The sequence below is a fragment of the Amblyomma mixtum genome, chromosome 1 (genome assembly GCF_055824585.1).
Source record: "Amblyomma mixtum isolate Tamu chromosome 1, ASM5582458v1, whole genome shotgun sequence".
Taxonomy (NCBI): Eukaryota; Metazoa; Arthropoda; class Arachnida; order Ixodida; family Ixodidae; genus Amblyomma; species Amblyomma mixtum.
In genome coordinates, this window is record NC_143012.1 from 32,551,950 (window position 1) to 32,685,917 (window position 133,968).

The 133,968-nt window shown below is 47.4% G+C and overlaps 1 protein-coding gene across 1 annotated transcript; it reads right to left on the minus strand.

Moving 5' to 3' along the window:
- Positions 1-56,152: 56,152 nt before the first annotated feature.
- Positions 56,153-121,333, minus strand: LOC149365964 (uncharacterized). The gene is made up of 12 exons (XM_089569507.1): positions 121,312-121,333; positions 120,437-120,712; positions 119,037-119,291; positions 117,207-117,500; positions 112,347-112,604; positions 94,857-95,032; positions 90,744-90,877; positions 88,971-89,113; positions 85,892-85,973; positions 83,494-83,647; positions 70,086-70,308; positions 56,153-60,061 (listed from the first exon to the last, which is right to left on the minus strand). Exons 1-12 carry the CDS (start codon positions 121,331-121,333, stop codon positions 59,829-59,831), a joined length of 2,250 nt encoding a protein of 749 aa, XP_089425633.1. The 3' UTR covers positions 56,153-59,828.
- Positions 121,334-133,968: the final 12,635 nt, after the last annotated feature.

Sequence of the window (133,968 nt, forward strand, 5' to 3'; positions counted from 1 at the left end):
GACGTGCCCCCCCCCCCTACTTCACCGCTTCGCTCCCAGCGGGGTGCGGAATAAGAGACCTCGTGGCTGACCTCTGCAGCCTCGGAGTCCGCTACTTAGGAACCAGCGCTCGCGCTGCAGGGGTACCAGAAAAAGCACTAATCGCAACCGCTGAGGGCTCAGCGGAATACGGCTTGCATCGACGTCATCATGCAGTGTCAAGACGCGTTGTGCGCAGCTCGGCATCCCGTAATACACGCGCCACTGGTTCCGTAATGGAAAGTTGCAAGAAGCCGATTGGCGAGAGAGAGAGAGTACGGTGGTATTCATCTGACGTCACCAGCCTTTCTTGAGCGCCATGTTCTGGTTCAGGGGGTGCTTGGTGGGGCCCCGCCGTTGGCGATACATAAAGCAATAAAGCGAGAGTTTAAACTGCCTTCTGGTCCCAGGTCTGTGCTTGTCAGGGTCAGTAGCCGCTTAAAATAGAGAGAGCGAGAGAGAGAAGGAAAGGCGGGCATTTTAAGTATAATTTAAGGTTAACATACGGGCTGGAAAGGCGACAGCGAAACGGGGTGAGCGTTGTAGCGTTCGACGCAGGGTGGGGTAAAGAATGTGCTTGCACGCAGACGTGCCCAAGTTTGCACACCAGAGAAACAAGGCAGAGAAATTAAAGAGAAGCAGAAACAAATATAACAAAACAGAGCAACATCGCGTTCGATGTGTGGCACAAGCTATGGGCATCTTGTATGCGCACGCCTCGAAACTCTTGCGTGGGTCACAGAAAGTGCGGTTTGAGTGATAGTGCGTTACGAAGGGCGGAACGCTCTGTTTATAGCAGGGACGTCCGGTGGGCGCCCGCCTATTGACTGGCTACGTTGTGTGTGAAAGCTACGTAAACGTAATTTAGTGGCGGCTGGGCCGCGCGCGGATGATTTAAGTCGCGACCGGTCCCCTCCCCACGCAAGCTTTTGTGCATACATTATCGCGTGATGTTGACTCAAGCCCAAGGCGGGGATTTTTACGACCACCGACTATTATGGACTCCCTGAGAAGAGCTAAACGAGAGGGGTTCGTGAGTTAGTTTAACTATATACGTGTGTAGAGGTAATCCTCTTCTGGGTCTGGTGGCGACGGCAATGTGACTACCCATGAGTAAGCAGAAAAGCGGATATAATGTTTAGCGCGCAGCTATAGCTCTAATAACGCACATATACATGCGTCGGTTACTTGCGTGGCATGCTAGAGCTCCCTCTTCGATAGTATATTACTACCAATTCACTCACTCAGCCGTCTTAATGACGTGTGAAAATCAAGGGAAGCTGCACAAGGGAATTCGCAGTGTGCAAAGGAAGCCAGAGATCGGCTGCTGTGAACAATAAACTAATTTATTAGTTACAATTCCAGAGCATATATTGTACGTTTTATGCGATTAACAATGCTGAAATGTAGAAAAAAAGAGCCCCCGGTGCTTTGCATACCTAGCAAGCTGCCAAAATCGTCCAACGTTCGAGCAAGGTAAACAACTTTTCAACCCCGCCGTATGGCCGGTACATTGTGGGGTTTAGTGCTTTTTTTTTTGCGGTAACTCAGTGAACCGTGGCCCTGATATAAATAAAAAATTACCGACGATTACGTTACTTCCTAATGCGAAATTTGAGCGCAGCAAATAAGCTGTTTCACCTTTTCGATAGATTGAGGCAAAGAAATCGAGCAACACATGTATGCGCTATCACAGATTTTTTTTTTATTTTTCACACGTATTCCTTTAACAAAGACTCCACTAACAGTTCTTGACAGTCATGAAGGAAGCTTTGTGGTCGGAGAAATAGACTGATATATGTTCGACTTGGTACACCAATGCTTGATTCTCAAAGACGAGATCTATACAAGTGCCTCGCGAGGTTGTCACAGCCGTGGGACGCGTTACGAGCGAGAGGAATGGGATGTTCTCCCGCATAAGTGTTAGGAAATTGCTGTTTGTCTTTATGTCAACATTAAAGTCCCCCACTACTAACATCGGTGTGGATCGATGGACGGTTAATGCGAGTTGCAGGAAGTCCACGACGTCTTTCGTGAGTGCGGTAGGGGCGAAGTAGGCAGCTACTACCAGCAAGCCGTTGGGCAACTTTGCGGCGCACAGTTCGCCAACTTCATGTGACGTGCCAAACATTTCGACTGGTATTGCAGAGAGACCTGTGCGCAAGTAGATAGCGACTCCCGCCGCTGTGTTGTGGTCTCTGCGAGCAGCACAGCAGTATAGGAAATCTATGATTTCGAGAGGCTCTTCGGGATCCATCCAGGTTTTAGCAAAGCAAAGTACAGAGGAATGGCGCAGAATGTGATCGTGGTGTACGTCCTTGGCATGTGCGGCAAGGGAGCGTACGTTAAGAATGTGGTTGTGAATGATGAATCAAGTGCTGCCAGCGAATGACGCGTCCATTGGCTGTCTGCGTGTGTTACTGATGTGTGGTTAACATGTTAAGCTTCGCCTGTAAGAGTGGAACGCGACAGCGTCTTGCAACGCTGCCAGGGAGTCCACAGAACGCCATCGCCAATTCGGCTGTACGCCTTGCTGGACGGTAAATTTATTTTTTGAGGAAAGGAAATGTATCTCTCTCGCATATCTGGGTGGACACCTGCACCTCGCCGTAAGGGAAAGGGGGAAGATGGGAGTGAACGAAGACGCCGTATTAGCTAGACGCGCCTTTGTTCATTCCAAACCATTCAGCTGGCATTACGGAGTGGCTAGCGTGCTCGTATCGCACTCCGGAGACCCTAGTTCGATTCCCCAACTCGACCAATTTCGTTCTCGGTTTTATTGATTTATGCGGTCTAACTAGAAAGGTTAATTAGGCTATTTCATATTTATATTGTATTTCTATCCATCGTGTTCTGTCATTAACCTGTCAATTGTTGGAACTGTCTAGGATGTTCGACACAACGTATATGAAACGAGCAACGTCTTATTGAGTGGGGAAGTGCGTGGTGGTGGAGGGAACGCGGCTTCGTACTTATCTGTTTTTTTTTTTCAGCAGCGTCTCCTTCCGCGAACGCTGTTGTCGCTGCGGCGCGCGTCTTTCTTTTCTTTTCTTCTGACCTCTTCATTCTCCTCTATATTAATTAGGCTAATTGATTAATTAAGCAATTAACTAAACTCAGTCCAACTTAGTTGCAGCATCACTATACGATCCCTTTGATTGGTTGCATGGTTACTAGCCAAAGTACAATTGGCCCCATTTGAAATTCGCGCACTGTGACGTCACGAGCATTTCGACCAATTGAAAAGCGTGGCATTGGGGGGCGGAGCTGGTTACGAGGCCGACGCCGACGCCGACGCCGACGCGAAACCCAGGAACGGACGCCAAAGAGCTGCGCTCTAAAAAATCAAATCAAAGGGTGGTTACTGTTAAGCTAGAGGCCTACGGCGCCAGTAGCTAATTTCCCCCTACCGTGTCCGGCTGAAGTCTGGAGGGGTCGAGAATGGAGACAGCGCGTCGCGCGCTTCGGGCGCTGTCCAAGGCCGCGGGAAACGGGGAGCAGACCGCGAACAGCCTTGTCAGGGTTGCAGAGGGCCGGCGACCGTTTCCCATTGAAAAGAGATGAGCTGTCAAGTGGGGGTGGGGGACAGTGAGGCCGGCTCTGTTTACCTAAGCAGTGGACTTACTGGCGCCTCTAGTCGGGCTCTGGCGAGCACTGGGCTCCACCCACCTGTATCTACAGTGGCATTGCAGCGGTATTGGTCGAAATTTGGCGAGAGCAGGTTTGATAAAGCTCCGCCCAATTACCGAAGGTATTAAAACCTGCTGCAAACAAAGAGCAAGGAGCGCGCCGAGTCTCAGCCTCGGCCGCTTTTCTACAGCCCTTTTTTAAAAGCCATTTTTTAAACCGCCTTTTTCTTTAAGTATTTGTATTCAGTCCCGTCTTCAATAAATCGGTTTGGTTTATGGTTTGGTTTTGGTTTATGGGGTTTAACGTCCCAAAGCGACTGAGGCTATGAGAGACGGCGTAGTGAAGGGCTCCGGAAATTTCGACCACCTGGGGTTCTTTAACGTGCACTGACATCGCACAGTACACGGGCCTCTAGAATTTCTCGTCCAAAGAAATTCCAGCCGCAGCGGCCGGGATCGAACCCGCGTCTTTCAGGTCAGCAGCCGAGCACCATAGCCACTGAGCCACCGCGGCGGCTTCAATAAATCAGTTTTTTGCTTCTCAAGAAGTTTGGAGTGGCTGCCCCAACCGGCAACGTGTCGCCGCACAAGTGGACGAAGACGTGAAGTGCTATAGGATCATCGGCCAACGTGCCATCGTCATTCGTCGCCATCGACGAACCTCCGACCAGACCAAACCGGCCATTCCGACGACGATCAGGAGGAGAAACTTAACTGGTGTCACTGCCACGAGGATGACCAGTGTAGCAAGTTAACTGGTGCCTTGACCAGGATGATGACCAGGATAAGTGCTTCAAGTTAACTGCTGCTATACTCCGTAATGCATTATTACAGCGAAGCTGTTGCGAATGACTTTTTCAATGGAATAAAAAAATCTTGGAGGGTACGCTCGTCTACCGAGCCCGAGTACCCGGGTTCGATCCCGACCGCGGCGGCTGCGTTTCGATGGAGGTGGTGAAAACTTTTAATTGCTGAAATAGAGTTTGGGAGCCACAGAGTGGCCCCGCTACATGGTAGGCGTCCTTAGTCCGGGACACCGCATGACAGTGCCGCGTCTCTCGCCCGTTTCACCAGAGCCCTTTGAGACTCAAGCGAGGAGCAGTTGAGGAGGGCAGTCTCCCATGCCTCTCTGGAAGGGGAAGGGGCGGAACGCAAGGCGCGCGTGTGCTGTGCGATATGTCAGTGCACGTTAAAGATCCCCGGTGGTCGAAATTATTCCGGAGACGCAGCTCTTTCTTCCTTTCTTATTTCACTCGCTCCTTTATCTCTTCCTTTACGGCGCGGTTCGAGTGTCCACCGAGACATGTGAGACAGATACTCCGCCATTTCCTTTCCTCAAAAACCGATTTTCAGTTTCCTATCGCAATCAGCTTGCGTGTCCACTTCAAAACAGTTGGATGAGTCACATCAATGTTACCTGGCCATATAATCTTTTTACAACGCCGCCGCTTAACTAGTAAACGAGCCATTAACATTTGGTCTATAAAAATAATCTGTAAGAGAGCGCATTAACATACGGCTAAACGCCTCTTTGGTAGCTTGGATTCGCATTCTTTTTTTGCGTATCTTTCTAGGACAAGGTTATTTGGATAGACATGGGAGAGGCCTTTGACCTGCAGTGGGCGTGGTCTGACTGATGATGATCATGACGTTCTTTAATCCCAGGCAGTCCAGATGTCAAGACAAGCAAGAAATAACAGGACGGACAAACTGGTTTCTGATCACAGAGAAAGGAAGATGTATTAGAATCGATGTTAATTGTTTTAAGGCAGCGGTAAGAATTTAAAGATAACTGAAATGTGTTATGTGTTACTTATATTGACTTATATCTCTGATTTGAAAGACGGAGTCGATGCACGTTTCAGTGTATGTCGTGAATGCTTTGGGGTCTATCCCGAGCGGTATGATAAATAAATAACAAAAGTAATTGCTGAATTCGGCGCTCCTTGCCTGAATCCACTCAAAAAATTAATGGGGTAGGACCTGTGGGGCAGTAAGATCTTGAAGCATTGCGCTCATAGGGAAACTGCATAGTTTTTAGAAATCAACGATCTTAAGAGGGTCGAATGTGTGAAACTTGCAGGTAAAGCATGCGAAGTCTTTTTGGGCTACCACTTGAAATAGTGAAGTAATCACCGATTAAAATCCTGACGTCCTTCAAGCTTCTCCGCAGCGCACAACGCCAAGTGGGGGACGCATGATGACGTCATCGAAGGTATCAGTACATTTCCGAAGCACGAACGCTGTTTTGAAGGAAAAAAAAAAAAACAACGCCACCGAAGGCAAACCCTGCCGAGAGTTGTTTGGCAGCGTCTGAGTCAGGGTAGGGTGTGGCTGACAACAGCAGTAATTTGAAATCATACCTTCCGTGACGTCACGCTGAATTTCCCTGCACTCCTCCGGCGCATTGAGGAAAAGCGCAAAATTCAATCGTCGATTACGTCATTATTTTAATTGCTAGTGCAAAAACACTTGGCATGCTTCCCCTGCAGCCTATATAGATTTGAATTCTTGAATATCGCCAAATTCTCAAAAAAGCGCTGCAGTTGTTCTTTAAGTAGGTGGAGGAATCGCATAATCGACCACCGCAGGGGCGCTCCATGCAATGGGTTATAGGACATTTGCCTTGCATGCGGAAGAGACAAAGGGAGATGGAAAATTATCTTCCACAATTGACAAGACTTTGAGAACACTTCGCTACTGTTTGACGGCTTTGTTCAACAGCACAGGCGAACACGAAAAAAAAAACAAAACAAAACAAGACGAAGAATAAAGCACAGCAGCTACACATGCTCGCAACACCTGCGTCTCGTTTCACGAACCAAGTTTCGAAAACATTTTCGCAAAAAAGCGGTTCGGAGAAACCGCAAGAGCGTGTCCTAGGATCTCCGACCCTCCCGCTATTCGTCGTGCGTCGCGCGGGCCAAAGTCAACGGACGACCTCGCACAGCTTCTGCGTCACCTACACGGCTTCTCCAGCGCGCATTCCTCCTAGCAACCCCTGCGGAGAATAAAAGCCCGAGCACACACACGGGCACCTCGTGTTCTTTTCGCTGCATCTCACTCTCTCTTTCTCTCCACTCTTTCTCGTGCAAGGCACGAAAACCAAGGAAAGCCTTGTAAAGCCGACTGCACCCGCTGGTCGCGCGGCCAGCGCACATATATCGTCCTCACTGGGTGGTGTGTGTTCGTGTGTGTGTGCTCTATGCACACAAAAATCCCGCCGCTTCGCTTTCTTCGGAGAGCGCCACCTGCCGGTCTGACGTGGCATTATTTCTTTTCTCGTCCTCGGCAGAGACCAGAGACACCCGCCGTTCGCTCTTTGCTTTCTTTTTACTTTTACACTGCGTCTTTTTGTAGCTGTCGCACTTGTATAGATAGCCGCACGGAATTTTTCACGCCGACACTTTCCGCCGCCCAGGAAGCGGAACCACTGCTTTCTTTTTTTTTTCTCAGTGCGATTCTTTGGCTGATTTCTCTGGCTGCCTCTCGCGCGCGCCCAGCTTGAGCGCAGTGGTTTTGCAATCAGTGCAAGCACTGTGATTGTCATCGTGGCACGCAATGCCCTGGAGGCTCTCTATACTGCGGGACACCAGAGGGAGCGTAACGTCTTGTTTAGAAAGAGAGCCAAGGAGGAATTTTGACCATCAAAAAAAGAAAAAAAAGGAAACTTCTCAAGAAAAACTTTTTCAGGGGCACGTAATTAGAATATGTGCTGTCAATGCGATGCCTGCGACGTGGCGACTTTAATTCGAGTTTTGTGTCTTTCCTTCCCAATGGACACTGAACGTCCTTTGGACGTCCTGAAGACGTTCTGAATGTCTGCAGGACGTACAAGAGAGTTCTAATGCCCACTGGGTTCATGGTTGTGATCGCGGACCCACCCTACACATCTGTCTATACACAACCAGACAACTCTTCCAGTCATACAGCTGGGTGTTAGATGTTTCCCCGAAGGTGTCCCGAGATGGTGACACGGATCCAATGAAGGTACATCGAAACGTATAACTGTAACTTCCGGTATGGTGACGTCACTTCCCGTCCTGGGAATTACGTGGCAGATGACAAATTTTATTCCTGATGAGGCTCCTAATGCTGCCGCATTAAAATATGATGAGAATGAAAGAGATCGATTGATGTCAAAGAAAAATGAAAGAAGTGTTTTGATACAGGCAACTACAATGAAACGCTGCACGCCAGGTAAAGGACGAATGCTCGAGAAAAGAGTAAGTGAAAGGTTTTTGTCACTGGTGAAGGCAGGAGCTTCAGCTTGGACCGATACAGTACGTTGATACTCCGTGGGCACCTCTGCGTGCCCTTGCTTGCAGTTCACACCCTGAATCTCAGTGAAGAGCCAAATGTCGAAAACTGACGAACTAATAATGATTCCTAGACATCATTACCAATGTCATCAGGTAGACTGAGTTCACAGTACCCGTTTTATTAACCTCGTCACAACCACCCTAACTACGTCCACCACGGGGCAGATACCTCACCCATATCCCTTCAATAACCCCCCCCCCCCCCCCCCCCCCCCCCCCCCCCCCCCCCGTGGAAGCTGCGGCTGTTCCTAGAAAACTTCTTAATTTCATCCTCCCACCTGACTTTCTGCAGACTGTGCTACGCTTGCCTTTCGATGACCTTTACTTTTTATGTTGGACGCCACCCGGGGTTATATTAATTAGAACAAATATAATATCGTAACTTGACTCTCTCGATCCTATTATTTCTTTTTTTTGGTACCCACTCTGACACCACATTCTCTGAATTGCGTTACATAAGTGTTGCCCAGGCGCATTTTTTTTTCTTTTGAACTTGAGCTAAAATCGGCTCAGCTCGCTTTCGGTCTGTGAACTTCGCTTCTCCCATTATACATCTTAAGGCTACGGCTGTAATTTTCTATCCATCGATCGCTGCCCCATTTGTAACCTGATTTCGAGGCTTTTCTTTTTATCCTCTGTATTCTGGCCCCGTAGATGAGCATTGCATGATGCATCGGTTCCACGTTTTCTTTTACAGAGATTGTATACAAGATATCAATATTACCTTTTCCTAGATAAGAGCCCACGAATTAGCGACGCTGTGCAAGCCGCTCGCTCTGCACTGATTATATCGGCAGCTCCCTTCAACCCGATAATAGATTAAGGATAGGGGTTAGACTTTTTGGTTTTTATTTCTTGAAAATTTGGCGGATTTTATTAGCTGTTTATTTCGGGTTTTAAGTGCCATTATTTTTTTGCGAATGTTATTTTGGACCGAATAATTGCTGCCTTTTTTCTGTGGTTTAAAGCCGCCGTCACTTACAGTCAACCTCTGCATTAATAGAGATGTGAAGGCCTGAAAAAAACACTGCAATTTTGAAAAAAAAAAACCGTTTTTTTTTTCGTTTTTTTCAGACGAGGAAAAATGGAAAGAAACATCGAAAATTTCACAATGCGATTTCAAGGTTTTATGATTGCTTGTAGTATAGGTTTTTTTTTTAACCAATACAGCGTGCATTGCTGAACAATTGGAGAGCAGTCGTCATCGCCGGTGCCAGGTAGTGCTTTTAAAACGTTCGTGCTACGAGTACGCAGGTTGAAGGCCAGGTCACATATAAGATCCAGGCTTGACAAAAAAACACACTAATACTTGACCTCACGGCTGAAGTAGAACAAAATGGCTGCAAATTCTACAGCGCTACACACATGGCACAAATAACATACGCTGCTGTGCACGTGAGCGATTTTAGCCAAATACAAGCCTAGCTTCTTGATTTCCAACGTAGCAGAGCACAGGACAACCGCAGGAATTTGGTCCAGGACAGGGGTCTTCAGCGAAGCACGTGGCCCCATCTACCTGGTGGCGAGGCCTTTGCACCAACCAGCCGCTAACTCGTCTGGCTTGCCGACTGCTGCAGATACCACCATCATCTGCCAGCTGCGAACTAATCTGGTCACGTTTCGGAAACGTTCCTACAAGGATTCGCAACAGGCTTTCAGGGGAACGCGCTCGAAAGTTTGGGCATGTGCAGTCGAACCTAGCTGTGGACACAGCTTCAATCCATGCTGCTGCGCGTAGGACCGCATCCAGCGACAGTGACTCTGATATGGAGTGACTTATAGATCAGTTTTCATGTTCCCTTTCTCGGTGCAATAGAACAAGAGTTCGTTCTACAAATATGATATTTATATCTCCATATTCGCCTGAACTGCAAATCGTTATTTATCTTCTCGATGCAATAGAACAAGAAGTTAGTTTCACAATATGACATCTATAACTGCATATTCGACTGAACTTCGGAGCATTATTATTGATCGTTATGCTGTTGCAAATAAATCTGTTTTTGTCACGTTTTTCAAAATTTCAATTTTTCATGAAAAAAACCCCGAAAAAAAAACACGTTTTTTTTTCATGTCATTCAAAATTTCTTGAAATTTTACATCTCTATGCGTTAACATCAGAATTAGTGGTTTATTAACCAGCGATTAACGTACGTAGAGTAGTACTTAGGGCTGTGCTTACAGAATGAACCCCTAACGTTACAAAAAATTGCATGGACACTTTGTCAACTAAAGTGTTGAGAGGCGAAAGCCGAGGACACTTTGCCGTGACGACTTCCGGTGGATGTGACATCACACTGTTCCCGCGGCTATATCGATACCTATATTTTACATCTTTCGGGGATCTTAAGTGCTAATTACGCTAATTACACATATTCGCATCTATTTTGACACAAATCTGATGTTTTTCTGACCATTCTGTGACAATTTTTACTATGTCGTGACGACTTCCGATGGATGTGACTTCACACCGTTCCCGTGGATATATCGACGTCCACGCTATTTCGACGCAATTTCAACATTTTTGCCTATAATTAGTTAACTAATTAACCTACAGTCCCCAAACTTGGCCTCTAGGTTCATTTTTTCCTCCCCTATCTGAAGCAACCATTGGTTTGCTTCTATCTTTTCTAGTTCCCGGGTTAAACGCGTGCGACACGATTTGTTAACGGACGACAGTATGAGCCATTCGAACCGGGATTCGAACCAGCGACCTACGTTAGGTGTCGTAACGCTCAATATTCGATCGCTGCCTCAGCGTCGGCTCATTTTTTGAATGGTGTGATCGTAGACGTCTGAAGACTGATTCAGTGTACATATTCTTGTACCGACCCTTCCACCCAGTAAGGATACCGCGCTGAGGACGTCCGGTTCTTGCGACGTCTAAAGGAAGCCGAGTCACGCGAGCACTCGTTTCCACTCTTCAAAGAGAGACGCCGCGGGTGGCTGATGCCAGGCGGCGCCACTAGACGAGGCGCCGGAGCAGCCGACCGTAACTTTTATTCCGCCACTTGGCACGCCGTCGGGCCGTGAACTTGGAAGGTGGTGGAAAGAGGGAACGAGAAGAAGGATAAACTGACTCTCCTCAGCACGCATCGGCGCTAAGCGCCGCGATTTGGCAGGCATTTGTTTGTTTTACTTCCTATCGCTACAAGCGCGCAAAATGCTCGCGCGTGTTCAGTGGTGGGTGGGCGCTCGGAGATTAACACCGCACACAGTCTGTGCACTTCCTTTTCTCTCTCTTTTCTTTCTGTTATTCAGTTAATATCTTTACTTCCTCGCTTCAGAGCAACGTGGGTAAAAGTAACAAATGCAACGACAGCCCATATAAGTGACACATGGGACGACTTCGAGTGTCTCGCGCAACATAGTATTAACTGCGGGCACCAGTGACTTCGAATCAGAAACTGCGGGGCAGGACATCCTTGGCGTCGTAGCACGATGTCGCGAGGTTTTACGAAGTCAGTCTGCAGGAAGGCCACTTATATTTGTGCGTAATTTCGCTTTATGTTCCTCTCCAGTTTTATTACTGAGGTACTCCTCTCGTCGAGGCAATGGAGCAGATTATTGCAGGCGTGCGATTGGCAAGGAATCTGCTCGATTGAGGCGCAGCTTTTGTGTGCGCCGATTTCTAAGTCTCTCTTTTTGTCGGGAGTCATCATCATCATCATCAGCCTGACTACGCCCACTGCAGGGCAAAGGCGCCTCCCGTGTCTCCTCTATTAACCTTGTCCTTGTTGCTGCCACCGTATCTCCGCAAACTTCTTAACCTCATCCGCCCACTCAACTTTCTGCCGCCCTCTGCTACGCTTGCCTTCTCTTGGTATCCATTACGCCAGGACCAGCGGTTATCTGGCCTTCGCATTACATGCCCTGCCCAAGCCCATTTCTTCCTCTTGATTTCGATTAGAATGTAATTAGCCCGCGTTTGTTCCTTCACCCACTCTGCCCGCTTAAGATCTGTTAACGTTACACCTATCATTTTTTTTTTCCATAGCTCGCTGCGTTGTCCTTAACTTAAGCTGAACCCTCTTCTTAAGACTCCACGTTTCTGCCCCATAGGCGAGTACCGGTAAGATACAGCTGTTGTATACTTTTCTCTTGAGGGATATTGGTAAACTGCCATCCATGATCTGAGAGAACCTGCCATATGCGCTCCACCCCATTCTTATTCTTCTAGATATTTCCCTCTCATGATCCGGATTAGCGATCACTACCTGCCCTATGTGGACAAATTCTCTTCCTACTTCCCGCACCTCGCTACCAATTGCAAACTGCTGTTCCCTTGCTAGACTCTTGAACATGATTTTAGAATACTGCTGAACAAAGCTCCTGTGAGCTTTTCACGCTGTGGCGAACAGTAGGCACCTCCGCGGCTAAGGGCCAACTTGCTCTGAACACAACCACATGCCTCTCATTGAACACGTCACTGAACACTAAAGGGTAGGCGGGTACCACAAGTCGGAAGCTGCGCGACTATTTCAATTGCGCGAACCGTGCTTTTACGGAAGCGGAAATAGACGAAATAAAAGGAAAGAAAAGACGAGGAAGCAGTCCCTGGAAGTAGCCGCCAAGAAGGCGTAACACGACAACAGTAATAAGAACAGAAGTGTTGCGAAGCCTGTGCGTTTGGTGAAGACGCAACTCAGGCGAACACTGCTGGCGAGTAAGAGAGCGTTACGGGATTGTGACGTCATGCACCTTTTCATTGCGCTCTTTGTGCCTCGTCATGCCTTGACGATTCGCCCTGAGGGCGCATCACGAGTGGGCGTGTCCGAATCTGAGATGTGACGGAAGGAGGGCCTCACTCGCTCTGAATAGTGTCCGCGTGTCACATAGCGCGAGTGCGTGTGGAAAGCGAGGCTAAACTGTGGCTTAGTCATGGAAGGAGGCAAATAAAGAACGGGGGAGTTTCTGAGACCAGCGGTCGCCGCTCAATTTCTTCCGTCGTGGCAGTCACAATTTTAAGGGACGCAAGACGGCATGCGGCCACAAATGAAAATAAGAAACGAAGAGGAAGCTAGTTTAGTTGGTTTATTGGGGTTTAACATCCCAAAGCGACTGAAGCTATGCTCCGGAAATTTCGACCACGTGAGGTTCTTTAACGCGCACTGACACCGCACAGTTCACGGGCCTCTAGAATTTCGCCTCCATAGAAATTTGGCCGCCGTGGTCGGGATCGAACCCGTTTCTTTCGGGTCAGAGGAAGCGTCAGAGGGAACAAAACAAGGAAAGGCTGCCGCTACGTTTCATCCTCTTTTCGTTGTAACCAGTGGATTCACATTTTAATGCAATGGCCTTAGAAGCCACAGAGTGCCAAAATGCGTCGTTCCTTATAAAAATGGTCTATGGAGAGTCCATATACTTCTTATAGACTATATTGCTTTCCTATAGATATTTCTTTTTGTCTATTCATAGTCTATAGACTATCGACCGCTCGTAAAATTCCCTCATTGGCTGGAGGAACGTGATGTCACATCCCCTTTGGAAAAAAAATGGGGGGGGGGGGGGGGAGGGGAGGCGGGTACGTTCGGCATATCTTTTTACATTTCTCTAAACCGGTCTGTCAAACGTGACGCTGTTATCTATAAATTCCCCATTTTTCTTTAAACGCAACTTCTACTGACTTTTACGTTGAGCTGCTTTTACTGCTTAAGTTCCATCCTCATGTCACCGTCCTGGTTTTGAGCCACCAACCTTCTAATAGCTTTTCTGTAACGTCTACCGCAGATTACTTCAAATTACCTATATTATGGCTAATACCAAGAGCCTCAACGGGAGTGACTGCGCCTGTACCGACATCTGGATGGATACTGCCACATTCTAGTGAAATATGCCCAACTGTTTCTACGGATTTACTATAATCTGCGCATGTGTCATCTTCTGGTTAATTTTCTTTTTTTAGCTTTGCGCTCTAAGGCACCTTGATCTCGCTTCAGAGTAGAGCGCTGCCTCTTGAGTTGTCACAACGGATGTATGGATGAAAGATAGGAGCATCCCCTTTGAAACGAGGTGGTGGCAGTTGCCACCTTACTCGGCTTTTATTCTTGATATTTATTTAACTGTGTTATGAATTGGTCTTAAAATTCACCATTTGCTTTAAACGCGTTGTCAGTCCTACACTTCCAACCTTATGTCAACCTTTTGTCAACCTTATGTCAACCTTCCAACCTTTGGAGCCACCAATCTTCCAATCACTTTTTGCTAACTTCCATCGTATATGTATTTACGTGATCGGTGTTATCTCTAAACCCTAGGGCCTGAGGAAGAGTGACTGTGCCTGCATCGACATCCGGACGGATACCATCACATTCGAGTATGAGGTGTGAAATTGTTTCTGGTGATTTACCCCAAACTGCGCAGCTTCCTGTTAATAAATGCTATCTGGAGGAAAATAAGAGAAATTTTAAGAGAACTGATAAGAGCACAATTAAAGCGTTCATTCCCAACGGTCCTGAAGAAGCGAATTAATGTGACTTTTCGTGCTATACGATACCTTACTGCGGCGAATAATGTTGTTGAACCGTGTGATATGTTTTTCACAAGGATGGTTGCACATCTTATGAGAAACTCGGTTGATGGACCGGCATTTTGAATATGTTGCTTTGACAAAACCCCACTTCTGCCAAATATCCCCGGGAAGTGTATGACCAGACAGTCTTTAAACCATTGTAGCACTTCAACTTGGTAGCGTTCTCGCCTGGCCTCTTTTCTAGTTCTCTGTTGCTTTGACGTGTTTATGAATGTCTTTATTCGCGCTTCGCAAGAGCTTTGTAAACAGTTCAGGCACATAAACGTTATTTCACTGAAATAAATACAATATTAAAAAAAATCAGCTTCCATTGCGCAATGGTTTATGGGTGCTGTGGCGCTAGGTTTTAGTACTCACAAGACAGCATTTCGAAACTTTTTCTCGTGTTTATTTTTTTTTTATGCCAAAGCTTAAGAGATCACAAATAACTTGTCTTGTTCCCTTTTGTCTTACCGTTTACGTTGCGTTTTAGAACGCATCTGAGCCAAAACTGTCCTTTAAAAAGCCGCCAAATGAGCCGAGAGGCGAAACCGGAAGTTGGGGTCCTGTACCATTAAGGAAACTGAATCACGCTGCGTGAAAGCAAGGGCGTACTGAAGGCCGGAAAAAAATTACCTTACCTTTATTTCTTTTTGTCTGTTGCTTTACGGAACAATGATAAAAAATATTGGTCATCACCACCACGACACGAACCTCTGTCGAACAACATAATGCACGACAAAAAAGGTTTCCTCGCAACAAAAATTGTGTCGCGAGACAGAAAATTCTGTCGAGCGTTTTGATCGGCATGTGGCCTCCAGGTAATACTAACTTTACCCCGGCGGGAGAATTTAAATCGAGGTAAAATCCAAAAATGCTTGTCAGCTGTAGGATGACAGTGAACGTTAAAAAAAAAACTTTAATAGGTGGATATTAATTACGAGCGCAATACCAGGTACGTGCAAAAAAACGCTTCAGCAGTTGCTTTTACTTGCCACATAACAGCTATCGGAGTTGGTAAGACTAATAGGCCAACGACAAGTCGCTGCTTCTGAAATTACAGCATATAAAGTGTCAGAAAACTTGAAAACATAAAAAATTACAACTTGAAATTGTAACGGAGTCCTGGCACTACAAAGGAAATGTACAAGGTTGTACTCTAAGTTTTGTTCTGAAGATGGCGCAAAAGAGACAATGACAGGGAAAACAACAGGACAGGCGCCTGTGTCTTCCTTGTCCTTGTCTTTTGAGTCATCTTCAGAATCAACTTTAGCTATGAACGAACTAGCCCAAACCAAAGTAGTTCTGCAACTCTAAGCCACGGAACACTATTCCAGACGGTACCAGCATAATAGGACAGCACATCACGCAAGCCTCTCTCCTTTCATACATGGTAATATACTGTCCGCTGAACTCCGTCTCGCCTCGACGGGTCTCGGAGACAAATGCTTCCGCAGGGCACAGCCCTCGGCGTGACGGAAGCGGTGTGAATGAGATCGGTCCGTCGGTATGTCACTGCCTTGACGTCACAACACGCAGATGAGCGACGTCTTCACGCTGTCGCCGTCATTCGCGCAACGCCTCAGTGCGGATCGCTGTTCCGCTCTCCGCACTCTCGTCTAATTACGACTAAGTTCCGAACGAGCTCCGAACACCTTTGTGGTGAGCGCGAGTGCGTTGGTGCGCATCGCTTGTCTTTGCCCTTGCCAGTGAATGTAGAGTAGTTTCATTACAACACATCACAAAACCATGCTCGTTTGCCACGATAGGAGGGGGGGGGGGGACTACACTATAAACAGAAAGAAGTAAAATGGGAGTAAAGTGTCCTTTATCCCGGAGTACGTTAGAGAACACCTCAGTCCCTTTTTACGCCCGTGAAGGTGCATTCGCGTTTATAGGGTCATACGACCCAGTTGAAAAAACGACAGAATCATGCCCAAAATACAACGAAATTTTTTTGTCGTTTGTCGTGGCGACAGATTATCTGTAGTCTCATAGTATTTTTCTGTAGCACTTTCCTGTAGATCTGTCGTCGCGACAAGCGACAGCAAAATACTACAGAAAATTGTGTTGTTAACACAAAAAAAATTCCTGTCGATACTACAAGTTCATGGGCAACAACACTACAAAAAAAAATCTGTTGTGATGGCAAGAAAATTTGTGGTGTGTTTTTCAACTGTGATATAACACAGCTTAAGAGGAAAGGTGGTGGAGTTCTTATACCGCGTGATTTTCGAAACGTTTTCATGGGCAACGACTGCCCGGTACACTGAAAACTTCAGGCCAGGCAGCCAAAAGCGTGCACTAAGGTTTGGTTTGGTTTATAGGGTTTAACGTCCCGAAGCGACTAAGGCTATGAGAGACGCCGTAGTGGAGGGCTCCGGAAATTTCGACCACCTGGGGTTCTTTAACGTGCACTGGCTCCGCACAGTACACGGGCCTCTAGAATTTCTCCTCCAAAGAAATTCAACCGCCGCGGCCGGGATCGAACCCGCGTCTTTCGGGGCAGCAGTCGAGCGCCATAACCACTCAGCCACCACGGCGGCCTAAGCGTTGCCGGCGGCTTAGCTAAGGCGGCCTAAGCGGCGTGCACTAAGGGTTGCGATGTTGTAGCATTTATTATTAAAGCTGTTTGTTGTTTTCAAACTCTATCTTTTACCGTACGAGCGTCTGCTTTCCCCATGACATGGCTCCGTGATGACTTCACTCTCCCAGAACAAATACCTAACTGCCTCTACCCGACGCTTCCACGCATGTACTTTGGATGTCGACCCCCGAACTGTGACAACGCCCCTTCGACCTCCCCCTGGGTTCAGCCAGAGGCGAAGCAAGTAGTCGGCAGGAGGACCTCCCTGTGAGGTCGACTCAGTGATTAGCCTTCCCGTCTGAGGTCAACGAACGGGTTGCGTCCGTACCCCTTTGCTCACCGATTACGAATCGCCAAAATAAAAACAGAAGCAAACAAAAACTACGCCATCATCACTGGACGCTAAGTTGGAGATCATTTGTCCAAGAGGTCACTGCTCTGCTCGTGCGCATTCATTTTGCGTTCTTCCGTAAGAGCGGGGGCTCTCTTCTCGGCATCGGCTTCTATCATGTGTTCCGTATAGTGCTACAAAGACAAAAGTATCTTCCAGGATGACCATCACAAGGACTCTGCTTCCCTCTCCCCAGACGGGTTACCAGAGAAGTCGCCCATACTTGCGCATACATATACAAAAACACACAGAAAGACCCCAAGGAAAGAAGCGGTTTGGAAAAAGGAATGCTTCGCACATACGAAAGCGCAAGTCCAAATTTTCCCACCGTCGCGTGCGTCGATGAAGGGGGCGCCTTGCCGCCAACACGCGATCGAATGCTTTCACGAGTCGACGAGCGCCGGCCGCAAGTATCGGACTCCGAGTGCGAAATTGCTCCTCGGAGGACGGTGGAAGGCTTTCTCGCCCTCTCCAATGGAGTCCTGTTGTCAGCCCCACTGACCACTGACGAGAGGCGCCAATGGCCGCCGGCCCTTCTTCGCTTTCATCAGCGCCCTGAGAGGCGCCTCTCCAGCGAAATGCGAGGTCCAGGAGGTGTCTTGGGCGACTGAGTCGGATGCTTTTTTTTTTTGGCTCTTTTATCATCTAGGGGACGCGGGAATGCCGTCTGAGAGCAGTAGTTTGCGTGACCACGGATTTTTAGGCTTGTTTTACTCTTTGCCACTTCTGTTTCTTTGACGGTATGCGACAGATCTTTTCAGCTACTGAGAGTCTGAGTTGCGGGCATGTGGTGAAGTGGCCCTGAACGCAAGTGTATTGAAAACGCTACCGAAATTGGTGACGTAGAAGCAAGCAACCTTGCCCAGAACCATTCTTTTGGTTTCATAAAGCTGGAACAGCCCCAGCAATGAAAGTAATAAAGTGAACCTGTAGTGAAGAAAGACATAAAAGCAATGAAGCCAGCTTTCGTATCCCTCATGAAAGCAGTAGTTTGGGTATTACTGAAGTATAGGGCTTTGAAAAGAATTTTTTTTTGTCGTAAATCAAGTGCACTACGCTGTCTCAGCACCAAGTTATGGGAGCGGAGCTACCCACCAATATGGTCGCAGAATATTTACTTTGCTGAAAGCCACAACCGGAGTTGATGTTTTAGCGTTGTTTCTAATTCACGACTACCTCATTCATTCATTCATTCATTCATTCATTCATTCATTCATTCATTCATTCATTCATTCATTCATTCATTCATTCATTCATTCATTCATTCGACTAAGGGACGCTTTCGTGTATTGACCCCTCTTCCCAACTTGGGAGCCGAAAATCTGAAAAAAAAATTCACAATGACACCTAATTCCATTATGTGCTGGAAATGAGACAGCATTATCAGCTGTTTATGCCTTAACCAACAGTGACGTCACTTCCAGTTTGGTGAGGTCACGACCATTCAGCGAATAGGAATCTTCCGGTTCGGTTGTGTCACTTCCCTCCAGCCAATGAGAATGCACCGGTCTACCGACGTCACTTCCCTGTGGCCAGTGGGAATGCTCTGCTCTGGTGCCGTCACTTTCCTTCGGCCAATGGGAATGCTCCAGTCAGGTGTCTTCATTTTCCTTCGACCAATGGGAATGCTCCGGTCTGGTGTCGTCACACTTTCTTTCGGCCAATGGGAATGCTCCGGTCAGGTGTCGTCATTTTCCTTCGACCAATTGGAATGCTCCAGTCTGGTGCCGTCACTTTCCTTCGGCCAAAGGGAATGCTCCGGTCTGGTGTCGTCACTTTCCTGCGGCCAATGGGAATGCACAGGTCTGGTGTCGTCACTTTCCTTCGGCCAATGGGAATGCTCCGGTCTGATGCCGTCACTTCCTTCCAGCCAATGGGAATGCACAGGTCTGGTGTCGTCACTTTCCTTCGGCCAATGGGAATGCTCCGGTCTGATGCCGTCACTTCCTTCCAGCCAATGGGCGAATTTTATTACCGATGATGCATAATGGCCCCATGGGGCTTTTAATGCTATCGCGTTAAAAAGTAAATTTCCTTGCGCAGCACACTCCCCTGGGAGCAGCCAGGTGACGTCAGCTGCCTGCTCTTATCATTACTATCGTCTCCCAGCATGCACCTCTCTGCAGCTGCGTGCTGTTTAAAACGAAATTCAGGCACTTGTCGGTATAGTACAGGCCGACCACGAAGTTACGACGACCGAATGACGAAGAGGGGAATCGCTTCAGCTCGTTCGCGCATTTTCAATTCGTGGGGCGAGGTGTCACCGGAGATTGTTGTTAAAAGTTACAGAGATTTGGAATGCAAATGACGTCACCAAAACTGATTTTCTTTACTATCGTGATGAAAAGTCGCGTCCGAGCGGCGGATAGAGCAATAGAGAAAACAATCCCTAAAGGTATGTGCAACTATACTTTAGGTGCAACTATACTCGCTGGATATAGCGGGGTACTGTATGGCGCAATACAGTAGTTTATACGAAATATACATCGCAAATTCAACTGAAAAATGCCAATTTCGCCTAAGAACCACATTGCGCCAAAACAGAAAAAAAAACAGAGCAAAACACAACAACAAAAGTGCAGCCTTTAGTCGAGCATTGGGCGATATATTATGGTTTTTGTAAATCAGAATCGTCATCCCCACTGCAGGCCAAGTAGATGGTAAACTCACATTACGGCATGTGTCTTGCCAGGAAGACGATCATCGATGTTGGATGATCTCTCACAGTGCTCAGAGCTTGATTTAGCATAAGCGTCGCTACTGTCCAATTCATGCTTGACTGTTTAGGCAGAATTAATTCTCAAAGTGTCGATTATCTACAACCACAGCTGGATTCGTTATTGGGAGTGCAATCGTGCATCCAACGCCCGCTTTAGCAAAATATAGGCATATGCGAACCCAGGGCGAGCTCACAAACAAACACAACATTGGAAACAGTGCCCGCACCCCGCTTTTTTGTTTAGCCACCGCTCTCATTTCTATCTTATTGCCTTTTCCTCACGCCTGACGGCGCGTAATGCGCATAAAGTGTAAGCATATAGGCGTGCCAAGATAAAAAGCTCTCCTGTTTTGTGCATGGCGCAGGGCGTGTTGTTTTTCATCGGCATGAGCCTTATCACGCGTCTCAACTCGAAAACCATCCAATTCGCCGCCCAAAGAACCCATTACGTTCGTGCCTGTGCGCGCGCATCTTGCTGGCTTTCAGTGCACTCTCCTCCTCCCATAACGTCGTTTTATCTATATTTTTATTTTTTCAACGCCCAGCGTTACTTCCGCGCACTTTTCGCTCCTAAAGCTCAGCATAATCCGGCTAGCACGCCCATGGACCGGGCACTCACGCTTGCAAATTTAAATGGAGCGTTTCACTACCGCCGGACCCGCGTGCTTTATCGTCCTTTCAACTTTCAGCGCGAAGGAAATAAACGCGCTCTCGCCTGTTTCCTCGTTCGGCGCTTTCTTTTGCCCTCAGCTCACACACCGCCGCTCGCAATTAAGTTTCTTAGTTTTCTTGTCTTATACAGAGAAGACGGCGCCGCGTTAGATTTGTCTGACCCAACCGGTAGAGCTCTAACGTCTAGCCTTCTTTTTAGTTGCTTTCTTTTTTTTCCTGCTCATTGCCGCCACGCTCGTTTCAAAGTCTATTCTGCCCCGGTGAAGCGAATAATAAGATAAAGGAAGCACTTTTAAAACGTCGGCGCCGAAGACATACGCAGTCATCCCGGAAGACGAGAAGTGCCGAGGAAGAGTTAGAAAGCGCCTTCGGGACACGGCTTTGGAGAGTGCGAAGGATGGAGAAAAGAAGATTCCGTAATGGATATCTCGAAAGCATGACCGCGTTCACTTTAATCTCGTCTACGTGGTATCACGAGTCAAGCAAGAAGGAACAAGCGAGAGAGAGAGAGAGAAACTAGACTCTGCCCTTCTTCAGGAAGAGTGTAAAAGCGGATACCTTTGACTTATACAAGCTTGCTCGAGCACGTTCTAACGTAGACTATTAACGTTCGCAATAACTCAAACTTCACGCGTCCGCGGACGTCAGTCGACCCCTTGTGTGACGCGCTTGGCTAGGCTGAACCCTAGCTTCCTTAAATAAGGCGTTGTGTATAACTTCCCGGCATGCACTTGGATGCGTCTTCGTTTGAACTTGACCGGCCGGCTCGCCGCATCGTTGACCGCTCAGTGCCGTTACGGGGTCGGCGCGCTTGAAACACTGGACGCTTTGTTGAAACTTCCCGTCCACCAGAGGAGGACCGTGAATCTTCAGTGCGGATAATTTGCTCAGCAGTGCGCGCTCGTCGTAACAGGGCAGGTGGTTTGAGGAAGAACAATAACCAAACTTAACGCGTGACTTTATGCTTCGTGCTTGGAGCAACGTCGCTCCGTGTCTCCGGTTAGCGGCGACCTCTGTATCGAAACAGTGCAAATAAAAGAAAATAAGCGGGCATTGTACGAGGCCACCCACCCAATTGGTTTTGCTTGGAAGCACCGTAGCGGCAATTTTGGTCTTTCTGATTAATACAAGCATTATAGAGTGCGCATCGGTACTCGCACAAAGTATAGTTAAGACTACCATAGAAAACCAACGCGGTGTTTTCTCGATAACATTTGTGAGGCTACAGCGTGGACCATAGTAAGATTCTGTTAGGAACATAATGATGGCGCAGGTCTAATCTTCCGATACGTTGCAAAATCTTGGTTTGAAATTTAAACCTGAACTCACACCGAGTAGTAAAGACTGCCATAGAAAAGCAGTGGGCGCGTTCTTGACAGTAAATAGCATACATATAGAAGCGTCCTGAGGTGGAATCTGCTTACATATACGCTGTTAGGATGCAATCTTATGATATGAGGAAAAACTGCGTTCATAACAACTTCTCATTGAAAAAATGCGCTTTTTTACAATATGAAGGTATGAAACGCAGTATGCGCAAGTGGGCTTTGCAATGTCAGTGTCCTTAAAGAACCTTATCTGGTTTAAATTACTCTAGAGTCCTCCACTACATCACATCTTTCCGCAAACAGGAGCCCGCTGTTTCCTTCGAAAATTTTTCACGCGTTGGCTAACTGAAGTAGTCATCTGTGCCGTATGCATGCTGGTAGTGGGTACTGGTGCCCTTTCTCATGGTCAAACGATTTTTTTTTTCATTTCCGGCAGGGGAGGCGTGATTGCACATAGAAAAGAATAGCATGCTGCTTTTACTTATCTCCGCACCTGTAAGTATTTACGCCGGTACAATCACGGAGAAAAGTTAACTGGATGTGAATTCGCCCGAAATAATTTATACCTGCTTTGACTCGCTAGGCAGTAAGGTGGTATATTCCAGCGGAAGGAGCAGGCGTGATTATTTATACTGATATGCTTTTCCCTGAGCTTCTTTGCCTGATCGGGTAGAATTTTTTTTTTGCGAACTTGCCTCCCGCGAAATTTTGTGCACTACTGCATGTATGTATCTGTACATAAAAGATAGCTATGGTGGTATCACTCATTCGCACCTCGTACTCGGCGCATGCGACAGCCCAGTGGTATTCCTATCTCTCAAACATAAAATCAGAACATCCCATCCGAGACATAAAGCGGATAAATCACTCGCGGCCAAGACCACGATCCCCATTCCGCATGCTGACACGTACCCTCCCAAACAACGACCGTATATCAGTAATACAGAACGGCAGTGGACGTTATGTAAAGCCCTTTATCTCATGTATTGTGACGTCCGCGGCAATCTATCATCCACACTGGATACAGCACCGCAATGCGGCCACTGAGTCAATCGTCCCTCTACAATCCATTTGTGTACGGCATAGCCGGACTACCATACATTCGGACTTGATCAATCGCCCATATCGCCAGCCGGCCGACCGGCCTACTGATCGAATGCAAGGGGTCACGGATGCGAGCGCCGACGTAGACGGAGCAGTGAGGAATCTCCGAAGACCACTTCCGACAGGGAGACAGTGACACCAGGAGCCGCCTGGGAGCCCTCGTCACTCCGTCTTCCAACAAAGCCGCTCATGAACCAGACGCAGTCGCCATGTGGCCCCAGGTCAAGCGACCCCGGAGAAAGAATTACTCGCCAAAGAAGCGGCGAGCCGGCTTCCGTTGATCGTCATTTCTAGTCGGTGTCGAGTCCAGACCATGGTAAGGCCCCTCGCCGCTACGGATGCTGCTACTGCTGTTATTGGCGGCATGCTGAGCCTTCACACGGAAGCGAGAACCGCTTCAAGCAGCGGGACTGACCGAGAGAAGTACCTACCGGCCGTCTTCAAAGTCGAGGTCGGCTAGCCGGGGTCACCCCGCCCGATGGGGGTGCGGCGGAGGCAGATGAGTGTCCGTGCATGCATACGCTAACGGCTCGACAGCCCTCTCTTCGCCAGACCTACCCCCCCCCCCCCCCCTTCCCCACCTCCACCCTTTATGTTAGAAGGCCATCGCCACAGCAGGCTTTTGTCCTCTGTGGACCAGACGCTGTGCGGCGAATCGACCGTTATGACGACGTTGAGGTTCGCCGTGGAGTGTTCGCAGGCCCCTACGGAAGCCGACCGCTCCGTGGGGAACGCGGCGGGGTCTGTTGTCTTTGGCGTTTGTTGGCCTCGGCGACCGCTGCGTTTTCTGGGCCCCCCGCTGATGTTTCACTGGCGGAGTTGGTAGGATGGTCGTAGATAGGGGGGGGGGGGGGGGGGGGGGGGGGGCTGTGGAAACGTGGTTGCTGCATTCCCACAGGAGAATTCTTAATCGCGCTTAATTTTTTTTAATGTTGAGTTTTTAATTCGATCCGTTTGGTATCAGCTCAATACAAGCAACGTTGGCATGCAGTGGAGAAGAAACAAAAGGGTGTCAAGTACATTTTTCGATTAAGGAAGCTTTGTATGTTGTTGCTCCGCGGCTAACTGTTGTTTAGGTCATTTTGATTGAGTAATGTACTAAAACATATGGTTTTGCTAAGTGTTGTTCCGCTTTCGAAAACTATATCGCGAAACTTACTCTTATGTTCTAAAGAAAAGGCGCTTGCTGTACTTGAGCAGCGAAAGCTGTACGTGAGGAACACCACAATAAACAGTATATGTTTTCTTCACAGGCGCAAACAAAACACAAATTTTCCATGTTTGATGACAGCTGACGTTCTTGTTCCATGTTAATACGCATCATTCGTTACGACGCTAATCATTTTATATACAAGGAGTCGTATGCTCGTGCCACACGGGCACAAGTAATTTCACTACATGATTAATGCCTTACGTGTGCTAATATTATTCTCGTAGTTAGTGCTACATGTCCACATATAATGTCATTATACGTAATGACGCCTGGAAGCGAGTAAAAAAAAAATTGACCTGCTTATAAACACTGCTTCTGAGCACAGAATCTCGCCGATATTGTGGAGAGGCAATATTAAAAAATTATCTTGTGGAAAATGCTGCTACTCTCCGAAGACAGACAGGAAAGTTGAGCACGAAGTTTACTGTCAGCACACAAGACGGGAGCGTACGTCGGCCGCAAATGCGGGCAAAAATTGCTAGTTCGTGACGAAAATGTAAGAGAGGTGCTTTATCTGACTAAAACTATCAATAAAATATGTGCTATTCGATTGGAGGCTGTTTCTAAGAAAGTTGCATGGGAATTGAGGAGATGGGTACCCATTTTCTGGTGAATGGGTTGTGGAGAACACATAGGTTCTGAATGGCTGGAAGGCTTTCATTATATGTATGCGGCCGGCACCACACGCATGCCAATAAGAACTAAGACAGTAAGTTATTAATGGCATTAAATTTGTCCGTGTCGAACGGGTATTATTGTCGTCAGGTCGTGCCCAGTCAGAATAAGAAAGGTGTAAGTGGGAAATTATAAGCAATAATTAAGTGTCGAAAGCAGTTCGGGAGACCCTGTTGCAATACCGAAAGCCAAGGCAGTTTTAAAAATGTGGCAGAAAGTTGCTCGCTGCAAGCCATTTTTTCTTGGGGGGGGGTGGGGGCAGGGGGGGGGGGGTGGGGGGGTCGACAGCGAACACAGTGAAGAAAAAGGCAGCATCCAATATTGTGTCTAGTGTTCACCATCGAAGGACCACGCTTGATTGCATTTTAACTAACGGGTGAAGAAAACAGTAACACTCGTAAGCGCGCTGAAACGAATCGAGGGCAAAGAAAGAAAGAAAGAAAGAAAGAAAGAAAGAAAGAAAGAAAGAAAGAAAGAGATAAAGAAGGAAAGAGAGAAAGAAAGAAGGATATAATTAAATAAAGAAATAAATAAAGAAATAAATAAATAAAGAAATAAATAAATAAAGAAAGAAAGAAATAAAGAAAGAAAGAAAGAGAGAAAGAAAGAAAGAAAGAAAGAAGGAAAGAAAGAAAGAAAGAAAGAAAGAAAGAAAGAAAGAAAGAAAGAAAGAAAGAAAGAAAGAAAGAAAGAAAGAAAGAAAGAAAGAAAGAAAGAAAGAAAGAAAGAATGCAAGAAGGACAGACAGGTGGCCACACAGGCAGACAGACAGAGCAGGCAGGCAGGCAGGCTGATTTGGACTTGAATGACGGACTTGACGGACTTGACGGACTTGACTGGATTGACTTGACTGCCTTTTTTTTTCACTGACTGACTCTTGACTGACTGTCTTGACTGACTTCACTGACTGATTGGTGTTGGGCTAAGCAGCCGAAAAAACGGTCATTGAGCAACTCTGGCGGGTAAAGACAAAAGCAGTGCCTTCGTCCGCTGCCCTAATTTGTGCACTTTCGAACACAAGAACTGCTCGCCCATAGACGAACAATCGCGCCGAATTGGGAGGGAGCGGAAAGTAGAGGAACTTATCGGGACGACTCATGCAGTGGACGTTTTCTTCATTCTTCTCCTGTGAGACTGTGGAATAAACATCGCCTCCCGCTTCCTTTCTCGCCATATAAACCTAACGAACGGAAAATTACAGAACCGTGTAGTCTTTTCCTCGCGGTGAAAAAAAAAAAAAACAAAAAAAAACGTCTCCGATGCAATTAGTTCAGCGGTGAAGACATCCAGCGCAACATCAGTGCTATAATCTTTGTCATTAGTTCTTTGTGAAGGCTCTCTACTGTTCCAAGACAGTGGCAGCTGCCCACTTTCGTAGTGAGTTAACGAAGTCCTTTCTTCCTCTGAACAGAGTAAACAGAGTAAAGGAAAGACCCTTGAAAAAGCCCCATCTTCGTTGACCTTATCTCTGCCTTTCTTTTTTGAGACAGTTCATCATCCTTGAACAATGCCACTTAAAAGTTGTTTCTCTACTTCCCGTAGCTAATTAGCATGTTAACAAGCTCTCCAGTATGCTCTGATGTTTATAACCAAATCTTAAAACAAAAGTAAGCAGTAATCCTTCACTCTGAGGTCTAAGATAGTAGAACGCTTCGAAGGGTCGTGTTACAAGACAAGGTTGCAGCATTCTTCCAGCGCCTGACCACACAATGCAGTGCGGAAGAAGAGGCAGGCGCACCTGCCGACACGCCCAGTAGCGATAAAGCCCTGAGCGGAGCAAAGCAGCAAGCTCCGCTAGGAGATCGGCAGCGAACCACGCGTCTATGCATATTACCTCCTGGCATGCCTGCCTGTGGGAACCTTGTAAACGCCTCGCCCCGTGCGGTGGCTACCGGGTCAGCCGGTCTGACGCCGTCGCCTGGCGGAGACGCGCCGACGCCGCTTCGTGAGTGATGTGCGATCCGACGAGGAAGATCGAAGACAATCGCGCGTGCCGATGCCTGCGCCGTCTCCAGCGCCTTAGGTCACGCGAAGTTGTTGCTGGTGCGGAAGGCAGTGGCGATATCATCGGCTGTTACGCGTTGGGGAAACACGACGCTACAATGTGGTACGAGCCGATCCTCGCTTTGGGGCCGGGATGGGTGGTGCATTGTAATCGACGAATTTCGCCAGGGGCGAAAGAACAGGAAAACCGGGTTGAAAGCAGGAACGGTGAGCATTGTGCTCAAAGGAAATGAAAACGAATGTTGCCTATTTATCTGCGAACTCGTTCCAATGCCCACCGATGTGCTCTTCCATCGTGCCTGGAGCAACACACGGCGGACGCAGCGACAACGATTGGAGCGTTGACAGCGACAGTCTTCTTGAATTTGCGTTTCAGGTGGTAGTAATAAAAAAAAATCGACAGTGTTCGTTCAGCCGGTTTAGTCGGTTAACTCGGCGACAAAAGCAAAGGAGTAAGTGCGACCTAAGAAATTGCTTTCGTGTGTATAGAGCATCGTAATCAACAGGGTAGAGGCGAGCACGGGTGGACAACCAGGACGGGTTGCTGCGGAGCAGCGCAGCTCGTTATCCCGCTAATACCAATGATAACGCTGTCAACGCCTCTGGCAACGTCGAGGACGGGGCTGGCTCTGCGGAGGGTCGTTTGCTCACACGTACTTACTTACAGGTTTGAGATTCTGTAAGTGAAGTTCTTTGCGCTTTTCCTGTCTGTAAATGTAACTGCTATGCTTGCACAAACGTTGCTCTTCCGTCAATTTCCTTCTAGTCTTCGTTGCAAGCTTTCATGCGCTTTGGTTTTCAAATGAGCGCGTACTACCCGGTATTCCGATTATCCCCTCACCTCTCTCAAAAATAAATAGTGTAGTCCATAGACCTTTTTGCATCATGCACTGAAATTGATTTCATCTGTGCTTTCATAACTTTTTTTTTTCATCTGCTGTATTTCTCCTGTCTCAAAATTGGCTCGCCCTGACCGAGAACCAGCCCAGCGACTTCATGATGACTGGAAGTACACGCTGGAAACGAACTCCCGCACTTAGAATTTGACTCTTTCTCAGGAAACCGACAAGTATATGTTGCTCAAATGCAGGTTTAGATTAATGAGTGCTAGTGATTGTAGCGGTGGCGCTAAAGGCAAGTGGGGTTAGTCTTCTACGTTAAAATTTTGGCGGCAATTGATCCGCCAGTATCGCGTAACCTAGGCAAAATATAACTTTTACCACTTCCCCAGAATCCAGCCACACCTGCGAGTTGTAAAAGGAGCCTTGCTACCGAACGCAGCTTTGACGTAAATTTCTGTCAGAACGAAATTTTAGTATCTCGGAAAGCAGCCGAGCCAGTTGGTTCACGATTATTGGTAAAACAACGCGCAGGGTAATAATACACAGGCACGGCGCTGTTTTGTCTTTCTTTCTTAGTTTTTACTCGTTCTTTCGTTGGTCTTTCTTTCACCACAGTCACGAATGATAAGCTCGAATTGGTTGAATGACCACTCGTAATGAAGCAGACGGCAAACAACACAACAACAGCAACATACAAAACTACAGGAGAACCAACCAGAACATCTACAAAAACAAAACAAAACCTAAGAAGGCAGAGAAAACCTCAGCGTCTACAGGCGAGGCCTTCGAAGACTGTAGGTCAATTTTACGGCCAGACCGCACATGAGCTACACAACGGAAGTGCCAGCGCACGTGACAGGCATTTCGCCCAGCGCCTAACCAGCCTAACCGTTGATAACAGGCACACGCTCCCGCCTTACGTCTTCGTCTACCCTATCTCTGGATGCCTGTCTCGACGGGGCCTCGCCAGCCAGCCAGGTCTCACGCGAAACTGTGTAACAAGCCGCCGACGCGGTTCGGAGAGCTCCCGGGCCAACACAGGCCGGGAACAGCGGGTAAGCGGTCGATAGGCATCGCGGAACACGTTTTACGGTGTACACCGTGCCGTCGCGATCTCGCGCGTGGCCGAGCGCTTCGTCCGATCCCGAAGACGTCAAGGGGAGGCCTTAAAGCCGACCCACGAGGATCTTCGTCTCTCGGCAGTGTGTCGGCGCGTCGCCACGATGTTATTAGAACTCGCGTGCGGTTGCGTCACGCAGGTTGCACGTACCGTTCTGGAGTGCACGGAATTCGGGTCTGCCACGAGCAGCGCGCGGGTTATCGTGGCCGACGCTATGCCAGCTAACTGCCGACCTCTTCGCGTTCAGATAGTCATCGACGTTTAGGGAGACGCTAAACTTGTTAGTGGCCGTGAAGTCTAAGGGGGCACAAAATTGCATCCGGGGCATTTTTGAGCCTGATTGCTGTTATTGGCTTTGTAGCCTAGCTGGTTATTTCGTTATTGGGTCAAGCCGTTCAAACACTGAGAGAAAGGCTGACTTCCGATGTTGTATCCGGAAGTATGCTTGACTTTGAAACGCTCCTCTTTATCTCTTATTTATGTCCTCCTTCTTCTATGTTGTTGTGTCGCTAATCTCATGTCTCTTTATATCCGTATACGATAGCGATGCAGGAACATTGCTTGGAGCAGTCATTTACATGCATATCGTTGCAGTGATCCTTTCGGCAATCCAAAGTCTGGTAATAGCGGTCTCACTCATTTCAAACAGCAAAAGTTAACGGCCAACCCTTTCGTTCGCCCTTAAACCACTATGTTGCGAATGGAAAACGAATTCGTATTACGCAGCGGGCGGGGTGTGTACAGTGCCGCGTCTACTACATGCAACTATTAAGCAAGGAAACTAGTTCACGTTTCGCTCACTAGATACCGCTGGAAGCTTTGAGGGCTTCGAGTCACAACAACTCCGAGCACTGAGCGTTGGCTCAGCAGTCGGGTTCCTACCCCCCACCTTCTTTATACATCACCACCTGGCTCGACTGGCTTGGCGCTGAAGGGGAGGAAGAACAGCGACTTCTGGTCGCCCAGGCGGTCGACATGCTCGGCCTGTAAATTTTGGCCGAATAAAGGTCTTCTACTACTACTACCAATTCCAAAGAGTGCGACCACATAATCATAATCATCATCATCATCATTTCTGAGATCTTGCGCCACAATTCACCGATAGAACCAACAGTCTCCCATTTGGCGAAATTGTAGGATAGATTGATCAGCCGAAATTAAAAGTGAGAGCGATGTGTTTCGTCCTTTTCCAAGATGCACCTGTATTAAAACACTCATCGAACTTATATCAACAAATGTTAACGTATATTTCACACAGAACGCTCGGACCGACATCATAAACTATGTATTTCAAAACGGAATCCATGATCCCGGCTTTAACGCAATCCACTCAGGGACAAGCTGCTCCAGAACTGCGCTGGCAGCGCTAGTGTGATGTAATAGACATTTCTCGCAAATATTCAGAAACGGTTGTTTGCGATCAAGAAGGAGACAGCGAAAATTATTTTATTGCATCTTTTTCTATAACAAAAATAACCGTACTGCCTTCTGGCTATGTGGCAGTCATCCTCAGTGTCGTCATCCTCGTTGTATACATGACAAGCGAAAACTACCGCCCTCATCCTTTGCTCTGTGACAATAAGGGCTGAAAAAAAAATGGCTGAGGCTTAACTTGGTTAAGCCTGGAGAATGCGAAGCATCATCGTGTCGCGTAATTTGGAGGCGCACAACCACAGCGACGGCGCTAGGTGGGCCCCCGTTTCTCCACTGTCATGACGGCATCGTGTCACGTGGTGTGACGTCATGTATCACGTGATTTGGAGGCGCACAACCACAGCGACGGCGCTAGGTGGGCCCCCGTTTCTCCACTGTCATGACGGCATCGTGTCACGTGGTGTGACGTCATGTATCACGTGATTTGGAGGCGCACAACCAAAGCGACGGCGCGAGGTGGGCCCCCGTTTCTCCACTGTCGTGACGTCATCGTGTCACGTGTGTGACGTCATGTATCACGTGATTTGGAGGCGCACAACCACAGCGACGGCGCGAGGTGGGTCCCCGTTTCTCTATTGTCGTGACGTCATCGTGTCACGTGGTGTGACGTCATGTATCACGTGATTTGGAGGCGCATAACCACGGTGAAGGGCTGAAGTGGTAGCTAAAGTAGTATGCTTCGCATAAAAACAAAACTCGGGGATTTTCCCTGATTGACCCATGCGATCCAATTAGGGCCTGAACAGTGAGATCCTTGGCTCTCATGGGTATAAATATCACACTCATCGGGTGTAGGGCGTTGATGGGGTATAGGACGCGGCGGCGCAGTAATCTCCTGTACTTCGTCACAAAGACAATGAACATATGTTGACGATCTGACAAACCCACAACTCGAGGAGTCGAATTGGAATGTAAAAACCCCCAGGTGCTGCTAACGCAGGCAGAGGAGCCGACTTCAAATCCTTCCCCACAAAGCGGGGATCCACACAGCAGGATGAAAAATTGTGGAGTTGTTTATAATGCGGTTTTGAGATTTTTATGCGGGAAAATCATCGGCATTGGCCAGCGTCCGGACGTACGTGGAAGCTCAATGATAATAACCCAACCACGTCTGAAATAAGTATACCGCTCAAATGCTGTTCTATCACAAAATGAACAAGGGAGGGGAAAACCTCAGGTTGCATGAGCCAACGTTTCGACAATGGGACTTGTCTGCGTCTGGGCAAAGCGTTCATCATTGGCAGGGATAAATAAGGGCCTTCGCTCCGAGGAGGAAGGCCCCGGGTGAGGGAAGGAAAGTGGTGTGAGAGGGGGGATGCGTGTCAGGAAGGGGAGGGAGGTGAATCTTGATTCGTTAAGCTGCAATAGTGGAAAAACTTATAGCCGGGGGGTGTGTAATGAACAAAGGCTTTGAAGCGGCTGCGACGGGGGGGGGGGGGGGGGGGGGGGGAGGCGCTGGGTGGACCTGTAAAACTCAGATAAGAGGATTAGTCAGCGTGGCACAGGGAAATGAGAACAAGGCAAACAAAATAACAAAATAGGCTAGCACTGGAAGGAGAAAGAAAAGGGGGGGGGGGCATTTTCAAGGAAGGACAAGGCTGGGGGGGGGGGGGGGGGAATGGCTCGAGTTCAGAGAAAGCCAAAAGGTGGGGGCGGAGGGGGTAACAGGAATGTCATGGTTTCCGAGAACTGATAGTAAGGTTGAGCTGAGTTGAGTTGAGTTTAATGGAGCATAAGCAACTAAGGCTATCATGCGCCAAGCTCAGGGTATAAAAAATTGTTTTATATAGATGTTATACAAAAGTCTAAATGAACGGCGGTGTAAAGGGCCTAAAAAGTTAATTCATGCAACCTAGTAAAAACGTAAGACAAAAGTTTAGAAGTGACTTATGGTAAAAGCTTTAAAGAAGGTCGGCAACCTCAGCAGCCATCCTTGGCTGGGCAAGGATCTCGAGGTTCCCACCCGATGGAATAGGGACCTCAGCAGTGGGGGATTAGGGATAGTAGGGGATTAGGAGAAAAAAAAAAGTAATTCAATAATACACATGCAGGAAGCCAAGTAGAATCCTCCCGTTGAGCGGATTCGCTAGGATCACATCCGACCATACGTCTGTGCACAGCTCCGCCACTATAAGTCGAGGAGGAGTCGTCCTCCCCCATCCCTCCCCGCCTTCCGTCGAACAATGCAGTCTCGCCGCAGTCGCATACGTCGTGGGCTGCCACTTGAACTGTGCCATCCAACTTCCCACCGGCGTACCACGACACCCGGTCGCCGAGACACTTCTTCTCAAGTCCGTGAACCACGGAAGAAGACGGAAAGGGGGAGGACAAGCCAAGAGAGGAAGAATACGCGGCTTTCTTGTCGTCGTCGGCGGAGTCTTTACTTGTTTATTTATTAGTTTCTTTGCCTGTCTTTCTCCCTCAAAGTGAAAACGCCTAGAGGGTGCCTCAGGCTGGCGGCAGACCGTTAAGGCCGTAAGGCGGTGCCGTCTCGACGCTATCTGCACCGTTTCTCCCACGACGCTGCCAAAAGCGCTAGATGGCGCTCGACGACGTCGGTGGCGAGCGTTTAACGGGCCTTTCGGTATACGAAGCGTGTAGTCGACGCTGCGTTTCGGACGTCTTCCGAGGCAAACGGTTACCGGCTATGCTTCGCGAGTCACGGCGCCTCGTTGTGACGTTCTTTTGCCTCCGTTGCTTTCTTGAGGAACGCAAAGCGTTTGATGCGTGGAGACGGCTAAGAGAGGATGGACTTCGAAGGGCGGGGTCGGACTATTCATTGTCGTCGTGAGTTTCAATGGGACGTCTGGGTACTCCTGACGTGGCGGAAGAGTTTTTCGCTCGGGTCTCAATAATGGCCTGCGCGGTGAATGCGCGCCGATATCATCAGAAGAACGATTTCAAGGCGAACCTTAAAGAGCGACGCTACCGAAAGGAATCGAAGAAAGAGAACTCATCTGAAGATAGCGACGGCTTTCATTATCTAGTTTTAGATAAGGCTGCTGCCGCCCACGTCGCCAGCTCGAGAACAGTGTAGGTGGCGTCCGCTGGAGGTGGTCTTTGATGCAGGCTAAACCTCTGTTCCATTCAGCCTTTCAAGGCAGCATTGCATACTGCGCTGCAGTCATATATCTGGGCACCTTGTGTGGTAGCTCACTCACGTTGATCAACGAATATTTTTCTTCTGCACACGCTACCCCTCATGGTCATATCCCCCTCACGCTAGCATGTGAATCAGGCGAACTTCATGACCGATGAAACTTTTTGGCGCCATGAAGCTTTGAGTGCTGTAGCATTAAACCCTCCTTTACTAAGATTTCAGGCACATGTTAAGGTACCGCGGGTGGCTGCTCGGCTTTAGGAAGTAAACATCTATAAATTGTTACCGTAATCTTCCTACTACACTAACTTTTTTTTTAGCCAGAGGTTGATCTTTCTACCGCCAAACTTTTGCATCCTGGATTGCATCCTTTTGGATTAAATCCAAAAGGAACATAAGTGGGTTTACGCATGTGCCCAGTAGCAAGCCGACTGTACAGTCTCTGTCAAAACTATACAGCCCAAGGGGTCTCCTTCTGAGTTCTGCAGCGCGGCTCCTCTTGCATACTAAGGGACCTATTCTCACGAAGGCGGCAAGAACTTAAGTCATCAAGCCACTCAAGCTTAGAACTGTCAGATGTGCTAGAGAGCCCCGCTACACGGCTGTGAAGCAAACCCATTGGGCTGTACATTTTTGACAAAGACTGTACATCCTCAGCTTATAGGTTACCCTCCAAGTTATTGTCGCGGAATCATAGCGCCGTAGATCAAAACACAAAAGAAGATACATGACCTCAAGCAGATAAGCCACTCGAAGCGGAAGTCAAGCGTGAACTGCGAAGCGTGGGTTGAAAAACGATGGTCGCCGTCCCGCAGATTGCTCGCAGCGTTGCATCGCGCCGGAGCTCTCTCGCTGACCGCTGCGATTGCGAGAAAGCAGCACAGCTTTCATTTGCTCTTTTTTTATTTACTGGTCGCCTCGATACTCAATGCCTGGTCTCGAGAAGCGTTTTCAATTTCGCTGTTGCGGATGTTCAAGACCCAACAAAAAGGAAGGGCCTGTCACACTTCGCGCTCACACAGCAAATAAAATAAAAATGAAAGAAAAGTCTGCCTTTGCCCCAGCTGAAAGGAGGGTGCGACATTGTGTCGCAATATCCGGCCTGACCGATGATCTGGAGTTGCAGCTTATATGTGATCGTGGCCAGGGGCGCAAGAAAGGGTCCCCTGGAAAGCTCCGAATGTTATCCTTTCAGCACATTACTCTCGCCGCGACAGTGGCTTTTACAGATAACTTCCCATGCCTCGTTACGTAAGCGCTGTTCTAAGAAGTTCTTATTCTATCGTTTTATTTGCGGTGCAATGACTAAAATAACAAAGATGCCCTAAAGATGGCGGTTGGGCTAGGACATTAGGTCAAGGCTCTTGAGCGCAGACTTGGTGTTCTAACGATCAACGATCAGAATTAAGGGTGATGATTTCACTTTAATTTATTATTTGAAACAAACTAAATATATGTTTCGTGCGTCAGCAGCAGCTATCTGCTGCCTGCTAAGTTGTCCGTGAAAAAAAGGAGGTAACGCGACCAGTGCTTCTTGAGAAAGTCTTTGGTGGCGACTTTAACGCATTTCTTCCCGCAAAATTTTTTTTTTCTCTTTGCTTTTTCACAGTAGTGCCAGGAACGTCCTTCGGCAGACTTCCGTGCAGTTAGAAATAATGTAATCCACGCGGTTGCGGAGTACACTCACTCTGGACATCACTCTGGTCGCCCATAACAACATAGAAGTTTTTTGCCACTATTGAAGTACAAAATGACTACATATGCTTAGCATTCCGCGGAAAACTGCAGGGTTTCTTATCATTTAAAATAATACAGAAGGGACCCTCCCGTTGGCTCGGTGTCTATGGTAATTATTTTCGAACTTTTAGCGACGCCGTAAAAAGTTGTTAAGTATTAGACACGAGGACCTGCTGCAAGACACCAACAGTCGGTTCATTCTCTAGTGGCGCTGAAAACTGAAGACGAAGAATCGGCTTCGTTTTCTTTTTCTTTCATCCTTAATCAAGTGGAAACACAGGGAACACAGTCGTGAGAATACAATAAAAAATATAAGCCTATTATTAAGTACTAAACATTAAAATACTACCAAGTAACATTACCACGAAGGAGAAAAAAATGTAGTCAATCTTGTTTCGGAGATTAACCGTTAACATGAAATGCACTGCAGGAAAGCCGTAGAACATTCTAGGATTTCTTATAGACTCTATTCCCTTCCTATAGGTATTTTCATTTCTCTATTCATACTCTGTAGATTTCCTATAGGTAAAAGTCTACATCAGTAACATCATTGTTGATGCTAAATAAAGTGTACGGCCATAACTCTATAGATTGTCTATAGCCTGTCTATGGGATTTGCATTACCTATAAAATAGTGTACAGGATTTGCCTATAGAAAGTGTATAGACTTTATAGACAAGCGCCTATGGATGGTTTATGTACAGTCGGGGACAAAAGCCTCCGGACCACGTGTTCCTCTAACGAAGCCGATAGCTTTGCTAATAGCCGGCGGCAGGGGACCACCCTTGTGGAGGCAAAAGTTAAATTTTTGTTCTTTCATCTCCACAAGTGCGGTCTCCAGCTGCTGTCTGATAGTAGAGCTATAAGCTTTGTTTGAGGAACACGTGGTCCGGAGACTTTTGTCCCCGACTGTACTGTGTAAAAAATTTTTTCTGTGACAGTATTGGCTAGGTCCTTCAACTGTCAGACATGTCACCGCCTTAATTCTCTCGCTTCTATTTATCGGCTTGGGAAGGGCGCATGGTCACCCGAGCTTTTTCGGCAGCATGAATAACTTCCGCCATCAGCCGCCTTCCGTCTAGCTGGATAGCGCGGTCGGCAAATCTCAGGTTCATGTTTGGCCGCAAATTTCCCGTGGTTACCGAACTACATTCGCCTCAGTTTCGCGAGAATTAGAGCTTTAAAGCAGTTCATGCTTAGTATAAAAATGGCAAAGCTGGGCTACCCACCACGGTGGCTCAGTGGGCACGGATTCCATCAACCGAACACAGATTCCCGGGTTGCATCCAGGCCTCGGCTGCCACGTTTCTTCTCACGCAAAATCCAAAACCGCCCGCTCACTGACACTTCCTTAAGGTTAAACTATAATCCCAGGTTGCCAAAATTAATCACGAGCTCTCCACCGCGTACCTCTTGCGTGACGGAGTGCTACTCGGGCGCGTAAAGGTCGATTAACTAACTGCCAGAGCGTGGTCACGCACGCAGAGTTTGACGGGCGCGGGGGGGAGGGGGGGGAGGGGGAGGCTAGCAATATAAAACCGACGCCCGCCGCCGTCGAATGAAGGACGTAGCCCGCGGGGTCACAGATTGCGCTGACCGGTCGACGCGGAACCAAAGAGTGAAGCGTGGCTAACGACCGCGAGCAGCTGGGCCAGCGATTCCGACGCCCACGTCATTAAGAATGCCCAGGAATACAAGCGCGAAGGAAAGACGCCGCGATTGCGAGGAAGAGGAGGGGAAGGGAGGACGTAACAAGCGCGAAAAGATACCCTCCGTCTCGAGGCAGAAAGCCCGATAGTTCCGCGCACCAGGCCGACGTAAGGAAAAGCCAGGGTCTAGAGGGCTTGCTAGCCATGAAGCCTTGTTCAAGCGAAGCTGGGTCCAGCAAGGCAAGGAAGGCAAGGCAAAGCAATGCAAAGTAGGAAGCCAGAGGCCATCATCGTGGATCCCAGTCAGAACGTAGCATTAATTTCATCCCCTTGAGACATAACTAGGGTCCATTGCCATGGCGTAAGAGCCTCGGCCAATTTGACGGGTTTAGCTGCGCGCCGCTATAATTAAGACAGCCACATCACACCAGTATTTATTTGCTGGACTTCTGAACCTTTGATACAGAAATGGTAACATCGCTACAGCAAGACGTACACAAGAAAGACTGACACAGGACATAGCGCATGTCCTGTGTCAGTCTTTCTTGTGTACGTCTTGCTGTAGCGCTATTGCCATTTCAGTCTCAAATAGTCCACCATCTAGCCCTAATTGACGCTCTTCTAAACTTCTGAACCTTCATGGTTTCCCGGGCCGTACCAGGGTGCACTGTTACCAACGAAAATGAAACATTTGCCAGAATTCAGACGTTGTATCCGCCCCAAAGCCGATAGAGCAGAAGTAAATCGACTTAGCGGATGCTCTCAACACAGCGTAAACGGGTAAATCCATGCCGCTCATTCGCGTTCTAGGTCTGCATTGGCTTTTGCATCACGTTTAAAGTTGTGCAAATCCACCGGCAAGAATGAAGGCTGTTTTTAGCACCTTTGATGTTTGACTCAGGAGGACGTCCCGAAGCGACGATTCAGCAGCGCTGCACCAAACTAACGAGACACTCGGCGTAAGGCAAACACTGTCCGGAGGATTCAAGACAAGCGAGAGAAAGAGAGCGAAGGCGGAAGCAAACAGGGATGACCACGCCTGAAGCAAAGAAAGCGGGGAGGGGTGGGCCGGAACGCACAGAGGACTGGGCGGGAGGGCATAGTTTGAAGCGTGACTAGTCAGATCGCCTCGCTCATTTACCTACAGCGACGCGTGGCATAACCGTGGTGGGGGGGAAGCCCGCTACGTGGTGCTGCGAGCGCTAGCCATTGCTTTGGATCTTCGCGCGTGCTGTGTAGCGGTGCGAACGAGAGGCGAGAGTTCTCCCGAAGGTTCATTTTTCAACCGCTCGTCGTCTGGGAGCGGGGCGAAGAGCAAACACGGCGGCGGTGGCGTTGCAGCGCCTGGAAGTGACGAAACGCCTACCGAGCCGCGGGCAAGCCGCAAGCGTGAATATCCGGTTTCTGTGGCGTATAGGAACGTGAGAGATCGTGGGGAGATTAGCACCGGTACACAAAGGGTCTGCTGTATACGTGCTAGTTTTTGCAAAGAAGGGCAGATATGAAGCAGGAACCGGTATCGATAAGGACGTCAAGCGAGAAAGCCCTGCCCTTTAGGTGTGTTGTGGAATTATCGGGATAGGATTATATAAAAAAAAGAAAAGACTGTCTCAGGTGTGGTTGGCTCGTAGGTGAGCTGCGTTCGTGTAGTAGCCAGTCGGAACGGCTCAAGGTACAAGAACCGTCGATGCGCAAAGAAATAGTGAACCCAGCTAGCTTATCTACGAACAGTCTGTTGGTCCAATGTCTGGGATTCGAACCATGGGCTGGGCCGAATTCTTCTTCAAATGCGAAGTGAGCCGGAGCCGCATCCTGTAACGACACATTTCCTTTCCATTTGGCCCTCTGCCATTGCTGGCTGCACACACTGCCGTACGGTGCCACAGCAGACGCCACGCTGGTCATGACTGAAACTGGCCCATGTTGCGAACTGCTCGCATAAAGGCATGTCGAGCTCGTTTCGCACGGGCCGACCGGCGCTGGCGCCCACGAGTCACGCAGCGTGAAGACACGTTTGGAACGCTGAACAAGCTTTATCGCCGCTAATTCAGTGGCTGCATTTGTTTTTCAGTCCCGGACTGTCCGGGACTACTTGCGGACTCGAGTCCGGTATTTGTTTTTCTCGGGCAGCCCGAAAGCTCCGCCCACCTGCCTGCATCGCCATAGCAACGCGTTCGTTTTTAGCCTATTGCAGTCCGCGGGCTGCTTGGGGCTGCTGAGAAGGCAGCAGACGATAGCTGCGCGCCGCGCTGGCAGCCATATTGAGTTAGACTCCGTGTACATTTCGAGTACTTTTCGTGTTCCTGGAGGTCGCTATCATGCGTTAAACCTTCACATGAGCTCCGTAGCTGCTCTCTGAGCCATCGCCAGACTTTTTGTTCTTGCATCTTCGTTTATTTTCTTGAAATCCACCGCACACGGACGCGCGTTCGGAGCTGCGAGCGCGTATTGTTTGCTCGTGTCGTCAAGAGGTTCTTGTTCGCTTGTTTTGCCACATGCTGTCTGTATGCTTACCTGAAAGCATCGCAGGTGAACCACTCGTATACTGGAGCAGCTATACAGCTTGTTGTCAACATTTTTGCGGAGGCTTTCGTCTATCCGCCTTTCCGCAACGAGTTGGGCTACTTTGTGCGAACTTCGCCGCAAGCAGTAGCGGCGAGCATACCTCCGAAGCTGAGTTCTGTAATGCACCTACGCTAAGCTGACAGTACAGTCTTTAAATCGACTCAGTATCATGATCGAGCGCACGGCGTTGCTTCGGCGTCGTGGTGGCCGTGGCTTGCGTCGTCTGCTAGCAGATGACAGCGTCCTTGTACGGTAACCGAGGGGGAGCCCGGCTCTGGCGCCGAGTTCGAAAGCAGCCTATGGCAAGTAGGTCATGTGACCATGAGGCTGTTTCCTGTCAGAGCGGAAGCCGAGACCTGTCAGCAAGTAGTCCGGGACTGGAAAAACAAATGCGGCCAGTGTCGGCAAAGAAACTAGGCGCCGTTTGTTCGACGAATTTGCTCAGCCTGGCCCGTGTTACTCAGCTGGACTGGAAGGCGGCTCGAGGCTGGCTAACTGCGGTGCCATTGGCGGATAGACAGTGTCTGCCATAAGAGTTTCTTGTGCTGTGTTCGGTCTAGTGGCTCGTAAGCATCTAAGGCTATCGTGAGCCAACCTCTAGGTATAGGATAGAGTTTCCTAATATAGGTAGAGAGAAAGCTGGCGGCGCTATACACATCATCTGCCATGGAGAGGAGCAGGAAAGCCGAGAAGACGAGGTTTCTTACTCGGCTTGGCTATTGTTAGGCTTAACGTGTCGATTGAACCGCAAGAATACGATTCTTCTCGATGAAATACTGCCATAGTTCCCACACCGGCCTAACATGAAACCTGAATTTGCATTAAATCTACTCAAGAAGTGAAAACGCAATATTGAAATAACCAAAGATGCGCACAGAGGAGAGCACCGCGAAGAAAATACCAATTTAGATGTACGATCCACGTTTTCAACCAAGTACTAGCCAGGCCAAACACGAAACCTCGTCGTCCCGGCATTCCCGCGGATGATGAAGTGCTCTTTAAGAAACTCGCATAGACGGTGGCGCCACCTTTCCCTCTCGGTAATATTGGGAAACTGTATGGCGTCTGTGATTCACTTGTCTACCTGTTATTCCTTTCGTCAAATTGACGTCACGGCCAAATGAAATGGGATTTGGAATGGATTGTTACAGATCACGGCCACTGTATAGCTTTCGTTTGTAGCCGTACAGCTGCACTTGGGTGGGTGCTAATGAGAAATATATAAAAAAACATCTGGCGGTCATATTTGCTACCGAGGCTTCAACAGACTTGACAGAATCGCCGCACTTTCTTGTCGCGTTCCACTCTGGGCGTTACTCCCTGAGTTTTTTCACTTAATTCATAGACGGTTTTAGAAATTTGACAGTGGCCTGCCAAGCCAGCGCTCCGTTCAGCATTGTACCGCTGCGGTATTGGCGGCAAGCAGTCAGGCATAGAGGCCGGCGAAAGCTTCTGAGCGAAGTTTTTGGTGGCCACAACTGCGACTCAAAAAGGGCCTTTCACAAGAGAAGACACATATTACACAATAGCGGACTCTACCTTGCTTTTTATTGTGTAACATGTCTTCCCATTTAATAGTAAAGGTGAAATGATCACCGAAGTATTCAAATCAGCTTCCTAAATAGGTAATCTTACCTGTTAGGGAGGCAACTCGATGCACAAAAGCACTTTTTTGCACGAAAGAAACCTTGCAGCTGCAGAAATCGGAATGGCCACGACTATCGCACGCGCTGTGCTTAAGGATGCCTCGGAACTTTCCAGAAAACGCGCTTACTTCGTCGCGAAGAGCCTCAAACATAGCAGAAGCAATATCTTGCGATAGGCACCCATCGATAGCAATCCACTGCAATGACGCGGCCAAACGACCCTCTCGTTTCTGCTCGAACACAGATGTATTAGACACACAGCTACACACGCGTAAGAATTCAAGAATTCGTATCTGAACCAAAATGACAAGCATTTTAGAAGTGAGGCGCATGAAAAAAGGTAGTCATTTGGCCGCCATGAGCGGAACATTTATTCAGGGAAACCAACCATCTGGGAAGGCTGCACAGAGCGGTCTTTGGTTGCGCAATTTTTCATAAGGCGACTATTCAGGAGCATACACGGCGCTTACTATGATTTCCAGCCTCACTTAGGCTGCAGGCGTAGGGCGCTGGTTTTTAAAGAAGAAACGTTACAAAAGACCTCTATGCATAATGCTGTACACGCGGGGTCTCAAGAGGTTACGTGACCTCTTCTCCGCTGTTAAAACTTTCCAAATCTTGAATGACGCCAGCGATCTTGCGAGCATTCTAGAGCAAGGAGAAATAAATGCGTTCACGAAACGAACTTTAATTATGCCATTCTCCAACGCTCTTGGACGGCGCCGGCAGCTAAGCACGTGCCCCGTCTCCATTCTTCTTTAGCTCCAGCACTTGCATTCATAACGCCGGTGTCGAAACTACGTCCTGTGCAAACAGCTTGAGCGAGCGCGTGCTCAAGAAAGCGGAGCGTGTCATTAACCTTCACTGAGGCGCCGAGTTCTTGATCATTCCCTCCTACTGCCGTCCCCTAATTGCGCCTCCACGATGAGGTCCGCCAAGAGAATGAACGCCAGCTGTGGGTGTGGGCGGCGTTGCGACACCGGGCCGCCCTGTCCACCGAGCGCGCTCTCAAAGAATGGCTCTCGCTATAGAGCTCGGCCGTGCGAGGAGAACACTCGGGGGCGGACAGTTGCGCTGGTAGCTGAGGCGACGTTGTACGTGTGCATACGTGCCCGTACCTTGTCTCGCTAAATGCGTGCACTGCTGTGACATGCTGCCTATAGCGTCTGAACTGGCGGATAGCAGCACAAGCGTGTGCGAACAAACGTAAGAAAAAAAACAAACAAACAACGCAGGTACATATGCAAAACTTGTGAAACTGGCAAAAGACAGGGTTGATTGGCGAGACATGGGAGAGGCCTTTACCCTGCAGTGGGCATAGTTAGGATGATGATGATGCAATCTGCACAGATTGCGCCATAAACTCAAAACACAAATACGCCTATATAGGAGTAAACAGGAAGTAAACTGTACTCTAACTGACACTTTTTCTAAAGGACTGCGCGTTTATGCTTCTATGAGCTCAGAGCGTAGAAACCTGCATATTTTATGGAAGCCTTCTTCTTCTTCTACTCCGTCGTCCTCTTCTTCTTAGCTCATCTATATTACGTGGATAACCTGTCGCCTTACCTAAGTGATCATGCATGCATTGGGCTCTACCTTTCACCAAGTGCACCGTGTAGGCTGGCAAATAAATGTGGAGTGTTCGTTGTATTTCAGGTGAGCTCGACGATTGCTTTTTAGCTGTGCTGTGCAGTGCGGATGTAGAACTTTGTCCGGAAAAGTCTGGCGTGAACTTCCAAGAGCGGAATTTTTCATCAAAAATATGCCGGCAACACAAGGAGCTTAAGCTGTGCAGGCATCCGTGCGTAGTATAAGCTGTGTTATAGCGTGCATGTGTGCACGGAGTGAAGCCACAGTGCTTTGTCAAAGCTGCGCAGAACTAAACGAGCCCTGCGAATGTCGTCGAAACGAGCACAGCACTTTCCACTCACGCCTAGCATCACTTTGCAAGGTGCTGCACAGTTTTCTAGTGAGGGAGAGTAAAGCTTGTGCCTTTAGGAACCGTCTGGTTAGTTACGCAAGCTTATAACGACAAGTGCTCGAACGTGCATAAAGTGCGCATACAAAACAGCACGCACTCACGCCAGGGGGGGGGGGGGGGGGGGCATACTGACACGCCTGTTGGAAATCACGCCCCTTGCACGGTTGGCTGTCGCCAGGACTTCGTGCGACATGTTGCCTGCAGGTGGCGTATGCGTTGCAGTTTGGTGCGAATGAAGTCAGCGTTTTTAAAGAAATATGGTGACGCTTTCCGAGTAAAGGTGAATGCGTGCAGAGATCAAAAGCTCTTCTGAGAGTGGTGATGAAGTATCCCGGACTAAGAAGTCACTGAAATATTTTACGTTGCAACACAGCGAGACTGACCATCGAGACTAATTGCCGCGAGGATGTGTTGCTTGTAAGGCTCCAACTTCTAAAAGAAGGCTAAGGTCTCGTAAGGCTCTTCAGCCTTTCTCCTTACATCCCCCTTTCGTGAAGAGATGCCGCCCCTCGCCAGAGAAACTTAAGGCTGGTGTCGGAACGATTGAATGGGAGACAAGGCGGTTGGTTGGAAAGGGTTTTCGGTTGCGCCCATCGACGCAAAACGGGCTGTCTTCTTCTAGGGATGGAAATATGCGCACCCACTTCAAAACAGAGGGATGGTGTGGGACAACTAAGCTCGTCTCTTCAAGCCCTTTTTTTTAATAGTTCAAAGTCCACATATCTTTGGAAGACCTTGTAAGAATGCCACAGTTTAGGTACGGCTTTAATCGCTAGACGCGAAGCAGGCCTTTTCCCGGCTGTAAACTAGTGTTGACCCTGGAACGCCACGAAAAATCCAACAGTTTGTAGAGGAGGGCGTGCAAAAACTGCGATGAGCTTAATCGTAGAGCGCACGGTGGGTTTCTCAGTCCGCTTCTCAGAGGGAAAAATGATTGCCCACTGGGCGTGCCAACACAATCCAGTGGCTTCTGCGATCCAGAATCCTACCCCTGCATAATGGTCGGCCGTGCCGTCCCGCTGTGTCCCGGACAGCCAGATCCAGCTGGTGAACCAGGCATGCTCGCCAGTTAAAGCCGTTCGAATTCTGGACTGAGTGCCCCTCCCTTTGAGTAGAATACGGACAACGGAAATCAATGAAGTTTACTCTCTCTCTCGCTCTCTTACAGGACCATGCCCGTGCATGAACAACATGTGGGACACGCCAGGGTTCCATCTACTTTAACCCAATAGTCGCCGCGGTGGCTGAGTGGTTACGGCGCTCGGCGGTCGCGACCCGAAAGACACGGATTCGATCCCGGCCGCGGCGGTTGAATTTCTTTGGAGGAGAAATTCTAGAGGTCCGTGTACTGTGCGATGTCAGTGCACGCCGAAGAACCCCAGGTGGTCGAAATTTACGGAGCCTTTCACTACGGCGTTCCTCATAATCTGAGCCGCTTTGGGACGTAAAAGCCCATAAAACAAACCGATCCAGAACGGTCCCCGTGAGTAAAAGACACCGGATAGCTCTACAGAATGCATGAAGCACTGTGCAGCAACTTTATTGTAAAGACTTTGCTTTGCATTTCAGAGTTGAGAAATTTATTTCATGCTCTGACCCTAACAAGAAGAATTTCTGTATAGAGTTCACAGACTGTTCACGATAGCATAGACTTTTCCCGGAACGTCCAAAGAAATTATTGTACAGTCCGATGTCAGAACCTTCCTCGTAAGTGAACGGCACAGGGTAACCTCAATCTTAAATAGCGCTCGCAATAAACAAAACAAGAGAACTGTTTGAATTGTGTGCTCCCCAGAGCCGCTGTCTCCTGACCCCAAGTGTCAAGTGCACGAGTCAGTATCAGCGAAGTGCATTGCCATGCTTCGTGGTGGCAGAATTTTCCTGCTTGTCTGCTAGACAGTTCGAGGAATGAAGAAAAACTCTGCAGTAGGAAACTCTCAGCTGCGGTGGACGTCAGTAATTGCAGAAAACATACTAAGTAGCTAGGAAATTAACGAAAATTTACTAATTAGCTTATGAATTCACTAAGTTCGGTGGTTAATGCCAAATGACGAATTTGTAGGCGTGGGGAAGGGGATGCCGTATCAATTTGTAAACAGAAGAAAAAATGGCTGTGGCTCAGCTTGGTTAAGCCCGGTAATTGCGAAAGCAATATCCGTAGCTACGCAATGGTTCAGCTGGTAGTGTAGCTGGTGGTGGTGCTTGTGGTGATGCATCGGTTATACAATCCAATCCAATCCAATATGCTAAGGTCATTGGCGGCTACCGGCCTCGCTACGCGACGGGCTGGAAGTGCAACTGGTATTACTTTAGCAATAAAAGTCATTTTTTAAATCTGTGCAGTGCGAGAAAGCCTCGTGCCATCTTCGGCACCAAACCGAAACTGAGCGCATGAGGACAGCGGGAAGCCTATAATAGTGCAAACGCGCTGTTCGCTGTTGACATGTTTCAATGACTGCGGCGGTCAGTTCGCAGTTGATGTGCTATTTTCTTTGGCTATCAAGCCTCGACGTCGAGTTTGGACCGCAGCCGGCGTTATCTTTTGCTTCCTCGCTCGGTGCAGGAAAAAGGCGAGTGAACCCCAAATACGCGGCCGTCGACTTTGAGAACCCTGATAAGCACTGAGTTTGCAGTCTGCCCGTGCAGTTAGCCCCGAAAGCAGGCTTTTTTTCCCGTTGTTTAGCATCATGCTAGCTTCGTTAAAGGAATACAGCCACGCTTCTGTGACAACGCGCAGGTTTCTGCTTAGCGGTGCCGGCTTCTTAGAATTTCTTGCGTGGCTTCTGTTAAGTCTTTATGGTTGGTTGGTTTATTGGGGTTTAACGTCCCAAAGCGACTCAGGCTATGAGGGACGCCGTAGTGAAGGGTTCCGGAAATTTCTACCACCTGGGGTTCTTTAACGTGCACTGACATCGCACAGTACACGAGCCTCTAGAATGTCGCCTCCAAAATTCAACCGCCGCGGCCGGGAACGAACCCGCGTCTTTCGGGTCAGCAGCCGAGCACCATAACCGCTGAGCCACCGCGGCGGCTTCTGTTAAGTCTTTATATATCTTTTACATTGGGATTTATGGATCATGGCGGTTGAACCTCCCAAAGCGACTCTGGCTATGAGGGACGCAGTAGTGAACGGCCCCGGAAGTTTAGACCACCTGAGTGTTCTTGAACGGGCACTGCCATCGCACAGTATGTGTACTGGCCTCTAGAATTTTGCCTTCATCGAAATTCAACCGCCACGGCCGCGATCGAACCCGTGTCTTTTGGGTCAGCAGCCGAAGGCATAACCGCTGAGCCACCGTGGTGAAATTCTTTTACATTGCATAGGCTTGACAACAAAAATAAAAGAGAATAACTCCATGGCTCAAAACTTGTTGGCATTGTAGCACGACGTTGCTTTCTACCACGTGCCTTAATTCTGTTGCCGCGTGCGGCAGCAGACACGTCTCATTTGTTTTAATAACTGGTAGCCCGTGATTGGGACATTTTTATCACAGGTGTTTAGCAGTTCTGAGTCGTAGGAGAAACATTAATGAACAAAATTTATATATTTCAATGTTTCAGTTGGTTGCAGCTCGATTCGGGCACTTCCTCACAATGGGAACATCGTTTGGAAGGACAATAGACAATTTTTACATGATCTACTCAAATTTCTCTCCCTCTGTTGCGATGAACACAATAAGGCGGTCTTACATGACGCTTACAGCAGACAAAGGCATCCGTATAGTAATGTTTTCAAGTGGTATTCTTACACGTTTCTTCAGATCTTCGAGATTGACTGGCTTCGTCTTGAAAACCTTATTTTGAACATATCCCCAGAGTGATAAATCCAAGGGCGATAAATCGGACGACCAAGGAGGCCAGGTTGGGCACGGTTCCATCCCATCCAATCCATTGATCGGATAAATTCAGCGCAAAAAACCAGGCGTGGTACGGTAGAAGGCACATAAGACATTCACCATGCTGAATGTCTTATGTGTCTTCTTCCGTACCGCTCCTGGTATTTGCGCTGAAATCATCCCAATATAACAGCATCAACCAAACCCGGCAGCATGCTCTCTTCAACTCTAATCCATTGGTTCGGAATGAATTCTTCCATGAACTGCCGAGCCGATGAAGAAAAGTGCTGCGGGGCTCCATCATCATGCTGGAACCACTTTCTTTTTTTTTAAACACAACCAGTGGCAACTCTGAGGCAAATTCTAATACGACGCCCTTTGGAACGCCATCTGTGTGCTAACAATACGGCTGACTAACAATGCCATTGTCATTGTTAGTAATGACTAACAATACGGCTGCCATCAATGCCACACCAAACATTTGCTGACCATCTTACCTGGTTCTTGTGCTCACGTAGCCAGTGTGGGTTCTGGTCGCGTCAGTACTAGGTGGTGTGCAACTTGACAATCGAATCACTGCAACATTCGGCCTTGTCAGTCCAAAGTACTCCGCGGAAAAATTCCGGGCGTCGCATTCAATCAGGCACCAGTGGCAATAACTGAGCTTTTTCTGAAAATCATTTGCCTCATATTCTGTTGAAGACACACATGACACAGGTGGTAGCTTTGTCTTGACAGTGACCCCCGAACTGAAGCCTTACTCGCTCCGTATGCGCCAAAATTTCCCTGACGCATGCTTCCGTCCTGACGGAGATGTACACCAGGACATCGATGCCGAAATCTTCGGTAGGACAGGCTTGTCGCTCGCTTTTCTGAATACGTACTGATGCAGTGGTGCTAAATCGATTAAACGTCGATATAAATGGGGGACGAGACGACACACGACGGCCAGGGCGTTGGGCCGCACACAGTCTGGATGCCAGCTCCGCATCCATTTGCACGTTCACATAAGCGATCACAATATCCACCTTCTCGGCAGCAGAGTATTGGAGCTGCGCTGGCGCGAACATTCTCCTGTATTCACGCTGCGAAGTTGAAGTATCCGTCTTTGCATGGGCGAGGTGACCCTTCCGCACATTTAAGTCATTTGAGGGCCTGACACTGCAATGACCACGTCGCACGCGCACCAGCAAAACGAGAACTTCGAAGGCAAACCTCAAAGCTTTCTGTGAAACTGGCGCTAAAAACCACGAGAACAACTGCCTGATAGCCTATAGCCACTGCCGCGTAAGCTCTCCTTGCTTCGCGGACGAAACTGTTATCCGTCTGATGCTTTCCCAAACACGCAGCGGTTATTACTGTTAGTAGCTAAACCTGGTGGCTAAATGAACGGATGATGACGGCTCACGTCTAGCACGTCTAACAGTCGCATAAAAAGTGTCGGAGACAAGGAAAAAGCAAGAACACTTTTTGCTGCGCCTATCAAGGCTCTCGAAATCGACAGCCACGTAGTCGACTATGAACTAGCCTTTTTTTCTTGTGCCGAGTGACAAAGCTAAAGATAACGCTGCCCGCGAGCTGAGCGTTGAGGCCCCCTAGTCGGCAAAGTTACAACACACGTTTAGAATTGGCCCGAAGTCATTGCAACGTGTTACTTGCTTGGTTGGTTGGTTGTGACTGAGAGAAGGTTGAAAAGGAAAGTGCACGGGCCTGCCGACTGGCTCGAGCCGAGCCACCACCGCTGCCACGTGCAGAAGGAGGAGAGTTAAAAGATAAGAAGAAAGAGTGGAAGAAGAGACGCGCGTCGCAATAACCGCGTCCGCCGAATCTAAAACGTCGGCTGAAACAACAGATACTTAAAGATACCCCACGCGTTGCTTGCGCACATTGCTTTTGCCCTAGATTTCCGGCGCTCCTCATGAGCCGAGTTTGTTCAGCGCGGATCTTGCCCCCTGCAGGGCTTTAGAAAATGACTGTTTCTTTGCCTTAAAAACTGGTATGGCATTTTTTGCTCCGTGGCTGGAAATTCGTTATCGGCAGTAACCGCCAAACGTCGTTAATGAAGAAGTTAATCAGTCAATTTTATAGACTCAGGTAATCTGTTCGTTTTTAACAAAAACTGATGTCTGCCGCAGCTGAGAGTTTTCTCCTGTAGAGATCTTTTTTTCTCCAAAAGTCTATTTTGATGAATTTTTAAAAGTGCTCACTGAAACGCCCGGTATATCCAATTACAGCCCCGCAATAGGCGGAGCAGAATAATGAGACCAGTAGCTCTCCTACTATCTATCTGTGCTTGATCAGCAGAAGGGTTTCTATATAAAAAAAATCTTCTGCCATGTGATCGACATGACACTTCTCAATGTCTTCAATCTATAGAAGTAAGAAAGAAGTGGGAAGAAAATAACAGACGATTTGTGTAGTTAAACGAAATGTGAATTATGTGCGGTAGCAGTGTGTGGCCTTTGTTGTGCATCGTTTATCGTGGTTATGCTTTGTTATTCATGAGATTGTGATGTGATCGATGTGGTAAATCAAGTGTTTGTTCTGTGTGTTTGCGCGGCATGGATGAAGCACAGTAGATACAGGACACAATGTTTATTACAGTCGTTCTATGCATGCATATCATTCACGGCTCTCGTTCTTCAGAAAATTCGGTGTCCCCGGTGTTGTGAGCGCAAAAGCAGGTGGTACACCTGTCACTTAGGTCGCCTGACCTTGTGACGTCATCAAAACCTGCTCATCGTATGGCAGGGGGCAAACACCTGTTTACCGGAGGACCAGTACAACAAAAGACGTTTTCCGTGAATGTGTGCTTGAGCGATTCCGCACCTAAAAGATGCGTCCGGACATCTAATTGAAAGGAATGGGGAATATTATTGTTGAAAAGACAGCCTCGCGACCGAAATCAGAAACGAAGAGAGTCTGACAGTATGGCAAAAGTCTCATCGGACATCAATTTCTGCGGCATGTCCACCCTACATCCAAATCTCTTTTTGTCAATGCCAAGTTTCTTTGAACTTAAGAGATGAAATCAAATTTTGACTTGATTTATTTCATCAATGCCGCACTTACGCCTAAACTTAACTATAACAGGACCGCTAGCATATCTTCAATGAAATCAAGCCTTAATCTGCCATCCTTAGCCTCACGTCGCAAAATATTTCGTATCTGCCTTTTCCATAAGATGTTTCATCATCCACATCTGCGCCGTGAATTATTCTCTATCCCGCATCACCTGTCATCAAGATTAGATCATGCCTACAAAGTCGGTGTCCCATTTTGCAGAACTAACGCTTTCTTTCAGTCGTTTTTACCTCGAACCGTAGGAGAGTGGAATCACCTTCCTGCACCAACAGCAACCATCAACGATTGCCACCTTTCCAAGAACGCCTTAGCTAACATTGTATGATTAGACACATCTGTAACTAATAGCCCTATTTCGTTCATTGTATTGTTTTTTTTCTTTTTCCTGTAACCACTCCCCTCTCTAATGCCAATGGCCCTGAGGTTATATGAAATAAATAAATAAATATCAACGAGTCGGTGCTCTCAGTATGGAGTTCAAAAACTTGCGCGGCTTCGACGCCGCCACCTGCGACGCAGTCCGAAAACAGCAAGCGTTCTTTACTCGCGAGTCGGCCGCCAGATGGCGCGAGCTTGCCCTAGGTGGCGGAAAAGAACTAGAAAACTAGCCAGTAAGTATGCCGGTCATGAGGACGGAGAAAGAAAGAGCATTAAACGACAGGTTAAAAACGCGGAAGTTAAAAATTGGATGGATTCAATGGAAAAGAAACACAGTGTAGAACTATATCGGTACTGGAAAAGGCAGATCAGGAAAGAATTTTTGTATGATAACTCAAGAGGCAGTGCCCTACTTTTTGAAGCTAGGTCAGGCTGTCTTAGAACGCACAGCTACAAAAAGAAATTTAACGAAGAAGACGACACACGCGCAGTGTGTGGTAGATCTGTGGAAACAATTGAACACTTCATAATCAAATGTGATGGCATCCATCCGGATGTCGATGCAGGCACAGTCACTCTTCCTGAGGCCCTAGGGTTTAAAGATAACAATGGTTAGGTAAATAAATCTGCAGTGGAAGTTAGCAGAAAGCGATTGTAGGATTGATGGCTTAAAAGCAGAGATGTGGCATAAGGGTAGAATTGTAGGAAACCGTAGGTAAAGATGATGGCGAATCTTAATGAGAATTGCCAACACAGTAAACAAAAAAATAATAAAGAAAGAAAAGCTGAGCATGGTGGCAATTGCCACCACCCCGTTTCAAAGGGGGCGCTCCTAACCATATATCCATCCATCCATCCGTCCTACGATCTATCTATTCAGAAGCTTGCGCGAGGCTAGTCACGTCTGGCATCAATGGTCTTCCATATTTCTGAGCCCTTACTACTTTGAATCGCTGGCGTGGATGCGAGCCACGCTAGCAGGAGGGTGCAGTGTTTATTTCTCTCTATACTAGCACTTAATGGACATGAATACTGGAAACAACTCATTAGCTATTCTTTTAACAATATTGACACAATACATTTGATTTCATCGCCCAGAACGCTAAAAAAAGCTACCTTGTTTTCTGGCGAATTCGTCGGCCCTACTTCTAGCTGCATATACCTTTGGTTTTAATTTTTAAGGTGTTGCGCATTCCATTATGTCTAGCTTCCTTCGACTTCAATTCGTCAACGTTAAATAAGCTTGAGCCCTTGAATTCCATTAACTGCTGAGTTGACCCGTGTGCGACATGATGAAAATTTCGTGTACTGAAGAACCACTATCTTTTTTTTCCGGCAACCGAGCTATTAAATAAAGTAAGCGTTACTGAGTACGCACGAATACTCGTAATAATATATATTCTTTTGATAAAGTTAAGGGATGTGTGAACTGTACTATTTTAATACCGAATAAAATAAGAATAGTGTCGGGAAAAAGACAATCAAACATGAGTCTAATAGTGATAGAACCGAATCGAATACGAATCGAAGATTTTTATAAAATTCGCTTCTTGTGCGAATATTCCTGCAAAACGAATAATCTTGCGAAAAAGCTGAGCGTTAGCGGCGTTTTTACGATACGGTGCACTCTAAACTGAAAGGGGTAAAAAGGGTGTATTCGTGTTTAGAGTGCGCAGTGACCTGTAGAGCTATAGCTATAGATTTAAAGGGGCGAAGCACTGATTTCCACTACGAGAATGCAATACGATGTCAGTATATTAACTCCACGGCTGTCGCGTTATATGCAGAGAAAGTCCCCCTTTGCTATTGATAACGACCGGGAATAAATGAGCGCCGCATCTCAGTGGACGAGAGCGTTGAGAGCTGCGTATGAGCCATGACCTCCGAGATCTGGGAATCAAGGTAGAGTTTGCTAAACCTGCCTAGACTTACATACTGTGCTGACCATTCGCGCCAGCATATTGTACAGCGTCTATGTGGGGCCTGTTTTGCAAACAGCCGCCTAATTGATTGATTGTAAAACATTTTATTCGTCGGAAAGAGCTGGGTGCTAAGCGATCGCGTTAAGTTGTCGAGAATACAGCCGGCCAGATCTCTTTCCAGCTTTGTCAGCTTGGAGTGGCAGATAAAGTCGTCGCCAGGAGCTAGCCGGTAGGGTATCCTACCGCTCGAAAGAAAGATCGGTAACTAGGTCACCCGAGGGTGGCTCTTTTTTGCAATCCCATAGGGTGTGATCGTAGTTGACTCGTTGGCTGCAGTATTTACAATTCGGGCTGATTAATAAATGTGCGCGAGGAGTGATGGTGTGCGTATCGATCTCGTCTGTAGTCAACGCCACGTGACCTCCTGTTCTTTAGTCAGGCTTTTGTGCGGAGGGGGGAAAGTTCTGCTCTGTAATTTAAAATGATTACTTTTCATCATGATATGTGATCATGGAGGGCTTCGTGAAATTCAGGGAGCCAGACTCATCCACTGCCAACGAAGCCTCGGGTTTTATTGTGGGTTGCCTCGTTCCGCGGATTCCCCAAATGGTTTGGTTTGGTTTATTGGGGTTTAACGTCCCGAAGCAACTCAGGCTATGAGGGACACCGTAGTGAAGGGCTCCGGAAATTTCGACCGCCTGGGGTTCTTTACCGTGCGCTGACATCGCACAGCAGACGGATCTCTAGAATTTCGCCTCCATCGAAATTCGACTACCGCGGCCGGGATCGAACCCGCGTCCTTCGGGTCAGCAGCCGAGCGCCGTAACCACTGAGCCACCGCGGCGGGGTATTCCCGGAATGGGCTGGGACCAATATGAGTTTGGAGTAATTTGTTGCGAGTTAGGTGGCGTTAGGGATTTTAAGTGAGTTATTTGTAATTCGTTCCTTTGAGAAATAATTAATGGCCATTTTAGAGCCGCTGAGAATGATGCTCTCTTGGGTATAGGGCGAGGGCTATAGCTGCCTCTTCTGCCGTTTCAGAGGATTTGGTTTTGATGGCTGCCGAGACGATGTGGTCACCGTTCTCGTTCACAGCTGCAACTGCAAAGGCATTTTCATGTCTGTATTCTACCGCATCTACGTAAACTGTTCCGATGCACTGTTCGTATTTAGTATGTAAGGCTTTGGTCGGCGAAGAAAACTGTAGCCTTCCTTATTCGAACTTCGCACCAAATGCTCAAGGCGTATCTGAAAACTTATTGAACATGCAATAACTCTTACGTCCGACGAATCGAATAGGAGAATATACGATTCGCTATTTGAAAATTTCGAATATTCGCGCTCCTCTTCCTCTACTAAGGCTACTTCGTTGCGTTTGATCAAGTTCGGAAGTAAGCTATATTGTGGCGAATTCGTTCGCACCTCTCTTCGCTCTTCTTTCTTCTGAATTGTAACGAGTTTTCAGTTTGTGTGCATTCCGTTGGCCTCTGGCGTTTTTAGATCTCTGGTAGGGTGACCTAGAAGGAGACCTCCTGAATTCCCGTAGTGCCCGCACTGCACCTGCACACCACTGCCTCTAGAACAGCTGCCAAGAAGCGGTTCATAGGCCGAGGGAAATATATGAAACCTTTGCCCGCCTAGTTACGTTCAAACAAAGATGAGATACTTTTGGGAACTTGTACAACATGCAAACAACCAACAATACCTTTTCACCGAGGGTAACTCAGCGGGCTTAGTTGACGTGCACGTAGTCCAGCAGATCGAGGGACTGCGCTGTCATATGAGGTCATAGTGGCAACGCAGGCTGCATTTTTGGAGTATGGGCACCGCAAGTTTCGATTGGTAGAGTATTTCTAGATCAACTGAAAGCCGACGGTCAAGGCATTAGCTTTGCCAATGAATTTTTGTGCCACTGCTGCAACATATATTTACATGTGGTGGGATATCATTTCAAGAATACGTAGTATATGTATACCTCTACGGACACACCATGGTATTATTATTATTATTAGTAGTAGTTGTAGTAGTAGTAGCAGTGGTGGTGGTGGTGAAAACTTTCATTGTACAAGAGAAAGGCAACTCCACTCGCGGCCGGCGGGGTACGGGGTACCGCTTTAAATGCTGGTCGGGAATTCTTTATTTCCGGCTGTTTCTTCAGCCAGTTGGTAGCTCGGTGGCTATGGTGTTCGGCTGCAGACGCCAAGGACGCGGGATCGAATCCCGGCGGAAGCAGCCGCGTTCAGATGGAGGCGTAACGCAAAAGCCCCTGTGTACAAAGAACTGCTGGGGGTCAAAACAAATGAGTAGTTCTCCACTACAGCATCTCTCACTGATCATATGCAGCTTTGGGGTGTTAAACCAGTCTGCTAATATCATACGTGCAGTCGGGGACAAAAGTCTCTGGAACACGTGTTTCTCAAACGAAGCCCATAGCTCTGCTATTAGACGGCAGCTGGAGACCACATTTGTGGAGATGAAAGAACAAAATATTGAGCTTCACCAGGTTAATAGCGTAGCTACGGGCTTCGTGTGAGGAACGCGTGGTGCAGAGACTTTTGTCCCCGACTGTACCTTATACATGTCGCTGTCAACGGAAACAGGATTGTTTTTTGGACAGGTACCTGATTGATTAAGGGAGTGCTCTGCCGGGTATGTGTGACGCAGGTTGGTATGTCGCAGTTCTGAGCGGTGGAATAGAGACAGTTCAGTGTTTGAACAGTTCAAGATATGAGAACCAGGGGCGTAGCCGCGCGGGAGGGGAGGGGGGCTTATGGGGCTTCAGCCCCCCCCCCCCCCCCCCCCCCGAAATTTTTTCGAACTGTCACCAACCGCAGCATGGAAAAGTACATATCACGACTTCTGCTATCAGTTTTGTTCCTGACTGGATGGTCTGTCTTTCCGTGTGTAAACTTTACTATCTGTGATTGCGCAACATGTTTATTTGCCGTGTTTTGACGCATTGTATAGTGTGACTTTTGCTTGGATACGTAGATTTAACGCAGACATACGTGTATTTAAATATCTTGTTGCGAGGTTTTGTGTATTCATACAGTAACTATGTTTCCAGTGACACTTTTTTGTCCTTTATCAAGTTGTATCTTCGCATTTCTAATGCTCCATTTTATCTTCGCACTTCTAATGTATATTTTGCATAACTCCTCCTTTATACATGTGCTCGCTGTTGCGACTAAAATTTCGGCGCCATTACTCACAATACATGACCGGTGACAGCTGCTGCTGCGCAGTACACTGGAACGAAGGACAGCATCGTTGAGATTCTTTCCTGACACACACACACACACACGCACACACACGCACACACGCACGCGCACACCCGCACGCACACCCGCACGCGCACGCACGCGCGCGCGCGCACACACACACACACACACACACACACACACACACACACACACACACACACACACACACACACACACACACACACACACACACACACACACACACACACACACACACACACACACACACACACACACACAAATGCGTGCGTGCGCGCGCATTTGCACACACACTGCCGCAGACTTATGCAACTGTACAAACATGTTTGCTTTAAGAAAGTGTGCGCCTCGGCGGCAGTGACAGGCGCCAGACGTTGGACAGGAGAACAGTTAAAGAAGGAGAAAAGCTGGAGGTGAAGAAAGCGAGTCCACAAACAAACTGCGACACTTTGGAGCGTTTATTTAGGAAACATTCATCCACCGCCATCCGCCTCACCCGGAGAAAACAGCCGACCCTTTGAGAGCGTTGCTCGCGGTTTCTTCAGGCGCGCGCCGCGCGCAAGAGTGTTCCTCTACGGTTTTGTCGTTCGCGTTGGCTACAGGGAGGAGAAGAAGAACGGATATATTGCTCTTTCAGCGCGACGGCGAGTTTGGAGTAGTGTGTGTGTGTCTGGACGGAGTCGTTTGCGAGTTTTCTCTTTTTTTCTTCCCTCTCTCTCTCTGTTGCTACGTGGTGTCTGAAACCTTTCCTTCGGAGCAGACAGGCAGAAAACACCCGGGGGCCAGACCGGAGCAGTACGTTGACTAAGCACGTCGCCGAAAAGAAGACGGGAGCCAATTCGCCAGAAAGCCTTCTCCGTGCCTCGTGTCACGTCTTGGTGTGTGTCTCCGCCGGTGTGCTTTGAAATGTAAGTCCCAGCACAGACCCGAATCCTCGCGGCCTTCGGGGCATGTCACACTATAACCCCCCTCAGTCCGCGGGTATTTCGGGTGCGCGTCTCGTCTTGCAGCCTCTTTCTTTTCTTAAAAGGGACGTTTCGAATTTCCTCTCCACAATTCCGCGAGAAGCCCGAACCAACGCAGAGGGCAGGAGCCCCTGTTGTAAGGATCCTCGTTTCCGTTCCTTTGTGTGCGCGGACAGTGATTCCGAAAACATCAGCGACAAAGGAAGGATGTGCGGTGAAGAAAGGAAGTAATAGACAAGACCCCGCCAATACATTACTTACGTGGACATTGTGTGAAAAAGCATCGAGCCGACAAAGTCAAACACCAAATGCCAGATAGAAACTGAAGCCGCACAAACCTGTGGTGAGAGTTTACAGAATGCTGCACACATATCATGAAAGCGTTGCAAGAAGCAAAGCTGTAGGGGAACTGCAGGAGGAATAAAGTAAAAAATAAAATGAACTTTCGCTCACGCAGCGACTGCTTCTTCTATCCATAGGGACAAGAGAAGAAACAGCGCTAGTGTGTTGTTATAAAAACTGTTTTTAAAGAATTGACCAGCTTTTTACAAGGCATAAGAACGGTTACTCAGCGGTCGGCGTTCCGTAATTACCTGACCTTTCGAGCGCTCGGGGGAGAAAATTGAATACTGAAACTTGTCCCGAACATTGCCTAATCTGCTTCTGTACAACAACAGAGGCAGCAACTCGAAGGGTAATGAGAAACTGATGCCATGCGAGTCATCTTCAGCGTGTCAGGACGTATCTCACAAAAACCCCAGGTGGCTTGAAAGGCGTCGTAATATCGAATTGGCAGAGTCTTCTTCTGAGGCCGTTCGATTCCAGCGAACGACGCGTTTGGAATAAAATTTTTAACAAGCTGAATTCTCTCGCAACTTCGATTGAAATTTTAAAACAACGCATCGTCGTTTCGTTTGCATGAGCCACTTTGAGATAATGCCGTTTTGCAGACTAATACAGGCTAAAGATTTTAGGAGTGGGTGATGTGCCTAATACGCGATGTTACAAAGTTGCCTTCTACTGATACTTGCTCTAGAAAAACTCATTTTAAGCGACCGGACATTTCTCCTCATTTAGCCGCAGGACTGGGCCTTTGAAGAGCGAACAGATGGTGCTTAAAAAAAAAATTGCACTACATCGTAACGGTAAGCACAGAGAGCACAGAGCGCTTTGTTTAGAGCAAAATTACTCCACGAGTGTTGCAGCTGTCAAGTTCTCGAGAAATCTAATTTTAACGAATGCATCTATCGGGCCACTCAAGAGCTTCTTCGATAAGGTTATTCTGATTGCGCTGACACAGAAAAAGATACTGTATGTGCTCCGTATGCAAACGTGATTAAAATGACCAGTAAGATGTGCGATTTGCCGCGGATTCAAGTGCTGGCGAAAAAGCAATGCTGTGGCGTCCTGCGCTGCTCGTACGTATAACGTGCTCTGCACGCACACAATACAATTACCTATGGTGTTAAGAGTCATCACGGCACTGGTAAGAAAATTAAAACTGAGGATGACCAACTGTGTTCTTTGTGCACACAACACGTACAACTTCGAATACCCACAATTCGCCCTCTGCTTCAAATTCAGCTGTGATGTTCTTGTAACCTTCAATGTAGCCCGCATGATACCCCGACCACCCAGAACAGTCTGTCTCAAGTTCGCAGTACTGTCCCTCGGTCAGCACCTGCCAACACACGGGCACTAAGCGGCTTAGCAAGAATACCCAACGTTAGGGCTAGCCGTGTACCGGACAAAGCGCTTTCCTTGGGAATGCGTCTGGAGGATGGACGCCAGAGGAGTAGAAAATGGAGTACGCGATAACAATTCGGACGGTCAGGATCACCAGACTGCGCACGTTGAGCGATTAAGCGTCCTACGAGTTCATCGACGACGTCAGGGCTACAGAAGAGGTGCTAAATCCTCGGTTAGTCGAAGAACTACTGCGATACCGAGGTTTAGTGCGTCCAGTTTGCTGCAGGCGAACCTGTATCCCTAGAAATGACATCGGTTGATCATAGGAACAAATAGACACAGGCCTCTTTTTCTGTTGTGTGTTCGCGAGTAGCGTGAGTAGGCAGGCTAGCCGAAATGCCAGGCCAGGGCTGACCATGGTGACCTTCTTGATAAGAAACGCCAACGTCACCGATGGAATGCAGTGTGAACTTGACACTAATGTTTAACTAGACCTAGTGACCGTCAGGTGAAGATTCCGCTACTCTCTTCACGACTCCAGTGAATATGGCCGAAGAATATTCATCTATGATCGGACAGTATCCTCCCTTGTTTTCAGGTGACGACTCATGTGCTATGTTTTACTGCTTCCTTTAGTTGAGAAGATACTAGGACCTTGACGGGGTTCCCGCGATACAGACGTTGAGGTCTTGGGGATGGGTAAGATTCCGCCGTTGAGCCATTGTTCGAGCTCCTGCATGATCATCACAAGGCCTGAAAAGCTAAAGGTCGACATCGCGCCAGTCGGTGCTCCGACCCGTCCATCAGCGTTACAGGCCGGAAGCTGGAAAGAAAGTCCACAAGACAAACAGTGACCAATACTTGCCTAGTGCCCACTACATGCCTCAAGCTCGTCTTTCCCTAAGTCTCCTCTTTCGCTCCAGCAATAACGTACAGGCGTCAACCTGGAACCTTGCCAGCTGCAGTGTCGTGGGAGAAATGCGATGAAAGACGCCCAGAAAAAAGCTCAGATCAGCAGGAGCCATATTCTGCAACCCTTCTTCTCCCCAATTACTATTTTCTTTCTTTTCGATTGGTGATTGTTGAATTGGATATTGGAGCCGACGAATGTCCGTGCTAGCTGCCTAGGTGACGTCACCAACTGCAGTGGTGGCGAATGAGACAGGGACCAAACAATGAATAAGGAAAAGACCGGTTAAAAAAAAATCCGACTCCAATATTCGCTTCCGTGATGTCGCCTTTCCTTCTACCCAGCCTCACGTGCCTTGGTTTGTGTGGAGTATATCACCGGGTCATGCCAAAGGCACATCGAAGTGGGGAAGAGGTGCTGTGGTTAAACAATAGCGTGTGGTACTTCGGCGCTTAATCTGTGGACACAGCGCAGTACGACCAGCCCCGGTGGCATTCCGGCCACGCAAGACGCCGAGAAGGACGCCTGGACGCGCGCCCGTTGCGACCCCTCTCAGTAAGGGGCGGAGCACGCGAAGTCCGTGGAGCCCTCGACGGAGTTGTCGTAGCAGATGGGTTCGTCGGCAGCGCCGCCCTTGCGGCGGCGGAGCGCGAACACGAGGCAGGTGCCGAAGCCGAACACCTCGAGGAAGAGCGCCAGGCCCCCGACGACGGCCGAGGCGGTTGGCTCGAAGCACATCACGCCCAGCTGCTCGGCGATCAGGTCCTCCATGCTAGCCGGTCGCCCTGTACATTGAGAGAAAGAGAGAGGAAATAGGGAAGGGAAAGGATTGCATGATAATCATATTACACAGAAATGTCATATGACTCATTATCATAGGTCACATGGCCTGAGGTTCAAACGACAAAAAGGGTCACTAATTGGTCATATGAATGGGCCGTGTGAAGCATTCAGCTGCCATCGTTACAGTTAAATAAACTCGCAAGTGGACCGCCAAGTACATTCCTTAGTCGCATTCTTTGCTCCTCAGCCCTTGCATATACAGATCCGGAATCCGAGCTTAAATTCGGTGTCGACGACGTATTTTACTAGCTAAGTAGGCCAGTGATAGCGAAGCCCGTAACTAATTCCTTCTCAGTCTTATCTAGCCCGCAAAACTGCTCCGTTTTCGGGGAGAGTGGTCTATTGGTGATTAGAACGCGGCACCGTATTGAAACAGGCCAACTTCTATCTATCCTATACTCTAAACATGAATGAGCCTACATTGGAGCAAAATTGAGTAAGCCGTCCACCAGAGCACTCCCATGGGAGTGCGCTAGGCGACAGCTTACTTTCTTTTTATTATTTTCCTATTTAGAGTGCAAGTGTGCCTTTAAGAAACCGAAACAGGCGTCCCATGCAGAAAAAAAAAAATCTGAACAAAGCTGCTCGCTCAAAGAATCTCTTCCATATATCTTTTATGTTTTCCCGTTCTCTCTATTCACTTTCTTCGAATACTCTTTTTCAGGAGCAGTGTACTAACAGTAAAAAAAAATAAAAATCCCTCTTGTGGCTCCAGTCAGCAACAGTATATTGAGAGTCTCCGAACTCAATGAGGCGCCAAAAGAAGATTAACAAAAGTAAAAGCGAAATAGGCCGGCGCTGCAGGGGAAAAGGGGAGGAGGTCTGACTGAAGTGATTTGTCTTCGAAAGCAGCTCTTTATTCTTTTTTTTTTAATATTTCGTTGCTTCCTTTGTGCATTTTTCCCACGCGGTCCTAACCACCAGGCCACGGCACAGGTAACTGAAACTGCTATTCACTGCAGTGTTGTGTGTATAATAAATGAGCGAACGTACCAATCAATACTAAAGAAAGGAAGAGTCAGAGCGATAGTTTAAGCAAGTTAGGTGCTATGCAACCCTACCAATCCCAGAGAAACCACTGTTTCTTGGTATTGGGAAGCCAGCTTCTCTTGGAGTGTCGCGCACAGATGTCAGCCCTGTTACTAGGGGCTCAATGGACCTGCAGAGCTCCCACTACGGCTACCACACCCCAGCCGACACAAAGCGGCCAAAGAAAAGTCCAGTATGAACCATGCTGTGCCGTGTTACCACTCGGGAAAGGTTACGTAATACCCGACGCCTCTAGCGGTGTAGTCTTTTCGGGTGAAGCGATATGCACTTGACGGCTTAAAGAGCAAGCGCTTCTAGTTTTCCTTGGGAGTGTGTTAACGTTGACGTGATTTAGTTCGAGCTGTGCACGGGTGGCTCCTGAGGTTTATTCTGAGAGAACGGGAACCGCGTGAAGAACTAAGAATTGAGAAAAGGTAGATGCAACGGAATCAATTGGGTTGCATTCATCTGTCTTTTGCCCTTTTGTTGTCTCTCATTCTTTCTATGAAGCTGAAGTCAGTGGCGTACGTGCATCAACTATCCTGAATGTATTGGCTAGGATTTCCTTCTTGATCAACTTTCCAAGTTTAACATTATCTAATTCGCAATGGCAAACGTGAAGTCAAAAATTTTGCAGCGACATTAATCAGCGACATTTGCAATGACATTAATCATTTCATGCAAGTGAGTACGCTTAAACTAAATACTAGGCGATGTCCTCGCCTAAGTTACCCTCTAACTCTTCTCACTGGCCACACTGAAATATATATATCGCCCAGGCAAAAAAAGAAAGCCCATAGCAGTTATTTTGCATGTGTACATTGAGCAATTAAGAACACAACTGTCATATCAGTGCCCAACTTATCAAATTAAAATAAAATGTACTTGCGGACGCTTTCGACATAACCAGCGCAGCATCCTTCAAGAACAAAGTCAATAGTGGCCCCATTCAAAAAGTTATGCCTGCCCATCAAGAAGTAGACGCGTTTTTCAAGGTTAAACCGGAAGCCTCATCATTGCTATAAAAGGTATACAGCCGGCAGACGGGCCGCTGTATCCTTAACTATGCTATGTATACAGGAGTGTGCTTGAGGTCATAAAACGCTTTTTATCGAAGCTTCGCCCCGGCATCCACAGTACCCCCGTACAGGTCAGGAGGGACCCGCACTGCCTTTCCTGGTGCGTTACTGTCCAACTTCACCAGAAGACCTCAATGCGGGCCACTCGCTAAGGAGGCCCGCGTGTCTAAAGAATAAAAGCGGACATAGACACACACGCATACACACACAAAACAACAAAACGCAGAAAGGCCTGCCTAGCGACCCAACCGCCCGTTGAGACTCTCCACACGGGGAGTCCTTACTTGGAGAGCCATCAATTTTTACGAGAGGCAAGAGTAAGAACACAGGAAGGGGGAGAGAAAAAAAAAAAGAAACGTCGCCCATAAATAACGAGAGTTGGACGAAAAGTTGGACGCGGAACACGGGTCGGCTTGGCCACCGGACTGCTCGTTTAACTCGAAGCATAGCGAGGAAGGAAAAAAAAGAGGGGGAATAAAAGGGTAGTATACGACTGAATCGGGTTTTCCTTGGACCTGGAGTGTGTCTAGGTATATATATTCTTAGATCGAGTGGCTTCATTCTCGAGACAAAAGCAGGCCGAAATGCGACGGCCACCTTCTTCTCAGGCGCGCGCTTCGCGACTAATGCCCACAAAAAAGTGAGGGACTGCCCGGGGCTTCACCCAGGGCGAAGACAAAGGAAGCTTCTTCCCTCGGCCGCCGTCCCGAAACGGGAAGAGAAAGGGGATGAAAGGCGTCCATCTCGCAGGCGCGGTGGCTATTTCGGTTTCCTGGGCGGCCGCGCGAGAGTCAGAATCGATGCTGCAGTGGCGGAGACTTTCGTTTCGAGATTGAGCAGTTGCCGCGCGCGCGGTCTTACCAGAGTGAGTGGAGTCGGAGGAGATGTAACAGAAAAAAATAAAGAAACACTGCGCGCAAACTTCGGAAAGCTCTCATTCCTTCTACTCCTCCGCAGTGTGCATGCTGTTCAATTTCAAAGTAAAATAAAGCAGGACTTCGCCAGCGCAGACTGTAAAAATAAAGAAAGCGTCGGACGCAACCGCTGGCCCCAAGGGATCATTTCGCATTGCGCACCGCCCTCTGAAAGTGCCACTCTGAGAGGCTAGTCCCGAGGGGACTCTGGTCTGGCCTGTGCGGTGGCATAACTTGTCGCTGTCGGCTGGTGCTTTGCGTCAAGTGCAGGTTCTGGTATAACTGCGCGCGTGTGTTATGAGCTGTGCTTCGAGCGAACCTGACGCAGAGCCGAGTCGTCCATTGTTTATCCAGCTCTAACCTTTCAAAAATGGTCTATAGACACGCTATAGACTTCTTATAAACTGTATTGCCTTCCTATAGGTATTTTCTTTTCTCTGTTCATAGTCTATAGACTTCTTATAGACTCTATTGCCTTCCTATAGATATTTACTTTTGTCAGTTCATAGTCTATAGACCGTCTATAGACAGAAGTCTATTAAAAGTGTATGGCCATAAGTCTATACATTGTCTACAGACTGTGTATAGCATTTGTATTGCCCATAGACTGTTCTTTAGGATTTGTCTATAGAGAGTCTATAGACTTTATAGAAAGAAATCTATGATCAGTCTATAGACTGTATAAAAATTTTTTGCAAGGGTGTAGAGCAAGGGCTATGTCGTAGCTGTGCTCAGCGAGCATTGCTGATAATTTTGCTCGTACAGTTTCGACAGTTCGCGCGCTGGAGAAAATTATTCCTGAATGTGAAGCGCGGTTTAGTTTTAATCGTTTCGAGCCTGTATGCTCTCTTCTCATGTTCTTTCTTCCGTCTGCGTATCATTTAGCGCTTTGAGCTTCACGAAGAAGACGCAGAGACGAGGTAACAGTAACGCTGACAAATGGCGTTTTAAGACCCTGCAAGTGGTACAGCTCTAGACCCAGTTTTAGAAACGCGAGTATCCCACACTGCCAAGACTTCCTGCCATTCAGAAGTCCGGAGTTGAAAAAAAGCATAGTTCGCTCGATATCCTCCAACAACATTGCGGATGAAGCGCCTCAGAGAAAATCTAGGTAGTTATTGAAAAAAAAAATACCAGGGTCCAAAATGACGTATGAAATGCTCACAGGTACTATCAGGACAGAGGCCTCCACGAGGCGCGAGAGGCAGATGAGGCGCATCACCTTTTAATGAAGCACTGGCGCAAGACAGCGTCTTAGGAGGAGAAATCCGGACTAGCGTAGTCTCGCGCACGACAGTGGAACCAGCCTATCTTTGACAGACACGGAAGAAACACACGGAGACTGCCACTTGCGCACCCTGAAGACACTATGACCCCGCACTCTACACACAAATTAGCCTATATGGGAGTAAGAAAGAGAGTGAGCTGTCCTCTAGCTCACTCCCTTTTAGGGGAAGGGTATGCTGTCCAAATCACGGGGTAGATTTAGATCACTAAATATGTGGAATTAACCCCCTTTTTTTTCAGAAACAGGCTAGAACAGGCTCACGACAGAGAAGTGTGCTCCATTCACTTGTACTCACTGATAGCCGTAAACAGACACGGCTTAATCACTACGCCATTTTCTAAGCAGACGATCACGTATGAAACGAATGTTTCAGTTTCCGCATTCTTGACATATCAACGACAGCTATCTTCGGTTTGTCATTACTGCCGTCATCATATTCCTGACACCGAATGGTGAATACTTTTCCTCCAGGCTCAAGCAAACAAAGGCGACGGCTGGAGCGAACAGTAAGAGTAGCAAGAGCGAACAAGAGAGGACGCTGACGGTAATTTGCATAGCTAACGTCGAGAGACGTCTCTTGAAACAACACCACCGCCATCTGGCGTCGTTCCCTTACAACACAGCTGTTTTCTCTGCTGTACACTCTGTATGTAGAAGAGGCACGTGCGAGACTGCATAAGCACCCACGAAACACTCTGCGCTAGCATTCTGTCGCTTCCTGTTTTTCTTTTGTCTTTTTTTTTTTCACAATAGCTCGGTACACATACGCTGCGCGTCAGGAATTCCTGTCGCGGTTTTACATTCATGCAAGCTTTCTCGCCCCTTCAGCAACGCGCTCTCTAGAAAGGTACACACCCGACGAAAGGATGCACCCCGCTCAGAATGCACAATGCGGTCTCGGTCTCCGGTCTCCGGTCTCTCATGACGCTATGCGCAGCGCGCACCAGAGCGGCTCACCGCAACACGTCGCTCAAAAGAAAAGTGTGTCCCGCGCACTATGCGATCAGAATAACTACCGCGAAAGATGCTCGTGTTTCTTTCCTGGCATTCCGAGAGGCGTGAGCAGCCAGACATGAATTCTATTTTCTTTTTTTGTGTGTGTATGACTAGTACGTAGAGCTCCGCCATCACTTTTATAGCGCAGACGGATAAGGTGGCGAAAGAAGCATCACCTTACACACTGCAAGACACTCGTGGCATGTCGTGCTGTTAGAGCGCAGGAGACAAGAACAGAGCGTCTTGAGCAAATTAACGCTTAACTGCAGGCAGGCTAACTCTTTGAGGGCAGCAAAAAAAAAAAAAAAACGCGTTGAGAAGCGTGGTAGTTTCTTCCACCGCTCACACGACACGACAAGTCCCACCACTGCTCCGCCAAGAACAGAGAAGATGAGACTAAAAATAATTATAATGGGTGAAAGCTGGTTAGTGCATACATTTCCTGACGCTATGGTTTTGTCTGGGATACTGCGAATAAACTTTTAGACAGCTACTTTACAAACAGGAAATCCTCTGAAATCATGAGACTGGCATTCAACGTTAAAGCAGAAAAAAAAAGTAATATTGGCGTAGCTCAAAAGTATGTTTGAAACCTGCTCTTGTAAATAGCTCTCATAAGGATTCTGCTGCCACGTATGCAACAAGAATGTATGGTTTATGCAAACAATACAAGCGTTCTTATAACTTCCGACTGTTAACATTATATATAAATGAGGCCTAATTATTTCTTTTTATGAATAGATCAGATGCAAAACTTTCAAAGATCAGTTTGATGACGTTATGCGCAAAAAGAATCAAGAACGTATGAATTGTCACCATTTTTATCTCCCGTTTTTCAGTGGTGCCGCCACACAAAATGTTAGACGAACAATTTTTTTTCATAAATATTTATTAACACTTTGCAAGGCATATCAGGATGTACGGAAGAATAAATACAAAAACGTGTTCGTTCTCTTTAAACTACGACCATTCCGCATGAAAACGCGCCTAGTATTTATTATTCTTTATGTAGAAGAGTTCAATGACACATGACATTTCTCTTCATGGGTTAACTTATCGAACACCTTAAAAGATGACCGATGCCGCAGGGTGCAAGGTGTTACGAGCACTCAAGTATAACCATCGGGCGTGCTCTGCAATAGCTGCTTACTTAGTATTAAACACATTGCCCCTCTTTCACCTAGTTCAGTATCATCAATGAATGTTTTAACATCACGGTACAAAAACACACGCCACAAATAACACAATATATCTTTGTGATAATGATTACCTCTACAGTATGCAGGAACTCGCTTCGAGGCATTTTCTCTTACTACCACTCTAGCTAAACCATTGTGTGTCTTTTTCAATGCCATTATTTGTCTAATCTTGTACGAAGGCTAAACGCACTTGTGGTATCATTTATAAACTGTCTTAATCCACCAAATTGGTGGCTTTAAAGACGTAAAATATTTTTCAAAAGTGTCCGGCCCACAAGGTTTACTGTCGAGTCGTGCACCAGTCAACTGACGTCACAACTGCAGCTGCGAATCGCAAAAAGGTGGGCAGACCTCTCCTCTTAACCCTGTGGATCTCTCTAGCGTCAGGGATACTGTAGATATTCCCCTACGCGGCTCTACTGCAAACCACGTGGGCGGTAACTTTTGATAAAGACTTGTCAAAAGTTATGTCGAGTCACTTTCTTCTCGAGTCACTGAGAGTGAATACTGTTGTGTGAAATGGAGAACCCTTCAACAAATGATGTGTAGTTCCATGGCTCCCGTTTCATAATTTATACGCTTGTTTAGTCAATGTATGAGCAAGCAAATGTACTTTCTATTATGTTCAGTTATGATTACAAATGCTACGCATAACAGAAGCATCTGTCCTTAAAAATAACACCGCAGAAACTTGCATTGAAGAAAAAAAAATGCTTGAAATTGACAGACACGTACAAGCGCAAAAAACACGGACAGAGAGACTTGGACAACACGAGCGCTTACTGCCAACTGAAGGTTTATTGACACACAAGCACAATTATATAGGAATTATATAGATTTGATTAGGAAAGCCGGTCCATCCTGCGTCAGCGCACCATCTGTCACACTGACCAAAAAGGAAATAATGTTTTTGGGAGCGGCCACGTGATGTCGGCAGGCTATCAGTTTGACGTCATGCAGCAAGGTGTATATAATTGTGCTTGTCTGTCAATAAATCTTCAGTTGGAAGTTTTTGCACTTGTACGTGTCTGCTATGGACCAACTAGCCCAGAGGTTTGTGCTCTTGAAATTGACGTCGAGTCCTTGAACTACCAGTAAGCAAAGTCCGCCTCAATATGCTTTGAATGAACAGGATGTCCGAATTCATTCAAAATATTCAGCTACCGTGAGCAAAGATCGGCGTATAAGGCGAGCTAGACTTAAGTACGTATTCTTTCTTGGGCGTCTATCTCGATTCCAGTATTCAATTTTGCATCCATGCTCCGACACATACCAAACACGAATGGGATGTTCACCGTCAACTAACGACGCTGTCGCCCCCTGGAGGCGTGGACCGCCGAACTTAGCCTGAAACTGGACAGGCTGGCTGCTGCACCAAACGCACACATACACTCTAAACAAAAAGGAGTAAAAAATGAGTAAGCTGTTCTTTAACGCACTCCCTTTTATAAAAGGGAGAATGCTAGAGGAAAGCTTGCTCTTTTTTACTCCCATATAGGTGTATTTGTGTTTAGAGTGCAGAAATAAGAAACACGACCCACAGCGGTATACCGCGCTAGACAGTGGTTTTGAATTTCCGAGCGGACGTCGGTAGGGACTGGGGTATTCGAATTCCCTTCTCAACTTTCAATTCACGCGTTCCTGCTCCGGTGTTTCCTCTTACTTTCAACGGAATGTCACGGGATCAAAGAAAACAAAACAGAAGGAACGCGAATGCGGTTTGCACGTCGACGCGAGATCCCGTCTCCAAGAACGAGGTTGACAGTGCGCCGGTATGCATAGCATGCAAATTCCGCGCCTCCTATATGGCGGGATGACCGCATCTATATCGGAAGCAGTGCGTATGCAGCTCCATGCGGTCTGAGCTGCTGCGGGCGAACATATTTACGGCCATTGGTATTCCGGTGTTCCGCTCTCGACGGGCACAAAGCGGCCCGATGTCAGCAGCACCAGTGTGCTCTGACCTGAGGCGGAGGGGGAAAAAAAGATAAAAGTTTTATAGCGGGGACGGAGGGATGAAAGAAGAGTGGGATGGCGGTTTCGATGCCTTCTTCGGAAAATAACTTTACTCGGAGTCGTTGTGCCGGGCAAAAGCGAAACCTTATATGCATGCCTCGTAGCGCCGAAAGCGGCGCTCCGCCGAGTATAGTTTCGGGTTTGAAACTTTAACGCTGCGTCTTTCGTTCTTTATTCCTCTACTTCGTAACATTGTCTAGAAAGGACAAAGAAAGAATGGACAAAGTAGAAGGAGTTCGCGCGTGAAAACTTGAAGGTGCAGTGGGATCAGGGCAGTTTCCTTTGCTTTAAAATAGTTGACGTCGCAGGAATAGTGGTGAAAAGTTGTTTTATTGTTTCTTCCTCAACTTCGTAGATTTCAGAAAGTTATTTGGCATACTCTTTCTTCTGGCCCACTCACAAACAAAAAAAAATGGCTGGTGGCTTAGCATTGCTAAGCACGAAATATTCCGCGAAAACACAGTTTTTTTCAGGCTGACAGCACCGTGACGTGCCCGAAAGCGCGATTGAGGTGTCCACTGACTCAGGGAGCTAGTTATCCGCTTCTTCAACTTGTTCATCATCAGTGCTAATTTACCCAATGTATGCCGGCGTCCTATGCTCCTGTGCCGCAATACTGCAGCAGTGTTACCAACGCCAACACATGCAGCGCACTTCTCTCTGTAACTGCCGTCCCATGGCTCAAAGCGCGAACATTAGTTTGATAGTAGCATAAGTTGATGAAGAAGGCGATGTGCAATGCACAGCGCGAGAGTGATCGGCTGCGGCGATAGCTTAGTGGTCGAGGAAATATTTACAGTTTCAGCAATGTCACAGTCAAACCGTCAAGGTCACCGTCAAGGTCAAACATCACAAAAACGGGTGAGCCGGTTTGACCTCGTGAATGAGTGCATTCGCACTAGAATTCACAGGGACTTAAAATACATGTGTGTTGGCAATGCGATTGCATTAAAAGGTGGTAATGCCTCCACCGGAAGTGACGTCACTTCTGGTCCTCTGATGCCACCTCTCTCCAGCCAACAGGATATATCTGGTCTGTTAAAATCGTGTCCCTCCAGCCAATCAGCAAATTTTATGACCAACGACGCCTTTTCTCTCCTCTTTCAGGCTTTTAATGGTCTCGCATTAAAATAGTAGTCAGAGAGGGAGAAAGACTGTCCCGCGGAAAAAGGTGTGAAATGTTTTATGAAGCTCTTTTTTAAGTGAGCAAACTTTTTAAGTCAGCAACTGGTGAAGTTATGTCTGAAGCAAACCCCTTGGGCTGTATATTTTCGACAGAGACTGTACATGCCTATATTGTTGTCTTTGTGCTACGGATGGAGCATGCTGGCTGACGACGACACCGACGGTGCAAATAGGGAGAACTGTAGGCTAACACTAGCAACACTATGAAAAAAAAAAAAAAAACTCATTGAAAGTAATGGACGCAGCGGAAGCGCGCATACCTGACGTGGTGGGCGCCGTCACGGGGAAGGCGTAGCTGACGTCCTGCGTCTGCTGGCCCACGCCGAACTCGCTGGCCACCACGGACAGCTTCTTGGTGAGCGTGGTGCGGCGCAGTTCGTCCTCGGACAGCGGCTCGCCGTCGGCGCTGCGCCGGCGCCGGCCGAACGACGTCACCGTCTCGATGTCGTCCTCGCGGCGACCAGTGGGGATCTGGCACAACACCTGCGGAAAGAGGGGGAGGGGGGGTGACTACAGTACTAGCGTCAGTACGCGCTCTAACTACTTCTTCAGACCTAAACAAACGATCCATCTGTCAGAGTATAATCAAACAACACTTCCGAAGTCTCCGTGTTCCCACGAGCGTACACAAAACATTTGTAGCCGCAGGTGCAACGGTTTTCTCACTCTTTCCTCTGCGCTCTGAGCTATGGGTATTTATGCCTTTATAAACATGCAACAACGTCTTATTACAAATGATCGGAAGTTACAAAGAAGTTCATGATGAGGAGCGATAAACTAAGGAGTTATTTGGCCGCCAGGAGCAGGAAGGCGATTTAGACAAAGCAAGCAACTTGAAGGCTGCTCAGAGCGTTCTACTTCTGCATAGTTCTTCAAAAGGTCACGACGTGAGAACACACTGAGTACATTCTGGCTTTAAATAGCAGTTATGCTGCAGAAATGACCCGCTTAAAAAGCAAACGCTACAAAAGTGAGGATTTCAGTCATAATCTTCGCGAGGTCTAAAGAGTATATAGTTGTTAGTATTCCGTCATATCAGAGCAGCCCGGGCACGTGGTCAATACGAGCTAAGTGGGTTCGCGGTCTTGAAACAGAGCAACGCAGTCGTAAGGACGCGGACTGCGATCTCAGTGATGAAAATGACGCACGGAAGTCAATCAGGCATTGTGGCCTGGCATACGTGAAGCTGACAAGCCCACGCCCCATTGCCGTTTCAATACAGCCCGTTGTCTACTATTCTTAGCGCTGCTCGATTCTAGTCAGACTTCCTGCTTTCAGGGCGCACAATCTCGGGAAATATGCTCATCTTGATCGCTCTACGTTGGTAATTGAGTGATAAATACACTATAAAACATAAATTAGCCTATATAGGAAGAAAAAAGGAGTAAGGTGTCGTCTAGCTCGCATCCTTTTAGAGGGCTATGCGGCCCAAGTCGAGGAACAGATTTATTTCCCTAAATGTATGGAATGCTTGCTATTGGCAAGGGGGGCGTATTCCCACTACAAAGCACAGCAACTTTATGCACTTGCTCAAGGGAGGTGGCTTTTTAAATGTGGCGCCGGATGTCTTAAGGCTCGTAAATACAAGAGATTGAAACCTCGGTTAAAATCTTCGAAACTGACAGAGCCTCGAATGTTTTGAAGAGGGAATCTTCTTCCGTTGCCAACCGTAAGTATTCCGTATTTTTAGTGCTGGAAATCTACCCTAGGACTTGAGCAGCATACCCTGACTTTGACCTTGACTTAGAAATCTTTGTGTTGCAGCGGATGTAGTAATTTGAGTGATGGTGCTTATGACGTCATTCAGCGGTCGCGGCATACAAGAAGTGCACACCTTGGGTCTCTCGCTGATTTCTCCGAACAGGATGGTCTCACAACTAAGAACATAAAGGAGTCGTCACTTAAATGACCGAAAGGGGCCAACAGTAACTGAAACCAAAGATCGCTGCCGCTGCTAGTTTATTATTAACAAAGAATATAGCCCCCCTCCCCCTCCCGCTTCTTTATCGAAGGTTCATATACCCTGACGAACCTATTCCAATACAGAAAATATCGAAAACTAAATCAAGCGGCCCAATACAAGCGGTTGCCCAAACTCCGTGGCCGTGGGTGCCAATTTTTTCACATTCGCAATTCTGGAGGTGTTAACTGCGCCCATTATCTAAAATAACCGATGCTGAATTGTATCTTTTAAACAAAGGCCACTTAATCACAAGTCCACTTTCTCGCGATACCCAGCGCTGTATAATATGCGATGATTTAAGCACAAAGTCATCCGCTCTATGTTAGTACAAGCACGGATTCTGCGGACCTTTTATACGCGCTTTTTTTGTGTGTGAAAAGTATGCAAAATCATGGAAGTATAGCACGCGTGGTGATACAAGCATTCATGTTTTTCATCTTCAAGCCCGGGAAAGCAGCACAATACGCAGTGAGTTAAAACCGGAAAGGTTTCAAGCGCTGTATCGGTACAAAAAGTCGTGAACCGCGAACAAATGAGTCCATTAGAAGAATAACAAATATACAGGGAAACAAAAAAGAAAAGCTTCCAGAGATTGAGAAAGCCAGGAAGTGAATACCACGAGAGAGTAATAAATGAAGCTCTATTCCAGGCGCTCTCACCAAGAGTGCTTTTCTGTATAAATAATAAGCGAGCAGCAAAGTACGGCTCTTACGCAAATCACCAGCCGTTTGGCGTACCCTGACTGCAGACACCTAGTTTTGGCGTTTTGAACATGAAATCAGAAGAATGAGGTCGGAGGGCAGCGTAGAGAGCGAGCCTGAATGTTGGAGCCATTTTATCTCTCCGGCCTGAAGCACACATTATTGTTTGCTCCCCAGCTACACGCGAACAGCGTCTGGTTGTTTTTATTTTTTCTTGAACATGCAAAACCGTTTTCTCGGCACGCTCCTGTGTTCAGTATTCTTTTAACCACCTCTGCCCTCGTGGTGATGTCTCGGTCGTTTCTGTGTTTCCACAGAGAATGGCTTGATGCCTTGCAAGAAAGTTGTGTTTCGTCGCGCATATGCCTTTGCAGCTGCCGTTGTTTTAATCTCAGGAAGTTAAGACACCACGCAATCGCTTGCTTAGCTGCAAGGCTGCGAAAAAAAAAAAGCGGAGTCAGTCTCCACTCAGACACGTTCCGACAGCTGCACCTAATCGCTCCCCAGCATCCTATGTGGCTCGAGCATTTTTGTTCTCCTATTCTGTTGCTTCGTGAGAAAGAAGCACCTGCTCGGAAGCACAAGTCGAGATAGTAGGAAGCGAAGTACTGCTAAAGGGTGCGAAAATTTCTGTTGTTTTGTTAGCGCTAAGTATGGCGGGCAAGGCACACACCGCGAGTGTGCCGCAATCAATGGTTCGGAAATAAATCGACTTAGAGTGTAGAAGTGAATCGAGCGAGTTGAGACGAGCAGGGAACGGAGTCTCAAGGAAGCTCCTCGCACAATTCGCGAATCACGGCACGCGCATTCCAATAATAAATATGTATATAGACAACAGAGAAATGGGATCATAATGCATGAAAGATGAGCTCTTCAGGAAAGAGACGGTTCCCAAAGACAACGCCAATGGAATAAAGATGACCAGCACCAGGAATAAACACAAAAAGGTCAAAACAGGAACATCAGACGCATATCATAACAACGCTTCAACTTGAAGCGGTCATTGTTGATTTTTGGTTTCTAAATTTAGACGTTCAAAACTTAATTTACGAGCAATGAATCGCGAGCGACTGAAAGAAACTACAGGAACGGGCCGTGAAGAATATTGCTGGAGCCTCACGAAAGCATTTCGAAGTCAGTGCTTCCCTTGACACTAATGTTGTTGCGCCCTTAGTTCAAAAAAGCCTCCGTCGCACTGTATGCCTGAACTAATCAGCCGCAAGGATAAACAAAAACATAACTTTCGCAGTGCTTAACACTGCAGTCTCACTCATTTCAGGAGCTTAACTGAAAGCGTTCACAAAGCCTGTTCACAAAGCTTAACTGAAAAGCTTTGTGTACCGGCTGCTTTTTCATACGTCCAGCTGGCAGAAAAAGAAATTCACAATTTAATTATTTAAAAAATCATGATTTATTTACTCCTTTATTAAAAACATTCATTACTTATTCGTTATTGTTTACGAAGTTGACGGGCTCTGGGACATTCCTGTTGGAGACATCAAGATTAATCTCGACCACCTGGAGTTCTTTAATGTGTCCCTGAGTCTCAGCACACGACGCCTTTGACTGCGCCGCCCCGCAGACTCCAAGCCGAGGCCAGCAGACAGAAAGTGCGAGTTGAAAGCCAGCAGCAAAATACCGCGTCTGCCCCACTTAGCCACCACTGCCTGCTTAAAGACCCGGGCGTTTAATTATACTCCCACATAATCCCGCCAAATACCACTCCAGCCGTTTACTACTTCTTCTAGACGCAGAGGCCAAGGTTCATTTGTGACCTGCGCAACGATCAAAGGCATTCTCTTTCCGAAGCGAGGTTACTATAATAGTCGGGCTGATGGTTTACGCTAATTTTACGGTAAACTTATTCCCTTAACGACTCAGGCAGAGAGGCGTGTTTTATGCGGGTTCAAGGGTACCATAATTTTCCTTCTAGAATCAGCAACTTCAGCTCGGGTAAGGAATCGCCGAAGAAAAAGGCGAGAAAAATGGAAAAGAGACGAGTCTAATTAAGAGGCTTACGTTATTATCGGCTTAGCGGGTAAAATTCGCGCAGTGGTTTTCAGGAACCGCGCCTAAGTAATGATTATAAACGGGGAAACGGAGCCTTGGTAAACGGGAAAGAGAAATGGCCTTTTGTGAGCAACAAGAATTTTATCGCTGTGGTATAAGAAAAAGAACGAAAGAAGGAAAGCAAGAAAGGAAGAAAGAAAGGAAAAATGAAGGGAAGAAATAAAGGAAGAAAGAAAAGAAGAAAGAAAAAAGGAAAGAAAGAAAGAAAGGAAGAAAGAAAGAAAGAAAGAAAGGAAGAAAGAAAGAAAGAAAGAAAGAAAGAAAGAAAGCAAGAAAGAAAGAAAGAAAACGCACGGTGCTTTGCGTGCGTCCCTCCTCAATCATCCAGCGAGAGGATGTTTGGGAAATGATCGCCGAGAGCGAGTTAAAGAAATTAATCGTCACCTGAGCGACCTCCCAGACAGAGGCATGAGCTGGCGATATCAAGAAGAAAGATAAAGACAAGATAAGCAAAACGAGATAAGTGAAAAGAGGCGAACAACGAAGAGGTTGCGTAGAAAGCCGCGGTGGCGAGCCACGCGGAAAAGGTGGACGAGATAAAGCGATTCGCACAAGAACACACACGCAGAGAAAACGAAACAGCGAAGATCATGGGTGCCGCCAAAAGCAATAGCCTAATTAAGCGAAGACCAATTAAGACGCACCGCACCGAACGGAGAGAGAGAGAGAGAGGGAAAGTGTGTGGCAAGGTGATCCTTGGTTCGCCCAATTTATAAATTGGCTTTGCGCTCCAGTAACGGCGTTGCTTGGGGGTCCGCACGTGAACCATTAGCCGGATGGGAGAACGGCACAACGTCGGGACAACGCGAGGGGGGGGGCACTGCGGATCGATCGGTAGATTGATTAAATTGTTTGCGTGCCGAGAAAAAGAGAGCCGTGATATGAAAGCACCTGAGCTGCTTTCGTTATGCGGCCAGGTAATGAATGGTATCGGAAAGATGGGAACAGGAAAATTAAACGATATAAAAGAGAGAACACGGAGCTTGCGGAGTTGATTGCTTCGGAAGACTGTCGCCCATAATGTGACAATAAAGAAGCATTCTCAGGTTAAGGAAAAGTAAACTTGGAAATGATAGTGTCGTGTCCGGTCGCTGTGTTGAATGCAGCGAAAGACGCACACGGTACTTTAAGACTTCGTTTATTTAAAGCCGATGAGGGTGCGACCAGCGTCGACCGAGGCAGGAGCCGAACTGGCCGCCCGAAGAAAGGAGGGAGTGGAGAAGCGTCCACGGCAGGGAGTGGCTTCCCAGAACAGGAGGAGGGTGCGGGGGCGCACCGTGGGGGGGCATCCGGCGACAGCGTGCGACGAGGGGCAAGCGGTCGTTAGGAGGAGGATGCGAGTGGTCGTTAGGAGGAGGATTGAGTGGTCGTTAGGAGGAGGATGCGAACTGTCGTTAGGAGGAGGACGCGGGGGCGCACACACACAAAAGCAATAAGGGGACACAACACTTCCTTCCCCCTTAGAAAGTTGCCTGGTATCGTGCAGGGGGTCGGCGCTCACGCGTGGAGGCGCGCTGGCTTTGTGCGCTCGGGGGAGAAACACTTGTAGGCTGGCTGTTGTTCGCTGTGTCTCCTAGGTCTGTCCTGGGCGAAGTCTCTTCTTCCGGGAAGAGGTGCCAGGCTATGTGGGAAGATGGTGCACGTGTTCTCTCCGCTGGCGGACAGCTCTCAGACGGCGTCGTAAATCTACGCAGCTGGTTGAGATGTCGGCGTGCTACTGTGCCATGTATGTTGACGAGCCAAGAGCGCAGGCCTATGCGTCTGACAATTGTAGCTTCCTCCCAGCGTGGCTTTTTCAGAAACTGTCGGGCGAGGACGCGCTGCCCCTCATTAAGCGTGCCGCAGCGCGGAATTGCTTTTTCTTCCCGGAACGTCTCTGCCTTTGGCTCGGGGAGGATGGCTGTGAGCTGGGTTCGCATTTCACGCTCGAACATCATTTTCGAGGGGGTCTCGCCTGTTGTGCTCTGAACCGTCGTGTGCTGCTTGAAGAGAAAGCGCGCAAGGCGGCGCTGCAGCGAGCCTGTCTGATCTCTTTCAAGGGCGCGTTTTAGCTCGGCTACGTAGCGCTCGGCTTGTCCGTTTGTCGCTGGGTGGTAGGGGGCCGATGTAACTGATGAGATCCCGTTGTCGCGATAAAACTTGAGGATCTCCGCAGACACAAACGGTGTTCCGTTGTCCGACACTACCTTGCGCGGCAGGCCGAACGTTGCAAATAGTGATCGGAGGTTGTCAATGACTGCTGCCGAAGTCGTCTGTCCCATTTGCCTTATCTCAAGCCACTTTGTGTAGGCATCTACGACCACAAGGAAAGTGCAGCCCTCAATTGGTCCTGCAAAATCAATGTGCAGTGTGTGCCATGGTGTGTCTGGCTTTTCCCATTCTGGGACAGGAGCTTTCGGCGGGGCGCTCCGGCTGCTCTGGCAAGGCTTGCATTCTCGCACCACTGTTTCGATGTCGTTGTCAATGCCAGGCCACCACATGTAGCTTCTGGCACACTTTTTCATTGCAACGATGCCCCGATGTCCGGCGTGGATGAGAGACATAGCTTGTGCGCGTAGTTCTCTCGGCATCACAACTCGGGACCCAAATATGATGCAGCCGCGATGGGTGCTCAACTCTGTAGCTCGCCTGCGGTAAGCGTCGAAGTTGTCCCCTTTGAGTTTATGCACGTTGCCTTGTTGAACAGCTGTGTAAACTAGCCGGAGAGCTGCGCACTTCTGCGTAGATGCTGTAACTGTGCCTGCTGTAAGCGGAGGTTCTGGCAGTGCTTCGAACATCAGAACGTCTCCTGGTGGAAATGGTTCGTCAACAGTTGCGTCTAGTGGCAGACGGCTTAGCGCATCGGCGTTTTGATGTTTGCCGCATATCATCACGCCTAGTGGAGAAAACCAATTTCTCCCTAGAAGGCTTGATCCTGTGCCCTTCACAACAAGCAGAGGTAGCGTATGGGTCTGGCCGTTGTAGTTAACCTGCACGTTGGCAGAGCCCAATAGTGGCAGATTCTGTCCTGACCACGTTCGCAGGTGCGTGTCGTCTTGTTGCAGGGCGGGTGCGTCAGATGGCCATGAAGTTCGGAACGTGTCCTCACTGATCAGAGTACAGGCTGCGCCGGAGTCCACCTCGAACTTAATCAGCTGGTGATGTACGCTTACTTCTGTAAAAATCTTCGGTCGCGTGCCGAGATTCATGGTGTTCAGGTCGTACAACACAGATGGTGTTGCTGATGTTGTTCCATGGAGATCAGATAGCGGCGTATTCTCTGAGGCGTTGACGCTGTGATTAGGCTGGGAAGGTGACTTTAGCTTGGCAAGTCTCCGTTTCGTAATGCATGCTCTTTCGATATGCCCTCGCTTGTGGCAAAAATTACACGTGGCTGACTGGAATCGACATCCCTGGGGGTTGTGTTGGTCGTCACACCGCCAGCAGCGTTGTGCCTTTTTGACCGATTTTACAACAACAGAAGGCTTGCGCACCTGGTTGCTTGTCTGGTGTACCGGCTCGGTGTTCCGGCGAATCCCTCTCTGATGGTGACCGGCGCTCTCCGCTCGAACGGCGATGTCGTAAGCTTTGCTGAATGTGAGGTCCTTCTCAGCGAACAGGCGCTGCTGCAGTGACTCGTCACTCAGTCCGCACACAAATCTGTCGCGTAACATCACGTCCAAGGGAAGCATGGTGGTGTTAGCAGAAGAAGCTGCGTCTCCCTCCTGCCCGGTAGCTGTTGTCGACAGCGTTCCAAAATTGCAGTCGGCAGCGAGCTTCTTGAGCGCGGCTACGTAGGCGCTCACAGTTTCTCCTCCCAGTTGATCTCGTCGTTGGAAGCGAGCCCGGCTGTAGACCTCGGATGGCCTTGGGTCGTAGTGCTTTTGCAGCGCTTTTACGATGTCGTCGTAAGACACTGCCGCTGGTGTGCTTGGCTGAATAAGGGCGCAGACAGTATCGTAGGTCTGCTCCCCGCACAGCGTCAGCAGGTTGGCCCTCTTCAAGGCTGGGTCTGTGATGTTGTTAGCTTCAAAGTAGAACTGAAGACGTCCAACCCACGATGACCACGATGAGCCGTTGAATTCTGGTATCTGATTGGGAAACCCTCGCGTAGCCATGGCTTGTCAATAGCGTTGCGTAGCGCGGGTCGAATCCACTTTCTCGTCGCCACTGTCGTGTCCGGTCGCTGTGTTGAATGCAGCGAAAGACGCACACGGTACTTTAAGACTTCGTTTATTTAAAGCCGATGAGGGTGCGACCAGCGTCGACCGAGGCAGGAGCCGAACTGGCCGCCCGAAGAAAGGAGGGAGTGGAGAAGCGTCCACGGCAGGGAGTGGCTTCCCAGAACAGGAGGAGGGTGCGGGGGCGCACCGTGGGGGGGCATCCGGCGACAGCGTGCGACGAGGGGCAAGCGGTCGTTAGGAGGAGGATGCGAGTGGTCGTTAGGAGGAGGATTGAGTGGTCGTTAGGAGGAGGATGCGAACTGTCGTTAGGAGGAGGACGCGGGGGCGCACACACACAAAAGCAATAAGGGGACACAACAGATAGATTACGCGGTGAAAAATTACAACTTTATAATTTCAGCCACACCGCGCTATATGCGCGGTGAAGAGAAACGCTGGCTCATATATCTCGCAGGGTAATACCGATAAAATGGGAAGCCTTAATTAACATCGATTTTTTGGGATGAAAATAAGGATAATAATATGACTGTCATTAAGGGTAACAACGTCATTGAGATTGAGGTCTCAAAATAAGGTTTTTTTTCTCGAGAACATCAGTTCAAAGACGCATAAAGCCTCTCAGGAGCTCAGAAAAGTACCTACAGCCGAAAAAAGCTTAATGCCCTACGGACTACTTGCAAAAATAGAAAAGTATTGACGAAATAAAGGATATAAAAGACACACCTCAGAATATAAGCCTTTCATTAACTTCGCTTACGTCAGAAGTACACCGGTCCATTGACTCAGCAAATGAATCTACTATCCCCCTCCACTGGTTCGATGCAGTAAAGAACAAAAAGCAGAACAAATTACTCCTTCCTCGTTTCCCCAAATGCTGGCCCTTTCGAAAGGTTATTTCTGCCGAGAGGATCAGTATCGAGGAAAAGCTTTAGAGGATTTCTTTAATGGAAGCGATTTATCTTTGCCACTTGCAGAACTGCACGAAGAGTAAAGTTTTCGGGGACGAATCTTTCGCTTTCATTTAAAGGACGTCAAGAAGACAAAATTACGAAAGTTTTTTTTCAGTTCTTCAATAAAAGTCCCAGTATATTACTCGGCGTAACTCAGAGCTTGATGAATTGTAACGTAACAACGTGCGAACTAAAACTTGTAATTTAATCACTGCTCTCGCGTTTTTTGCCTTGTCCATTGAACTTGGAACTTTATGGAATGCTAAAAAAAATTGTGCACTTCAACGTCTCAAAGCTGCACACTTCTCCCCGTAGTACGACAGATGTCGCAATGGAGGCCTGTGAACAACTTCTGATCTCCTCTAATTCTTGTAACATGCGACGAAATTTCAGCTTAGGAACACTTTTACATTTATATTCTTTGAATTGCGGCAGTTACAGCTGGGCATCGCACCCAGGACCTCAAGTCCAGCAGAACTGCCTCACTATTACTGAGTCAGTGCGGAGGGCGCTTCACGGAAGCTCTGAAATCTCCGAACCATCAGACAAAGACTGCTCCTTACATATCTTCTCCCTACATTTCTTTTCGACTGAGCGTTTGGAATTTTATGGACACCAGTGACTGTATTTCGTAGTGATTCTTTTCGCGAGCCAAACTCTTGCCTGTGAGCCATTGGTCAACCCATACTTCGATACACGAACGCTTACAACCAAAATTGCTTGTTGACGACACCTAACGCAACAGCCAATGATAACACAGGTTTGGTTTACTGGTTTATGTAGATTTCACGTCCCAAAACGACTCGGGCTATGAGGGACGCCGTACTGAAGGGCTCCGGAAATTTTGACCACCTGGAGTTCTTTAACGTGCCCGACATCGCACAGCACACGGGCCTCTAGAATTTTACCTCCACCGAAATTCGACCGCCACGGCCGGGATCGAACCCGCGTCTTTCGGGTCACCAGCCGAGTGCCATAACCACTGAGCCACCGCGGGGAAAGAGAAGAAACAGGAACTGAGTCATTACAAAGTACAAGTCAGTCGAATTTCTCCCACTATTTGAGCAAAGAAAAGCTCTTCTTTCTTTTAAGTTTTGTCACTCTTTCGCTCACAAGACTCATAATTCCTATCATTTGCAGTACAAAGAAAAAGAAAGCATAATACAAAGCTTCCGCATTGAAAGACACCGCAATTGTTACTCTTCCCATTCTGCACCGTCAATCATCGAAAGCGGCGACCCGAGATGAACGACCCTAAGCAATGACTGCCACAACCTCTGACCTCCACGGTGCGTCCCACCATTTTCCAGTTCCTGGGCCTATCTATAACCCCGTACATATATTTTTATATCACTTTACTCCATCCTTACAAGGCTCATCAACGCCAGGTCGCCCGATTACTTTAAATTCAGAGTTCCCCTTCTCCTTTCGAAGCTTCCTTCAAGCTCCACCTCTTCACAGAGGCAACCAACCGTAATGAGCACTTTGAGGTTTTAGTTTCATTTTTCTCATTTTCGCACCTTTACATGTTGTAAGCTAAAGGCGGTGCGACCCCAATCTTCGATCCTTTGAGACTCCCCTCTCAGGCGCAGCCCTTTAATAACAGGCACAATAGCATGGGGATTTTTTTTTCTCCCTTTAAACACCTTTCCACTTCCTCTTCAGCGCTTGCCTTTTTTTTTTGTGATTGTGAAGTCTGTCACTCCCCCTCATTTAACGTCGCTACGAGAATGGTCCGCAGAGCTTTTCGCTGCGTTTCATTTTACTCAGAGCTGGGTAATTACGTTATAACGATTAAGGCGCTTCGAAGCGCACACCGGTGTACTGGTTCGCTTTTTCTTAACGACAGTCGCTCTCTGCCATACATACCTTCAAAGCTTTTCTTTTTTTTTAGAGCCCCCCTTTTTTTTGGAACTAATTTTTTTTTTGACTTTTTCCAATTATGTTAACAAGAATAGCGGCTGTCGTTCTGCCTTTGGAGCCTTTCCTTCGTTGAGGGACGCTAACAGGCTTCCATTGAACCACGCGCTTCAAACGTTGATTAGAAGCATCGCATTCTTAATCGATTTCTTCTTTCAGCGAACAAAAATAGCACTTAAATTCGCAGAATTTGTAGCGTCATTCGAGAGATAAAATCTGTAAGCTTTGCTGAACCTTTTGAGAGCTTACCAATGCATAGTCGTTTTCATTGCAAAGGTAAGTTAGTACAGGTGGTATTAATTAAAGAAGTCGATTTGCTCAGAAGTACGGTTTAGGGAGCACCGAGATTGAGATATATAACGCATGGGACCAGCTCGAAATCTTGGGGATTTCTTAAGGCCTTTTTTTTTTCATTCCAAGGCTGAAATGTTTTGCCCCGATGAAGAGAATAATGTTCCGACTAACGTAGTTTCCGGTATACAGTCTGCAGCCAGTGCGCAGTCCGCGCGGCTCAGTTCTTGCTTAAAATATCTTTTTTTTTCCGCTAGATTTTCCGCAACCGGTGGATGGCCAGCAGGAAACGGTAGAGCAACTCGTGCAAAAAAAACTATGCGCATTCCCAGAACAACAGCCAGAAAACCTCGTAATAGAATAGGCACTTGGAATTTGATGACACACTCAGCGATTATGAAAACGAAAATGTCCTGTAGTCAGCATCTACATATAGTGCGCAAAGCCCAAAATTTCGAATTTTAAACATGTACAGCCCGCGGACTATGTGCAGAAATTGCGGTTTTTCGCTGTATCATGCCGAGCGGCAAAAGTATGCAAATGAGTAGGCAAGCTTATCATACAGGTACCGTACTACATAGGATGCTTCTCTGGTTTTTCGGCGTTGCTCGACACGATTTTTTAGGACATAATTTAGGAATCTTTTAGACGCTGTGTCATCAAAGAAGCGCGACTAAAAGAGAGAGCATAAAAAATATCGCTTGCTTGCGAATGAAGACTCGGATATTCTTTTTCGAAAAGGTCGGCGCCTTTTCATCTACCATCCGAAAAGAGTGAATAAATATAGACCATGAAAAACTGCTGCGTGCAGCGAAAAGAAATTCCTAAAAATAAAAAAATAAGAAAACTGTGCATTGCTTCTTTCAAAGAGAAGATAATTTTACTTGGCGTGGTTCACGATGTTGATTATAACGGCGTCTTGCATACACGAGCGGAAAAAGGAAATCTAGATAACGCATTCTACGTGGCATGGTTCACGATACAGATTATCAGGGCGCCTCGCATACATGAGCGGAAAAAAATGAAATCTAGATAATGCAGGGAAACAAGCGGCTAGTAGTGCAGAGGAAGTGAGCTCAATTCATCTAAAGCGAAGCAACTAAAGACAGGAACCTCTTCCGGACAGCCGGCTAAGAGTCAACGCTGTCCTTTGACTTGTTAGGCTTAGCGGCCATGCGGCGAGGCTCGCCGATATTACAGCATTCATTGCCGCATAAGCAATCTGGGCTAGCATGCGTCTAACACATTCTGATTTTTCTGGCTACCAGCTGACAGTGTCAAGCTGTTAAGATATTTTCGTCTTGAAAAAAAGGAATGAAAGTAGCCCCCGTAACTGACCCAATATTGGAAACGTATTGAAAAAGGCCGGTCTTACAAAGGACCAGGGTGAAACCATCGATTTGCAATATTGGACACATTACCTGCGCTGTTTGGGTAATTGTTCATAAAACTATGTAAAATGATTTTTTCTGGATGTTAAAAACTTTTTCCCGGATATTCCAAAGCGAAATACTGCGCCCAGTACAGGAAATTGACAAACTTCATTAGGTACTCAAAACAAGAAGCGAAGTGTTTTCTGCAGCGTTGTCGACCCCAACCGAGGATCTCACCGGCTTGCATCGCTCGAGACAGGTGACCACCTCGGCCTCCAGCTCCAGCGTGCTGCTGCCGGTGAATGCGAACGCCTCCAGGTAGCTCTCCAGGGACTTGCTGTGCGAGTCGATGGTGCGGATCTCGCGCATCATCTTCGCCTCCACCGGACACCTGCGTCGACGCACAAAGTGTTTTTTGCAATACCAGCTATAGATGCTTTTAAGTTCTGACGACTTCAGGCCAAATTCTCACCTCAGATGTGCCGGACCGGGCGCGTATACAGTGAACTGAGATCTAACAACGCTAGTTGAACTAGACACAGCCACTGGTCACGAGATTTACTCATTGGGGTTAGTTCCTGAATAACTACTGTGTCTCAACAGCTTTGGTCAGTGTACTATCGGCAGCGAAAGTCTACGGGGTGCGTATGCTCGAAAGAAAAAAAAAAGTTTATTGTAGCTCTGCCTCACAACCCAGTCCACTCGTAGTTTGCAAGGAGGTAGAGCATGTACCCTCTAAGAGTCCAAGTACTAATAATAGAGTAAGCAGTCCTTTAGCGTATTATCTTTCATAAAAAGGAGTAGGCTAAAATACAGCTTACTCTCTTTTTATACCTTTCTGTTTAGAATGTACAGTGTTGAGCAATTTGAGAAGGAGCAAACTTCTTGTTCAAATTTGCGAATTTTCTGATTATTTCTTTACTAAAGCTGTGAATTACTTTTGGATTGTACATGTCAAAGAAAAACAATTAGGTAAAGAAACACGTGCTTTTCACTTAAAAATGTGAAGTAATTACTGAGCGAATGCTGAAACATTGTTCACTCCACACTCTTCACTGTACGGCCTCTCACGTCATGTGACATTACAGGGTGGCGGATATCACCACTGCGCCGGAATGAATCCTTTTACGCACATTCGCACCCCGACAACTTTGCTGCCGGTAGTGCAGTACGGATGGGGACCGATATACCTGAAGTCGTGAACGCTCAAAACAGATAAGGACAACGAGCACACAGTGCTGACTGACAGCCCTCCGTGTCACCTTCCTGTATTTTCGCATGCGTGTCAGGCTTTTAATTTCACTGAAAACACAACAAGCAGCCAACGGCAGCACCGTATCGGGAGTATGCAGCTGATTTTTTAGCTAAATGGACCGACCTTGCTGCTCGGGGTGAAGCTAGGCAGGGCAGAAACTAGGCAGTTCGGACAAGAAAAACGTGATGTGCTGCTGCGCCGCTGGTCAAAGCAAGACCATCCAGACACACAGGGCGGCTACCATCAAAGCCTGAAGTTGAGTTGGCTGGAAACTGTCAATGCTAAAGAAACAGCGTACAAGACCGCGAGGTGAAAGAAATAATACACGATGTTCAAATCAGCATCGTGCGAAGTCGCGGCGAGCCCCTCACCTCTTCTGATCTTTGCTATTATGAAAGGTATTAAAGGGGCTCTGAAACGCCTTCTGAGGAGAGGAAATAAAAACCCTCAATCACTGCATTCTCTCCTCATGGAAACCTGTGCCGAATAATATACTTTTACAAGCAGCAGACAACACACAATCTAGCACGAAGGTTGGCGAGTCCTTTCGACCCCTTTTTAACGCTTGCGTTCTCCTCCTTAGTACGATTCTGCGCAATTCTGTTCAGATTATTTCAGGCTCCAGGCAATTACCACGGCCGCGTTCAGTCAGGAGCGTCGCTACGCTAGGTCAAAAAGATCCCCCCCCCCCTCTCCCCCAGCGGGAATTCCCGCCGTGGGGCGGAGGAGCGCCGACCTTTGAGCGTGCAAAACGTGACGAAAGGACAGGTAAAGGAGGGAAGACGCTGAAATACAAATTTTCTGTACAGATATTTGAGGTTCTACAAAACGCATTAAAATAAAAATTGTTGTTGAAGGACATTCGTTCAGCGTCGTCCTTGTAATCATCCTAGGAATACCGCGCCTTTATTGAGAGCCCCTTTCAGAGCCCATTTACGGTATCCCGGCCGCGGCGGTGTATTTCGATGCAAGAAAAATTCTAGAGGCCCGTGTGCTGTGCGATGTCAATCCACGTTAAGGAACCCCAGGTGGTCGAAATTACCCGGAGCAGTCCACTACGGCGTCCCTCATAGCCAGAGTAGCGTTGGGACGTTAAACTCCAACAAACCAATCAGGCTATGAGGGACGCCGTAGTAAAGGGCTCCGGAAATTTTGACCACCTGTTTTTTTTTTTTTAATATGCAGAGACACAGCACGGCACACGGGCCTCTAGAATTTCGCCCCCATCAAAATTCGATCACAACGGCCGGGATCGAATCCGCATCTTTCCGCTCAGCAGCCGACCGCCATAACCACTGTACCACCGCAGCGGCCCTAATTATTTTCAAAGGAAAAGTCGTTAAAAACAAGCGCACAGCGGGAAGCCTGTAGTAGACTCACCCTGTTTTGTCAATCAGTGTGAGGTTCGTCGACCCAGTTCCGTCCCGGGCGATCAGGTTCTTGATGAAGATGCCATAAGTGTCTGCGGCAAGAAGAACGTAACAGCGATCGCATCACATTCCGTGTTTCCAGTCAAGTGTAATGTTCTTAGAAAACACTAAGCTCAGGTTTTTGCTGGGCGAGCTGCGGCATCTCAGTCGCACGTGAGCGCGCTTAGTTCTTTTTCTCAGTACTCTCTAGCGGGTGCAGGTTGCGTTCAGAATTTCTGCTCGGCACTTTATGGCGCACAATGCACCACATAACTCAGACAAATGGTCTTTTATCCACATCTGCTATGTATCATAGGCTGCTTTTTACAAAGATAGATTCAGTGTTTTCGGTCATGCGCGCTGCAGTACGTATGCAAGATACATTACCCAAATTGTTTGAGCAGTGCCAGGCTCGAAAAAAGCCAAGCGTAGTGGCAAGACGCGTCTTGAAGTATGCAACATTTATCTCCGTTCTGAGCTTCTGGAGCAATGTCATTTTTCACACGAGCTCTTCTGTTTACTCTGCTTTCAATGAACTAAAACCAAGACGAAAAAGCAGTAAGAAACTCTGCTACAAGATAGCGCAAAAGTGGGCCATCATGAATTAATGAACGCGGGAGATTGTCCCCTTGTGCGAAATGCGAATAAGGAGTACAGAGTAAGTTAATAAGGAAAATGAAAAGAGTTATAGAAAGTTTTAGAGCGTCGCTAGAGATGCACGACAACTCGAGAGCTGGCATCGCTGTTTAAGTTTTAACGAAATCGTGGAAAGCAGTCGCCAGCGATGTTGTTTCTTGAGCGAGTACCAGATTCAGGATAAAGCTCATCAAAAACGCGAACGCAACCTGCCCCAGTAATCTAGGTTTTCTAATCTGAGCACAAGGTACTTTCGTCGCCAGGAAAACGGTTTCATACAATAAACCAAAAAGAGTACGAGATTCTTGTTCCTTAAAACGCTCTAATTAAGGTTTTTCTAACCTCTTTAAAATGCAGTGCTTAAAAAATGGAACTACTCACTTCGCCAAGTTTCAATGACATGTTTTTGTGACATCAGTTCCTGCAAAATATGCTAGGAAAACTGAACAAAGAAGGCGCTGATCTCACGGACGAATAACTGTTAACATTTTATTTACTTTTATTACTGCAAAATACTGGCTGGGGCTTTAGCATTGCTAAGCACGAAATATTGCGCGGAAGCACAGTTTTTGTAGGTGGGTTAATATACCTTATAATCTGAGCATAAGGTATTTCGTCACCAGGAAGACCGTTTATACCATAAACCAAAACGAGTAGGTTTAAGGTACAACATTCGTATTCCTGAAAACGCTCTAATCAAGGTTTTTCTGACCTTTCTTAAATGTGTGCTTAAGAAGTGGGACTTCTCACTTCGCCAAGTTTTAATGACATGTTTTTGGGACATCGGTTCCCGCGAAATATGCTAAGAAAACTGAGCAAAGAAGGCGCTGATCTTGCGGACGAATAACTCAACATTTTATTTACTTTCATTTCTGCGAAAGGTTGGATGGCGGTTTAGCATTGCTAAGCACGAAATATTGTACGGAAGCACAGTTTCTGCAAGTGGACACCACCGTTACGCAACTGAAAGGACTGGCTGATTGTTGCCAATTTATCGGGAAAAAGAAAACGTTTCCGTACAATATTTCGTGCTTAGCAATGCTAAACCGCCGTCCAATATTTTGCAGAAATGAAAGTAAATAAAATGTTGAGTTATTCGTCCGCGAGATCACCGCCTTCTTTGTTCAGTTTTCTTAGCATATTTCGCGGGAACCGATGTCCCAAAAACGTGTCATTAATATATACTCTGCTCGAAGGAATTCATTGTAGGAGTGAAAAAATTACCGCTATTTAATTACTCGCTGGCTGCAGCTAAGTTTGGCCGTAACGCATCCATGTGCTCGGAAAAGCGACAGTAGAATTGCCACGACAGTCCTTTCTTCCTTGTTGCCACCTCTAAATATAGTCAGGTAACTCTTGAGCCTTTGCAGCTGCTTAAGCTTTGTGCCATGACAAACTTTACTTCTGAGCTGAAGCTCCAAACCATGTTTCTAAGCAGCACAGCTAATCAGGCCAATACTGCAAATGGATAGTTTCACTCTGCGTCCTTTATCGGACCAGCCTTTGTCAATACGTTCCCAATAATGGGCCAACTATCTGTGCTGCTTGGGCAATGGTTTTGTCCCGCATGCCGAAACGAAGGAAACCAAACATGCTTACTCGCGATTTAAACAAAATATGATACCACTGCACAAATGCACTATTACAGTGAATGGAAAATGCGTTTCACGCTCCGGACACAATAAGTTCTGAGCTTACACTATCAAGGAAATCACTCTTAGGAAAAGGGTTCTGCTAATTTTTGCGAGGTCCAAGCGACGTCGTCTTTTCCTGAAATCACTTGCTGCGGGCTATGCATTCTCCAAAATGCTTCTTTCATTTTATTTTATTTTCATTTAAAACCACTGCACAATATTTAGAAGGCGAGCTTTAAAAACTTCTCTCTAGCAGCCCACTGATGCGACTGCTCCCTGGATTAAAAAAAAAATTCAGCGGGAAAGAAAAAGCGCACTGGTGGAGGTTGGATGAATGCTTTTGTCACTGCTTCCAAGAAAACATAAACATCGCTTGAAGGCGGTAAATTTGGTAAAAGATGCCATTTCTTTTACCGATTAGAGTGCAAGTTGCTTACTCGTTTTCATTTCTATTAAAACGGTTCCAGAAAGCAAATCTTGGTCACGTTTCTACATAACCTTTAGGCACACATTACTCGTGAACCGGTAGTTGCCTCCAGTTATTAGTCAGGGAAGTAAATAATCGGGCTACGATTGCCAGATCACGAAAGTCGACGTCTATAAAAGGTGTGATCACTCCTGAAAAGATATGTTTCTGGTAATCTCCGCAATTCCTCTATTTTTCTGGCGGGAAATAGTACGCTTCTAGATTCCACCACAAGACTAAAAAAAAACACGACCAAGCACAGACGTTGCTTGTGTCAGTGAAAGACGGCTTTTTCCGCGACCAGCCGTGCTTACCTTCTTCCGACATGCGAACCTGGACACGCACCAGCTCGCCCAACGACACCGACTCCCGTTCGTTACCCCGCATGTCGAGGATGTGCAGAGACAGTTCGGGCAGGGGCGGCTTTCCCCGGCTGTGGTCGGTCTGCCTCGGGTCCCTGGGCGGTGACGACGCGCGTAAAAGGGGTGGACAGCGTTAACACGAATACACAGGGCAAAGATTGGTTTATGGGGTTTTAACGTCCCAAAGCGACTCAGGCTATGAGGGACGCCGTAATGGAGGGCTCCGGAAATTTCGACCACCTGGGGTTCTTTAACGCGCACTGACACGCACAGTACACGGGCCTCAAGGACAAATAGCCCAAAACCTCACATAATTTAGCCACTATATGTCGCACGACACACGATACCAGATCTGTAAACATGCGCAGAAAACAACGAGCAAATTATAAACTCTTCTATTATGATGTGTCGACTTTACGGCGTGGAAGCAGCGTTCTGAGATATTAGAGATGACTCTGTGGAAAACTACGGATTAAGTTCTACAACTTGAGGCCCTTTTAATAGGTGTCTGTATGCTCGTGTACTTGTTCTTTTAAATTCAGTCTCCACCGAAATGCGGCCGCCGCGGCTGGCAATCGAACTCGCCACCTTGGTCCTGGCGTATTTTCATTGTGTGCACACAGGTGTCAAAAACACTTGTTGTTTGGACGGCGGCGAAGAGTGCAGGAAGCTCGCGTCAGCATCTCCTGGCGTCTTGTGCGAGGTTTCCCCTTAATTTACAGCCTATAAAATAATATATGAAGCAGGTGGAAACAGATGCACTGCCTAAACAACACTGATTCCATATATGGAAAAGAGGAATAGAAGTTCATAGGGAAATCAAATTACCTTATGGGTTGGTAATGCAATAGCATTAGAAGCTTCTGATTGCCTTTATCGGAAGTGACGTCACTGATCTCCAGCCAATGGGTGAATATTAACCAACGACTCATTTGTTGCCCGACGAGGCATTTAATGCTATCACATCGAAAAAGAATCTCGATGTACTCAGATTCAAAACTGTCATCACAAACTGGCTACCATTCTGGATCAACTCCAACAGAAACTAGTAGCAAATGTAAATAAAGGAAACAAATCTCCCTCTTTACAACATTCCCACTATGTACTCGTGGCGATGAACTATTGTGATACAAGCCCAGCACAACATGCAGGCCGATTAGAGATAACGATCAGAGTTTATTTTCATTGATAACGACAGAGGTATCCATAGTTAAACAAAGAAAAAGAATGCTACTATATTCGGATAAAACACAAGAATAGAGCGGCTTTTCCTTGTCAGGGGACCCTGTTCCAGCCAATGGCATCGGCCGATCCTTATGACCTGCCTAGCGTGACAATGCAGAAGGAGGGGGGGGGGAGGGAACAACCGTGGAAGGAGGGAACAATCCCCCATCATCTGCCACTTCCTGCATTGTCCCGCTAGTAGGGTCATGAGAATCAGCCGACGCTATTGGCTGGAAGGAGGTCCTTTGAAGGGGAAAAGCTGCTTTGTTCTTGTATCTGTCTATACACCGAATATACTCCTCATGCCATCTCTTCCTGTAGTAACTTGAGGGATTCGATTGAGCACATGTGCGGCTTCCATATGCAGCACTACAATCCTCACCTCTGGAGTCGCACATTTTTTGTCTTGACACATCTCTACCGACACATGTCTTAAGCTTTAGAAACTGCGTTAATGCGTCGAAAGAATGAAAGTGTGAACGATCCAACGCAGACACTTACGAGACCTTTGCTGTCGCAAATTCGGTCTTGTTGCCGACATCGAATGTGCACGAGACGCCTATGGCCTTGTCCATCGCCGTCACAACTTGGTCGTTGCTCTGGATGACCAGCACGTTGGCGAAGTGGCCCTCCGCCTGCGAGGAGAGATGCAGTGTAAGGCGGCCATTTTGTGTCTATTGCATGAAAAGGGCGCAATGGGATTCCAGTGTAGTCTCATCAACCATTTCTTGAAGGGCACATTCGCATAGAGCAGCAACGATAATGAAACATGTTTTGTAGCCTTTTGTTGCTTGCTGCCTTTCGCAGCTGTGGAAGTTCTTTTTTATTTTTAACTGGCTCAATGCAATCATAGAATTAGATATTATTCTGGTATCTTTGCCAGATGAGTAGAGACGTAACTGTTAATAAATCCATGCAAATCCTGGTCGGGGTGATCGAATTTCGATGGAGGCGAAATCCTAGGGGACCGAGTACAGTGCGATGTCGGTGCCCGTTAAAGAACCCCAGGTGGTCGAAATTTTGCGCTGGCCTTCACTAAGGCGTCCCTCATAGCCTGAGATGCTTTGGGACGCTAAACCCCATAAACCAATTAATACATGCAAATGTTTTGAGCTTAACACTAGTTAACACCATACATCAACCGGAAAGGATTGAAGGCTTATGAATTGAAACTGGTTGCTAAGAAACCGAATATGTCAGTATACAAAGCCGAAATTCGATCAGTAATGCGATTTTGAACACGAAAACTATGAATCTAAAACTGGGTATTTAGCTTTTGTCAGTTACATTTGCAAGTTTCGAAAAACATGCCGTCGAATACATCGCCGTTTATCATTTGGACATCATGAGTTTCCCTGGCTGTTGACGAAAATTTTGTTTCACAGTAACCTTCTGGAAACGGAAAGTCCGCACCATCGCTCATTTTTTCGGGACAGTTAGAGCCGCGTTTTACGCAGTATAAGGAGAACAAAAAAGAATATAAACAAGCATCGGGAGATTTTATTTTGCGGGAGGAAACAAAACAAAAACAAAATAACCCGCGGGTCTTCGTGACTCTAGCAAAGCTCTCGTCCGTCAATGTTTGGAGCAGACGTGGACCTCCGTTCGTCAGAAAAGTTCTGACCATTTTTTTTTCGTCTACAGTACTTTGTGAGTTCCTCGCCTCATAAGCGTGGCGGAGGAGTCCAGGACACCCTTGGACCAAAAAAAAAAAAATCATCATAAAGAAAACAAAAACAGGAAAAAATAAGTGGATAAAGGTCAGGGCGTTTCCACAGGAAACCAGAATGAATTCTGCGCCGAGGAACAGGGGGCGGCGGACCCCGGAAAGATCCGTCTTCGTTTGAATACCAAGCAGCTCACGTCACAACACTCCCAGGCGCGTGAGAAAACAGCGAGAAACTCACGTTACATCCCCCCCCCCCCCTTTTCCCCTTCTGGCCGCACCTTTCCACCCACGCGCTCGCCAACGCCTTCTCCTACACTTTCAAATAAATAGAGCAATGCGAATGCTAGTAGGTTAAAAAGAAATGCTAGAAAGAAACACAAACTACCGATTTCTTGAACACATAAGCACTACGCATCGAGGCACAGGAACCCCAAAAGCGTCGAACTGAAGGCACGCGAAAAAAACGAAAGCCCGAAGAAACCCGCAGGAAGGCCCCGAATGCAGCTTGCCCTGCGTGCCGAAAAGTACAGCTACAAATCTCGATAGGAATCAGGAGCTGGAGGAGAACAGAGTCGATGTTTTTCGGGCACGCAGATTGCGCGAACAGCTACATAGCCTCGCAGGACAACAACAACAACAAAAAAAGGAGAAGCTCGCGGTTCAGAATCGCATCTATACCTATACAGAATTCGACGAGTGCTACAGCAACGGGGGGGGGGGGGGGGGGGGGGGAAGAAACAGCAAAGAAAAAAGAAACGCAGGCACAGTGGAATAAGCGGACAGCCAGCCCGCCGCTGTCCAGACGTTCTTCCAGAGTTTTGGAAGTTGTGATGGATGACTATACGGCCAGATGCAATTTGCGCGCTCCGTGACGCGTAAAGCAAAGGAAACAAGCCAGCTTGAGACATAACGGCATTCCTGCGCTCCATACTCGCACCGACGTGTTGAAGAGAGGCGGCGCTGACTCGCTGATTCGTGTCTTTCTCACTCTCACTCTTTCTCTCTCTTTCTGCCTTTCCCTTTCTGCTATATGTGAGCGCAGGAAGGACTATCGAGTCATGGCCAGTGAGGATTACCCACGCATGCGTTTCGACTCGGCCACTGTGTGTTCCATCTTTCCCTCTTCCCAAATCGGCCCCTTCTTCCTTTCTATACGATGCTTGCGATCCAAGGCATTCAGTTCTCTTCGGGCATTCGGTTTGATAAACACGAAGAGTCTTCGCAACTTCGCTTCTTCGAAAACGCGAGTTCTGCGTACGCAAGGACAGCACGTATAGGAGAGAACATTACGCGAAGCCACGAATCGCCGGGCAAATAGGTTCGTAGCCAGCCTGCTTCACAAGACATCTGTCATGCACGTCGGAGAAGGCCTAGAGAGCATTCGAAGGCGCACTTTCGATTCTTTTGTGCGCCTGTGGTGTGAAAGCCAGGCGCTGGCTTTTGTTTGTGGGAAAATGCCGAAGCTTTCGCTGTGAGCAGTTGCTTCAGAGGGAGGAGAAATATGTTGGTAAAAGGAAGCTAAAATAGACTGGGGTTCTGGTTCAGGCCGAACTAGTGGGCTTTGGCTGAGAAGAAAAGGGGAGAAGTGGCTGGATGCTGAAGAAGAATGGGAATTGGTACTGCTTTGAAAGCTAAACAGCTTGGCTGAAAGACTCGCCTCTGACATATTTTTGTGCCCTTCTATTCATTCTTCAGACAAATGTAGTGCATTTTTCGATTACACTCGTCACGTGAAGGCAGCGCTAAAACTATGTAGAATATTATAGTTTAGCCTGCACCACAACAACAGGCTTAAACCAATTGCAGCAACAGATTATTCTGGACAAAAAACAACAACAAAAAATTCGCTGTAGCTTAGCTTGGTTAAGACCAGTAATTGCGAAAGCAATATTCGTACCTACGCAAAGGTACAGCTGGTAGTGTAGCTGGTGGTGGTTCTTGTGGTTAGACTTGTGGTGATGCATCGGTTATACAATCCAATTCAATCCAATGCAATGCAATGTAATCCAATCCAATCCACTCCAATCCAATCCAATCCAATGTAATCTAATCTAATCTAATCTAATCCAATCCAATCTAGTCCAGTCCAGTCCAATCTAATCTAATCCAATCTAATCCAATGTAATGCAATCAAGGTCAAATGAAGGTCAATGGTGGTCACGGCAGCGGCACGATGGTGGTCACGGCCGCGGCACGGCAAAGGCGTGAAAGTGCAAGTAGTATTGCTTTCGCAATAAAAACAAACAACAGGAACTGACCTTCGTACAGGCAAACGATGAGAATATATAAATTCAGGGCCATCCGTTAGAAAAGAGGCAAAAAGTTAAGCTGGTAAAAGAAAACTCCAAAAACATGGTTCTCGGCTAGCTTTCTTGCCGAAGACACTAGGGGTTGATTTATAGAATGGAAATAAGGCGTATAAAACCCGTAGGAGTTCAGCGTTCTGGTTAGGTGTATGGTTGGCTGCACATATGTATATAGTGTTCCACTGAACGAAACGCACGGCGTAAAACGGCAGCCAACAGGTTCCTTACAAGGCGAACAGGGGAACACTGCGAGAGCCGCATGCACATTTTTATACTGAAGGCGACTTGCTGGTGTCTTGCAGTAGTATTATGACACCCTAATTCGCAACTCACACGTGTAAAGCGGCGGACCGCTTACCAAAGTGGGGAGGAGCTTACAGTGATATCAGCGACGATGCTAAGAAAGCAATCTTTCACAACGTTTCCTTCCCTGTATTCTCCAATCCGCAAGTGCGCGTGAAGGCCGTACGCTCTGAACGCAAATACACCTGTATGGGAGTAAAAAGGAAGTAAAGTTGTCCTCCAGAGCACTCCTTTTTAAAGGGTGTGCGCTAGAGGACAACTTTACTCCTTCCTGTTCAGAGTGTACCGGCCTGCTAGGTCCCATATCGTGCTTGCGTGTATCAGTTATGTACGCACCTTGCTGACGGTGCCGCAGTCGGAGCCAGCCAGCTGGATGGGCAGCGTGAAATCCATGCTGCTGCTGATGTCCTGGGAGCATGTGGAAGGCCGCCCACGGGTGTACACCTTGCCCTTGAAGACCATGTTGCTCCGTACACGGGCACGCATCACATGCGGCTCGCACTCCACCGACACTGCACGCAATAGAGGCGGAAAAGTGTGAATACAGACTTTGTAACTTGCCGGTGTTAACATATTTACACTCTGTTGTTTCCTAGCCACAGCTGTATCTGAAACACTTGCCGGAGTTCATCATGCAATTGTTAGTTGGCGCCATGACGTGTCGCGAGCGGAAAGCTTGCCACGTCATCTGTTCGCTGTCATGTACACACTTGGATCACTCTTGTAGCACACACTTGGATCGCACGAGGCCTGCCTATACGTCATAGCTGAACCACCAATGCGCTGTACTCAGATCAGTCACTTCAGAAACAACATGATCTCATATCGCATAGTTCAAAGTAGAAGAATACGACAAAATCGGTCCCGAAATTTGCGAAGTACTGTCATCCTGTGAGAACGACAGATTTTTAATGCGAAATCATTTCTTATCTTATGAGTGGTGTGCACAAGACCTGTCGGCAGAGCGTGTCCGCACGAAAATGATCATTTTCGCCACCGGATAACCACTGGTTTTCTAATGGGCACAAGATTTGGACAGACCTGTTGCTTGGCTTATCAGGGGTGAAATACCTGGCAAAGGGTCCCTCAACGAAAAAATGGGGTCAAGGTGTATTTCGGCCCCTCACGGATAGATTTTCCATCGCGGGAGGCTGTACATCACTACCACTGCCTGCTACCAATACGAATGGCGCCCAGGATTGGGGACCAAACAGCTGTCGAAGTCTTTGCCGGTGCGAAAAGTGAAAAAGATAGTATTTCTTTTGAAACGTTGTGTCGTAATATCTATATATGGCTTGCAGAAATTCGCTTCGAAGCCAGATGCTCGCTTTTCCGTTTTCTGTTTTTTTTTTGTAGTTTCTGACAGTGACATCTACGCCTCAGGTCTTGGTGATGAACTAACTCTTCTCGCGTCGTGATCTCGTAGGCCTGTTGCCAGTCATGTATGCTTTACGAAGTCTCTCAAGCCTCGAGCTTAGCAAGCAGCATTTCACGTGAATGAATGCGAACACATCGACAACTGGTGAAGATCGTATTTTGCGCAGTACCCTGCTGAGCATACTTAGCGTTAACGCCTCAGTAAGATTCAGAGGAAATAAAATAGAACATTGAATTTCTCTTGATTGCAGATGGGTGGGCGATGCGAAGAAATAGACATCGTTTACGTGCACACCAAACGTGTGTGATGCATTTGCGTTGCAATCTAATTAGGCCACACGTTACGCATGAGTATGCATTGTTTACTAACCGCGCTCACTGGTTCGCATTACTCGCTGAGTAGGCTTAGCTAGTCGCCGCACGTCGGAGCGAGAACAATACGTGTACGGCCCCAAACAAAGCGGCTTCATTTTAAAGAGCTGACTTTCTTATAACAGCGTTATTGTTACACTAACAAAGGGAGCAAAGAAGCAGGGAGCTGAGTGAGGAAATGTCCTTGGCAAAGACTCACCCACGAACACTGAGAAGGCGATCCTTCTCAAGCGGAGGTAGTTTCGGAAACTGGGAAACATTTGTGCTCTGATCGAGAGACGTTCTTGAAACACTTTAGTGACGCAGCGATTAAAATATCTACTTTTACTATCTGACTGATGACATGTTGTGGTTAGGCACCAACCAAGATGGACATCGGGTGTGTTGTCATGTAGAGCGCCCAGAATTGCGATGCATAACAGGAAAAATTTGATTACCTAACCAGAAACCTAAGTAATGGAACGTTCAATCCTTTTGCGCTTATTAGGACTCCGGTTCTAAAGTAAGAGCGACCCTTCAGAGACTTAAGGAAATGCTCTTCGCCGCAGTGATGTCATTTACATCATGCATCTGTGAACATAACACACAGTACAGGAGCTGTTGTGCTGGCATGGTCCTCGAGATTTTTTGATCACATGTGCTGTGTCTCGATACAAACACCTGCAGACGACACTGTGTCTCAAGACACACACCTGCCGACAACACAGATTGGATATCTGAGAAACACCGACAGTACAGTGAACAACCGATTGAGCACGAATGAGAATCTAATGTTAGCACCGAATCTGATCTAATAATGTTAGAATCTAATGTAATGTAAGAAATCTGAGCAATCTAAGCAATTAGATACAGTCCGCAGCAAATGTTCATGGAACACAGAAGCAGCCCGTAAAAACTGAACATTCTCGCCACCTTTGACCGCGATCTGGAATACGAAAGTCCACTGAGTTCTTCTTGCAAGCTCTAGCGCAGTACAACCTCCATTTGTAGTACAACTTTCGTTCGCACTTAAAATGTTTGCTAGGTCACCAAGCGCTGCAAACTTCCCTGCAGGCGCGACTCCGTACGGTAGATGGAAATTACCGGCACACTTCGCAGGCACATCCTGTCGTCTGCTGTCTTTTTTTTTTCTCTCTCTCTCTCTGTCTCCGAACTGACGAATCCATTAAACTGCGTTACTTCGACGGAGAAACAGGCGAAATGCAAATTCCACTTCCCTCTGACACGCATTGGCAAATATTCGCACTCTAATCGAGAAGGCTAAGGGGGACTCTACGGTGTACACAAAGGGCCCGAGCAGGGCAAGCGCGTACGAGTCCTCTAATGTATTCGAACAGAGGTGGCCCTCCAAACAGCTTCCATTTCGCCCGAGCTTGCTCGCATTCCTCCGAAGTGTTCGAACGCTGCAGTCGCCCTATCGTATAATTCGCATAAAAGCGCGCCCCTCACGGGGCCCTTGGCACCCGAAGGCACCCATGATTACCCGCAGTAGAACGTGAGGCTGAGGAGCTGGAAAGAAAGGAAGAAAGCGCTTGTAAAAACACTGTGCCCCTAAGCAGCGAGCACAGCTTAAAGCGTGAACGAGAAACCAATTTGCGCGGAAAGGAACACCGCGGAAAAATTTTTAGCCGGTATGCTTGAGTCCAAATGTAAACGACTTGGCGACGCGTACCTACAGGAGCAAAAGCACTTGGAGGGAAAATACCCTGTAATGCGGCTCTTTTCGGTAACAGAAGTTGGAGAAAAAAATCTGCAAAAAAAAACTCAAGCAACTGAGCAAAAGAAGATAGCAGTTGCTGTGAGACAATGGAAGGTAAAAGAAGGCGGGACAAAAGTTTCGTTCACAAAAGAACAACTCGCTTTGGAAGCCGATAGAAAATTACAGCCCCTCGCCCTTTGTTAGCAATGAGACGGAATGGTAAGTTTGCTGGGAGAGCGAAACATGAAAGCAGGATTCAATACCAACGAAACTTTCAAAAGAGGCTAAGGACAATGTGCCGGTATCAGAAAACGAATTAGCATGTCCTCTTTCTGGTTGATTGTTCCAGTAAAATATATGAGAAAAAAAAAAGGTCGTAGGTTTCTTTTAAAGAGAAGAACTTTCTGCTCTTCAAATCAATGCGGAACGAAGACGCGATAAACTTTTAATTGATGCTCGCTGTGAAATAGAAAGAGTGCGCGTACAAAAGAAACAAAACAAAACAAGGTGCATGAGGATGAGTTGTGAAAAAAAAGAAAGACTGAAGCGAAATTCACCGCAAACAGTAAACACGTCATAAATTGACTCAAACAGATGGGAACTAGGGCAGACAAGAGCTATGAGCATACAAGCACACTGTTCACTCTCCATTTTCTTTCTTTAGTGTTTTCTGCTTCCTTCGGAATTTTGCTTTTACGTGCGTGTCAATTTGCGCTCGTAGGTCTTGCAGGAGCTCTGAGCTAAGCCTTAAACCTGATTGCGCATTTTAATGTGTCTTGTTTCACACTCCTCCACGGGTTGAGTCTTCGACGCAATCCGCTAATCGGCATGCATCTCTCGTCTAGCAGGTAAGAGATATAGATCAGTAATTGCTTCAACAGTGGTCGATTATTTTCCCTATCGCAAGTATGCCTATTTGAAATAGCAAACACCTCAAGGAATACGATATCTTTATCCCTCAATTAGCTCCAGCCCTCCTTGCACTTAGAGAAGTACTTAATTTGTGCCAACCGTTACCAGCAACGTAAAAACATGTGGACTCAAACCAGTTTTAGAAAGCTTAAAAAAAAGTTTTCATTCGTGCTTTGCTCACTGTAAGCGAACGTAGCGAACCTTCTACATTTGACCCCTTTTACCCCTGCTTGTCAGATATGTGGCGCCTACGCTGACAACACACACATATTGGACCTGCCCACGCGCCACACACTCATCGCACTACCTACACAGATTCCTCCTGACCCAGGTACCCTATACTTGGAAGGGTTGAGCCCCACCTCCTGTCGCGCTCTATATCGCCCACGCGATGGAAGATATGGGCTTCGTCTCTCTCACTTAAGACGGCGACCCGTACTAAGATTGAAAAATGAATATAATCTCTCTCTCAAAACGGAAATAAAATAATTTTCTTTATCTTTTTATCGCATTTTTATTTTCCAAATCAAAATTGAAAGAGAAATTTGAGATAACATGCCGGTGCATGACGGCATAGGGATGATAGGAGAGGAGAGGGGGAGAAGCATAGGGGATGTTTCTCTTTTAATTTTTCGGTGTTGATCAATACGAGCTTAATAGTATAATTCACTGATAACTCATTAAAAACCACAAGGTCTCCCTTCTGGCAGTCTTCGTACCATAGGCAGCATAAGAGGGTTCTCGCACAGCTTCCGCCCTCACCGTTCGACCACGTTCTTACGTGGTGCTCGCGGTAATAGAGGAGGTACCATGTCCACCGCTATGGACGAGGGTGGCGCTGGTGAACACTCTCAATGATCGCTTACACTACACATAAACACTCTTGAAAGCAGTAGATTCGACAGCCGTCCCCGTATGTCCGTTGGAAGAGCACCGGACGCGCAATTCGGATGGCGTGGGTTCGGATCCCACCGGCAGCATGTGGTTATTTTTCACCTGCTTTCAAACTCATTACCAATTAATTACACTATTAATGATCAAATGACCCACACCACAAAATTGATAAAAACAATCCCCTGTGCTCCTAGGTGCGGTGAGTGTTGACCTCCGTCATGCATGTCTTAATGAGCCACTCTTTTTCCCTTCCCTTGTCTGCTCAATGCCGGTGCATAGACCTTGCAGTGAATGCCTCGTACGACTCGGGCATCAGGGCATCGATACTTAAGACTGCACCACCTAGCTTTCCGCACTTAGCAGAGACCGTCAGACACAGATTTCAGTAGCGGCTTTCGTCCGCGGTATAGTACGATGGGATCTCTCGCTCTATACGCTTTTAAATTCGTTTGGATTCCTTAATAAATTTTCAACTTCAACTTCAACCGTATGACCGATTGGGGGAGCATTCAGAGGTGTGCCGCAAAAGGAAACACACACACAAAAACAAAACAGCGCAGTTAACAAGCGTAAATGAAACTTATGAGAACAAGGTAAAGTAACTTAAATTCGCTGATTTCGCCACGCATGAAAACGACAATATTGGGGAAGAAATAATAAAAAAAAAACCGTCAGCGCTCCTGGGAGACGAATACCAGCACTGAAATTATTGAGAGGTTTGAGAGAAAATGTTCGGTCGCGAATGCTGCAATGATAAAAACGTTGTGGCTTGCCATACGCGTTCTTAGGGGTATGGTGGGAAAGTAGCGGCTGAAGGCCGATTGTTGAGCTATAGGGGGACGTACACGTACATTCGTGAGAAATATGAGACGGAACAAACTATTTTCACAACATTCGAATCTATTTGCACAAAATTGCGAGTTTTATAGTTATTTATATACTAAATTTAGCAATGACTTATGGACAATATAAGCAAACAGGAAAACTAGTTAGAAAACAAGAGAAAACTACGCCTGTCACGCATATAATTACGGAGTAATCAATAACTGAATGATCACAGTTTGTTCCCTCTAATATTTCTCACGACTGTACGTAACAAACGTTTAACACGAGCTTCTGTGATACAGTGGCCATTATCAGCGCTCCGCAAGCTAAGGGACCACATACCTCACTTAGCTCTATGACGAGGTCAACTCTGGCTTTGATGAACTGGGTAAATATACATATTATTTTATCGCTTAACCGTTCCTATCTGTCTTCGATACCTGCGCCCGTGACAGTGTAAGCAGCACAGCTACCATAAAAATGGAGTTTAATCAAGCCCAATTACAAGAATTTCGTAATAGATCGCTTTATTAAACGCAAATTTTGTGAAATAAAAGCCTATAATAGCTATAGAGCACCGCTTTTGAAGTCGGGATATTTTTCCAGGCATATTGACGCATATACTACGTTAAAACATATTTCTGACTACAGTTTAATTATCTGACGTGCCATAATTTACATTATTGGTCTGTTTTAATAACTCTGTAGCAAACAAAGAAATATTTTGTTAGCTATTACTAAACATTTATCAACAGAAGCTAAACTGAAACTAAACGAGCACGCGGTCCTCTTTTCAGAGCTGAATACTTCTTAGCCTGAACCGGCTCAAAGTCATTTTTTGATAAATTCATCGCTGGGACAAATCATAATTCATCGAATGAACTCGTGAACCATTGGAACATACTGAACAAATGACGATCAATATCGATCAGTCAGTGTTATTCATTTAGAATGCCAGTTTCATTAACTGTAGCTTTCTTTTAATTTCCACAACAATTCAGAAAAGAAAGCGCTTTTTAAAACCAGTTCGTACCGAAATCGTTCGGAAGCGCAAATAAATATAACATAAAAAAATATAAAAAGCCGCACACGTGAAAGCATTGGAATCCTTTGTCCATCGCCTTTGTGCCTTGAAGGCATTCTCTTGTGCTCTCTGTTTCGATGTATCCAACGCTGAGCAGTTTCATATTTTAATGTCTTTCAAGTTAATTTACCAAGTATAATACTGTCGCACTGCATTGCAACAATGCTCGAGAGAGCCCTTCAGACCAAAGAAAGAAAGAAATGCAGCATTGGAAAGAGCAAAAAGCAAATGTTTCAGGCTCCCCTAGCACTACGCCTTTAAATAAAAAAGATTAACTATTAATAATAACGTGTGCATGAACGCACATGTCGGAGAGCGGGAAGAAAGAAGCAGCTTTATTATTTCTCAATCGGGCAACGAAATGGAGTATGCTTCCGTTCAAAGGGCATTCATATCTGTCCACTTCGAATATCTTTTGTTACGAATGAGCGGGAAAGGAAAAATAAAAATAAAAAAACAACGTTCTCGTGCCCGACTACAATAGGAAACGCAGTTGAAGATTTCCTAACAATGGATCGACGAGTGCTTCCGTTGCTTCGCCGCTTATTTCGGTCGGTGGTGCTCTTGAGACAAAAGGAACGAGGGACCATTTTCCGCGACAAAATGAGGACCGGTGGCCCTCGAAAGGGCTTTCAACTCGACGGTCGGAAGGTCCTTTCTTGAGCGCTCTAGGCGACAGGCCGGCCGCATTGTTCCATCATCTTTAAACACATTCCGACAGCGTTGAGGGGCGAGTTGATAATTGAATGTTAAGAAACTTAATTTATCCTCCTTAATGAAGGAAGGCCAGTTTTCCTTTCTCAAAAATTTACCCCACCAATTTTATGATTATTTTTACTATTTGCCCGCTTCACACGGACTAATTAATTGCTTTTCGTGCAAACTTGGACCGGATTGCGGTGACTGCATGTGACCATTCAATGAGAATCGCTTAACACTGAGGGTTAAAGGTGGTTATGTAAAACGAACGAAGAGCGAAGGCACGTTTCGCTTTCATGATATACCCTCGACGACTAGTTGCGTCATCGAGAAAGAAATTAATACTAATTAAACCTGGAAATGCATCTGGGATGTTTAACTAAAGTGGCATGAGATCAAGCGATGTAAATTAATTTATCAGTAAAATGAAGCAGAGTGTGATTGTAGTGGGCCCGGTCATTAAAAAATAGCGCCTCATGCTATCAAGAAAACACAGCCGGCACAGTTTTTGATTTCCAGAGCAAGAATAAAAATCTAAGTTCAAAAACGAAGGCTCTAATTTATCAGTAATAAATTATTTGGTTGATTAGAGCACCAGAGTGTATGCAACAGAAAAAAAACAATTATGGGGGCGCCTAAGCAATTGTTCTGATGTGTAAATGCGAGAGCAAGTGTAACTGGCTCACTGGGTCAGTGGACAGCTCAACCACGCTTTGAGTAGGCGGTGACGCCCACCTACAAATTGATGAAGTTATGCACCTTTCCTATCTCAAAGCCAACTGAACGTTTAGACTCCGTTGATTTGGAGGAAAAGACAGGCGTATAACTGGCTCCTTGGGTCAGTGGACACCTCAACCGATGAGGTAATTTGCGTGCCCCGTTTCAGCCACAGGCTTCTGATGGGTTTTTGCACAATGAGCATTAATGAGCATTATATGATAATTAAATTGAGCTTAGCATTAAAAGCTAAATATCATAAGCCCCTGCCGCCACAAAAGCTGAAATTATTCATCGGAAACTTGTATAAATAAAAGATTAGCCTAGAGATCTATGGCACATTGATGTTAGCAATAGAGGATGTATAAGAAAACATAAAGTAGACATATATAATATGTGATGAATTAGAAAATTACGAGGAACTTTAGCGGCTAAAGTGCTGAAAGGCGAAAGCCTGAGTGCTGCATTCTGCTACGCGATTGTTCACTTCACATTTTGTTGGTGCATTAATTAACTGCCAATTAATGACGCTTAAGCTTCGCCTTTAGGAGTGGAACGCGAAAGCGTGTTGTAGCGCTGCCACTGAGTCCATTGAACGCCACCACCCGTTCGGCGCGACGCCTTGCCCTTTGAACGCAACGCTTTTTAAGGAAAGTAAATGGCGCAGTAATTCTCTGTCGTCTCGGTGACACCTGAGCCACACTGTACAGGAAGGGAGGAAGTGGAGTGAAAGAAGAAAGAGGGGCCGTAGTGAAGAAAATGAAAATTGTATTTGAGGAAAGGAAATTACGCATTAACTGTCTCGCATATCTCAGTAGACACTAGTCGAAAATTGTATTTGACTAAAGAAAGTTGCGCAGTAACTGTCTCACATATTTCGGTGGACACCCGTCAAAATTCGCGCGTGGTGACATCACGACAATTTGGACCAATCTGAAACGCGGACAAATACGCCTTGCTCGTCAGTAAATTGTTTTTTGGGGAAAGGAAATGTATCTGTCTCGCATATCTCGGTGCACTCCTGAAACTCGCCGTAACCGGAAGGGAGGAAGATGGGAGTGAACGAAGACACCGTATTCACTAGACGCACCTTTGTTCATTCCAAATCATCGAGCTGGCATGGCCGAGTGGTAGCGTGCTCGACTCGCACACCGGAGACCGGGGTTCGATTCCCAAACTCGGCCAATTTCTTACTCGGTTTTATTTATTTATCTGGTCTGACTAGAAAGGTTAATTGGACTAATTGGTGAAGTAAGCAATTAACTAAACTCAAACTTACTTGGAGCATCACTATACGATCCCTTTAATCGGTTGCATGGTTAGTAGCCAGAGTACAATTGGCCCCGTGACGTTACGACCGTTTCGACCAACTGAAAAGCGTGACATTTCTTGTCGACAGCTCCTGCTTACAACGATGAGGCATTAAAGGCTTCCGCCTTAAAAAGGAGAAATAATAAAGGACGTGGCACCTTGCGCGGGATCTTTCTTTTGCTGACAGTTCAAACAAGGATCTGCTTGCACATAAGGGGCGACAGCAACGCAACGATCGAGAAAAGAAGCGATCGCAAAAGAAGTACCGGTCGCAAAAGGGGCGAAATACGTCGAAGGAAGCCAGTGAACCACGCACACGTGAGCGCAGAGTCATAGGAAGGGAACCCTTCCAAACCGTTAAGCAGGAGGGACGAGGTGTCGTTCCTTCCCTGTCATAATTCTTGGCTTCGAGCGGAATGCGCTCGTTCGACTCCGTACCTGCATTTTCCGCCTCGTTTTCCCGCGGAGGCGTCCATCAAAGCCCTCTTTCCTATGGCGCTCCAAGCAACCTTAGTTTCTTTTCCCTTTCTTGCCACCATCTGAGACTATCAGAGCTGCGGGGCCGCCAAAGCTTCATGGCCTGCTCTCTCTCCAGCGTTGCAAAAGAAAGAGAAAAACAGAAAAGCCGAAACTATTGAGGAAGATTGAAAGAAAGAAGTGACACAGAGGGCGAGTTCCTTTTCCACCTTTTCCTTTTCCCCTCTTTTGTTCGCAACTGTTTTCGATGCCGGTATAAATCTCGGCATGATGGAACAGCCGTCTCCTCCGGACCCCTTCGCCCCGTATCAAGAGACAATTTCAGTGAGGGTCTCGCGGTGCTGGCGCAAGTTCCCTCTTGCTTTTGTTGCGAGGGCGCTTAAGACGGGGCCCGACAGGCGCCATTCTCTCTGGATCGTTGGTTCGTTGTAAAGCGCGCGAAATGTCACATCATCATTTTTAGATTTCCCGCGCGCTTCTTAGCGCGAAGTTCTTTTCCTTCCTGTCGTTCTCTTCTCTCAGCTCAGCCGTACCGGGTACTTTCGACTAATCGCCGAAGTTTGCTTCGCTGATGGTGCTTTTGCTGTGCGAACTTGCGACACTCGTAAAGAGCCTCTTCAGACAGGCTTGTGCTCAGTGTATGGCGAAGCGCTGGGAAGGTCGCAGAAAATTACAGGCAGCAAGTTTTGGATGTACCACAGGTCTGAGAAAGCACGAATGCGCTGTATCACTCGAGAAGCGCAGCGTAAGAGCTTTAAGAAATCGCAAGAGTCGTTTGTTCTTTTCTAAAGGAAGATGAAAAAAAGCTGAGGCATTACGAAACCTTATTTCGAGGAATATAAAGCGACTTCAACTTTGGAGCGACGTCAGGGGTTTCGAACGGGTAACAGGTAATTTGCCGGAATACAGAATGAGTAATAAGGGATAAAAAAGGCAAATGGGTGCGGAAAAGAATCCAAGGGGGAATGAAACCGCAAAAGTTTGGGACGTTGTGAGGTACGTTTGCCTAAGAACACGGGTAGTTACGGGAGGAAGGTTCTGTAGAGACGAGTGTCGTGGCTACTTTATCGGCTTTTTCCGGCGAGGGCGGTGAGGCGGGTCAAAGGTAATAATGTTTGGCTAGCAATTGATGTAAGAATTTAAACGTTGTAGTAATAAAGAAGTAAAAGAAACCACGCAAAATATAATGTGAGATAGGGCGTAAGAATGGATGTCTAGCTGGCTTCAGGAGAGTTCAGTTGGTTATAGGGCCAACAGAGGAGATGGGAAAGTCGGATAAATGATCATTGGGTGAAAGTCAGAGAATAGTACGCAAAAAATCCCCGAAAAGAACTGTGTCCTATCTAGTCTCGCTTTCATGCACAGTTTAGCCTGCTGTGCGGGATCAGGCTTTTATTGTCAGGCACAACTTGATAGATTAATCGGCTGACCTAGGGCTGATAATACGGTTGACTATACTTCAGAGTCCTCCATGCTGTGACAGATCGATTACTTGGATGAACGAGAGAATTTCCCAGTGAACAACAAGCTGAGTGATTTGCCGCGCGATCCAATCATCAACCGCAATACCGAGATTGATGTATTAATCCATAAGCCAATTATTAAGCGCGAATAATCTTGACCGAGTGCAATTACTGAACGTTTCGTTGCTTACATTTTTGTTTCAGAGAGCGCAGAGTACCGAAAAAGCACAACTATCAAGCAACTAGACCGCGTTATTCCCAACGCCTGCCACCGGCTCTTGTCTACTCACTGCGAACCAATGACGCAATAGTTGTTTTCAAAGGAAGCATACCTAAATGGTAGGTAGCTTTAATCCCCACCAAAAAAGACATGTGTCGCTTTGTCTCCCTTGTCCATGGGGTGACGGATAGGATAGGAGTCGCACTCTCAATTTCAAATTTCGCGTCAGCCCAAGCCCTCCAACTTCTTTGACTGCTCCACTGAAAATCCAAAAATTGCTCACTAATAACATCCTTCGAAATTTCGTACAAAGATGTATCCTTAATACTTTAGGTTCTCCAGTCAGAAAATCAGCAGTAAATCAACTTAAATGAATCCCTAGACACTTCCTAGTGCCTGTCGTAAGAGCAGCTTTCTGTACCATACAAGAGCACTTCCCCAAGCTGTAATTTCCCAAATGGAGAAAATAACCGCGCGGAAATCTTCAACTCGAGTCGAAGTATATTTTTTTTTGTTTTTGGCCCGCCAGTTCGAGGGCAATGACCTCTCCGCACTCCTTTACCATTTTTCACGAAACCCGTAATCCCTTTCGTCGGACGTCCTCTCGTTTCTTCAATAACATGAGAAGAGCAAGAATTGCATCTCGAGGCAAACTCCATTCAGTTAATTGCAGTCCCCTTTTCACTGCGAATGCAATCGGACACGCGCCATTCTCAAGAAAAATGAGGGCCGCCCTCTCATAAAACAAATAGCGGGAACGACGTGAATAGGATATAAATACCGAGAGGAAATTCGCCGACAAAAGCGGGGCAGCCCAAACTTGTCTTCCGCGCACTTCGCGGTTCATTTCGAAAATTGGACAGCCGTGACTTTCAGCTTTCGAAGGGAAGAAAATTAAGTTTACTTGCTCACAACCAAGCAAGAAAGAAAACTGGGCGTCACTTTTTTTCCTTAAAGCGAAATATTGCAGCTGTCCTCATGCAAACAAAAATTTAAAGCCTGCAATTTTCAAGCTCTATGTGCGACACGTTGTAATGCACCAGTTATTCTTGTTTCTTCATAGCGTAATCTGAGAAAACCATCTTCTTTTTCGTACAGTTCCAATGTGGGAACTTCAGATATTTGAACACTGCTTATTAAAGTTGAGTTCAGGGCGACATGCCGACTCCAACTGGGTAGATAGATGCAACACGGCCGCGCGACAAATGTCCAGCCGAAACACGTGGCGTCTCTTTCGAGCCCTAATCGACCCAACACAAACACGAACCGAAACACAAAAACATTTGCACCGAGCCCTGCACGCTTTTTCTGGCAACACGACTCAACTGGCACAGAAACTTCGGGACCAGTATCTGTGTACAGCCCAAGACCCCCGTGGATCTGCGTACTCTTATGCAGGCAGAGAGAACACGGAGCTGGATCAACCTTTCCAGCTCCATGATCTGCGGGCGGCTCTCGCCAAAATGAAACGGGGCACTGCGCCAGGACGGGATAAGGTCACCGTCAAGCTTTTGACGAACCTGCCCGACTTGGCATACCAGTCCCTCCTGGAATACGTCAATGCGATTTGGCGCGGGGACACCACCCTGCCAATCGAATGGAAAACGGCTTTGGTCACTTTTATTCCTAAAGCTGGCAAACCAATTGACGCAGATAACCTCCGCCCCATCTCTCTCACCTCATGTGTGGGCAAACTAATGGAGACGATGGTGCGGGATCGGTTATCTACATATCTTGAAAACAAACAAGTCTTTGCGAGCACCATGTTCGGATTCCGCCCACACAGATCCGCACAGGATGTCCTCCTGCAACTCAATCGGGAAGTCCTTGACCCCCTCGAATGCCCCCATAATGACCGGGTAGTACTCGCCTTGGATCTTAAAGGGGCATTTGACAATGTAACACATGAGATCATACTCACTAACCTAAGTCACACCGACTGTGGCCTCAATACATTCCAATACATAAGCCAATTTTTAATAGATCGTCATTCCTACATTCGAATTCAAGATAGAGACCATGGCCCTTACCTACTCGGCACGCGGGGAACACCTCAAGGCGCGGTACTTTCCCCGCTGCTCTTCAATCTGGCCATGATGCACCTGCCGGCCTAGCTGAGTGGTGTCGCCGGCGTGCAGCACGCCCTGTACGCCGATGACATCACTCTGTGGGCCACGCAGGGCAGCACAGGAGACATTGAAACCAGCCTGCAAACAGCGGCGACGATAGTAGACCGCTACGCCCGCCGCTGCGGTATTCAATGTTCCCCTCAAAAATCGGAATTTGTGCACCTCCGCCCCTCACAGAAGTGCACAACTAAAATATCTCTCTCTCTTGAGAGTGGTCCCATACGCGAAAGTGATGAGATACGGGTACTCGGACTCTACATCCACAAACACAGGCGGCCAGACACTACATTGGCCAAACTCCGTAAGGTGGGGGACCAGGTGGGCCGCATGGTCCGCCGGGTTTCCAACAAACGCGGAGGGTTACGAAGTAAGGATGCCTTGCGGCTGGCAAACGCCTTTGTAACCAGTCGAATTCTCTATTCGACTCCTTATCTCCACCTACGGAAACAAGAGGAGGACGCCCTTGAGGTCATCCTTCGCAAAATTGTTAAACGTGCCCTTGACCTCCCCATCACTACTTCAAACAGCCGGCTTATGGCTCTTGGGGTGGTGAATACTTTCCGGGAACTCCGGGAGGCGCACCTTACAAACCAGTACACGCGCTTGTCGCTAACGGAGTCGGGTCGCCGCCTTCTTGCTCGACTCCATATCCAACACACCCCTTAAATGGAAGACAGGTTTCGCATCCCGGAACTGTGGAGACGTGCCCTCCACGTGCGGCCTCTTCCAGCAAACATGTCACATGAAGACCATAATGGTCGGCGCCTGGCACGAGCGGAAGCGCTAGCCCGATATTATGGCAACAAAACAGGTGTATACTACGTGGACGCCTCCGGCCCTCACCACGGGGGATGGTACACGGCCGCGGTAGTTGACAACAGCAACACAGTTAACGGCCTAACTTTCAGAGCCCGCAGTGCAACACAAGCAGAAGAGGTCGCGATTGCTCTCGCGGCCTCACATTCCAATTCAAAATACATAATCACCGACTCGCGAGGGGCCTGTCGGAACGTCGAACAAGGCTGGACTCCCTTCCTAGCCTATCGAATATACCAAAAATTGCATACGGGATACGGACCCCGCACACCGTTACCTCATATGGGCCCCTGCTCATCAGGGGTTGGCAGGAAACGAGGCAGCAGACGCAGCCGCCCGCGCGCTCTCTCACCGGGCTGTTTTCTTCTCCCGGTCCGATCAGGAACCCGATTTTAATCCGGTCTATACATTCAAAGATATTACAACATATTATCAAAATTGTCATCGCCTTTACCCTAGCCCATGTAAAGGCCTTAAGAAGGCGGATGAGCGGCTCCTTCTCCGCCTTCTCACCAATACATTGTTGTGCCCGGCAGCGCTAAAACATTTTGACCCCTCCTTTAGCGGCAGCTGCCCACACTGTAGTGCAGTGTCTTCTGACACTTATCACATGGTGTGGGCCTGCCCCTCCAACCCCGCTATTCCCCCCATCCCCAACCCAACCCGGGAGGACTGGGAGGCGACCCTGCTCGGCTGCCACGACTTACAGGCCCAACAAGCCTTAGTCGGGCGCGGCAACCGCCACTGGGGTCCCATACTAGGGACCTCCACCTAGTGTTTGTAAGGATCGGTCCCTTACGGGCTGATCCAAACATACCTCCTGCTCATTCGTAATAAATGTTTTCACCACCACCACCACCACCCCCTTGGAGTTCTCGTTGAGTCTTGCAAGAAAATTGATGAAATGCTCAAGCAGTCAAACTAAAAAGAATATTTAATAATTCTTGAGTCGGAATGAAGACTATGCATAGTGTTCCCGGGTCTCTTGCCAATATGTTTTTGTTGACAGCATGCGGCGTTCGTCTTTATAACGTGGCTGTCCGGTATAATGCAGCCATTGGTACATTTGTGAGCGCTAGATAGCTCAACACTCGAAATAGAACCAGACAAAAAACATCCGAAGAAAACTTATCAGTTCAGTAACGCGCGGTTCGCGTGTTCCCACTGGACTGACAGACTTAGTAGGCCGGCGGCCGCGGGGTTCGAACCACCGACCTTCAGAATACGAGGCGAGAAGAACAGTTTGCGCGCGCTGTTTCACGACGAAAAGTTGTCGACTCAAATATAAAACGGCGTACCTCAACTTCAGCGGATAAGTGAGAAGATAGCTGCGAGTTATGCATCTCCTCTTCGAAGTTATAGTTTCAGTATAGTTTATTTCCTTCCAGCGGCGCACAACCATCACGGTGATTACACTGTTGCTAGGGTTAAGAAAGGCACGCGAGAACGGTGATGGAATATTTTCAGTCACGAACCCAAAACTGGCAAGCTGAGGTTGAAGTTTCTTTACAACCCTTATATTGCGAGGAGGTTCAACTGTGTGCGCCGTGTTCGCCAACGTGCCCAGTGCAAGATAACCGTGACGTGTATAGTGAGTGTTCCGGCATGTCTCACCCTTGTGTGGGAGACCTGCGAAGTTCGTCGATGACGGTCTGCATTCTTTTGTTTTTTCTCTTTTATTTACTTGTCTACATACATGAGCGGAATCCAGTTTCCGATGTCGGTTGGTATAGTCATGCTCGGATTTTCTTGTTTGTGTTCACCTTCTATTGTAATGGCGAGTGAATAATAAATCTTCCCTTTGTTCAATAATGCTTTTGATGCCCATGGAGTCACTATAGACGTTCCACGTTCGTGCTCGCTTCTTTCCGCTTCAGTACAATGCAGAGCTGAGAACGTTCTGCGATGAGAGTCGAAGCCGGTTTTAGAGTCTCCCAGTACGTGGAATAAAAATGCGTACGTGTTTTATATGAAGGAAGGTTTATGTATACCGGAACTTGCATGTGTATCACACATGCGTTATCTAGCAGTTTGTCATGCGATCATTTCTGCTGTCGCGTCAAAAGCGAGCGTCGTAGCGCCAATCTTAGCTCAGAGAAGAGTTGCTCAAGCATGATGTTAATCGACCCCTGCGCTGCAAAACTTCGTGTAGACCGCCTACAAATGGTTTCTTGTGTGCAGCAACTGTACGCGTGATGAAAAAGAGAAAAAAAAAAACCTCCTGTAATTTCAGATCCCCAAAAACCTGCACCTGAGCAGCAGTCAATTCGACGGCTCGAGTGAAAACGAAACAGCTTGACTGGTCGTCCAAACAAGCCAAACACGACGTGAACGTACTTGAGAGCTTCCGATTCTGACCTTGTGATGTACTGAACAGATTTGAATCCCGCTATTGCTACGTTGCGTGCATCTGAATATTTGAGCATTGTTTCATGCTTCTCAAAAAATGAAAAATTATCACAATTCGCTGATTTTATTTATGCCACAATCGAATTTTCTTTACTGAATCGTCCAGTTTGTCCTTAAATTAGGAGGATAGACGTGTACGCCAGTTGGTGAGCCATCAGGAGGCTATACACCGCAGCAGACACAGGACAGCGGGAGGTGACGACAAAGGGCGATGTCGTCGCCCTGCGTCGTCAGCTCCCGCTGTCCTGTGTCTGCTGCGGCGTATAGCCTCCTGTTGTTTTCAAAATTTCTTTAGTGTAGCGACCACGAGTGACGGAATTCTGGATGGCCATAATTTTTCTAAGACGTTTTCGTTACCTCGGCGCTCCAGCGCTAAGCACAAATTTCATGACGTTGAATAGTTTGGAACCAGGTGAACTCACCATCGAAGCAAGCGCCCAGTTCGACGAGGTCGGTACCCGGGAGCCGGAGCGTGGCTCCCTTGGGCGCCGACTTTCGGGTGTGGTGGCTGAGGAAGCAGGTCTGCGTGTCCCGCTCGAAGCTGAACGAGCGGCACACGAAGTCGACGCTGTTGAGGCAGCGCTGCAGACAGTCGTCCTGAGACATGGTGCCGATCACCAGGTCCGCGAGCACCAGCTCCTGGTCTCGGTACTTTTTAGTGCTGCAGAAGCCCCGCACCTCTGCAAAGTGAAGCGGGCATCGAAGAATCAAGCATCAGTCTAGACTCTCGGAAGTATTTAGTGCATGGCGTGAAGCTTTCACAGTCAGCTGCGTAGTGAAGCTGATGATGATGATGATCGATTTTTTTTTTTTTTTGGCGCAAGGGCATCTGAAGCTCATGAACGCCAGACACAAAGTTTTTTTGGTCGGCTCAGGCTAAAATATGGCCCATGTTAACATCAACACCGGGTGTATACGTGGTGATGCTGGTACGCATAACAATTAGCTGGAAGTCAGGCCGAAGGTGACACGTTAGACTCTTAGCATCCATGGTTTAGCTCGGTCTATGGGGGTTAACATCCCAAAGCGACTCAGGCTACGAGGGACGCTGGGGTTCTTTTAAGTGCACTGACATCGCACAGGACACGGGTCTGTAGCATTTCGCCTGCATCGAAATTCAAATTCAAATTCAAATTCTTTATTTACATTTAAAAATACACAAAGATGTGTCCAACACTGTCTGGACCCGTAGCCGTAGGCTAGTCATGGGTCCAAAAAATGAAATACAATCATACAGACACTCCAGTACAATGCAATTAGAACTTGTAACAGCGGGGTAGATACATGTGTATGAATACAAGTGCAGAAATGGGAAGAAAAAAAACATTACACGGAACAACTCTATACTACGAAAAACATAGTCTATGTCCAAAAAAGAAATAATAATAATAATAATAATAAAAACGAATACGCGCAACAGGTTGAGTAAGTGTTAGTTCTTAGTATGTATGTGCCGAAAGAATTTTTTTGCTGTAGGAGTGAAATTTTGAGCGTATTTTACTTCGTGGGGAAGGGTATTCCATATTTTTGCACCAATAAAAGCGAGCTGTCGTTCTCCATATACGTTGTGAGTGGGTGGCAGATTAAAGTTTCCAAGCGTTACATTCCTGGTGGGACGTGATGAGGTGTGAAATAGGGATATATGGAAAGGATGGTTGTATCTTACGATGCTGTTTACGGTAGTAGCTGTTTTCAGTAGGCGTAGTGAATCGAAGGATAGTATCTGTAAGTCTTCGAATAATGATTTGCTGGGATGATCCGGTTTAGAATGAGTTATGACTCTTAATGACCGTTTCTGTAATCTTCGGATTGGCTCGATATAACTGTTGTAGGTCCATCCCCAAGAATCTAGGCAGTAAGAAAGGTGACTATGGATAAAGGAGAAATATAAAATGCGTAAAATATTTGTGTCAAAGAAGTCACGTGCCTGTAGCAGTTGATAGCACCCGGATGCCAGTTTCGCCCCCACTGCAGATATGTGATTTTGCCAGTGCAGGTGCCTATCAAATATTACGCCATGATATTTAAAAGAAGGTGTATGTTGCAGTACAGAGTTGTTAATGGAAATGTTCATACAGTTAATATCTACTTGTTTACTACGGGAGTGAAATACAGTATATTTTGTTTTGTCAACATTAACAGACAGCTTGTTAGCTGAAAACCAGTAAGAGATGCTTGCTAAATCTAAGTTCGTTTTGGACTCAATTTCCTCGATGTTGTTTCCTGTAATAATTATAGCGGTGTCATCGGCGGACATCAGCATATCTCCGAAATGTAGTGCACGTGGAAGATCGGAAACATATAAGGAAAAAAGCAGGGGTCCCAAAACAGACCCTTGGGGTACGCCCGTGTGTATACGTTGTGGTGACGATGATACATTATTCAGTACGACTACCTGATGACGTTGATCGAAGTACCTAGAAAACAGCTCGAAAATTCGTTCTCTAAAGCCGTAGTGTTTTAGCTTGTGCAAAAGGATGGAATGGTCAACGGTATCGAAAGCCTTTCTTAAGTCAAGAAAGACCACAGCCACAAGTTCGTTGTTATTTAAAGCACAGTTTATTTTTTCGGCTAATAACTGGACTGCAGTTGATGTTGAATGATGCTGCCGAAAGCCGTGTTGCTGTGGGCAAATTATATGGTATTTTTCTAGAAATCTATTGATTCGATTTGCAAGAATTTTTTCGAAAAGGATATTAACAGCACTGAGCACTGATATAGGTCGATAACTAGAAGGGTTTGAACTGTCTCCATCCTTGTATATTGGAACTACTCGGGCGGTTTTTAGCTGCGTTGGGTACTTGGCGGTTTGCAGTGAGTGATTTAGAACGTGGCATAATATAGGACCGAGAATATCAATGTTGTCTTTTAACATACGTACAGTTATTCCATCCAATCCAGTGGCTTTATTGCTAGCCATAGTTGCCAATGTAGAATGTATTTCGCTAAGTTCAATGTCGTCTAGAAAAAAGGTATTTGGTAGTGGACTGGGTAACGAAGAGTTTACATCTGTGTTATTTGGAGAGGTGGCTGAAGAAATCCCTACTGAAGTAAAATATGAATTAAAGTGGTCGACAACGTTCTGATCAATAACTGCTGGAAGCGTCTGTTGGCGCGGTTTACCAACAACACTGTTCACAATTCCCCACAGTTTTTTGGAGTTCCCAGCGCTATGTTCAATGAGGCGTGTGTAACATTCCTTTTTCCGTGTGCGCATAGCTGCAACAGATGTATTGCGCATTTTTTTGTACTGACCCAAGTAATAGTTGTTATCCTTATGCTGTTTCCATTTGTGATACCAGAAATCCTTCTGTTGTAGCACTGCTAAAATTTGTTTTGTCATCCAGGGCGAAATAGGCTGCTTATACGAGCGAGCAGATAACTTCGTACTGCTGTTTGTTGTAGCGCACGTAAGAGTGTGAATAAGATTGGACAATTCAGTTTCAACGTCTTCATGGTATATGGTACTAGTGTCAATACACTGAATTTTGGATCTGAGCAAAGTGTAATCGATTCTCGTAATTACCTTGGTGGCTATTGATTTCGGTTAAATGACGTTTTGAACCGTTATATAGGTAGGTAGGTGATCAGAAATACGTTGGTTGCATACCCCTGCACTTATATTCGAAGTTATATTTGTTAAGATATGATCAATGACCGTTGCAGATGTGCTGGTTATTCTAGTGGGGATGGTAATCAAGTTCCGAAAATTAAAGGAATTCAGCAGATGCGCATAGTCATTATGGTGTACGTTACGGGTATCTATGTTAATGTCTCCGCTAATTATAACCGGGTATTTGTGTTCTGACATGAGGATGAAAAGTACTGATTCAAGTTTTTGAAGAAATAAGGCTACAGCTGAATTGGGGGGGCCTATACACGACACCCACGATAACAGAGTTCTCCAGTCTGATAAATAATGCTTCGATATAAGGTGTGCTGCAAGAAACGTTTGGCAATGCTGAGTAGGTGCGACTATTGTGAACAAAAAGCGCTACGCCACCACCACGCGAAAGTGAATCACGTGGATATGAATGCGTTAGGTAATCAGGAATGAGAACATTTTCGCCTTTTCTGAGCCAAGTTTCGGATATTTCGATGACGTCATAAGGTTTTTGGTGCTTGGAAAGATAGGCAATGCGACCGTCCCAGCCGGGATCGAACCCGGGTCTTTTGGGTCATGATAGAATTTGTGGGCGCGAACAAACAAAACACAGAGAAGATACCACACGACAGACGCCTGTCCTGTGGTATCTTCTCTGCGTTTTGTTTGTTCGCGCCCACAAATTCCATCATTAACAACCTACAAATAGCCCAGCTTTCCATTCTGTTGATCTTTTGGGTCAGCAGCCGAGCGCCATAACCACTGAGCCAACGCGGCAGTAAGCATCCATGAGTGCGCAAAAAAGTGCAATGGCAGAATTCTAAGTCTTAATCGCTCATTTTAATCGTCGTCTTCGTCACTTTTGCTAAGAGGTGAAGTTCGCCATTCAAAGAGGTAATTCAAGTCATGTGAGCAAGCGAGAATCTTTACACGCTATCTTGCAGTAAGAGTCAATCCAATATATTAACTTCAGAACAGGCGAAAGTGCCCACGGACGGACTTTCCGTTTCCAGTTATCAAGAACTGTCTGTCCTGCCGCCAGTCAATGCGCTATTCAGCAGGATCCGCCAGCAGTCAACGGCGCCTTTTTTCTGTACAGGCTTTGTGGAAAGTAGACAGTCGAAAGCGCTTGCTTCCAAGTCATGCAGTTAGGCTGCTTGAGCACTTGCGCAAGTTCTATGAACCGGAGGTTTGAAGACGAGGAATTCAACCTTTGAGAGGTCAGGGATGCCGTAGAAGTAAAACGAGCCATACAGCATGTTCCAGAAGCCTCTGTGGTGGGCTGTATATTACTGGCAAAGGCTGTGCATTGATTAGTCTTCTTCACACCACCGTTCTGCGCATCTCCCTCCGCTGCCCTCTCCCGTGCGCCACTCCTCGAAAACAAACCGCCAGGTGGTACGGCGCATGCACAGTTGGTGTTGTAGACGGGCGCAAGCGGCAGCTGCGAGCGCAACCTGCCATCACGCATGCGCTGTTGGCGCCTCGCGGGAAAGGATCTCGCCTGCGGTGTTGACGTGCATGCGCTTTCAAGGTTTTTCAAGCGGTTTTCAAGCAGTTTCAAGCAGTTTTCAACAGGTGATTATTTTTGCAACCTCGCATTCGTTAAAGCCGTAACAAACTTCAATCAGTGTTCGCACAACGCGCACCAGTGGTACCGTACGAGAACGGGTCTCACCGCGGACGCAGTTGTTCTCGAAGTAGTCCACGACGAACTTGGAGTCCTCCAGCTTGCCCTCGCCGCCGGTGGCGGTGAAGCGAGAGTGAGGGCTCAGCCGGCACTCGCTGAGCTGGTAGTTGAACTCGGCCGAGTGGCAGGCGAAGTCGCGGTGCGCCAGGCACGCCGCCTGGCACTCCTCGCGGGTGTTGGCCTCGACGCTCACCTTGTACGAGGCACCCGAGCCGCCGCCCATCACCAGCTCCTTGCCCGGAACGCGCTCGAAGGCCCAGTGCTTGTCGCACACGCTGCCGGCTGCGGTGACAGAGGGAGGCGAAGTTAAGGTCAGTTCAAGAAGCGTTTGGGCAGTTGAACAACTCCTCGCAGGCATTTAGAATACTCTCAGAGGTCGGGTAAGCTTGGTTTATTGGGGTTTAACGTACCAAAGCGACTCGGGCTATGAGGGATGCCGTAGTGAAGGGCTCCGGAAATTTCGACCACCTGGGGTTCTTTAACGTGCACTGACATCGCATAGCACACGGGCCTCTAGAATTTAGCGTCCATCTAAATACGACCTCTGCTGCCCGGATCGAACCTGCACCTTTCGGTTCAGCAGCCCAGCGCCCTAACTACTAAGCCACGGCGGCGGCGTGGTCTTGTAAGTGCATGAGGAAGTTAAATGGGGCAGAACGCTTTTGAAAAGGGCAATTTCGGAGCTCTGCGTGTACGATGTGACTGCTTCCGCGACACAGAAATAGAGGGAAAGAGAGCTCTATAATGAAAATATTGAAGTTTTAAAGAGTGTTTGTGAGCATATATGCAGCGTAAAAGAAAAAAAGCTGTTAATCTGTAATCAACACGTCGGTTTGAATGCTGAGGGCTGTAGGATGTAGCGTTGTCTACTTTGAGGCTTGTGCATGAAGAAGCTACTGTAGAGGTCGCGGACCTACGGCAACCTTGTATCAAGGGTTTTTTCATGGGAACCTCCCATCTCTAATATGAAATAAAGCCTGATTGACTTATTGATTGATTAGCAAATTGATTGGTCAATTGACGGAAAAACTGCAGACACCTTACTTTAGGTTACAAAGGAGATTTCTGGAGGGAAATACACGAGAAAAGCATGCAGAACATAGCTGCAGAAAGGAAATTGAGAAATATCCATGGTCTTTGAAATAGAGGGTCAAAATTTAAGCGGGATGGCTCCTAAAAGTAGTGGGTATGCTCTGGAGATGCGTCCTGTAATTTTGCGATCCAGCGAACACTGACGTTGAGTCATAAGCCGCCTGCTATCCCGCTGCCGGAAGAGGAATTGGTTTTAAAATGGCTGCACATTACTACATGGGTTAGTATCCGTCGTGCACGTGCAGTTATAGGTACACAAAAAGCGTCTTCGTTCTGTGACCTCAAATATCGTATTCATCTTTCGCCATGAATATCAATAGCCGACAGCAGCATTACATCCACAGGTCTCTGAAACGCTAACAGCGAAGTAAAATTTTCATTTAGGGAGTACGAATGCAACAAAGTGGTTGTTTGGGCGCTCGTTTGTCTCTCACCTCTTTCATCGTCCTCGTCTGGTTGAGCGTTTCAACTTTATGTCATGAATGCAACCAAGACTAACAAAGTTGACTTTCACTTCGAAGTCGCGAAATCCTTTTAATGAAAGTGTTAGTGGACCCCGCTGGACGCTAATGGTATCGTGTTTGTGTTTTCATATTGTCATACTTCTTTCAGTGGTTGACGCAGGGTGCCCTCTAAAAACAAGGGGGCGCTTTCTGTTTGTACTCAGCCGCTCACGATTCCAGTGACGTGGCTCCAATACCCCTTCGCGCTCTCCGACGGACTCACCGGAGATGCAGACCTTCTCGAAGTAGTTCATCTGCGGGTTCCGTTTGACGTTTGAGTCGGCGCCCGTGCGAAGCGTGTCTGAGTGGGCGTGGCAAAGGCGGCGCCGGTAGTCGTACGACACCGAGCGACACCTGGCGTCCCCTCGGCACAGCGACAGGCATTCGTGCGCCGAAGACACGGGCGAGCTGCGTAGAGGCCGGTCTGTCATGTAGCGGCCCGACACCAGCTCGAACTTGACGTCCTCTTCGTCGCACGCTGGGAGAGAGAAAAAACAAACAAACAACTGGAGCGAAAGAATGTTTTACCAAATAAAGCAGCTCGGAACTCGTGGACAAACCTGTTTAAAGCTCTCATCATCATCATCATCAGCCTGACTACGCCAACTACAGGAAAGACGCCCCTCCAATGCCTAAACAATTAACCCTCTACTTTGACCGCTGCGGCCACCGTATCCCCGCAAACTTCTTAACCTCATCCGCCCACCTAACTTTCTGCCGCGCCCTGCTACGCTTGCCTTCCCTTGTAATCCACTCAGTTACCCTTAAGGACCAGCGGTTATCCTGCCTTCGCACTACATGCCCTGCCCAAACTCATTTCTTCTTCATGATTTTGACTAGGATGACATTAACCCGCGTTTGTTCCCTCAACTACTACGCCCGCTTCCGGTGTCTTATCGCTATACCTATCATTTTTATTTCCATAGCTCGCTGTGTTGTCCTTAACTTAACCTGAACCCTCTTTGCTAGCCTCCACGTTTCTGCCCCATAGGTTAGTACCGGTAAGATACAGCTGTTGTTTAATTTTTCCTTGAGGGATATTGGTAAACTGCTATTCATGATCTGAGCTATACCTTCTAAAATATAACGGCATGCTCGTGATCGTTCTTTGTAGGTCGGTCGGCGAGCTCACAAGGACACACAGAAAAGAGCACCATATTAGCCACATCTGCAAGTTCGATATGAAGCAAAGTTTCGTTATCATGCACGAAATATAAATGTTTGTTCTGTTTCGATATGCACTGAATCGGGGCATTAATTGCGTGTCCACGTTTAACGTCTCGCGTTAGATTAAAACAGTTTAATTTTTAAACTGCGACAAGCAGTTGGATGAGTGAGTCCTGATAACTACATTCAAGATCAAATTTGCGCTAGACTCACGCTATGTTCACACACAGAACAGAGTAATGACACAAGATATCGACACACAGAACAATCTTCGGTGTGGTTTTATCAGTTTCATCACGTTATTCTCATGCCAGTTTTTTCCTAAATATAGTGAAGACCTGGTTTGAGTGAGTAATTTTGGCGCTAAACCTTTGGAGGATCGCACAAAACGAAGTACCAGAAAAATAGAGATCTTCGCGTGTATGGGACCGCCATCGTCGCGACGAGGTTTCTTACCGTCGAGGTTTCGCGCGATCTCGTAGTAGTTGACGCTGTGAGACGGCTCGAAGCTTCCCGGGTTCTGCAGCAGGCCTGCGCGGTTCTGGTGCGTGAGTCCGCAGTACGTCTGCTGCTGGGCGCGGCGACCGAACAGGAACGAGCGGCACGGGAACAGGGCGTTGCGCAGGCACGACTCGCCGCACTCGCTGACCGACAGGCCGCGGTACTCGACCAGGCTGTACGGGTGCTCCACGTTGCCCAGGAGGAGGATCTCAGCCGTGTGGCCGCCACTCACTGCGGCCCCGGGGGAGAGGGTGACGATGGTAACCAATTAGAGGGGAGGGCGATGTGGCTCCCTCACACAATCATCTGCTCAGTCATCCACTGAGTAACTCACTTATCGACACACTCACTCGCTAACACATCCACCCACCCACTCACTCACTCATACATTCACTCTCTCACTCCATACTCAATCATCTACTCCCTCACTCACTTACTCAATCATCTACTCCCTCACTCACTTACTCACTCATATACTAACTCACATACTCATCTACTCCCTCACTCACTTAGTCACTCATCTACTCACTCAGTCACTCAACTACTCACTCAGTCACTCATTCATGCACTCACTAACTCATTCATACACTCACTCACTCATTCATCTAGTCACTCAATCACTCATACTCACTCAGTCACTCACTCACTTAGTCACTCATTCATACACTCACTCACTCACTCACTCACTCACTCACTCACTCACTCACTCACTCACTCACTCACTCACTCACTCACTCACTCACTCACTCACTCATCCTTTTACTCGCTTGTTAACAGGCTCAGTAATTTATTAGTTGTCATGCACAGCATTCAGGCTTCCGCTGACTCACTCATCCACTTAAGCACTGTCATGTACCCTCGGTTAAGCATTCAGACATCCGGTCGCTGATGCATGCTCTCGTTAGCACATTAAATCAAGCATCCGCTCAGTCGCCCAACTGATTCAGGTATCTGTTTCCTCGCTCATTTGTGCATTCGTTCGTTCACTCGCCTGCGTATCTATTGACCGACTGACTTCTCCGTCAATCAATCAATCAATCAATCAACTATATACAGACCGTTTCATTAACAGGTCGCGGAGTGCCGCCATACTGGAAACTGGACTGCTCGCAGTACGGGAAGATTTGAAGATTAAGCTCCCCCATGCCGTCCCCACATTCCATAAGAAAAAAGATTTTTCTCAGGTTCGTGAAAAGGTTTATATATCAACAAGACAACAGCTAACTTGGTCAAGGTTTAACGGATATGAGCAACGGACAGAAATAATTGGTTTAATGAAATCAACCCTACAATCCAGGAAAAGTCAGCAATTGAACACATTCAGTGAGTCAATGTGCATGGAAGGATTCATTAATCAGACGTTGCCCTCTGATATGCACTGCAGGCTTGTCGAAGGGCATCAATAAACGAATTGATCAATTTAGTTATTCAGTCAGACAGCACATGAAGGAGGTCGTCGACGAGAATGTAACTGCAGAACTAGATGAACAATGCAAATAATAGTATGATATTATAACCGGAATACCGGAACAAAAAGAGGCTGGCAAGAACGCCAATTCCTTTTCTTCTCTGATGCAATGACTTCTGTCCTTTGACTGCGCTTACCCGCGCGTGCTTACATACACACGCACACACATACACGCACGCGCGTACGCATGCACGTACGCATTGTTGTACGAGAGAAGAAAATGGGTCAGCGTACGTGTGTAGCCCACCAAGTCCCCCGACAATGAGTTCCGTTAGGTTCGAAACCCATTCGCTCGTCTGCAAGTCACAGCTGTGGAACAAGAAAGAAAGAAGGAATGCGGGCCGACACTGGAGTCTTTTCAATGCCTCATTCGCATTGATTCGAAATTTTAAAAGCAGAATCCGCGCCTGGAGAGCAGCGCAACGATTTAAAGCTTGTCGCTTCCTCGAATTTTCCGAGCATGGGTTCCTTTTTCCCGAATCCGAACATAAAAAAAGGGATATAGAGGGAGAGACACTCCCGTCATTTCTTCCCGACGGCTTTCTTAACACTGGTTCGAAACCACATTCATGGGCAGAATGCGCTAGCGAATTCATTTCGAAGAATGGCCGAAAGAATGTACGTACAAGGCTCAGCGAAGCATTTTCTACACAGCGTGTTGTACGCGGTTGCGGCTTAGTAACGATCGCCGAAGCGGACGCACAAGGACAGGGAAGAAAGGGAAAAACCCGCGTTGCTTCGGTGCCCATTCGACTCCTTCTCCCTTGCGACGAGGAACGCAGATGCCGCGTCGTATGCGCTTTATGTAGAGCTCCTTATTCCGCTTTTACAGCCGCAGTGAAGTGAACGAAGGATGGACGAAAGGAAATAAGCAGCCAATAAAGTGCGCGGCCCCAGAGACGCGGCGGGAATAAAGATATTCGTCGGTGATGACACGCTTTCTACATCAAACCATTTCGCCGTTTCTCGGAGGGGTTGAAAACGCCGAGCCAGCAACAAAAGCGCCCCCGCGCGGTGATTTACGACGCTCCTCGCTTCGTGAATGGGACCCGGCCGCAAGCACAGCTCGCCGCGTGTATATGTTGCAGCGCCCTTTCCTCTCGCTCTCATACACTCTCTGATATTTTCTCCTGTTCTCACTCTATTTTGCTGGAGTTCTGGCGGAGAGGAAGCAAGGAAGGCGATTTGAAGAAAAAGAAATATAGGGTAGCGAAGCCGAAACCAGCCGCACATACAATCCTTACGCTGTCTTGGCCACTACAGCGTCTCATCTTTTTTAGGACGCTCGGTGGCTATAGTATCGAAGCGCAGCTTCTTTCGAGATTGCAGGAAATCTTACAGATTGTCGCATGCACTGATGTGCACGTATGGCGAAGCCTAGAGAAAGTTTTCTTTCAGTTGATTATGTGAGCTCGCTTAATGGAGCAGTGCTTTTTCATGCCAGCTGTAGTTGAAACGAAAGAAAAATTTTGTGTTACTTGTGCGGCTGCGTTAAAGAAGAATCAAGGCGACTGTCACTGCACAGTGCACAATGCACAGATACTGGCGCTTTGAGCTGTACCTTACAAAAATTTCTCTAGACAGTCTATAAACTGTCCATAGACATCAGTCTATAGAAAGACTATACACTCTCTATATACAAATCCTAGAGAACAGTCTACAGGCGATACAAACTCTATAGGCATTCTATAGAAAATCTATAGATTTATGGCCATACCCTTTTAGTAAATTTTTTTCATAGACTATGAATAGACAAAGAGAAATATCAATAGGAAGGCAATAGAGCCTGTAAGAGGTCTATAGACTGTCTATATACCATTTTTATAAAGGATACATAATTAATAATAAGTGACGATCGCATAGCCGCTATAAGCGAAATTACCTGCGCGATTGAAAGCGTCAGAGGTGACTGAAATTCTTAGTAGCTTTCCAGTTTCATCCCACTTTCGCTGGAATATGTAAAGGAGCTCACGGACCTCTTAGTATAAAACTGAACTCATTAATATCAAAATCCCCTTTCACCCTCCACCATATTTCATAGCAATACAATACTAATAAAAGGAGCCACTCCGGCAACAGCTGTTTTCAAGGCAGGCCTGACGGAAGTGCTTTCAATATATGCCTAAGGATTCTGGAGGTACTCTTTTAGGCTTACAAGTAAAGATGCATAAGCGGATCTTCCAGGAAGCTCTAAACGGCTCAAAAGCGGCGCATCTTATATACCCCTGAAAAGCGACGTTGTATGCGGCAGAAGACGAAAAAAGAAAGAAAGAAAACGATTGAAAATTTCTAAAATATTTGCCTCATCGCCTCTCACGGCCTTGGGGCAAAGCCGTGATACAGCCTTTGTCCCGTCTATGGAAAGCAGTGAGGTTGGTAGGATGAAAAATACTTTGCGCTTATCTCACGAAATACAGTACAGCATTGAGAAAAGCTGGTAGTAGAGGGTCAGCTAGTCAATCGTCCGAATTCCGCGAGGAACTCACTCACGAATAATAAACATTTCATGACTGGCATGTACCAGTCAGTAGCTCGAACATGCCAGTCAAGACGCCGGACAGTGCGCACGTGTTCAGTGCGTGTTGACAGCTTTGTTAAAGCCGGCTGCTGATAGCACAGACCAGCCCCGCACCTTCTGCAACGCTGTACGGTTCTCACGGAAAAGAAGGATGGCCGTACATTTTGTAATCTATCTATTCTACCGACACCTTCTTTTCGGTTTACTAGGCGCACACCGTCGCATCTGTCGCATTTCTCAGGCGAGCGGCGGCGGCAAAACCTGACGCCCGCCGCGACGGCCAGAAAGGAAAGCGCTCGCGCGCTGACATTGATAATGCTCCAAGATGGATGAGCTTCGGTGCTAAAAGGAGGGTGGAACGGGCTTTCCCACACGTATACAGCTATGCTACGCATCCCCCTAAAAGGGAGCAGTGTTCAGGATGCGGGATAGCTGACGTCCCCTCAAAATTCCGCAAAACCCACATTGCATACAGTGCCAACTACAGTTCAGCTAGCTCCTATGCCTCCGACTTAGCAAGCACTATTATTTTATAAGGGGTCTTAATCTAAAAAGCATCTTTATATAAGCCACCCATCATTAGAATAAAAGGTATGTTGTGCTGCCTACCAAGGGCGCTGCGAGCGGTTACTTCGCCAACTCGGAATCTTGACATAACTGGCGCAGCCGACAGGGTCAGAACTCAGGCAAGAAAATCGCAATTTGTTTGAAAGTCCCAAAGTCGATTCTCGCAACTAAATGAAGGTTTAGAACACTGGGTCTTCGTTTTCCCGGCGCAGGTGTTTCAGCGCTGCGAGCGGTTACTTCATCGACTCTGAATTTTGACATAACTGGCGTAGCCGACAGGATCAGAACTCAGGCAAGAAAATCCCAATTTGTTTGAAAGTCCCCCAGTTGACTCTCGCAACTAAATGAAGGTTTAGAGCACTGGGTCTTCGTTTTCCCGTCGCAGGTGTTTCATTGCTTCCTGTGTCCCTATGCAATCACCGGCTGGTCCGCTCTCCCCTTCGCATAATTTTGTACTTTAAGGTAGAAGACAATTACTATAACTAGCGAGTAGATAGCAAAAGCGCGAACTACATCGCCAACCATTCTTTGCCGAATTAAGCGCTGGAGTAGCGAACACAAGCTCTATAGCTTCCACAACAGTGCACGCTTTTAAGAAGACAGAATGCGCAACTCACTGTAACGCTCCCTACCTTCCTTTTTTCTCCTGCGCACCCCATAAATCATGTGCGTTGGGTTCCTTCCTTCCTGGAGAGCACGCATGTGGTTCACGTACCCTCCTGCTTGTGTTGTTCGTTTTGCGCCGCGGCTTCTACAGGATTCACTTAGAGGGCACGCGTTGCTTGTGTGGAGAGATGCGCCTCGCTTCCGCCCCCTGAGGCGCTTCGAACGCTGTATGCAAACGGCGTAAGGCGCACTCTGCATGGTTGGCGGGACGGAGGTGACATGAAAATGGTCTTCCGGCGCGCCGCGAAAATATCGGGGATCAATGGAATCGAATAAAAGGAAGGCATGGAGGATTTCGTGATGAACCGCAGTATGCTCTGGGATTTGTTCAATCCACAAATGGGGAAACCTAGAGACTGCCCCTAGCCTAGTCAATGGATCTGGAAAATCGCGCGTCGCTCTTTAAACCCCCCCCCCCCCCCCCCCCTAAAAAAAAACACTATTGACTGTTTTGTTTGAGGCTTGTCGTACCCTTTCAGCCATCGTATCACTGGCTATGGTGACTGACTTGTCCAGAGGAGAAATCCGACCAGAAACCGTATTTTGTAAGGATTGATTTAATGTGAAAGCATTAGAAGCCGCATGGGGACCAGAATGCTTCGCCGGTCATAAAATTCACCCATTGGTCGGAGAAAAGTGACGGCAACGGACCGCAGCATTCCCATTGGCTGGAGGACAGTGACGTCAACAGACAGGAGTATTTCCACTGGCTGGAAGGAGGAGATGTCATCATACCGGAGTAGATGTCCCCAGATCAGATGTGACGTCACTGCCGGTAAAGGCATCAAGAGCGAATCAGAAATGAAAGAAAAGCTGCAGAAGGCAGCGGATATCATTAACGAGCATGCGAAATGCGTGGGTCTCAGCTTCTCTCCGCAAAAGTCGGATCTATTTGTAGCAATGAGCAAGCGCAGTCAAAGGATACCGGATATCGAGGTTACACTTGAAAATAGAACGATACCAATTGTCGAGGAAATAAGAATCCTAGGCATGTATATTAACAGAAAAGGGAAAAACAAAAGTACGCTGGACAAGCTCAAAGCGCAAGCTGAACTTGTCGTCAGAGCCTTTAGAAAGGTATCTAGAAGGGGGGAAGGACTCTCAGAGTCCAGCAAACTAAGACTCACGCAGGCCTTCATCGTTAGCAGGATATGCTACGCAACCCCATTCCTGAAAATAAACAAAACCGAAGAAAAGGCATTAGACACAATCATCAGAAAATGTGTCAAACGAGCGCTAGGGCTGCCCATTTCTACGTCCAATGATATACTGGAGAAAATGAGCCTGCATAACAATTGGAGATAACTGACTGAAGCGGTTAGAACATCGCAAATCCAAAGGCTAACATCCACACCCGCAGGAAGGAAATACCTAGAGCTAGCGAAATGGGTAACCGTAGATAACACAGTGAACACCAGAACAGATCTGGGAAGAGAAATAAGAGAGCATCTTAGTATCGCTCCCATACCCAGAAACATGCATCCCATCCACGACAAAGGCAGAAGGGAAAGCAGGGTCGCACAGCTGGCTGCTAAGCTAGGCAAGATGCCACTAGGAACCGTGGCCTACACTGATGCCGCGGTAGGCACGCTAGGAGACACCGTCTCCGTAGCCGTCGGGGACACAGGCAGAACGTTAGGCGTTGTAAGACACCTTGACTTAAAACCCCCTGTGGCGGAGGAGGTTGCAATAGCGATCGCTCTAACTCAGCCAGGTACCAAATACGTACTAAGCGACTGCAAAGCCGCAATTAGAAATTACAGCAAGGGACACATCCCCGAAATGGCGGCTAAATAACTAAAAGATTATATCCCAGCCCACAATATTCTAATCATCTGGACCCCAGCCCACTTGGGTCTGGTTGGAAGCGAGGCCGCCCACAGGGTCGCCCGCTCCTCTTTACCCCGGGGAGCCCTGGACTCCCCATACGAATTCAGCACTAAAGAGAAAACCAACACCTTTAATAGCATCACAGACAACCAGAAAAAAAATGGCTGAGGCTTAGCTAAGGTTAAGCCTAGTCAGATGCGAAGCATATTGATGGGTAGGCTTGGTAAAGTTCCTCGCTTTGTTCTTCAGTTGTTGTAGAACGCTGTCGCCGAGCCGTATATTGAGCACGCCGCTTAGCCAGACGTTCATCCCGCTCTTCATCGGTCTCTGTGGCACGCTGAAGCTTTCGCTTCTCGTTCAAATAAGCCCTGCTTCTAGGCGGCATCCCAACACCTGGCCGCCTCGTAAGTGCCCGGAGAGCGAGGCAAGTTCAGCTTTATACCGCTGCTGTAGCGTCACGTAGTCAGCTGCAGCGCCTCTGATGTGGAGCCTCCACCGCCGCGGCCGACCGCGCGAGCCGGCAGCCCATCTCTCCTCTGCTGTGACGTCATGTTGTCACGTTGTCAGCCGCCGCGCCTCTGATGTGGAGCCTCCACCGCCGCGGCCGACCGCGCGAGCCGGCAGCCCATCTCTCCTCTGCTGTGACGTCATGTTGCCACGTGGTGTCACGTGGTCACGCTAAAGGTCAATGGTAGCTCCACCGCCGCGCTCGACGGGCTGTAGTGTAGCTCTAGTAATATGCTTCGCATAAAAGAACAAAAGGATCTATCCTCCTCCGGATAGATCGCTTAGCTCGGCTGAGGCCTATGACTGGAGAAGACTCCAGGCTAGAAACTTCGCATCCCCGCTCTGGAGGAGCTGGACAGGAGGTGACACGAGGGAGGATGCGGAGGTGTGCGAGTTCTGCGGGCATACCGCTACACTCGAACACATACTATGGAGATGCCCCAGTGCCCCAGGATATGGCAGAATCAATAATGCAGAGGAATGGGAGACCATACTCAGAAGTGCCGACCTTAGCATACAACGATACGCTACCCGCCTGGCAGCAGAAGCTGCGCGACTATACCGTTGCTAGTCTTCCAGCTGCGACGCTGCCCCTCCCCGGACGCCTGCGTGCGGACCCGGAGGGGCACGGGTCTTCTTCTGGCGGAAATAAAGTTTCTTCACCATCACCAAGACTATCGCATTGCCAATACATAAGAGAATTAGGCACCCCTGTGAATTGTTTTGTATACTCCATATCTTTCCCTCTTCTCATTACTCAGCTCTGCCTTGAATACCCAAGCTATCGAGTCACGTGAATTGCTTGTTTACCTGAAAATCATGACGTCACGAGTCGCAACTAGTGCATAACGGAAAACGAAGGCTCAGGTGGACATTGACAAAATGCGGCCATAGGAGTCATTTTTAGCTTGAAATATCTGCGCCAGCTTGAACCCAGATTACCTTACGGTAGTCGTACAACGTCTGTAATGCCACCGTTTTTAAATAAGGCGTAGTGTTCTAACGCGGCCGAGGCGCACTTGTCCAAGCAATAGTTCGGTTCCCGAAAAACAAGGCTCTTAAAAACAGTGACCTGCTTGTGTAGATTGCGCTATGAAGGCAATGGCGTCACAGTGACTTTCCTCTTTCTTTTCTGTGTACAGTGCCCAGAGCATCGCATTAAGCTCGGAATGTATACTTTATGAACGACTCCGTGTATAAGCAGGCGAATATGAGAAGGATGACAACGCTGGCGTCGTGTGAATGCATTCGTAGCCACGCAACGTCCCATTCCAAAACACGCCGCATTTTACCATAACCCCTCACTGAGAACCCGGTTCATAGTGTCTGCGTTATCGGCGGTTAAAAGGGACACGTGTTTTTGAAGCTTACACCGATTGATACATGCACCGCCATCAAGCAGTCGAAAGCCGGACTATATATGGATGAAATTACTTGAATTGACACGCTTGAAGTGCCCACTTGAAGCGCTTGAAGCGCCCTCTATAGACACTGCAGGAAGTGTGCAAGATTTTATGATAACTAGGACGTCGCTAAGAGCGCCTATGAAAAGGGGACAATATTTTTTTCTCTCCCTAAAACACTTCGAACCCCAGCAATGAGTCTAGGCGTCGCTTTCATCGAATCCGCTTTGCAGCCGGTCGTGGTAGGTGCATTCGACACATCGCGTGCACGCCTTCGACAAACTCACCGCTCGCCGCCACTGCGGACTCTTCCCCAGTCCTCCCTATCTCCCGCCTCCTACGGGAAGAGGTGGGGAGAGGTGTACATACGTGCTACACACTCTGAGCAGTGCTCCCCCTGCCCACCTCCCGAACTCCCGTTCTTCTGCGGTCCCCGCCCAGCCTTTCAAACACTGCACGCGGGTATACAGAGCTCGTGTCTCCTAGGGAGCTAGGGAGTGCCTGCTGTCAGACGCAGCGGCGGACGCTTCCTTTTCCTCCCTCTCTGTCCGCCCTTTTCTCCCAAAAGCTTTCTCTCTAGGCAACGGCACTACGCGGGCCTTGTCTCCCGGAGCTCCCCAAACAAGTCCCCGACACCGCCCTCTGCGCCCCGAACGGAATCCAAGCGCGATGATTAATAAGCCCCGTTCTTCCCTGCCCTCCTTCCGCGGTGCTGAGTGTTCGGGCAGATTCCACGTACTGGGGAGCGCCTGTGACTGACAACCATTCAGGCGCGGAAAAAATGGACACTTGCGCCGAGCTCTTAGAACACCTTTCAGCGGTCGCTCTGCGATCAGCTAGCCGAGGTTGTATACACACTGCTTCCTGTGACTTTCGGACACGGTGGACGCGGTGTTAAAGGCGCTTGCTCGAAAAGGGGTTTTTCTTTACACATATCTGCTTTCGTCTTTTCCTTTTTTTATTCTTTTCAACACACACTGGATGCGCTGCCTTTCACTTTCTGAAGTATTATTCACTGCTGACTACCTTTCTTATATGAAGAGGCAATGCTATAGTATGCTGAAGGCATAGACACGAAGGTAGCTGTACGGCACCCCCTTCATCTATCTGAAAATCCTTCCTGATCCGTTGCCTTCTAAACAGCGAAAGAGGGAAACCATAATTCCATTCTGGATCAAAAGCGAGGACTTGTTTGCCTCGACCGTTCGTTCCGTCCGCTGTGAATGTTGTGGCCGTTATTATTCCATTAACGTGAAATGTGCATGTTTTACGGCAACACATCACTGCAGGACTTCCTGCTGTTATACTCATTTGTAACCAGTACTTAATAACCCCTTCCCTTTTTTTCCCTGTGAAGCTTGGTTACGAGACGGTATTTTACCGTGAGTCGCGTCAAATAATAGATGCATGTGCAACTAAGCAAGATGTTGAGCACGCGGGAGTGTACAGGGTAAGAGACAGCGCCACTTTATTGCATTCCGCCTTGTGAGCACGCCGTGCTCGTTGAACGAAGCGGTGGATTTGCTGCGGTCGTCTGCTATTGTCGATTACTACGGCACCAGCTGCGCTCAGGTGCTTGAAGAAACCGACGACCATTTCTACAGATACTGTGCAACGAGCCCTCCCCCTATTCCAGTAACCTTCGCATTTACCTTACTCCTTACTAAAAAGCGTGACTCAAAGATCCTACTCCCCCCTTTAAAAGCTTCAAATCCCAGCTCCGCGAGCTTTTCGTATCATTTAAGTGTGCCTCTTCTGGACTATCTATGCCGACAGCATCTAAAGCAGGGATCTCATTTCATCCATCCAGCGCTTAAAAAGGAAACTGTACATTACACGGCGAGCCGTCATTGGTCGTTGCACAAACAGCCTGAAGCGGCGAAACTTGTTGCAAAATTTCCATCCAAACAGAATACGCCATTGTCCTCCACAAAACGAAATGGGGTTACTTCTCAAAGACGGCCAGACCAGAACGCGGCTTTTCGGGACGCTCAGTCGACGACGTCCCACGTCTGCGTCGTATGTCACGAGCGATGGACCGCAAACAGCCCCCGGGGCAGCCAAGACTGCGGCTTGATTTGAGGACCCCCGGCGTCTCCGCAGCAGCCAAAAGCGGCAAACACACAATGACGACGAAGACGACGATCCGCATCCCGAAAGGGGAAGAAGGGTCCCTAATTCAATTCAACGTCCCAAGAGATACGAGCCAAGTGCAAGACGAGGGGAAGCTAGAGCTCGCGAATAGGATCGTGGTCTCTGCTCCAGGACCACAGTGGAGCGCAAATATATTGAACTGCCTGACAGGAAAAAAAAATATAAGGAGCTGGCCGAACGAACAGTTGAGGGAAGCTACACAAAGCGGATCAGGAGTGTCCTCTCAAGCTCGCGTTTGGCCGGCCTACGCCATTGCCCAGCGGGTAGTTCTCTGCAGTGCTAAGAAGACAGTTCCTAAAGGTGCTTTCTCCTCTATGTGCGCGAGAAAGCAGTTTGAGTGAGCATTTTTTTATTAGTTGCATTCAAGTTTATGTTGTTATGCCCAATTGACGGCATCGAATATAAAACAAAAATGGAGATCAAATTCACGGGTCCCAGTTTGAGGAACGGATGGAAAATTTGGGCGACCACGCGGGCTGGATACTGAAATGCATGGTACTGGTCCTCTTTCAACCACACACTGAGAAATAGGTATCAATATGAGTGGGTGAGGAAACAAACGCGGGTAATCGACCTTCTAGTCGAAATTAAGAGGAAGAAATGAGCTTGGGCAGGGCATGTAATGCGAAGGCAAGATATCCGCTTGTCTTTAAAGGGAACGGAGTGGATTTCAAGAGAAGGCAAGCATAGCAGGGGGCGGCAGAAAGTTAGGTGAGCGGATGAGATCGAGAAGTTTGCGGGGATACCGTGGCCGCAGCTGGCAAAGGACAGGGTTAATTGGAGAGACATTGGAGAGACCTTTTGCCTGCAGTGGGAGTAGTCAGGCTGCTGCTGATGATGATGAATTAATAAAAAAAAACAGTCCCCATTGTTTGTGTCAATTATCCATTGTTTGGAGTATGACCTCACGACATCTAGCGCTGTAAGTCCTCGAAAAACAAATAAAAAAAAGTTTACTAGAGATATGGAACTTCTCAAGAACACTTGCGCCACATCATCGTCTTCGCAGGGAGAAAATAGTTCTAAATTTAGCGGTTTGTTTTGCAACAGCGATATCTACTGTACTCCGAATCAGACAGGCAACAGTTGAAACAAGGCCATAAAAAAGGATTGATTTTGCTTTTGCTTGTCGACAAAAAGCAATAACAGGGAAGCCTGCCACAGTCAAGCCCGCGGCTGAGCGATTCCACGACGAAATACGCTTCTGGTGCTGTCTAGATGAGCCATATAGCCTCTGCTTTGAAGGGGAGGGAATGCACCTAACTATACACTGGAGTACAGGAAATGACGCGAAGGGAACGACCGGGGGAGATTCTTCCCTACCACTTCGCTCCGGCAGGCCTCCGAAAGCGGTGTGTGCGGCCGACCGCAAATCCGATTACGCGACACAACGGCCAAGACAAACATGTCCGCGCTTTCGACCAAGACGCCGCTACCCGCTCGGCCAGTCCTCCAATCACCGGAACAACGCAGTGCGACCGAAATGCTTCCCGGCCACTCCAGGCACACGAAAGCGTATATCACTGCTCCTTTTCCCGAAATGCTCCCTTCTGGCAGAGTCAGCAGCTAGAGATAAGAAGTTGCTCAACCCGATGTTTGCTCGTCCAGGTCCGCGCCCAAGAGTAATAACATAACCGCAGATCATAACAGCGAGACCAAAGAACCAAGCCGACAAAACGACGCATCTTCCCGGAAGAGCTTCAAGTCTGCTTCCCTAACTAAGATAAATGAGCCCTTTTGTGCCTGTTTGTCTGGTTTAGCTTTCCCTATTTCCCTAAGGTTTATCTGACCGGGAAAAAGAGACACCTCATGAAAGCAAAAAGTTAACCGGGGAGATTGCAGCAAAAATCACTTTTATCGTTCTAGCCTGCTTCTGATAGCTGCACTGCCCGCGGCGCACATTATTATATGGTTAATGTGGGCTTATGAGAAACTCAAATTAAATGCGAGTCCAAATATTTACGTTAAGGGGCCAACTTATGTGCCAACCCTGAGCCTCAGCCTAGTAATAAGAAGTCGACAAATCGTTTCTTTGAGGCGCGCAGCTGTATCGAACGCTCTCCGAGCCATATAACAGAGCCCAAGATGAACTGCACTGCAGTTTAATTGCATATCTGCCAACCCGCTCTTTGCAACTGATCGCTATCATAAGCCTACTTCAGCGCACTGAAGAAAGGACACGTTTTCAGCATTCTTGAACGAATCCACATTACATGCATTATTCTATGCCTTCCTCGACTACTATATAGACCCTAAACATACTTATTTTAACGCGACAGTGTTACGACTTCCGTTGAGCAGGAAACCAGGCCTCGTTCCGGCGACGTTGGTGTGCAGAGAAACAAGCTCACGCGTGACGTCACGCGTGCATGTC

Coding starts and splice junctions, on each gene's coding strand:
- LOC149365964 (XM_089569507.1), bottom strand. CDS start 121,333: ATGACAGTGCTTAAGTGGATGA. Junction 120,713..121,311: donor GACAGTGCTTAAGTGGATGA/GTGAGTCAGCGG, acceptor CCGGGGCCGCAG/TGAGTGGCGGCCACACGGCT. Junction 119,292..120,436: donor GATCGCGCGAAACCTCGACG/GTAAGAAACCTC, acceptor TCTCTCTCCCAG/CGTGCGACGAAGAGGACGTC.